The sequence below is a fragment of the Panthera pardus genome, unplaced genomic scaffold, assembly GCF_024362965.1.
Source record: "Panthera pardus isolate Hobbes unplaced genomic scaffold, ASM2436296v1 HiC_scaffold_6, whole genome shotgun sequence".
Taxonomy (NCBI): Eukaryota; Metazoa; Chordata; class Mammalia; order Carnivora; family Felidae; genus Panthera; species Panthera pardus.
This window is the reverse complement of record NW_026526991.1, coordinates 27,991,656-28,135,834: the sequence shown is the minus strand read 5'-3', so window position 1 is coordinate 28,135,834 and position 144,179 is coordinate 27,991,656. Positions and strand designations below refer to the sequence as shown.

The window sequence follows — 144,179 nt, the reverse complement described above, 5'->3', positions numbered from 1 at the left end:
AATGCTTTTGTATCTAGGTTGCAGGAGGAACAGGAAGCTGTGACTGGATTTGGCAGCTTCTAATACAAAATTTATTAAAGAGGAATGAATTTGATTATAAACAAATGACAATTTACTTTTCATATCTCTACTCAATTTCCTCAGAGAATTTTCCAGTAAGAGTTGAACCTCTTAAATCACTATTCTAAGAGTACAGGAGGTTCAGATATGACAACTGGGCTTCGACTTATCCATATCAACGAGCCTCAAACAAAACATGGCAGGAGTCTAAGAAAAACATCCAATCATGGGGAAGATTTATTTTTTTATAGCTATGGCAAAATCATGAAAAAAATTGTCATATAGAATGATTTAATAAAAGGTTAGGATCTTGCTCTTCTGGTAAGAAAAGCAGACTCTCTCAACTCTTCTAGAAAGGGGAAACCATTGCTCCTGGTGATGAAGATTTCCTCTGCCAGGTAACACAGGCAATTAACAAGCAAGTTTTGCCACTTGGCCGGTCACTCTAAGCAGATGTCTGACAAGCACACTTTAGAGGCACCCCTGCTTCTGAACCAAGCCAATTTCTTTCTTTCTTTTTTTTTTTTAATTTTTTAACGTTTATTTATTTTTGAGACAGAGAGAGAGCATGAACGGGGTGGGTCAGAGAGAGAGGGAGACACAGAATCCGAAACAGGCTCCAGGCTCTGAGCTGTCAGCACAGAGCCCAACGCGGGGCTCGAACTCACTGGCCGCGAGATCGTGACCTGAGCTGAAGTCGGACACTTAGCCAACTGAGCCACCCAAGCGCCCCAGAACCAAGCCAATTGCAAACACTCATCCTTGCCCAGTAATGGGCCACATTTCCTTACTCACTGTCATGGTTAATTTTACATGGGCCGTGGTTGGGCCATGGTGCCCAGACATGTGGCCAGACATTATTCTGGTATTTCTGTGAGGGTGTCTTTGGATGAGATGAACATTGAAATTGGTGGATTTTAAGTAAACCCAGATTGCCCTTCATAATGTTAGTGAGCCTCATCCAATCAGTTGAAGGCCTGCATAGAACAGAAGAGCGACTTACCCTGAACAAGAGGGAATTCTTTGGTATGGGGGACTGACCTGGGCACAGTGGTATATTTAGTGGCATCTCTGCCCTCTGCTCACTAGATGCTCCGCCTTCTAAGTTGTGACAGTCAAAATCACTCCGAAAATTGCCAAATGTCCTCTTTGGGGTAAGGAAGGATCACCCCAGTTGAGAATCAATGGCTTATAATATACTAAAACTCATAGTGCAGCATTTTCACCTGAATCCAGTGTAATTATAGTATTCTTTCTCACAGTTCCTTGTGGGAGTTTCTCATACACTTTTATCCATCATTTCCCCAGGCAGTGTGCACGCAGGTCCCACTAGAGATGAGGTTTTTCTAAAAGTGGAGAGAAGCTGAACGGGGAGGTAAAATAGCACAATGGAAAAGAGGACCCAAGGTATATTACCCTTCTGCTTAATGACCTGCTATGTCCTTAGGTTCCGTCGTGCTGCACAGGGGTCTTTTATTTACCTGGGTTTGAAATACCACCTGACTGGAGGGCTCTGCCCCCTGGTGATGCCAGAGATTCTGCCGGGATTCCCAGAAGCCCTTTCATGCTGATGACAAAAAAGGCTGGAGGCTCCCCTTGTCTCTCACTCTGTTTCCGCATGATCTGTTCCTTCTGCCCAGAATGCTCCGCCCCCACCTCACCCTCGTCACTCTCAATCATAACTCCCAGGTCTATTTCATTGGTAAAACATTATCATGGGAAATCATCTTATTTGTTCATTGGTTTACCTGCTGAACGTCTGTCTTCATCACTCTCTACCCACCACTAGAATGTAAGCTTCAAGGAAGAGAAGCCCATAACTGTACCTCCCAATTTCTAGAAGAAGAAAAAATGACCAATACAAAATGGGTGTCCCATAGGGGCGCCTGGGTGGCTCAGTTGGTTAAGCGTCCGACTCGGCTCAGGTCATGATCTCGCCATTAGTGAGTTCGAGCCCCCGCGTCAGGCTCTGTGCTGACCGTCTGGAGCCTGCTTCAGATTCTGTGTCTCCCTTTTTCTCTGCCCCTCCCCCGCTCACACTCTGTTTCTCTCAAAAATAAATAAGCATTAAAAAAAAGGGGGTATCCCATACATATGTGTTCAATTAAGTAACTCTAGAAGCTATCCTGTATTATTCAAAGTTTTTACATGTCTTTTCCTGAACTATAAACAGTTCAAGAAACGATCTTTATGGGGCATTGGGGCACATGAGTCAAAGGAAGAGTGGTACAAGTTGAGTCTCTGTCATATTATTGTATGCCTGGAGGGAGTGGTTTAGGCATCCCAGTGACCTCAGAAAAGACTTCAGACAAACCTTCTCCCGTCTGCCAAGATCTTCTGTCCCACTGTGGAACACCAGTCCCTATATGACTCAGCCACTATTTGCTCCTACTATATGTGTACCCCACCCTTGTTATTCCTTCGTGTGTGAAGAGTCATGGGACTTGGCCCAACCGACTCTCTGCTCAACATTTCATTGCTTTGTCCTCTCGTCTTTCTCATTCATGAATTCTGTTGGGGAATAGAAGATTGTGTGTGGGATGAAGAGAAACACAGATGTAATAGAAAAACACAACTGTGAAAAGCAAAAAAATGTCTTTAATCAAACTCTGAAATGACTATAGGTTGATTCATCAGTGGAAACACATGGAAACCGTTATCCCCAAATTCAACAGTTATGAAACCTGAAACCGTTCACTGTTTGGTTCAGAATTACGTATTTGGCCTGTGGGAATTTATGTGAAGTGTCTGTCCGAATACGGAGGAAAGCATCTCATTGGTTCATGAAAAGACTCGTAAATGGAACTTCTGCTTTCTTCTGAATTAATACTGGAGAAACAAGAAACAGACCACCTAAAAGGAGCTTTAACTCGATGCCTCTGCATCTGGGAAAAATTCAAAATCAAGTTTGCTTTGTATCCAAGGGCGGGAATGGGGTCAATAGGGAAGTCATAGCAGGGAGCTGGTTGTTCTTCTCACCTCAGCCTCCTCAGCCAATTCTAGGTATAGCTACCACTGTACAGAAGTTCAGCTCATGCAAGGCAGACCCCAGATGTGACCCCACAGTCTTCTTTCCAGTTTTGATTTCTAAGTATGCTATTCTCTGCTGCCCTAATGACCATAATGCTACCATATGGATGGAGTTGACCTGGTTCACCAGTGATTTCACAAACTATCTCCAGAGGTCATGCAGTAAACACAACCCAAATATTTTCACACTAGTAGTGTTCCACCAGGGCCACAAAGTTTCAGATCTCTTTGAGACCTCCATATACCCTCCTTTACCCTTTGTATAGACCTTTATATAGACCTCCTTTACCCTTTAAAGGGTGCTCAATGTGTTCTGCAGTTTCCTGGTCAGGCAACCAATATACTCCTTGCATTCGTCCCTCCCCTCCCCTCCCCTCCCCCACCCCCCCAGCTCTTTTTCCATCTCATCAAGTGAATTACTCTTGTCTCTAAGGTCTCTGGATTCCTTTGCTTACACGAGCTCTTTACACACAGGCTTTGGGTTCTCTGCTTCAATTCCTCTACCTGGACGTTAAAGGACAGGTGAAGTACCAACTGTCAGTATATATTTGTAAAGTAAAGACTATCTGAAAAAACAATAGAAGCTGTGAACTTAGTCAAAACAGCACGTATTTGGTAGCTCTGCTATGTTAAATATTTTTGATAGTACACTCTTAAGTCTAAACATTTTTTAGTCAACCAAATCCAAAGGTCTTACTAGTTTCAGGTAAAAATAAGAAAGGGCATTGTTAAGTTTTTGTGTCATAAGCATCACTATCTGGGAATGTGTCCCAGGGATGAGCTTCAGAGGCCTAACCAGGCAGAGAGACCTAGAGACAGTTTCTGCAAAGGAAGAAAATGGAAAGGAAAATGTGCAGGTGATGGGTGGAAACAAAAACTAAGATCCTCCACTCCACACAAAGTCAAAGAAAATTCTACACGTGGTTTGTGGACTTTGGTGAGACAGAGAGTATGCTGGTCACAGGTGCCTGCCCGCCCCATGACGGGTGGCTCCCAGAGTATCTGGCCTCAAACATGACCTATGAAGGGCCTCAGGAAGTTTCCAGGGAGAGCACCTGAGTGAAAATATTTCTGATTCACAGGAAGTATTCTGATTCACGGTGGTCATGAAATCAGGAATGTGTGGAGATCTGAACATTCACTGAGTAAGTATTTACTGAGAGCTCACTGTAAGTACTGTTCTAGGTTCCTGAAATACAGCAGTCAGCACAACAGGAAGACAACAACAGCCTCGTGGAGCCTATATCCTAGCAGGAGGAAATATATGATAAAAAGCAATCAATAGGGGCCCCTGGGTGGCTCAGTCGGTTAAGCGTCCGACTTCAGCTCGGGTGGTGATCTCACGGTCCGTGAGTTCGAGCCCCGCGTCGGGCTCTGGGCTGATGGCTCAGAGCCTGGAGTCTGCTTCCGATTCTGTGTCTCCCTCTCTCTCTGACCCTCCCCCGTTCATGCTGTCTCTCTCTGTCTCAAAAATACATAAACGTTAAAAAAAAAAAAAAAAGCAATCAATAACATAATAAGTTAGGTAGATGTCCTGGGGAAAAATAGCTGCCACAGAAAGAAATCAGGAAGGCTGGGGGTGTGGTATGACTTTAAGTAGGGTGGTTTGGAGAGACCTCGATGAACAGGTGACATCTAAGTCAGGACCTGAATGAAGTTAAGGAGTGAACCAAGTGGACATCTGCGGGAAGAGGTCTATAAAAGCAATTAACTGGGGGAGCCTGGGTGGCTCAGTCAGTTAAGCAGCCTACTTCCACTCCGTCCATGATCTCATGGTTTGTGAGTTCAAGTTCTGCTGTCAGCACAGAGCCTGCTTAAGATCCTCTGCCCCTCCCCTGCTCATGACTCTCTCTCTCTCTCTCTCTCTCTCTCTCTCAAAAATAAACATTTTAAAAAGAAGAAAGAAGGAAAAGGATTTGACTTATTTCTGACTCAGTCCCAGAGTTAGGGCCAGGAGTTGCACGTGCTCCTGCCCTCACCTGCCTCTCGTCTACTCCTCTCCCGGGTTTGGCTGAGCGCGGATGGTCTGGGGGCAACATTCCTCATTTTCTTCCTTTCTAGGTTAGAAATCCTTTCCTGTGTCCTCACAGCATCCACTTTGCCTGACAAAATACCACACTGTACGTGTCAGCTGCCCAACTGGCTTCTTTCCATGTTATCCTGAAAGGAGTGAAAAGACCTCTGTCCCACTCGACATGGAATCCCTGACATCCAGCACGGGGCCCGGGAGGCAGCGCTGCGTGGGGAATCCGACCGCTTGGGTTCCTATCCTGGCTCTCCCACTGACCTAATAGGTGCTGTTGGGCAAGTTACTGAACCTGTCTGTGTCTCTGTGTCTCAGGCTTCTTGTGCTTACATGTTTGCTGTTGTTGTTTATTTACTTTGCGGAGAGACAGAGTGCGAGCGGGGGAGGGGCAGGGAGCGAGGGAAACAAGAATCTGAGCAGGCTCCAGGCTCGGAGCTGTCAGCACAGAGCTTGAAGGCGGGCTCGAACTCATGAGCCGTGAGATCATGACCTGAGCCAAAGTCAGCTGCTTAACTGACTGAGCCACCCAGGCGCCCCCTGGCTTCTCATGCTTCAAATGGGAGAGTAGAACTCCAAGTGCCTGGTGCATAGTAGACGACTGATAAATGGGGTGACAATTGCCACATCCTCTGGGGACACTTTAATCCACGGAGAATGCTTCCTTCTCCACATCAAAGACAGCGTGGCCCAGTGAAGTTAGCATGAATTTTAGACTCAGATAAATCGGAGTCCGTTGGAAGACTGAGGGCAGTATTCTCTCGTTACATAAATGGAGATAAAATTCTCTGAAAAGTTCGTTGGAGGGGTAAAAAGGTAACATTTCCAAGGGGCCTCCCATCTAGTAGGCACCCGGCAGACTCAGCCTGCTCTCCCCATTGTCCACACTTACCTATTATTATTATTTTTTTTAACGTTTATTTATTTTTGAGACAGAGAGAGACACAGCATGAACGGGGGAGGGGCAGAGAGAGAGGGAGGGAGACACAGAATCGGAAGCAAGCTCCAGGCTCTGAGCCATCAGCCCAGAGCCCGACGCGGGGCTCGAACTCACGGACCGCGAGATCGTGACCTGAGCTGAAGTCGGACGCTTAACCGACTGAGCCACCCAGGCGCCCCACACTTACCTGTTATTATCCTGCCTTTGCACGTCATGGTGTGATGCTTTCTAAACGTCTCTGAGTAGTCTCCTCACCTTTCCTTAGGCCCAGCCCACACTGCGGCTTCACCAGTAGCTTGCAAATCCCTTGAGGTAAAACTGTACTTGATCCTTCAGAGATTCTCATCATGCCTTGTGCAGGACACTCCCAGAATAGACTTTCAAATATGAATTGAATGAATAATAAATAGGGGGAGGAAAGGGAGAAAGAGAGAGAGGTTTTGTTAAGCCAAGGGTTACGCGAGGAATAGAGACCTAGGAATGGTTCATGGAAATCAATGTAAATGACTCATGCAAATAAGTGGACTGAAATATATTTAGGGCTCCCTTAGGGGGGGAAATTCCATTTCCATCCCTAGGATAGATACTTATCTGTTCACAATCACTCAGATGCAGCCCTGCCTGGAGAAAGAGGTGACCTCTCAAGATCCTTTCTTAACTTGTGTTCTCTCTCTCTCTCTTTTTTTTTCCCTAATAAATTTATCAATAAATTTAAACAGAAAGGAGATAACAATATTGTCTAAATGAGATGCATATTTTCCCACATGATACAAATGAAATGTTCTAAGAGATAACACGGTTACAGTTCAAGGCATTACCAAGAAAAACTAGCTATATTTTTATCAGATGAAAGAATCTCACGGCAGAGAAGCCAATCTGCTATTTTAATCCTAAACAGGACAATTTTGAGCTATGCAAAAATTAATGCACAGCTTCTGGCGACTGTAGAATGCATTACTAAAGGCACAATGCATCATTTATAAGCCACTATTGGTAACCTGAGTACTGAGACATGAGTAATTTAAACAATATAAGAGAAAGTGACTCAACACATAGAGAAAGATACGTGTTTTGGAAAATGAGACCAACCCATCTGAAGCAATGAATTAAGAATTTACAAATCTACCCAACAAAAGTACAGATGAAAAGAATCTACGGATCTTCCTGTCTACATCTTCCCAAATATTTAAATACAGCAGTGATTCTCCCTCTAGGACCCAAGGGCCCTTGGAGGATCCACAGGCACCTTTTCAGGGGTCATGAATTATATAAAATTTTAAAAATTTGTACGTGGCAGGCGCTCCTGGGTGGCTCAGTCAGTTAAGCGTGCAACTTTGGCTCAGGTCATGATATCACAGGTCGTGATCTTGTGGTTCATGGGTTCAAGCCCTGCGTCGGGCTCTGTGCTAACAGCTCAGAGCCTGAAGCCTGCCTCGGATTCTGTGTCTCCCTCTCTCTCTGCCCCTCCCCTGCTGGTACTTTCTGTCTCTCTCTCTCTAAAATATAAATAAACATTAAAAAAATTAAAAATAAATACATAAAATTTGTACATGGTAATGTTAATGATGTATTTTTAAATTCTTCTACAGTTTTAACAATAGAACTGTATCCGTTTTCCATTGCTGCTGTAACAAATTACCACAAACTTAGTAGGTTAAAACAGCACACATTTATTACCTTGTTCTGGAGGTCAGAAGTCTGACATGGGTCTCGCTGGGCTAAAATCAAGGTGTCGGTCAAGCTGGACTCCTTTCTGGGGGCTTTAGAGGTGAATCTATTTTCCTGCCTTTTCAGCTTCAAGATATCACCCACATTCTCTGTCTCGTGGCCTCATTCTTCCATCTTCAGAGTCAGTGACATAGCATCTCTCTACCCCTGCTTCTGTCATTCCACCTTCTTTCTGACAATAGCCTGGAAAAGTTCTCCAAGTATAGGGATTCAGGTAATTAGTTTGGGCTGATCTGGATCATCTCCCTGTTTTGAAGCCCTTAAACTTAATCACCTCCGCAAAATCCCTTTGGTCGTGTAAGGTAACATATTTGGTCACGTAGGGTAAGGGGATAAGGATATGGAAGTCTTGGGAGCCCATACTCGGCCTAACACGAGAACTTTTTTTTTTTTTTCATTTATAACTAGCGACTGAAAAAGAGTTTCTGAGAATAAGATTTTAGCTTCCTACATCAGCATTTTTCAAATTGGAGTAGGCAAACACACAATCCTAAATATCTACGATATTTTCAAGACATTTCTTTGAGAAATACAGGCATTTAGCTTTTTCCATCAGTTCTAGACCTGTTCTGTAATCAGAGGTTGGATTCCCATGGGAACCAGTTGATTTTGTTCAACTTTACCAGCACACACCGCATCTGATGGGGTTGCCGTCTTACAAATATACACTTTGAATTCAAGAAGGTGCATGTTAAGGAGTATCGATAGTATTATACCAAATCTATTGCCATTCCTAGAAAAACTCAATAATTATTTTCCACTATTGGATATCAGTTCCCGCCTTGCCAGGCTGAAAGAAGAGTCTATTAGATGCTTGTTCCAGAATGACATAGGAGAAAGACGGCTGGTAAGGGAGGGTGGGGCTGGAGGAACTCACAGTGCTGGTTCTCGGTTCTCCTCCCTCCACCTCTTTGTGATACAAAAGAAACAGCACAGCTTTGATCAGTGCATGTTAGAAACAGCAATTAGCTAAGTTGCAAGTGACAGGTGTTGTAAGGGCAAGAAGCAGTAGGATGGGATTAGAGATACATGGAAAAAGGAGATCATAGAGAATGGTGATTCTTAACCAGGGGTCCGCTGAAGAACTTCTGTGGGGCTCTGAACTCCTAACATTCTGAGTATTGGTAAGTTTTTTTTCGTAGAAGAAAGATCATATCATTCATAGGATTCTCAGAGGTATGTGACTCCAAAACAATTGAAAAGCACATGGAAGAAAACAGAATTCTGAGAGATACAACAACCAACCAATAAAATGGAAAATTGGAATGAATGGCCAGGAAGAGGAAAGGGCAGGAGTATTTTTATATGTTCATACGAATAAATGTTCATTCAGTGATGGTGTTAAAAATGAATATGGGAGAAAATGGAAAGCTTACAGAGCTTTTAAAATCACCAGCTGCCTTTTTCTCTTCCTCTTACCACACTGCACAACCCAACAGCCACCCAGGACTCCTAACGACATAACATTTGGCCTTTGCCCTCCGTTCTTGACCTCTTATGAAGGTACTGCATTTACAAAGCCCAGGAGCTCAGATGTTCTAAAAACACATTTACACACACACACACACACACACACACACACACACGGCCTTTTGTAAAAGAAGCTATTATGACACAAAAAAGTAATATGAAGGTTCCAACTCCCCCAATGTCTCTTTCCTATCAAATTAACCCAAAATAGAAAGAAAAAAAAAAGGATAATACCATTCTGATGGTGCAGTTTACAATGACCGCCCCTTAAAAGAAGAAAATGCATTTACCAGCAAAATGCAGCGGGACCCTACCCCAGAAATAGAAGGGGTACAGGACCGTTCTTCTGGAAATATTTACTCACATTTACCCATTTTTACTGTGTTGAATGCCCAATTCTACAACTGAGTCCACACACTCTGATCTTTTATTCTGTCTTTTTAATCACTTTCCCTCACATTGAATAGCTTGGGTTTCCAAATCTCTGCCATTCCATTATAAATACAGCTCATTCACGTTTTGCTAAAACACTCCGTGTTACTTCTTGGATTCCAATTACTCAACAGAAGGTGCATTGAATTTGCCTAGAAAACAAGGACAATGTCTGTTTGCAAAAGTTTATGGCATTGCCTCTCCCCACCCCCTCAGAGTGTTTTAGGCATCTAAGAAAGTCAAACCCTAAGGGAAAATATAAACAAGCACTTGGAATATACGCACAATTACGTGTCCTATTTGTAAAAATTACTGCCACCATCTTGCCAGGCAGTGAAAAAAGGAAACGTTTATCCCCGTGTAACTCACAACAAGCATTTTTTCTCTTCCTCTCCACCTAAATCACTTAAATGATAAATACATCACTTGACTGAAATATACCACAATTACAAATGGGAAGATTCCAAGTGTAACACAGTGATATTGCATCCTGCTTTTATTGATACGGTAGTAAATATTAGATGGATCAATAAGGTTCACAGAAAATAACAACATCAAAATTTCTAAGAATAGCAGAGCAAGAGAATATATTTAAATTCTTTCTAGTGGTTGGAAAATGCATTGAATTCCCTAGAAAGCAAGAGACCTCATCATATATGCATCATATGTGCATACATACACATATACATAGATCTCATCTGGGACTTTGTACCTATAAGCACCTCATAAGTTCAGTAACATTGATTACACAGTGTGGCTGAAGAAACAATTTAGGATTTGGGATCAAACGGACCTGAGTTAGAATTCTGTATTTGCTACTCACAAGCTACTTGATCTGGGATGAGAGGGGTTACCTCTCTGAGCCTGGTGGCTTTCCTCAAGTATAAATGAGAAAAATTATGCCTTCCTTATAGGATTGTTAACAAGACTGGCTTGCACAGAGTAAGCACTGGAGAAATGAAAGCTATTAGCATCAATCATGTAATTCCTTAATTCATTCACCAGACGCTGCATTCCTACTCTCTCCCCTGCACCGTGCCTTGCTGGAACCCTGGACAAAGCTTGATCTTGATGCAAAAAAGCTACACATTTCAACTCACATAATCTTTTTTTTATTGCTCACTTTAATTTACATTGGAGCCCTCATTCTGCCTATTGGTAGACACCTAAGTTTGGCTGAATCCGGGTCCTTCCTTCATCTTTTCTCTAGGGTTCTGTCATGATTAGAAGATAATATAGTGGAAAGGTATAAGCTCACAGTCTAGGGAAGGAGCAAAATAAATGACCTATTCTAAAATAATGTGGTAAATATTATTACAGTGGGATCATGATATTTTGTAATATTAATACCTCTTCTTTAGAACCCCTTGGTTTTGCCCCATTTTAGCATGATGCTATTCATTGCCAAAAGGATGTTACAGCAAAAAGCACAGCAAACATTTTGATTTGCAAAAGCCTAGGCCTGAGGGAAGTCAGGCCTAGAGACAACAGGATGGGGTTAGAGCTAGATTTCCCACACGCCTCCTCCCACCCTCCACCCATGTCACCAATTACCGAAGCACATTTCCTCAGAGGGTTGGGGAGGAAGAAGGGTTTGAACAAACAAGACAACTTCCAGGCAACTAAGTCTGCAAGAAGGGACTGTGTGCAGGGAAAGGGGATGGCAGGACTCCCAGGTGAAATTGAGAACACCAGTGATGGAAGAATTTGTGCTTCAGACTCTCGTAGAGCCCAGGAGAGGCATTCAGACAGCAGAGAAGTAGTATCAGCATGCTCAATCTAGGAGGACTGGGGCTCAGGCCACCTCACTGAGCTAACAGAATGTTCTCATATTTCTGAGAGTGATCCAGAAAGACAGGCCTTGGGACCCTAAGCTTTTTCATTGCCCAACATGGCCTGGGAACATAAATTTCTGCGTGCCCAGGAAGGATACCAAAGTAGGGAATTTTGCTGAATCTGCCATCAAAGATGAGGAGTGATGTTGTAGCCACCTGTCTGCACTGACAACCAAAGGAACGGTGAAGACAATGGGCAGTAAGTGGAAATCAACAAGAATAGATCTTGGCCAAGAAGATATTCCTTAACCCAAAGAATTTGGGTCTACATGAGCCATGTAAGTCACATGGGCTTAGACATAAGTCCAGAGAAGGGATAGGAGAAGTACCCTGCTTTACCTGAGCATAGGTATCCAACGAGAGGCAGAATGAGGATTCAGAAGGTGAATTAAATGGGTCAAAAGAAAAAAACTGAGGTGAGCTGAAATATATATTTATTGTACTAAAGAACAAGGTATGTCTAGAATCCCATGATTCCAAAAAGAAGAGGACACAGGAATCAGAGTAGGGTAGCTTGACTCTCCGACTGAGATGAAAAAGAGTCCCATCTGGGTTCAAAAGTGCTCCGGACAGAGAAAAATCTGTGCAATGGCACAAAGATAGGGATGATGAATTTGGGGGATAACAAACAATTTGGAGTGGTTGTTCTTAGAGGACAGGTTGAGGAGGGAAAGGAGGCGCAGCTAGAAAGGAAAACCTGGGTCAGACCATGAACACTATTACCCAGAATGCTCTAGTACTTCAGAAGGAACGTTCTGGCAATGTTAGGGCGCGAGGGGTGAGAGACCTATCATTAGAAGCCACAGTCCAAACCAGCTCAACCAGAAAATGAAAAGAGAACTGACAAAGGCGAAAGCAAATAAGGATGAACTTTAAAACATCACCAAACAGCTAGGAGGAATAACTATGAAAGAACAGGCAGACACAAATTTAAATGACGTTTAGTTCACTAACGGGAATCCTATTTGTGTGTCAAATTTTGGTTTTTGCCTTTCAAAGAGGAACAAGATTCCAGGATCGTAAATTTTATTAGAAATTCTTCTATAAAAGATATCAAATTCCAGAAACAGAAGAACCCAGCCACCAGGACTGTCTTCTCCCAGCTTCAGGGGCTTGGGGGAAGGAAGTCCCCAGATCTTTCTCTGAAGGGATCAGGAGCTGGAGCCCATACCTCGAAACTGCAGCTGTATGATGTTGCAAGGTTGCAGCGGCATTAGCCACATCTGGGTTCGTGGATGGAGCAGCACCTGGCTCTCCCCACCGTGACGACGGCTGGGGCCCAACCTGTGGCAAATCAGTCTTGGATGGCGATCCCTCACCCCTCCTCTCAATAGCCCCCCTCCACGTTGTCCAGGCTGACAGATACTCTGACTTTTGGAAGAGTATTTGACCATACAGGATAGAGCCTACATTTTCCAGACTTCTTCATAGGTGGGGTTGCCACAAGATTAAATACCGGGCCGTGGGGATGTGAGCAAAAGTGCCATGTGATGGCTTCCAGGGGTGTTTCAAGAGAAGCATGTATGAGTGCTCTCTGCTGTTTCTCTAATTTGTTCTCTGGCTTCCTTCTGAAATACAAACTCCATACTCTTGGACTATAAGGTCCTGTGCAGGACGAAGTAAAAAGATATAAAGGGAATGTGGGTCTCTGACACAATAGGACATTATGCCAGAGTTGGGCCCGCCATCAATCTAGAGTTTTACATGAATTAGAAATAAACATCTATCTTGTTTTAGGTGTTTCTTGTCACCCCAAAGTAATTCATATGGACAAGCTCTGCGTAGGGCATAGAGTCCACTGGCCAATTTCCAACTTGAGCACAAAGATTCAAGCTAGCTGCTCCTGGGTGGGAGATTTCTCCTTGCCATGGAGTTGAAAGCATCTAGCTCTCATAACCGGGAAATATTTGCTTCACAGAAAAACTCCCTTAGTCTGATCCCACACCCATCTAACAATGTAATTATAATTTGAGTTTCTGTAGAGCACGTCTATAAGGAGAGTATGTTATGAGAGGGCCTGGCACCCCTGACAGTTATAACTCTCACTGCATGTTGGTAAATTGGTGTCCTCATTTTTATTGTCGTCTCCAGGAGTCCATTCCAGGGAGGTTAACACTCCCGTTGGACTGACCAGAGTAGGTTTCTGCCGACTGGTAGGCTGGTTTCTAGGCAGAGCAAACTCTCCAAGATTAGGGCAACCTACAAAATGTTTTGGGATAGTCACCCCACCCCTCCTGCCACCTCTCCAAACTTGCTTTGTGCTTTCTTTTCTAAATGTTTACAATCACAATCAGAGCAGGACACAATCACCTCAACTGATTGAGAGCATGTGGGACAGTCTGTTGCGCTAGCACTCATTATCCAAGAACATACAGCACACTGAGAACATGGCGGAAAAACATGTATTCACATTGTCTTCTAGCAGATTTTAATATACATTTCGTTTCCAGAAAATATTTTAGGGATAAATAAAATTGTAATGAACCAGCTCTGCACAACTCTGACTCCAAGACTGTTCTGGACTCATGCTTTCCAGCCAGTTTGACCACTGGCTATACCACTTAGCAACTGTGTGACATTGGGCAAGTTATTCGGTTTCCCTGATTCTTAGCTTCCTCATCTGTGAAACAGGAAAGGCAACGGTACCTCCTCATTAGCTTCTCATCAGGAATAAATGAGTGTCATGCATCTAAACATTATATGTAGGCCATGTGCATAATTAGTAGCCAAAGTCACTCCATGTACCCTTCTCCTTGCCTAACCAGCAAGGGACAGCAACGGTGGCAGCAGGGGAGGGGACTCCTGTTGCTTCCAGTTGCTATCAAGCTGTCCTCCCAGTAAGGCTGGGCTTGGTAACCTCCAACTCTGACAAGGGAGGAGGATTATCGTCTACGAAGGCCTTGTAGAAACTCAGCATGAGAAGTATCCCTCTCCACTTTCCTTCCTACCTGCTAACTCGAAAGCTCAAAACAGGCTGAGTGTGCACAGTTCTCACAGAGAAGCATTGGCAAGGCTCCACGTGGCCCTGGAGTCGGGCCTCACCCCCATGGGTTCTTGCCTCTCTCTTCTACGAAGCTGAATGTTCGTTTTCTCAGGATGTGGTGATGATGCCTTTTACAAGGTCAAAGAGCCTCCACACAAAGTCACCTCAGAAACCTATACAACTTGCATTTTGTTAAGACTTTATTTTTGGAGCAGGTTTAGGGCCAAAGCAAAACTGAGCGCAAAGTACAGAGATTTCCCACATATCTCCTTACCCACACAGACAGGCACAGCCTCCTGCACCCTAAATATTCCCCAGACCCAGTGGTGCCATGGTTACGGTCCATGAACCGACAAGGATACATCAGTATCACGCGAAGCCCATAATAGTTTACATTAGGGCTCACTCTGGCTGGTGTACATTCTATGGGTTTGAACAAATGTAAGATGACACGTATCCACGATTCTAGTGTCGCACAAAACAGTTTCACTAATTCCCCCAATTCCTTAGTGCTCTGCCTGTTTATCCCTTCTTCCCCCGAACCTCCATCTTTTGATCGTTTCCATGGTTTTGCCTTTTCCAGAATGTCCTACAGTTGGAATCCTACAGGATGTAGCCTTTTCGGTTCGGCTTCTTTCACTTAGTAATATGCATTTAAGTTTCCTCCATGTCTTTTTATAGCTCGACAACTCCTTTCTTTTTAGCTCTGCATAGTATTTCATTGTTTGGGCATACTAGTTTATTTATCCATCCACCTACTGAAGGACATCTTGATTGTTTACAAGTTGTGGTAATTATGAATAAAACTTCTATAAACATCCATGTGCAGGCTTTATGCGGACATAATTTCTCAGCTCATTTGAGTAAATACCAAGGCGTGCAATTGCCGGATCATATGGTAAGAGTGTGTTTAGTTTTGTAAGAAACTGCCAAACTGTCTTCCAAAGTGGCCGAGCCACTTTGCAATTCCACCAGTGACGAATGAGAGTTCCTGGCGTTCCCCATTCTCACCGCATTTGATGTTGGTGTTCCAGATTTTGGCCTCGAATGGCTCAGGTATAGGAATGCGGCGATATCTCGTTGATGTTTGGGTTTGCAATTCTCTAATGACCTGTGATGCTGAGCAGCCTTTCGTATATGGATGTACCATCTGTGTTTCTTCCTCGGTGTGGTGTCTTTTTGGGTCTTTTGCCCGTTTTTTAAGTCAGGTTGTTTATTTCATCGTTGCATCTTAGGAATTCTTTACATATTTTAAATGACGGTCCTTTATCAAATATGTACTTGGCAAATATTTTCTCCCAGTCTGTGGCTTGCCTTCTCCTTGTCTAGCTAAAACTTGCGTTTTAATATCTATTGTAAATATCTTCCTTTCTCTGCAGCAAGTCGATTGCTATTGCTTTTTTTGTCAGCCATGAAAAGAAGACAAAAAATGGCAGAAAGGGAGACCACAGGGAAAGAAACAACAAACACTGCAGACACACTCAACTCAGGAAGTGCAGAACAGTTGTCATTGATCAGACACGGATAGTGTAGTTTGCTGGGTCTGCTCTTATTGGCTAAAAGCATATAACACTCAGAGTATGGGAACAATATGTGGATCACAGTGTTCTGAAACAGATTATTACATGTATTTTATTTTAGGAAAATATTTCAGAGACAAATATTCTGGTGAGTCAACCATGTAGGATCCACAATAAGGAGAATATTTCAAATGGGCGGGGAGGGAGTTTCAGGGACCCCATGTCCTCCTGAAGCATGCCCTTCCAACTTCCAACAAAGGCTGACTGGAAAAAAAGCAACTGGTCTTGTAATAGTTCAATAAAGAAAAAATAAAGAGGGGCACCTGGGTGGGTCAGTCGGTTAAGCATCGACTTCGGCTCAGGTCATGATCTCACGGTTCATGAGTTCGAGCCCCGCATCAGGCTCTGTGCTATCAGCTCGAAGCCTGGAGCCTGCTTCGGATGCTGTGTCTCCCTCTCTCTCTGCCCTTCCTCCCCTCACACTCTGTCTCTCTCTGTCTCAAAAATAAATAAAAAACATTAATTAAGAAAAAATAAAGAAAGGAAAAAAGGAAAATGGTCCTCATCAGATCCTAAAGACCTATTGAGACTGGATAGGGATTTATCTTGATTTGGGGAAGCCAAAAGTACACAAATCCCTGATTCCGTAAGAGAGGAAGAAAGATAGTTTGGGTCCGATGTAGTCTTTGTGCACTGCACTAAAAAGCATGGAAATTTCCAAGAGAATATTCAGAGAGACAGGTCTGGTTACCTGAATGCATTATTCCTGACACATGGAAACTGTACATGAAGGTATTTTAGGCATTGTTTCAATCACGCAGAAAGCTTGAAGAGATACTTGTCTCTCTTATGCAATACCAAATGTCAGACCCACATGTTCACAAATTTAATATAAAATGTTGAGTTCTGATATGAAACACAGGCAAAATACGGAAGTCCCTGTTGTTATTGAGAGAATCTAAGTCCCAAGATGCTTCATGTAGAAAGGGTCATTTCCTTTGGCCATTCTCCCCTCAGTCAAGTGCTAAAGAAGGACTCTGCAATCCTGAAAGTCCAGGAACTGAATCCCAAGTGTCTTTTACCTTTAGGAGAGTCTTTATCTTAATGTCATTATCGTGATGTCACAGAGGCCAATAGAAAAGGGTGCATAGATTCTCCATTCTGTTTCAAATATAGAAATCTGTATTAAATATGCTCCCTGAGCTGGCCTTTCAGCAGAGTTTCCCAACTCCAGGCTAGAAATTGACACAGCAGAAAATCCTGACCCATACCCCTTCTTTGTCTCTCTCTTCTTATAGCCCATCCAGTAGGAGAAATACTAAATCACAGTACAAAGGTGTCTGGGACAAGTTTTTTAAAAAAAACTTCCATTTTTAGGGCCTATACGCTTATACTCAAGGATTTATTCTGGTCCTGATGCCAAATATCAATAGCCAGAATAGAGACTAAATACTCCCTTTTTACTCTCCTTCAACAGATTATATTTGTAATATTATAATTCTTTTATTTAAGACTTCAGAAAATATACTTAATCATAGACTATAAATTACAATGTGGCCTTAAAGCTCATGAATCAACATCTTCACTTTAGAGAAAAAGAAAATGGATTCTATAGAGATGAAGTGACTTTCCCCAGCAAGTTTGTGATAGATCTAACTCCAACAAGGATCTTATTTAAAAACTCATGGTATAGGGGTGCCTGGGTGGCTCAGTCGGTTAAGCGTCTGACTTGGGCTCAGGTCATGATCTCACGGTTCGTGGGTTTGAGCCCCACGTCGGGCTCTGTGCTGACAGCTCAGAGCCTGGAGCCTGCTTCGGATTCTGTGTGTGTGTCTCTCTCTCTGCTCCTCCCCTACTCACGCCCTGTCTCTCAAAAATAAATAAATGTAAAAAATATTTTTTAAAAAGGCATGGTATAAAGGACATTTGCTACATTTGCTACCCCAAACCCCCTAAATCCACTAATCCTTCTCTTGATTCCCCAGTTGTCTTTAGGGAAATGCCCCCTCCCCTCACAAACAAACAAGCAAACCTCAGGCACATACATACTCTCTTGGTTTATGCCATTCCAGTATAGCAACTGACATAAACATAAAGCAATCAGTACACCGCATTTGCTCTGATCATAATAATTGGCTCAGAAATGAACCGGGACCCACTCAGAACACAAGAGGCAAAGTGAGATTTGTTTTGTTTTGTTTTGTTTTTTCTGAGACAAAGACCTTTACTCTTCCCATAGAGATAAAGTACAAGGATGTAAGAACTGGTGACACGATAGCTATCCTACAGCCACAGGAGGCCAACCCAAGAATGAAAACAACATATAGAGAGAACAGGAAAAACAAGAAAAGAATATGTTTTCCTAATCCCTTATCAAGCCATGCCTGAAGCCAGACTGAGCCCTTGAATTTTCAGGAACATTGAGCCAATAGTTTCTAACCTAGTTTCAGAAATCACCTTTAAACTTTGTATTCCTCTGCCTGAAACACCCTTCCCCCAGATAACCACACAGTTAGCTTTATCTTTTCTTTCAGATCTTTACTTGGGTCACCTTCTCAAGGAAACATTTGTTGGCTACCGTATTTAGAATCGCAGCCCTCATCTTCAATGTCTTCTAACCTCTTTCCCCCCTTTTTTTTCCCCTCCATAGCACTTATCAACATCTAATACTTTATAGATTTTACTTATTTTCTTCATTGTCAGTCTTCTCACCAGAATGTTGGAGCAGTGAAAGCATAGATCTCTGTTATGTCCACTGCTGTACTTTCAGGCTCTGGAGGAGACCCTGGCATAAAGGAAGCACTTAATAAAAATTGGTTGAGTGAATTCATTAATTCACCGTATCCAACACATTGCCCATTAATGATTTTCATTTTAAGCATTTTGCTGGTAGTCTTCATAGGGACAGGAAATGACCACAATAACACACGTACAAGTTACAAAAGTCTTGGAACCTGAAAGTGATATCATTGTAACCTCTTTCTGATCTATATTTCCTGACTCCCCACTGAGCAGGTTACCGGACATCCCCTAGACCTCAGCTTTTTCTCCTAGAGCGCTAAGTTTGACTTCTTCTGGTTCATATCCTTCAGAAAATCCCTCTCTGCATCTAAGAAACAACTAAGAAACTCACTGTGTGCTGTTATCAAAATTGAGTAATTTGCATCTCCGAGCCTCCACAAAGATTAGAACAATACCTTTCGGACTCTTAGGAAGAATATCTCTTAGGAATTTGCTCTGTCTTCAAGACCCAGAAAGAAAAATGAGAATTTTCTGTTATTAAAACCCCACTTTTCCAATAGCTAGGATAAGAAAATACCCAGAATGCACCCCTGTAAGATGCCATTAATGCCTACCTCCTCAGTAGCTCTAGGACAGGGTATAACCACAGCTCTTCCTGTTCCTTCCCATGTTCTTTCCTGTGACTTCAAATTAACACCCAGGCCCCAGGAAATCCCCCAAACCCTCTGCGGCAGTCCAGAGCTAATTGGGCTCTATCCCTTTTTGAACAGTTTTTGATGGTTTCGTGAAATATATCATCTATTAATCCGAATGAAATACTTGTCAAAACCAGGTTGAAAGACAACTCATTTCGTTGTCAGTAGAAAGAAGAGCAATAAACCTATAGCCTTGGTAAAACAAACAAACAAAACAAAACAAAACAAAACTCAAGCATTGCTTTCCTTTTGTAAGAGATTTAAATAGACGAAGGCCAAATTTTTCCATGTTGGGTTTCTGTCCTGGGTTAAGGTGCGGTTGACAGGATAAACACAGATTAGTTAACCATTATTTCCTTATTATCATTATCCACTAGAATTTATCAACAAGATTATTGAGTGAAGTGTGCAAAAGAAAACCAAATAAGAATGCAAGAAGATGTTATTAACCCATCAGCACTAGGGCATGGGTTTCTACTAGTGGGTGTGAACTCGCACTGAACTCATCCCATATCCTCTCCCAGTCTCCCTAATTCACATCTTCACACATCTGTGAGTTGACTGGCTAAGCCTAAGGTATAATCGGAGTACACTGATTCAGATGAGCTTCTGACTGAAACTCTGGCGTATTAGAAGCGTGACATGATACTCCCAACATTTCACATTTAACCATTACAACTTCTGCAGCACTTTGCTGCTCTTAGAACAAAGCCTTAACTTTCTAATGTTAGTGCTTATCCTTAAACACAAACGGACCATCCTGCTGGCCTCCCACTGGGGAACTACAGTGTGGATGACAAAAAACTACTCCCTAGGAGCTACCACCTACAAAAGAAGAGGTAGGCGTGTAGGGATTAAAGGTAAGAGAGGGATGAATTCAAAATGAGGAGTCTTGGGCAGTTTCTGAAAGGCGATGGGGTAGGGAGCATGGCCAAGTCTTTTACAGACATTGGTGCATTCATTCATTGGGTATCTAATTAAATGCGTTCCAGTGCTGGTGGCAGGGGACACAGTGGTGAGCAAGGCGGACCGGATCTCTTCACTCACAGAGTTTACAATACAGTGAGGGAGACAGTCCTTAATCAAATGAACCCACAAATGTGTGTAATTATACACTGTGCACGTCTGAGTACCAGAGCTGATAGCGTTTAATGTGACTTCATATAATGGAGGCGGGAAGGCTTCCTGAGAAGGGACTGTGGAAGGCTTCCCTGCAAAGTCGTTTTGGAGAGAGATCTGGGGAACGAGTGGCAGTTACACAACCACGCGCAGATAAGCTGGGGAAGGGACAGCTGGGGAAGACTGCCGTGGGAGAGATCATGGAGGGCGATCAACTGAAAACAGCCAGTGTGGCTGCAGCACAGAGAGATGGGACAAAGGTCAGCAGCAAAGAGACGGCGGGTCCGTCCGAGGAATGACAGCACACTACCCTGTCTGGAGAAAAATGTGCAGGGCGTGAAGCAGATTGAACTGAAAATCATGATTGGGGCCCTTCACATTCTGGAAGAATATGTAAAGCAGGTTAGAGAGTTTGAACTGTATTCTATAGGCAACGAGAAATCATAGGCACATAGGGATGGGGTCAGACCTGTTTAAGGATGAGTGTTCTCGAAGCAATCCTAACATGGATTTGGGTGAAGTGACTGAGTGCAGAAGGCTCCTGAAGGAAGGGCTAACAATTAGGGGGATATCGTAATCGCGAAATAAGAGGGAGTAAGGTCTTGATCCAGGATAGTGGGAACCAGAAGGCCTAAAGAGGTAGAGACTCTGTGAGGCAGAATCAACCAACATGGTGGGGAATTACAAATGGATGTGAAGGGCCGTGGAGGAGAGAGAGAGAAGCGAGGAAGCTCTTAAATGACTGAAAAATGTTGAGCCTAAACAGTATGAGGAGGACACCAATATCAGAGTTTGGGAATAAGAAGAGTCAAGAGGCTGGGTGCCTAGGTGGCTCCGATGGTTAAGTACCCAACTCTTGATTTTGGTGCAGGTTCTGATCTCACGGTTAGTGAGATGGAGTCTCGCGGCAGGCTCTCTGCTGAAAGCGTGGAGCCAGCTTGGAGTTCTCTCTCTCCCTCTCTCTGCCCCTCCCCTGCTCATGTTGTCTCTGTCTCTCCCTCTCTCCCTCTCTCTCTCTCCCTCTCTCAAATAAATAAATAAATAAATAAGCATTTATTTTAAAAAAAAGAAGAGTCAGAGGCTTTGGGGATGTCAGATTTCTTTCCGATGTGTTACAATGACATCTGTGTCTGGAAGTAAAGCCACACAAGTCAGTGAACCAATAATATTTACCGGGTGCCTACTATGTGCCAGGCATTATTCTGTACACTGAAGATAGACTTAGAAATTAGGCCTCATTTCTGCCTTTGTGGAATGTAACTTGTATATAAAAGGTAGTTTGCGGGGGGGGGAAAAGAGACCCCCCAAAGGTCACATGATTAACCCCCAAAATAAACTATAAAGAAGTGATTGAACAATGAGACAACATTTCAAAGACTTGTCCATTTATCTGGTGTCAGATTTGCAAAGTGTAGCATTGTGAAGGTTAAGGCTCTCCTCTTAGGAGAGAGACCACAATGCAAATTCAAATCGCCAATTCTCATCAAAGGGGAGGTAGACTTTAAAAGCTGCTTGTGAATTTCATCTAAGAATTTAGAGGACAGAGCAAAGGACAGGCTAAATCACAGATTCTTATTCTTTGGAAAAGAGAAAGAAGATACAGGGAAATCCCAACAAGGACATTTAAACATCTTGGCCCTTCACCAACTCTGAGTATATACTGAACTTCAGGGAAAAAAAAAAAAACAAACTTTGGCCATTTTTACTTCCAAATAGGTGTCAAAACTATGACATGTTGGAACTGCAAGAATGCTAGGGTTCCCAGGCCTTATCATTGTTGGAAATAAGCAGATAATGGACAAAGTATAATATACTAACTAAAATTATCTGCAAAAGGAATGAACAGCAAAGGATCTTTAAGGGCTCAAAATAAGAAAAAAATCTGAAAACAAAAATAAAAGAAATAAATTTGATTAATTTAAAAGCTAAAAACCAGGGGCGCCTGGGTGGCTCGGTCGGTTAAGCGTCCGACTTCGGCTCAGGTCATGATCTCACGGTCCGTGAGTTCGAGCCCCGCGTCGGGCCCTGTGCTGACGGCTCAGAGCCTGGAGCCTGCTTCCGATTCTGTGTCTCCCTCTCTCTCTGACCCTCCCCCGTTCATGCTCTGTCTCTCTGTGTCTCAAAAATAAATAAACGTTAAAAAAAAATTTAAAAAAAAAAAATAAATAAAAGCTAAAAACCAAACATATATACACACATGTCTGCATATATATCAATAGGTACAGATACAGATATATAAAGATTAGATAGATAGAAATACATATAAAATTAACCCAAGGTATTAAAACCTTAAGTAAGAGATTACAACTAAAATGTCTATAACCAGGCAGCTTTTATTAAACATCTGGTCATATTTAATGAGCTGATACTGAAGTTTCTTGAAAGAATAGATGTCAGAGAACAACTAAGAAACTAAGAAACAATTAAGAATTATTGAAAAATAATTCTAATGGGGGGGGGCAAAAGAGGGATACTCAACTAGTTATCAACACTACTTTAAATCTGCAATGATTAAAAACAGTGCAGGTTAAGCAAGCACATCAAAGAAATAAGAGTCCAGGCAGACCCAAGTGTGAGATTTCAGTAAATGAAAAAGGTTCATTTTAACCCAGTTGTAAGAATGGATCGTTGCCCACATAGATGGTGTCAGAATAGTAAGCAGCTCATTTAGAAAAATAAAGTAGGATCTCCATAGAAAAGGATAATCTTCACTTCACTAATTTGGCCCCAAGAAGCTTTCCACTCTGGTTTTATCAATACAAACAATTTTTAACATCCTAATTTTACCAACACTGATGAATTTTCCCTGAGGAATGTTCTAGAATTAAACTATGTTTATTTCCCTTGATCAATGCACTATATAGCATAATGAAAATATTTCTCTAATTATCACCATTGTCATTTTTATCTTATCAAAAATTATTTTCACTGATACCAAGATTTCTTTAATGCAAATCTTATAAAGGCTTATGGTAAATTATTTTATCCTTATCAAACTTACCAATTAAAGCTTCTGCCGCTCTTAGTTTTCTTCTATGACCATTGTTTGTATCAAGGCAAAATTCTCCCCCAGTCAAATACTGCAGATATAAATTTGTCAAGGTTTATTTTTCTGGAAGCAGCTAGTTAATAACTTATTTTACCATGTGCACTTGTAACTGTCAGCTTTAATTTGTGTTAATTACATAATGGTGGGTCGAAACATCCTACATCAGATTCCTACTTCACAATTCACACACAAATAAATTTCAGATGGATTAAAAATTGTACAATAAGCACAAATAACAAAGTATTGGAAAGAAAACATAGCAGACTATACCGTATATATATATGGTGTATATATATATATATATATATATATATATATATATATATCTCAAAACCTTGGAGCCAAAAAAGCCTTTCTATGCATGACCCAAAAATCTGAAGCCATAAAGTAAATTTGACTCCCTTTACCCATCCCATATGAGCCATAACACTAGCATTTTGCAAATGTTCCATGGAGGGTGATATAGGGGTCTAAGAGTCAGGGTCTCTTGCCATAGGAAGGGGTGGGAGTAGGGGCTGATTAATAACAGATGTTCGTGGGGCCAATGGATATTCAAAGGTGTGTGGAAAATATATGTGGGATTGGAGTTTTTCATTATTTTCAAGTATTTTTATCATTACAATGTAATACATCATCCCCCCACTTAAAAATTTAAAACAATCCAACAAGTTTAGCACAAAGTAAAATCACCCATTACCCCTGAATCTACTTACAGAGATAACTACTATTGATAATTCCGTGAATATCATTCCATGTTTCTTTTTTTTTTTTCAGTTTGTTCATTTTTTACTTACTGTCCTTAGATCCTAGACCTGGAAACCGGAAGTCTAGTTGTTTTTTTAATGTCTATGTATCTATCTATGTCTCTCTCTCTCTCTCTCTCTCTCTCTCTATATATATATATATATATATATACAACGCACTCTCAGACACTCTCTATATCTTTCACACATATTACTTTTTAAATGAAATAATAACATACAATAATATACAACAAGAGTTGATTTATCTAGTTTCACGGATTTAAATACTATCTGTACATATCTGGATTCACTTCAAGAAAGGATGGAAGAAAGGAAGGAATTGAGATGCACTCACTAGTAAGTAGGGATTACTACCACACTGGTACTTTTATGACTTTTTTTTTTTTTACCCTTTTTTCTCTTTGATATAATATAAAAGATAGCCATTTTCCCCTTGGAAAACACAGAAAAACACAAAGAAAGAAACAGTCACCCAGAATCTATCATATAGAGTCAACCGCTGGAACTTTTGGTGAGGAAAGATGCTATGTTTAATAGATCCAGAATGGCAGTGGCCAACAATCTTGTGAAAGAGCTCAGAAAGAAGGTCCCAGCACTACAAGATAAAGAGGAGTGGGTACGAAGTTGTAAACCACACACCCCTGTATCCCCTGACAAACAGGATGAGGAGGAAACAAAAACATGGTCAGTGACTTTAAATTTTTGGACAATACACTGCTCGAATTAACAAAGGCAGAGCCCCATGAAAAAACACAGACACCAGCTATGGGATGGGCAGATCCAGTTCTGTTGGCTCAGAAAAGCTTACAACCTTGAATTGTGACCCGACCCTGGGGGTCTGCAGAGGGTGTCTGCAAAGGGAAAATGCCAGGGTAAGAAGCTTCACTGTCGGATTCCCCACCTCAACATTTCCCCTTGGATTTCCACTCAAGCTGAACAGACACGCTTGGGACATTTCCAACGTGAGTTGACTGTGGAGAGACAAATCACAGAGAGGAAGCTTTGGCAAGCACTTCAAAAGCTGGTTCCATTTTAGGCTAGAAAGGAAGGCAAGTGTCTCCAATGGTGGCACCAACAAATTTTTCAATACTGGGATTGTGGAGAACTTGCCACCCAGCTAAACTTATCCTCAGACCTCAGAAATGGTCAGAAAGGTGCATGGAGCACCTACTCTGTGGGTCTGCAAAAAGTTTAAGGCAGGAGACTGAACTTTTCTGAGAAGGGCCAGATAGTAAATATCCTAGGTGTTGCGGGCTCTCCCAAAGTCTCTGATGCAACTAGTCAGCTCCACAGCTATACTGAGAAAACAGCCTTAGGCAATACATAAGTGAACCCAGTGGCAGGGTGCCAATAACACCTTACTTTTGGACATTAGCATTTGAATGTCATAGAATCATCGTGTGCCATAAAATATTCTTGCTTTGATTCCCCCCCCCCCCCCCAATCATCTAAAAGTTAAAACTCTTCTCAGCTTTGTTGGCTGTATCAAAACAGACAGCAGGCTGGATCTGGTCCATGGGCTGGCCCAGAGTTACCTGACCTTTGGTCCAAAAGCAGTTTCTACACTAAAGTGTACATTCTAACAACATAGATAAGAGCAAACCAGAGGATCAGGAGTTTCTGCTTAGATTGGGGCGAGTCCAGGTGGTGGAAGAACTTTCGGTGGCCAGCGTGTCAGTCGGGATCGGGGTGGGGTTGTGGGGCAGAAGGGTACAGGGGCACGGGAGACTTCCCAAAGGGGTTGGTCCCAGGGTTTGGCTCCACGGAGTGGGCCTATGGCACCAAGGGAGAGAAGGGTGAGAAAATGCCTCCCTACCCAATTATGCATGCTCTACTTTCTCAGTGAATCAGGCCAGTGAAAAGATTAGCAACAGCACAGTCAAATTTAATTCATAAGACATTTTGTGTTCCTGGCAGAAAGATGTGCTCGGGCACAGACGAAAACTAACAATCCCCCGATCACCTCCACTTCCATAAACCGTCTTTGTTTACCTGTGTGTGCACAGGCTCTTATGCAAATTCCAGCAGCCAGTTCAAAATAAGCCTGAGCTTGGCCTTGACGGATTTATTTCTCATTTGCTGCAGGCACAGACCACTTCTATTGAAGGAAGAAAAATACCAGCCCCTCCTCAGCCGCTTGCCCAAGAGTCCCGGGACACCACCTTGCCATTGAATAGTCTCGAGGAAGAGTTCAGTTCAGGGTTTGCACTTTCCCAGCCATTAGCCAGCTGCCAACGCATTTCATTATCTTAGGAGTGTTTTGTACATCAAAGAGAGCCCCAAACAGTGTGATCAAGCGGAAGTAACAGTGCCTAGTCAACATTATAACTTGCAGCATGTTTTTTTCATGGATATAAATGCCATCTGGCACCCAGGAACAGCAAAGGCCAGCGATGGAAAAACCCTGCCGCCCTGTTTTGCTTATTGATGTAACAGTTAATCCTGATAAAGGCCAAGGCCTCAGAGCAACTGCCCTGTTGTTATCTTGCGTATCTATTGTCTTCCACAGGCCAAGCTGTCTCTGGAACCTGCAGAAGTGAGGTTGTACATGAGACCGCCTGGGGGGAGAAATATCCAGGAGAGCGAAGAAAGGGACCTTATTTGTCTTTTTGTTTGTGTAATTGCTTAGCAAACACCCACACACACACACACCCACACCCACCCACCCACACCCCCACACACAGACACAGATGTGTGGGGATTTAAAGGCTTCTCCTTTTCCAGCTTCAGGACTTTCTAGGGAAATTATCAAGTAGCTGGCTTTGAAACTCCCCTAACCAGACTCTCTTATGACGGCTTCCTATCTTCTCCCACATCAACCTGCTTTCAATAATTTTGGAAAATCTCTCTGGCCTTGGATTTTACATCATAAACCACCAACCCTCCCCCCAAAGCAGAGACTGATTACTGGTAACAAATGCCTCACTGAGGCTTTCACTGCTCTCTTACAATTAAGGAGAAAAAAATTGTCTGAAATGACAGCTAAGAGAGGATCTTAATAAACTCATCGGTGGTACACTTCCTGCTTTCTGGGTAGTTGATTTTCAATGGACAAATTAGGAAAGAAAAGACTGTGAGCATCTCATTGTTTTTACTTTGACATCAATCTCCAGAACACGGAAGAACAAAACATAAAATGGCCAATCTCCTTCTCTGCTGAAATGAGGGCAAATGATTGGATTTATCGTATTTTTTCTTCCACGGTCTCCACTGTGGTTGTCTCAATGCCCTGCAACTGTTTATAAACTCTTCAGTGATTTTCCCACTCATTACACAAACTCCTCCCTCTTCCTATCTTCCTGCTAATACCCCCCCCTTTGCCCCCCTTCTGTCTCTGGGAGGAAAAGCCTGAAATTTTGAGTAGGACATTTCTTTTCTGGTTTATGTTCACGTCAAGGGATGATTTTGCAATTGCCACATAAGCAATTATGTAAGTTTTTCAAAAGCATGGAAAATTTCTAGAGGAACTGGGGCCTATACACAGTTTCAAGAGTCTAGATGATTTTAAAAATAAGTAGCTGTTACCCAATAACCAACCTACGGTTCAAAATTTTCTCAGAAAATTCAACTTGATTTATCTTCTTCCACGTTTTATCTCTTCACTCTCATAAACTGTAGTAGAATTATAACACACTTAAGGGACTAGGTTGCTATTTTAGGCTGGTGTGGAAATTGAGCTCAGAGAAATGAAGCCCCTAGCAGCCAGCATAAAGAACAAAATTCTCCGACCCTGAATATCCTCAATGCAGTGACTGTTTTCCTCACTTCTTTTCTCCCCATAAGAATCAGTAGAAAGAAGACAAGACAAACCAGAACGGACTACAACTGAAATTTTCAGCAAAGTGAGGCAAAAGAGTACATGCTAGCCTGGTTTCCAAAAGATGGTGATCAGATATCAGAACGTGAATTATTCATTGATAATATATGCTTCCCCCTTCATAGTTTATAAAATGCTATAAATTTCTTGCTTTAGAAATAAATGTTTGCCGGAAGAAATTTTCAAAGTCATCTTTTATAGGGCCACCTGGCTGGTTCAGTCATAGAGCATGTAACTCTTAATCTCAGGGTTGTGAGTCCAAGCCTCACATTGGGGGTGGAGCCTACTTGAAAATAATCATCTTTTATAAATGAAGAAACATTACATCAATAGTTCAATGTCAGATAATTAATGGCAGAGCTCAAACAGCATCTAGGACTTCTAACTACTAATGGCTATTAATTAATGTATTACTTTTGCCATGGCATGCACGCATTCATTCATAAATTCAACATGCGTTGGTTGATACATGCATGATACTGTGGCAAATATTGAAAATACCTTTTATAAGAGTAAATAAGAAGAGATTTCTGCTCTTGAGGAACTTATAATAGTGGAGACAGGAATATAAGAATCGCAAGAGACAGAAACAAATACTAAAATAAGCAGTATGTGGGAATGCAAGCTGGTGCAGCCACTCTGGAAGACAGTGTGGCGCTTCCTCAAAAAACTAAAAATAGAACTACCCTACGACCCAGCAATTGCACTACTAGGCATTTATCCATGGGATACAGGGATGCTGTTTTGAAGGGACACGTGCACCCCCATGTTTATAGCAGCACTATCAACAATAGCCAAAGGATGGAAAGAGCCCAAATGTCCATGGACAGATGAATGGATAAAGAAGATGTGGTATATATATACAATGGAGTATTACTCGGCAATCAAAAAAAAAAATGAGATCTTGCCATTTGCAATTACGTGGATGGAACTAGAGGGTATTCTGCTAAGCAAAATTAGTCAGAGAAAGACAAAAATCATATGACTTCACTCATATGAGGACTTTAAGAGACAAAGCAGATGAACATAAGGGAAGGGAAACACAAATAATATAAAAACAGGGAGGGGGACAAAACAGAAGAGACTCAAAATATGGAGAACAAACTGAGGGTTACTGGAGGGGTGGGAGGGGGGAAGGGCTAAATGGGTAAGGGGCACTAAGGAATCTACTCCTGAAATCATTGTTGCCACTATATGCTAACTAATTTGGATGTAAATTAAAAAAAAAAAAAAAAATTAAAAGAAAAGAAAAAATAAAAATAAAAATAAAATAAAATAGGCAGCATAAAGGTGACAAAAAGAAAAAAACAGATCAGTTATATTAGAAAAGACCATCACACTGGGGTGCCCGGGTGGTTCAGTTGGTTAAACGTCCAACTCTTGATTTTGGCTCAGGTCGTGATCTTGTGGTTCTTGAGTTCGAGCCCCACATTGGGCTCTGCCTTGACAGTGTGGAGCCTGCTTGGGATTCTCTGTCTCTGTCTCTGTCTCTCTCTCAAAAATAAATAAATAAACTTTAAAAAAAAGATGAAAGAAAGAAAGAAAGAAAGAAAGAAAGAAAGAAAGAAAGAAAGAAAGACAAAGAAAGGAAAGAAGGAAGGAAGGAAGGAAGGAAGGAAGGAAGGAAGGAAGGAAAGAAGGAAGGGAGGGAGGGAGGGAGGGAAGGAAGGAAGGAAGGAAAGACCATCACTCTTCTGGTTTTGCAGAATAGTGACCTGCTATTGTGTTTAAGAAGTCAAATAACCCTGGGTGCCTGGGCGGCTCAGTCAGTTAACTTCAGCTCAGGTCATGAGCTTACAATTTGTGGGTTCGAGCCCTGCATGGGGCTCTGGTGCTGACAGTCTGGAGCCTGCTTCAGATTCTGTGTCTCCCCTACTCACATTCTGTCTCTCTCTCTCTCTCTCTCAAAAATAAATATATGTATATATATATATTTTAAAAAAGTCAAATAAGCCTTTGCTCTTAAATTATCTTAGAAAGAGAATGAATTACTTGTGGCATGTCTTAAATTCCACTTTAGGTAAAACGTAATCTGTTTTATGCTTCCTCTGATTATTCTGGATTTGTTCATGTGTAATTTTAAAGAAGTGGTGCTCTGCGGTTTTCCCATTGAGATTGTTCTAAAGTGACGTTCGCTGTAGGATTTGGCCGACGGGCTAAGTAGCCGAAATTTTGGTAAGAAGTCGGCAGAAGGAGACTAGTTCAGATGAGAAAATTACACATAATTTCTTTCCTCTCATTTTGTGAAAATCTTAGACCCACAGTTGTTAGGGATTGAAAAGAACTTTAGGCAAATCTCTGCTTCTGCAAGGCTTTTTGGTTTTGGTTTTGGTTTTGTTTTCTTTTCAAAACTTTTCAATCTCAAGGCAAGATTTAAATTTCTAAACTGATTATTCCGTCACAATTCCCCTGTGGAATTAATTCCAATCTTAAGGTGCTCTCTATTGCCATCCCCCTGAGTACTTTGAGACCCTCAAATGTTTATTCTATTTTTCTCAGAACCAGGTAAATCACTAGCTGGAAAGTTAGTGACTCTCCTGAGGTGGTATCGATTTTGTGCAAATGTAGTGTGTGGGAGGGAATGATATAATATTTGGGGACTTACAGTAGAGTCTGACTAGATAGGCAGATACAGAAGACAAACTCTCAGCCTGCTTAAAACCCATTGTATCCTCCAAAATCTCTAATTCAGCACCCACCAGTCTCAACCTATGCAAAATCAGCAAGATGGGATAATATTCTTACATGATAGAATTGTCTTTTTTGTCCTCTCTAAATGAGATTTAAAAACAAAAACAACCAGACTTCAAGCTGTATTACAAAGCTGTAATCATCAAGACAGTGTGGTACTGGCACAAAAACAGACACTCCGATCAACGGAATGGAATAGAGAACCCAGAAATGGACCCACAAATATATGGCCAACCAATCTTTGACAAAGCAGGAAAGAATATCCAATGGAATAAAGACAGTCTCTTCAGTAAATGGTGCTGGGAAAACTGGACAGCGACATGCAGAAAAATGAACCTGGACCACCTTCTTACACCACACACAAAAATAAACTCAAAGTGGATGAAAGACCTAAACATAGGACAGGAAGCCATCAAAATCCTCAAGGAGAAAGCAGGCAAAAACCTCTTTGACCTCAGCTGCAGCAACCTCTTACTCAACACGTCTCCAGAGGCAAGGGAAACAAAAGAAAAGTGAACTATTGGGACCTCATCAAAACAAAAACCTTCTGCACAGCGAAGGAAACAATCAGCAAAACCAAAAGGCAACTGACAGGACAGAATGGGAGAAGATATTTGCAAACAACATATCAGATAAAGGGTTAGTATCCAAACTCTATAAAGAACTTACCCAACTCAACACCCAAAAAAACAAATAATCCAGTGAAAGAGTGGGCAAAAGACATGAATAGACACTTCTCCAAAGAAGACATCCAGATGGCCAGCCGACACATGAAAAAATGCTCAACATCACTCATCATCAAGGAAATACAAATCAAAATCAAAATGAGATACCACCTCATGCCTGCCTGAATGGCTAACATTAACAACTCAGGCAACAATAGATGTTGGCGAGGATGTGGAGAAAGAGGATCTCTTTTGCATTGTTGGTGGGAATGTAAAGTGGTGCAGCCATTCTGGAAAACAGTATGGAGGTTCCTCAAAAAACTAAAAATAGAACTACCCTATGACCCAGCAATTGCACTACTAGGCATTTATCCAAGGGATACAGGTATGCTGTTTTGAAGGGACACATGCACCCCCATGTTTATAGCAGCACTATCAATAATAGCCAAAGGATGGAAAGAACCCAAATGTCCATTGATGGATGAATGGATAAAGAAGATGTGGCATATATATATATATATATATATATATATATGTGTGTGTGTGTGTGTATGTATAAAATCATTCTTTCTGTATATATATACACACACACACACACACACACACACACACAATGGAGTAATTACTCGGCAGTCAAAAAGAATGAAATCTTGCCATTTGCAACTACGTGGATGCAACTAGAGGATATTACGCTAAGCGAAATTAGTCAGAGAAAGACAAATATCATATGACTTCACTCATGAGGACTTTAAGAGACAAACAGATGAACATAAGGGAAGGGAAACAAAAATAATAAAAAAAAAAAAAAAACAGGGAGGGGGACAAAACAGAAGAGACTCATAAATATGGAGAACAAACTGAGGGTTACCGGAGGGGATGTGGGAGGGGGGATGGGCTAAATGGGTAAGGGGCATTAAAGAATCTACTCCTGAAATCATTGTTGTACTATATGCTAACTAACCTGGATGTAAATTAAAAAATAAAGTAATAAATAAAATAAATAAAAACAAAAACCAATCTCAAACTGCAATTAGGAATGATAATTTCCTAAAGATCTTCCTCTTTCCTGCTTCTCTCTCTTCTCTTATTTCTGTCTCTCTCTCCAGCTTACAGCATAAAACAAGAGAAAAGAGGAGCATGTAAGGAACACAAGAGGCAGATGAGGCCTAGAGTACACACCAAGAGGATAACATAACCTACTATCATCATTGGCATAGTGTTTTTCCTGGTTTGCAATGTTTTCCGTTATACGTCATAATAGCACTGCCTCAAAGAGGTGTTATGAGTATTAAACACGCTAATGAATTACTAGAGTCTACAATAGCTCCTGGCACCAAAAATACTTTCAATAAGTGTTCTATGGTATTACTATTAGTACACAAGCTATTGTTTTTAACAGTTATTATAGTCATAGTTTGCATAAACATTTAGTTTGCTAAACCATAAACAGTTTAGGAAGTACAAGTTCACATTTAGCTGGTCATAAGATATATAACTTATTTTAGGAAAGAATGATTTTATTTCTAAATCCTAAATTCCTATCAATAGCTATTTGGCCACTTAGGGGACACTCGTATGGAATTTCTTTTATAAACTAAAAAGCACAACTATACCTGAAGGCTTGCTATAAAAGATTGGCCCTGAAATAATTCTGAAGAATTCTAAATTTCACAGGAAAGCAGTCATAACCCAGCTCTGGCCTACTTCTCAAGTTTCGCAAATGCTGTCCCATTCTGTCCATCTGATGTACCTGGGACAATGGACAATTAGCCACTCCCCAAGCATGCCTAGTACTTTTGTGCCATTCTGCCTCTGTGTGCCTGCTGTTCTTTGTGCCTAGAATAGCCTCTCCTGCCTCTCCCTTCAAGTCCATTATGACGCCTTCCTCTTCTTACCCAGAAAATAAATATCCCTCTTCTCTGCTTCCAAAGCACATTCGTCATCCTACGTGCTGGGATACATCCTTCTTCCTATTAGTCATATCCCACTGCATGGAAATCCTGTATTCTCATGTCTGTGAGCTCCTTCAAGAGTACAGCCCTGTTTTGCTGGAGAATATTGCCAATGCCAACCAGAGGACCCACACGTAGCAAGAACTCCTTCTTTTTGCATTGTTTGCCAATTTCAGGCAGGAAAGACCAGACCCATGACACAGTAATAAGCTCCTGGTCCAGAGTTGAGGACAGAGAAAGACCAGAAAAAAATTGGCCCTTCACTTAGTATCCTTAGGCTTACTGAATCGGCATTTAATTTAAATACCAAAACAATATCCCAGGCAAAAGTCGTAATTAGAATAGTAAAAGTAAAAGCTATTTGTTGAGTGATTACAATGCCCCAGCCACTGCTTTCATATTTCATGTGCATAACTCATTTAATTCTCACAAGACTATTCGTTATGTGCTCCTATTGTTTTCATTTTATATTTAAAAAGTCCCTCCCGTGGTCATAGAACTAAGAAGAAGTGGATGCAGAATGTGAAGATGAATTTGAAACCAGGCAAATTCTACAGAGCCAGAGTTCACAACTACCACCACCATGCTATCTGTAGTTGGTTAAGGAGACTTTAAAACTTACAGTAGATAATGGACTTATTCTAATAAAATAAAGTCTGTTAATGGGTCTGATAATGACAAGTTAAATTTTTATTTTTCACTACCACTAACTATAGATATACCAGCTTCTCATTGATTAAAGCCATGACCAGATCTATGACATATCCATTGAAAGTACTATGCAGGCTTTCCCTAATCTGGGCTCAATTTTCCAATCCTATGGTCTCTCCCACTAGTTGCTAGCACACATGCTCCACATTCACCAGCCCTTTCACCCCACCCTGCCTTCTGCCCTCAGTAGAAAGGAAGGCTACTTGGGAAACATTGCTTACACTGTTTGCTTGGTCACTTTCTCTTCTCCCCCCTGACAATTCTTTCTTCTCCATTTTTCATAAGCTTACTCTTAATAATATAGTGACATGTCTTCTTTTGATTAATTTTTTCTATGGTATAACTTTTCCATCTTTTTACCTTCAGTCTCTTCTGCATATTTTAGGTGTTCCTCTTATAAATAACATAACTGGTCCTTGCTTAAAAAAAAATCAGTCTGACAATATTCATCTTTTAATTACAATATTTAGTTCATTTACATTTAATGTAATTATTGATATGATCAGGTTTAGTTCTACCATTTTTTCCTCTGCTTTTTATCTGTACTACCTGTTCTGTATTCTTTTTTTTTCCTTTCGTTTGGCTGATTATTTTTTATAGTTTCATTTCCTCCCTCTATTACCATGGTAGCTATGCATCCTCTTACTATGATTTGTTAAAGATTATAGACATGACTAGAGATTATAACATGTATAGATGACTTATTTTAGTCCAAGATAAATGGGTGCATTTACTTCTTCCCAGACAATGCAAGAAACATAGAACCCTTTAACTGCTTTTATCCTAACCCATTATTTGTAATATATTTAGCCTTATCAGACATTATTATTACAGTTTTATATCAACATTAAATATTTATCATCTCCGATGCTCTTAAATCCATTCTGTATCTTTAAGTTTTTTCATCTGGGATAATGTTCTTGTCCCTGAATAGTCCATGTTAGTATTTTCTTTTTTATGGGTGGGTATAAAATTTCCCTCAGTGTTTATTAGAGAATGTGTTATCTCTCCAGCTTGGGTTCATAGATTTTTTTTTAAGAAAGTCATCATCCATTGTCTCTTCAAACATTGTTTCTCCTTTATTATCTTTCTCTTTTCCTTCTGTGGATTCTGTTAACAGATAGGTTAGAACTTTTCACTAGGTCCCCTATGTCTCTTATATTGTCCTCTATGTCTCTCTCTCCCTTTCCATTTATGTGATTCATTCTGTATATTTTTTCATATTTATTTTCCAATTCATTTTCTCTTCAATGTGTCTACTCTCATGTTAAACTTGTACATTGGGTTACTGATCTGTCACAAATGTTTTCTGTTCTAGAATTTCCATTTTGTACATTTTCATAGTTTACTGTTATCTGTCAAAATCATCAATTTCATGTTTTATTATCTTTGATATATTAATTGCACTTACTTTAAAATCCATGTATGAAAACTCCATTTTCAAGATTCCTGATGGTTTCTTATACTGTCCATTGTTTCTTTTGATTTTCTGCTACACTATTTTGATTCCTTATATATTTGTTTTTTCTTTTTTTTTTTTAATGTTTATTTATTTTTGAGAAAAACAAGGTGAGTGGGGGAGGGGCAGAGAGACACAGAATATGAAGCAGGCTCCAGACTCTGAGCAGTCAGCACAGGGCCCAATGCGGAGCTCGAACTCAAAAACCACAAGATCATGACCTGAGCTGAAGTCAGACATTTAACCCACTGAGCCACCCACATGCCCCATATATCTGGTTTTTCTTGACTAAGTGTCAGATATTGTATATGAAAAATGGTAGAGATAATTTGAAACTGGGATGTAACTTCCTTCAGAGAGGAAGGATTTTGTTTGCTTCTGACAGGTGGCTAGGAAACTTAGCAGCTCTGAATTATCTTAACTCAAACACAAAATGATATGATTAGAGGCTGGGCTTCAGTCCCTCTGGAGAAGATCTATTTCAGGACCACCTTTACCCATAAAGTGTAGCCTTTTGGCTGGGAGTCCCACTCTAAAACTTGTGAATTTACCAATGCTTCCCTCCTTGGCAGCATTGACTTCCCTTTCTTCCCTCTTCTAAATTCAAGAATCTTAGAGATGCTCAATTCACCTTCTCAGCCTCCCGTCTAATTTCCAAAATTGGCAGATGCCTCTAGGGGAAAAGCAGTACCAAATGCAAAGTGTACTTCTCTGAGTTGCCTTCTTTTCCTTGACTTTTAGCTCTTTATGACTTAAATATTGTTTTGGGTTTTTTTTCCCCCCTCTTAACTATTTGCCCAGATTTTGTACTTTCTTTAGGAGGAGGGAAAGAACTGTTTGCTAATATGTTTATTTTCACCTATTCAAATTTTTTAATATTTACATAGTCAGATTTCTTGATTTCCTTTCCCCTATCATTCATAAAAAGGCCTATTCTACTTTAAATTATAGCTAAATTCTATTTGGTATTGACTTTAGTATGAGCTGTGAGATAAGGATTCGGTTCACTTTTTCCCCAAGTAACTAATTATTGTCTAATGACATAATGAATAGTTCATGTACTCTCTTGAATTTTATACACACACACACACACACACACACACACACACACACATTCCATTAGCATGCTAAGCCACCTTTATATTACTTTGGGCTTTTCTGGGCTTTTCTATTCTGTTCTACTGTTTATTTATTTTTGTATCAGTACCTCACTTTTTTTAATTAGTGTAGCTTTATATTATGTCTCTATATCTGGTGAGAAAAGGCTTCCTTCTTTCACATAGGCCCATTACACCTGTGGTTTTTTGCCTGTTTGTTTTAATTTTTTGACTAGTCCAGCATGAATAATTTTATCAGATAGATTTTAAAATATTTTTTCTCAACCACCAAACTTCCCTCCCCAATACCCACCCAAAAGAGAAATCCCATTGTGATTTCTCTTCATCATTAAGATTGCAACGATTTCAGACAGTATTTTAAAACAGATCAACATCTTTATAATATTGAGTTTTCCCAGGTAGAAACATCTTAAATCTCTCAGAGTTCATGTTTTCATATAAATACTGTATGCTTCTTAATCAGCTTATTCCAGTATATTTTATACCTTTTTTATAAATGAAATATTTTCTTCAGTCACATTTTCTAATTGGTTACCCTTATAATAGGAAAACTAGTAGTTTTTCCCCATTATTAATATTGATATGGTAACAACAACCTTACTTATCATTTTTAATTATTTCTGGTATGTTTTCTCAGTTGATTCATTTGGTTTTTGAAGCTATAGAACCATATCATTATGTAGGAGTGGGAATTGTACTAACTTCTTTGCAATACTTATACTCCTTACTCTGTTCTCTCAGAATGACACATCCATTGGGTAGAATGAATCTCAAACTTCAGTGTTAAGCTTGACCCTTAATTCACCCAAACTAACCATTCATCATAATACCAATCTTTTCACCAAAGCAATTGGTTCAAGGATGAGTGACACAGGGCCCGACTCAAGTGGGGCACAGAACAGCACCAGTCACAGTGGATTTTTTTTTTTTCCTTTAGGGTTTAGCATGGAATTCAAGAGTTTTCAAAGTTTTCGGAAGAGGAGTTCTCTTTTTCTGGATGGCAAGGTATAAGCACATGGGAGCCTGGGACCTCTGTGGCCATTTTGCTCCCATGAGAGAAGTCGCCCAACACACAAAGGAATGCAGAGTTGAAAGAACTGAGAGAAATCAAGCAGCAACGCTGAAACAAACCATGCTTGAAACGGAACCTATCCTGCAACTTTATAAGAGCATTTTTTAAAGCCAGGGAGCGTTATTTGCAACCCAAATTATCCTAATGGATACACCAGCTCAATGCCGTATTCAAGAAATACACCTAACACATAATGACAAAGAAAGTTTGAAAATAAGGCATGTGGAAAATTACACCAGGCAAATGTATGCAAACAGAAAGCAGGAATGGCAGAATCAAAATCAGATAAGAACAAGTCAAGATCCAGACCACTAAGCAGGGAAAAGAGGCATATTATGAAATCTATGAGTACAATTAATGAATTACTGTATATCACAAACTACAACAGCAAGACGCATAAAACAGAACTCTGATAAAGATAGGTATAACCATCATAAAAATCGGTCCTAGTGGGGAATTTTGCATCAGAATTCGATGGATCAAACAGACACAAACAATCAAGGATATAGAGAATACAAATAATACAAAAAAGATCATGTAAAATAAATACATAAATAACATTCTCCCTCTCTTCTTTACCAAAGCAGAAATTGGAATATCATGCATGACCTACCATTAGAAAGAGTCTAGCCTGAGTTAGTTTTACTGCGGAGTCTAACCTTCAAAATACAGAAAAAACTTAGCTAGTATACCTCTCTATCTCAGTTGTCACTATACAACTTAGGAGATGAATATATTCAGGAAATGTTAACAGACCCTTTGGTTTCTGAAACGCTTGCTACTCACCATTCAAACCTCAGAGACTAAAGATCAGATTTTATGGTGTCTCTCTCTGAACTTTTGCTTTCTGAACTCAGGTACCAAATAGATTTGAATGTTGAAGGAATGTTTGTAATTCCTTTTTATCTATCTTATTCAAAATATTCTCAACTATCAAAAAATGATTGAAAATGACCAAGATGGTCTACTAAGCTAACACAAGAACATCCAAATTAATAATTTTAAAAAGAAAAAAAATTACTTACGACAGCAAATGTTCTCAAAATATTAGTATATTGGATACATCTAGTCATGGAAAGAATATAGCATTGCCATGTAGATACATTTTAAAAACTGTAATATTACAGTAATAATTCAAAAGAAAAATATATTTATAGATGAAGAAATATAAATGCATTCATATAAATATCACAAAAAAATCTTAATAAAAACTGAATAAAATAAGAACACATTATCATCTTTCATTTATCTAAGTATACTCATTCATATTTTTGTGCCTTATTCTTATATTTCTTTTAAGAAATATAACTAAATATATTAAAGAACTTTTAATAAAAAAGTAACAAATATTTTATAATAAAACTTTTAAAGTCATTGCCATTAAAATCAGAATCAAGGGGCGCCTGGGTGGCTCAGTCGGTTAAGTATCCAACTTCGGCTCAGGTCATGATCTCGCGGTCCATGAGTTCGAGCCCCGCGTCGGGCTCTGTGCTGACAGCTTAGGGCCTGGAGCCTGTTTCAGATTCTGTGTCTCCCTCTCTCTCTCTGACCCTCCCCCATTCATGCTCTGTCTCTCTCTGTCTCAAAAATAAATAAATGTTAAAAAAAAAATTAAAAAAAAAATAAAATCAGAATCAAATCAAGAATCCCTTTTATCATTATTATTTTTCAAAATTATTTTAGATGACCTAAAAAATGCAATAAAGCAAAAAAACAACAGGTATGTGCGTATATATAGATAAATTATGTTTATTTGAAAATTTTATATTATAGGTTTAAAAATCCCAAGGCACAGAACTAAAAATCATTAAGACTAATAAGAAAATCTGGAAAGATATTTATATTATATACAGTTTGGAGTTAGGAATGGACATATACAATCATCACATATACGATAGAGAGTATAACATATCTAGAAATACATTTAACAAGAAAATAACACATAAGAAGAATATGTAAAGAAACAAGATATGAACTAATGTTAAGATGAAATGTTCCTAGATGGAAAGACTTAATATCACTAAAATGTTAATCCTTCTAAATCAGAACATAGATTTAATACAATAAAACTAAGAATTTCAAAACATTTCCTTTAAGTCTTGTTGTATACATTAAACATTTTATAATATAGGGGCACCATGGTGGCTCAGTCGGTTGAGCATCTGACTCTTGATTTCAGCTCAGGTCATGATCGTGGGATTGAGCCCTGCAACCAGCTCTATGCTGGGCATCGAGCCTGCTTAAGATTCTCCCTCTCCCTCTGCCCCTCCCCTGCTCATGCTTGTGCACACTGGTGCTCCCTCTCTCTCTCTCTCTTAAAAAATATATAAATATATAAATATAAATATAAATATAAATATAAATATAAATATAAATATAAATATAAATATGTGTATATATATATACATATAATTTTACGATATAAGAAATATATAAGAAATAAATAAATATAAATATAAATATGTGTATATATATATATACACACATATATAATTTTACGATATAAGAAAAACGTCCTGAACAAAGGAATTCCTGAATATAAATTTTTCAAATGCCCACTAGACTCCAGAGATAATTTAATATAATTCATACTCCTGTTTATAAGGTATGAGAAAGCTCTGTTTTCCTACATTGTCACCAGCACAGAACAAAGAGCTATAAGCAATAATGCAATGAAAACCCATCCTCTCACTACCTTATCGAAAAAGATCAAACATAACCAACACAGATGAAACTCACTGAATACATTTTAGATTCCATGCCCCCATCCCTTGAGGTAGCCACTCTCCTGAATTAGGAGTTTACTGTTCTCATCCATTGCTTTATATTCTTACAACATGTTACACATACAGAAATGTTGACATGTTTTTAAGCTTTACATAAACACACACACAAACAAACAAAAACCCTGCATGCGTTTCTCTGCCCTGCTTTGTCTTATTTTGGAAAACAGTATGTATGCAAGGTGCTGACGTATCATTTAGCACCAGCTCATTCTAGGTTTTCATCTTCCAGTCCCTACATCATCCCTGTGTTGGGTCTCCACATCTGTGAGCTCCTAGTTGATTTCTCTCATTGCCTTGTATTTTTCCACTGCCTTCTGTGTGGTTTTTCTCATGCCTACCGTCCACATCTCTGACCTTTTTTCATTGCTGATTCTGTTCTTCTTTTTGATTCTCAAGCAGTTTTCCTTTTGAAACTGATCATATTTTCCCCTTTAATTTCTTTCTTCAGTGTGCCAGCTCTCCTTTCCACTCACCATGACTTTTAGTCCTTTGAGAGGATGGAGGAAATTTAGTCTATTGTTTTTATTTCCTGAAGTAATTATTATTCAAACACATATAATGCAGTGTTCTTTTAGATGTCACATTCCTTTTTCATTTTTTTTTAATGATTTGTAAGGAAATCCCACTTTTCCTGCTTCTTATTCAGCTTTATTGAGCACAACTTCATCTGGTCCTGATATTTGCCCAATAGTATTGGTAGATTACCATCATATCCGTTGGATGTTTACCTGGTCCCCATGAGTGGCCCCTTAGGACTCAGGCTGGAAATCTGGACATTTGAGAGACTGCAATATTTTTTCAGTCATTCAGAAAACTGAGGAGGGCACAGAAGGTAGACCTAGGTGGTGAGTAGCTAAAGGCCAAGTATGGGTATGTTGTCTACCGGTACATTCCCAAAAAATGTCCTGATTCTTACCCCGGCCAATCCCATTAAGAAACACATCTTTTAAATTCCTGTCGCTCTTCCCCTTCTCGGTGAAAAATTCACTCCATAGGAAACCAGGTCAGTGTAAGAGCCCTTGGCTCAGAGGCCTTTTATGAGTGGTTAGTTCTTCCTTGTCTCTCTGTTTGGTCAACTTTTCTCAGCAGATGTTTCACTTCCAGGTACTCTTCTCCCCCTTTCCCTTGGTTGTCTTCTAGGTTGCCCCCTTGGAAGAGCACGTAGAGAATACTGTCCCTCGTTACAAGGTGTTTCTCTCCCTCCATCTCCCTTACTCCTCTGTGGTGAGGAGTAGGGACCCATCTCTCCAGTCCTCATAATCCCTCTGAGAATTGTTAGATAGGCCTTTAGAAGTCCCAAATTTGTTTCCCAATAACTGTACCGATTGAAAGGAAGCTGCATCTATGTTAACGCTGTGTTTCTCGGGCAGATCTTCGGAGTCTGTGGTATGAGGCTGTGGCTGTTCCCTAGCTGAGGGAGCATCGACTCAAACCTAGGGTTTTCATGGGGAATAAGGGGATTGTGTAGTCTGGTGTATACGTAATCATCCGGGGAGCTTGCTAAAAATTGCACGGGTGGGGACTGAGAATCTGCATTCCCAATTAGCTCCCAGATGATGCCCCAGGCTGCTGGCTGCAGACCATTTGAGTAGAAGGGCTGTGCATTAGTCAGCGTTCTCCAGAGGAACGGAACCAATAGGATATGTGTCTAGAAGTGTATTATGAGGCATTGGCTCACACAGTTACAGAGGCTGAGAAGTCCCATGATCGGCAGTCTGTGAGCAGGAGATCCAAGAAAGCCTGTGGTATAGCCCAAGGCCAGAAAGCCAGAGAGCCCATGGTGTAGATTCCTGCCTGAGCCTGAAGGCCTAGAAACCAGGAGCGCTGAGGGCAGGAGAGGATTGATGTCTCGGTTTATGCAATCAAGCAGAGGGAGAGTGCAACCTTCCTCAGCCTTTCTGTTCCATTCAGGCCCTCACCCGATTGGATGATGCCCACACACGTTGAAGGAGGCCATATGCTTTATTCAGTCCACTAATTCAAATGCTAATCTCTTCCAGAATCACTCTTTTGGATGCACCAAGAAATGTTTCACCAGATACTTGGGAGCCCATGGCCCAATCAAGTGGATACATGACATTAACTATCACAGGCTATAATCATGCAGCCTGTGGAGCAAGAAGGTGGTCAATGGTTGGCCAAAAGATTAAAAATAGCAAATATTTATTAAAATAATTGGGGCGCCTGAGTGGGTCAGTCAGTTTAGTGTCCGACTACTACTCAGGTCATCATCTCAGGGTTCCTGAGTTCGAGCCCCGCCTTGGGCTCTGTGCTGACAGTTCAGAGCCTGGAGCTGCTTCAGATTCTGTGTCTCCCTCTCTCTCTCTCGCCCCTCCCCTACTCATGCTCTGTCTCTCTCTCTCTCTCTCTCTCAAAAATAAATAATAAAAACATTTTAAAAAATAAATAAAATAAGTGACTATATTCTAGCCACAGCACTAAATGCCCTCCATGGAGTACCTTATTTAATTGTCATGACTGTCTGAGGTAGGTACTATATTATTTTCATCTTATAGGTGAGGGAATTGAGGAACTGGTTCGGTAATTTATGTGCGATTAAACATCTAGCAAGTGTCAGAACTGAGCAATCTGACTTTAGAGTCTCAATTTGAAACACCATCTCTCACAGTGCAAACCTGGGGCCATCTGTTACTCTGCTAATCCACAGAAGGCAAGGGTCCCGCCATGATTATGATCACTAGGTTTTTGCTTAATGAAACAGGAAGGATGTTGGGGAAGATGGTCTTGGAGTTTCCTCTAAAATGTAAGACAGCATTTGTGCTTCCTTCCTGGTAGACAGAGGAGAGAGAGAGAACTCTAATGAGGGAAGGAAAACGAGAGCAGTGAGAGAGGGAACAAAGAGAAGTTGGTGAGAAAAGAAAAGACAGAAGTTGGCATCCTCACATTTCAATTTAGAGAAGAGAGAACGCCCACCTAGCAGAATCTTGAAATAAAATTTCCTTAGAAAGCCCCAGAAAAGTTGTATCCTTACAAGTCGAAAGGGTAAGGGGAACTTGTGCTTTCCTCTTATTTCCACAAGCAAAGTTTTGTTGCTTCAAGATTCAGAATCTTGTGATGCTTTCGAACCACCCTCCAAACACTACCGCAGTTCAGATTTCTTCCTCTCCGTTCCAGGAGTGAGAAACGTACTCTGATTCATTTGTTTATTTGCATTTCTTCTGTCCTAGACTGCCATTTTTATTTCTTTACTCATTTTTTTTAATGTTTATTAATTTATTGTGAGAGAGAGCGCACATGAGCAGGGAAGGGGCAGAGAGAGAAAGAGAGAGAATTCCAAGCAGCCTCTTCACTATCAGCACAGAGCTCGACGAGGGGCTGGAGCTCAGGAACTGTGAGATCGTGACCTGAGCCAAAATCAAGAGTTGGACGCTTCACCGACTGAGCCACCTAGTACTTAAGTAAATAAATGAGGATTTATTTATTTATTTTTCTTTTTTAGGACAACGCCTTAGTTTAAACACACAGCTTGAACTCTGGGTACATTGGAATGCTCTGGTCACTGAACTTATGCACTACAGTCTTGTCGTCATTCCCTTTCCACTACTGGTAATCCCTCAACCCATCAAAAATTCGTTAAAACACCATTCTTCTTATGAAGCCTTCCCTAAATAAAACATTTCACTCTGCGCCTTTATCCTGACACAAGACACTCTGTTTTACTGTTAGATTTTATCAATCCCTTTTCTGCATTTGATTATAAACTCCTGGCGGTTATGACTATGTCTTTATGACCTCTGACTTCTCATTAATGCTGAGCTGAATCCTGCACATTGGTTGATGCTCATAAAATCAGATGTTAATTGCATATTTAAAAATAAAGAAAAGGAAAAGAGGTTTAGACACAATGAATGTGTCTGGATCATCTAAAATAGACTCAAACACAGTTTAAAACAAAGTTTTATAAACCTCAAAGCCCCTTTCAAGAGATCTCTCCAAATCCAACTTCTTTCACTGACCATATCACTCAAGAACAAGCCATGCTTTTCCCTATTCTTTGGGCACTTTGCATGCAGGTGTTTTTACTGTAGAAGAGGGAAGACACCAGGGGCTACATTTACCTTTGAACCCAATTCAAATAAAAACAAACAATAACTGGAATGGAAAAAAAAAATTTTTAAGAAGCAAGAAAATTTATACATTCAGAAAGAGATTTAAAAAACAACACAGAAATAGGTTAAATTCTATTTTGTTTGAGTTCAAGATCAGACTTCATACCCAAGATGGAATAAATGCCATGCTAACCTCTGGGGGCTGATTAATTTATTCTCAAGAGGCCTCCATGGGTGCCCTTACAGAAGACCAGGAATGAGTGGCTACCTGCACTCTTCCCTTACGGGATAAGGAATAGCTTTTGTGATTTCCTTCTTTTCCCCGAACTCCTCGATTATGAATGCTTTCATTTTACACAAATTCTCTATTTCTGCCTTGAGACAACACAAACGAGAGAGAGGGGCTGTGCATGCCATGCCCAGAAAGAGAACCCAGAAAGCCATGACAATTAAAGAGGAAATAAATGTGGATTTCATAAAAAATTCATGGCAATGGTGTACGAGACAAATTTCTTTCTTTGGCCTCTAAAATAACTGTCAGTAAGAAATGACTTGTAGCTGGGTTTACGAAGTAAACATAAAATGTTATTAAAACTTTAGATTCTCAGTGCTCTGTTTGTGTCTTCTTTTCTCTTAGAATGATTTGTTTCAGCTCATCTTTGTTTGTTTGGTTTTAATGAACACAACACAGAAATTCAGATCTTTAGACTAGGTTCCAAGAATCCAGAATCTTAACAGCGAGACAAAACACAACAACAACAAATACTCCCAGCAATTTAGAATATTTCACGGGATGCATACCCAAACATAGTCTCCATTCAGCCAGAGTTTGGGAAGCTGGCACAGACAGGCACAACGAAGCCACAGCTTGCCGCCATCTTTTTTTTTTTTTTTAACTAAGCATCAAGATTTCTTACACTAGAGGGATGTTGTGGTTATCTTATCACTATGGGAGAAAAGGTGGGTTTTTTTGTTTTTGGTTTTTTTTAATTTCAATCAGTCAAACCCTTCCAGCCTGACCCACTTATTCTTCCTCACATTCAACCTCCTAAGTTTAGGTGCAGGAGAAGGAATTTTACCTACTTCAGACAACAGGTTTTACAAGGGAGAAAACACCAAAGGAAAAACCACCATCCCCCCACAAATCATCGTACATTGACAGCCAAGATTTTACGTTGTGTGTGTTTCCATCTCCTGCACGAAGTTGTCCCTGTTGAGAAGTTCTTAGCGCCTGGCCCCTGAGTTAATGTCCTGAGAGCTTTATTGAATTACTGATTCACATCCAGCATCTTTTGGCCATTAATCACCACTCACAGAGAAAGGCATTGCAGCTCCACCAGGAACAGCTCTCTGGTTCCCGTGATCAGAGAAGAAGGATATTTAAGTGCTACAGAGAGAGAAAATGCTATTTTCCCTCAGATAAAAAGAATGGGGTCAGAAGGCGTTGAGAAGGCATCTAAAAAGAAAATCGGAAGCAAATTCAACACTCAAGATAGATATAAACAACAGATATAAAATAAGCCAGTGCGTACGCGCCAGGCTCTTAAGTACTTCCTAACACGAAGTTTTGTAGCTATTTCTGGAGCCAGACATACACACATGCTCTCATTCAAGACCACAGTAGGGTGGTAAAAATGGCCAGCACTTACTGGGTGGTTATTCCTGTGCCGGGTCCTACATTAACCCCCACACAGCTATTGTCTATCCCATTTAGGATCCCAAACACCCTCTGAGGTGGACTATCTTATCCCAAACCCCCAAACCCCCAGGGCCACTTGTATTTCTGCAATCTAGCATTTCCTCGGATTCTAGGGAGTCAACACGGAGTGTGCACAGCATGGTATGAATCCCTTCCAGTGGGGGCTGGAACTCAGCCGTGTTAATGTGGGTGCAGCAAAACGGGCGGACAGATATGGAAGTAGGAGGAAGACTACTTCTTTGGGCCAGGTCTTACTGCCTAACGTGTTTTTGCCAAATCTAGATTTAAAAAAACAAACAAAAAACCCAAAAACCTGTTCTCAGAGGTTGAATTTCAGAGTTGAAGATCGGATGGATTACCGTCTCCATTGTAAAGGCACAGAAGATGGAACTCAGAGGAGAAAGTGCATTGTCTCTTGGCATGGGAGCAGTGTTTGGGCCAGGTTCAAGGAGGAAATCTCAGACTCCAGAGCCGGTGTCTAAAACCCCACTCTCTTGCCCCTCAGGCTTTTCTTTGGGTGTCTCAGTAAACACAGATGCCTCTGCAGTCTTTCTGCTTGTCCTGAAGACTTAATCTGTCCTCTCATTCCTCATCACTTGCCTCTCTCTGCGACCTCACCTGGAAAATGATTGTAGAGAGGAGAAAAAAGGAAAACACTGCTTCTCCTTCAGTGAGCAGGAAGAGGCAGCATCAGCCTTGGTCTCCTTATTCCTTTAGGAATTTGAGTCTTGGGGCACCTGAGCGGCTCAGTTGGTTAAGCATCCGATTCTTGACTTGGGCTCAGGTTCCTGAGGGTGAGCCCCGCATCCTGCTCTGTGCTGACAGCTTGCTTATGATACTCTCTCTCTGTCTCTCAAAATAAATAAATAAATATTTAAAAAAAAAAAAAAAAAAAAAGGAATCTGAGTCTTGCTCCTGTGACAGAGTTGAAAGAATAGGGAAGGAAAGGTGAGGGGAAGGGAAGGCGGGAGAGAAGAGAGGAAGGAGGGGGAGGGGAGGGAAGTATGGAGAGGGGACAGTGGGAGGTAGAGGAAAGGGAAAGAAAGGAGAGAGAAAGGACCTAGAGCCTGGGATTAGAAATGACTGAAGCATTGAAAACATCCCAGTAATTCCAGAGGTCTATGTTGCTGCAAGGTCCTTTGTCCTCATACACCTTTGGTAAATTCATCTGCATAAAAGGATGCCTTCTACAAGCGAATTTGCCCAAATGAAGATGAGGTCGAGCTACCCGTCTGGGAAGCATGCAAAAAGAACAGCCCGCTCCGGCTGGTAAAATGGTCTCTAAATTGACCTAAACCAGCGGAGACAGGGGTTCAAGGGCAGAGTTCAGAGGAGAGGGTGTTCTCCCCAGTAATGCGCAAAAACCTGAGAATGACACGGGACTATCAGGCCAGCAGGATGGGGGTTTGAACAGCGTAGCCTTTGAGGGCTAGGGTGACCCTAGCTGCAGTCTGCAGGCGGGTTACATCAGGTACCACTCGTCGCAGATGGTCGACTGTCAGCTCGCAGACATCATCGCCTTCAGCATGCTCCTGCCCCTCCTACATCCTAATACGGTCTCGCCCGGGAGAGTATAGAGTGCATCTGGATCACGCATAACCTGCAATGCCCATGGGACTGTGGTTTAGGACTCTGTCTCACTGCCTATCAAAGCAGGAAAAGGGTTGAGACCCATTGTTTGTGTTCTTAATTTGAAATCCTACTGGCCAAGTTTGAGCTTGGTGGCCAAACTAATGCCAGAACACAATGAAGTCCACATGAAGCCAAGTCTCGCCTGGGCGCGGCAGCAACGAAGCAGTATCTATAATCCCTCCTTCACACCAGGGCAGCCGCAACCTACCACTGGTGCTCCACACCACTGTCTTGGGGCCAAGGTCAAAACGGGCATTCCATCTGGGTCTAAGTTTAAAAATGGGATTTTAACATCACCCTTCCGTTCTGTAATGCGCCGCTCCGTTGGCTACTTTGTCCCTTCCGACTGCTGGAGTTTTGGTTCTCCACCACCGGGTGGCTAGGGCCTTGCGGTTTGCCAGTTTCTGACAAGAAGAGAGACCTCACTTCTGATGAGAGGCTGTGGCACCGTAGGCGATCCCGCACCCTGGGGGATTTGCGATGCTTCCGAGAGAGAGCCACCCTCCTGGCTCACCAGTTCTGCCAGGTGTGCCCTTCTAAAGCAAAAGGATAAGGTTGGGGGCACCCGGGTGGCTCAGCTGGTTAAGCTTTGGACCTTGGATTTCGGCTCAGGTCATGGTCTCACTGCTTCGTGAGTTCGAGCCTGCGTGGAGCCTGGAGTTGGGCTCTGTGCTGAGCGCAGAGCCTCCTTGGGATTCTCTCTCTCTCCCTCTCTCTCTCCCCCTCCCCCTACTCATGCACTCTCTCTCTCTCTCAATCTCTCTCTCAAAATAAATAAATTAACTTAAAAGAAAAAAAGATAAGGTTTTAAATGTTATTTACCTAGGGGACATACTTTTCGGGTGTGACGACAGTGGGAAAGGAAATATACATATATGTTTTTCTTTCTCTGTAACTTTCTTTTATCAAAATCAGTGCCCAGGCATCAGAAGAAACCATATCTTAAAATGTTTTTAAAGTGGATCGGCATAATTCTTTCCCTGCACTAATTTAAGGGCATGCATAGACATACACGTAATACTCAAATGTACCCATATATACGCAGATTTCCTTTTTCACCATTTCTTAAATTTTACTCTGTCTTCTTTCCAGTGCTAAATCTACCCATTCCACTCTCCCAGCAAACACATATGTAACCCACCCACTCACCCACCCACACATGAACACAAGTCTTGAGTTTTGTTCCCCTGAAAGAAATTTCTAGTGAAATGAAAATTTTCACAGAAAAAAAAAAAAAGCTATATTAAGCCAGAGTTGTACCCAAGATACCGAAATATATTTTTACCCTAATAATACCCTAAAACCTCTTAACTATGAAAAAGTCAACTAATAACTCCATTTCAATTAGCCTTATCAGAACTTTAATTATTGCCTAGCACAGTGTTACATCAAATGACTAAGTTTAAAAATAGGCTTGTCCAACCACACATTTAGATGTTTTTATTTTATTCTACACAGTAGAGTGTTTTCCTATCTAAGTTGACAAGTTCAGTGTGAGTAGGAGGAAGGAAGAAAAACAAAGGGACGCTCATTAAGAAATGAAGGCAGGACTTTCCTCCTGAAAACGGAAGGGCAAAAACACACCTTTCAGGGCCAGAGGATCATAGCCAGCATCCTGATAACAGAATGAACTTTAATCCGCACAGAAGAATCTGAGAAATCTTCTGGGAGAAATGCCACAGATTATTGCCATAAATATTATTAGCAGACTCACAAGGCTATAATCATGATCTGTACCCGTGATACCCAGTTTCAAATTAACATGGTTATTTTACTTGTGTTCCCAAATTTAACATTAGGGAATTCGGGCTGTGGGCCTATCATCATTAGGGCCTATCATCACTATATATATCTCCTCCCAGTCTCGCCCGGCCAATTTTGGTCGAATGGCCAGGATTATCTGGCTAATTGGGGGAGCTTTGAGAGGGACTCTTTCTTAAACCCAGAAGCTGAGATTTCTGCTTTCTTTTTAGTTTTGCTTGGTTGGACTCTCAGATGATGGAGAATCATAGCTGAGTGATTCGGACTCAACCTTGAAATGCCAAAAGTCCTCATCAAAGTTTTACAGAGCCAAAGGAAGGCTACCCAAACTGGATACAGCAAGCTTCAAACTGTTTGGAAGGGGATAGTCTTACACCTGGGGCTGGGAGCATGGATGAGGTAGAATCCACAGTGAAATTTATTTGAGAAAGCACATTTTCATTCAATTTTGAGAAGGCAAGTGGAACCAGAGAAATCTCCATTTCATATCCTAACACCGGGACCTTTACCTGCCAGCACCTTCAAAAGAGCAAGTATTCCATGAGTTTTGAGCAAATGTATGATGATGGCAATATTACCCTTGTTCTTTTCTCATTTCCTCCATAAAACGAAAGGCCATGGGCTTTACATGATAACCAGCCTCGGTACTATGATCTCAGGTTCTGTAAGGAATAGGCATTTTGGATAACTGAATTTTCCAGGTATCCGAACGTCGGCAAGAACACCCTTTCTGTTTTCAGTGCTGTCCATCAGCTTGTCTAGCTATACATGAGAACAAAATACTGAGCATCTACACTGTAGATAGGACATCTACATTGCCCAAAACACTGGGCCCCTACCATACCCAACACCAATTCTCATGTCTCATTTCACAACACGGCATCTACATTGTAGATAGAGTTTAAAGAAATCAGATTTTTTTTTTAAATTCAGGTCTTCTTATCAGTCTATTTAATATGATTGGCAATTCCCTCTAAAATGAAGAGGAGAAAAAAAATATCTATCTATCTATCTATCTATCTATCTATCTATCTATCTATCTAGCTGGGTTTTCTGGTCTGCTGATTCCAAAGGCATACAATAACCAGGAGAGGAAGTAAGGAGTGGTCAGGAAAACAACTGCCAGGAACCAGGTCTGTTGACATTATAATAGAGTCCAAGAAGGCCAAATTACAATTATTTATTTGGGGAGAAAGGAGACTGGAAGGATTTGGGAATTCATTCAATTGTTTGAATGGAATGTTCTTTTCCAAGATATCTCCGAGGCCGTTTCTCTGGTCTCCTTCAAGTTTCCGCTCAAATGCCACCTTATCAATGAGGCCTTCCTTACTTTACTTAAAATAGCAACCTGTGCCCCCCCTCCTCCCCACGGCTCCCTATCACACCTTTCTGCTGGGCCCACGCAGTGTTACACAACTCGTATGATGTTCACGGCAACGAGAGAGCAGCTCTGCTCCTTACCACTATCACCATCTGATCTTCTACCTCCTTCCATCTGATCTACCATCGTCTTCCGGCTCGTTCTCCCCCGCTCTCTGGGGAGAGTACGCATTTTTGTCTGGTTCACAGCTGTATCTGGAGGTGCCTAGAACAATGCTGGGCATAGAGCAGATACTCAGCAAAGACTTACAGACACACAGATTAACTAATTTTAGCATCTGCTGAAGCTCTGGTCTAAGAGTTCCAGACTTTAAGGTCTTCCCATCTAATGGGGAAATAAGACACGAATGCAAACAATTGCAATACAACGCGATCAGAAAGCAGTGCACTGGGATGCGATACCCGGTTAGGGGCTGGTGCTTGACCCAGGACAAACCTGGAGTCTAGCCTCGAATGGTCCCATTGCCCTGTGACCTTGGGCAAGTTATAACACCCCTATACCACATTTCTTTGACTCAGAGATGAGTAGAGTACCAAAGGTTGACTCTTACAGGTTTGTGATGAGGAGGGGATGCTCACAAGTGCTGAGATTCCGAAATCTACAGGAAGTGCCTGCAGCATTGGGTCGGAACTTTATAGAAGCAGAGCAGCAGATCAGCAGAGCAGGGTGGCTAAGGCTGTCTGGTGCTACCAGGAAAGCTAATCAGTAAGAGGGCAGAGGCTGAAATAAATAAAATCCTTTCCAACATGCACGTAATGAAGTGCCATATTGAATTTTCCTATGCTTAATGCATGAAACTTTTTTAAAACGAGGAATGAATCTACTAGGAAAATGAATAGGCGATTGGAGGAGGGGTTTCTCCAACTGGAAATGGGTTATTGACAAATCTCCGGTAACCAAATCTGGCTTTAGCTTTCCTTACATCTCCACTGAGTTGCCATCCTTTCGTAATTGGAGCGTAAGCGGAAAAAGTCCAACCGGTATTGAAATATTAGGTATTATTGTCACTCATCACCATCCCCACCACAACCCACCACTGCTTTGGCAACAGAGGCTTTGCTAAACAGAACATATTGTCCTTCTCCGAAGAAGAGTTAATTTAAGATCTGGTTCCAAATCGGAACACTTAATCTACAGGGAAAATAAGAAGTAAATCCCCTTTTTAATCACTGGTGAATTTCTTCCTTCCCTCTCTCTCAGTAGATCTCAAACTATTAACAGTCTCTTTAGGACAAATCTTCCCACCCCTGCATTCAATAATCTTTAAAGACAGTGGCACGCAGCGGGTTCAGTCAATTTCACAACTGATTGTGCTGTAACTTAGGTGAATATTCTAACTGCTCTTTGGCAACTGGAGTCGAGAATTTTGAGATGGGAGAAAGTGTTCAAGGCTAGCTAGAACTCAGCTATATATACAGGTTTAACACTTGTCTCTTCTTAGCTACAAGACCTATGACAGTGGCATAACCAGGCTAAATGAAACAAGGGGGAGCATTATATAAATTTTGCATCATCACAATCTTTTTCAATTGATCACGATTCTAGAGTTCTGGCCTAATAACAAACACCAAGCACTCCTTAGTAAGCTTGTGAGTCAGTGATAGGGATATGACTCACATTTTACTACTCACTCTAAAAGACTAAAAGCCATAGCAAATTAGGCAGGGATGTACAATATTAGTAACCACTAAATCATAACTAGTTGAAAGGCAACGGTTTCTTCTGGTGACAATTAGCTTCATGTTTAAAGTAACCATTACCGCATGTTTAGGGAGCAAAAATAAAGTAGTAAGAAGAGGAGAGGGAAAACAACTCATTTCTAATTTGAGGACTGGCTCCCCAAACATATTTCTTAACCAAATCTTAACTGTCCCCAAAGGGAATTTTCTGGGGTGGTAAAAACGTTCTATCTCTTGATTGGGGTGTGGATTTCATAGGTGTGCAAAATCCACTGAATTCTATACATTTAGTTGTATTACATTTTTACAGCAATTTAAAGAAAAAAGATTTAGGTGGCCCACACCTCGAAAGCTACGTCTAGGAGTTACTTCCACTAGAAATGTAAACTCACAATTAAACTTTTTTTTTTTAATTCTATTTAATAAACACTGCAAAAACGGGAAGTGCTATAACAACAGTAACAACAAACCGTGGACAATAATCAAAGATATGTTTGAATTTCAATTGTTCTATTTCATACACCATGAAAGTGCCTCTAATCTAGCAGCTTACGCTAAAAACCAACTTTCCGCGCTAAGCCTTTAGAACATGAAAGTCATTATTGTTTGTACCAAAACAAATCATAGCAATCTAGCTATTCTGAAGAAAACACTCTTGAGTTCGGTTTGGGTTCCTTTTGGACTGCAAAAGGTGTTCTAACTCCTTGACGCGTTTACTAGAAAGTAGATACGTTGCTGGTTGCCCGGCCTTTATGCAAAGAGATAATACTTTAACATGGCCTGTAAAAGCGAGGAGACTGTTCCAGCTGCTTACAGTCTGGGTTTAATTAGTAACTGCACTCTGTTTTACTCTCAAGGGTCACAGTTCAGCCGATAAACTTATCGATCAAATTACATGGTCGCTCTCTACCTACAAAGCCCCACATGATGTGGCCTCCCTTCCTTAATTCTCCTCCACTCCACTCATCCTGGCCTCTCTCAATCCCTCCCAAGCACCGTTCGCTCTCCAGCCAGACTTTGTGCGCTGTCCCCTGTCCTGCCTTCTTCACGCAAATCCCCACATACCCTACAGACGCAGCTCAGGCAGAGATCCAACATGGTGGGGGGACCTGAAGTTCCCTCATCCCTCAAACACAGCAGTCTTGAGGACAGAGGACTTTGAATTCCAAGAGTCCGGCTGCAGAGTGACAGAGATGTCTCCAGGGGCCCAAGGGGACAACCTGGTGGGTCATTGGGCTACTTCAACAAACAAATCAAAGCACACCTGGTGGAGGGTCCAAAACATCGCCAGGAGCAGGGGGATAAAGCAACCAGAGTCCCAACAACCGAGAGCACATAACGCACTCCAAAGAACACCTCCTGAAGGGCCAGGCCCTGGACAGAGCATAACATAGCAGTGCTCACAGGTGCAGAGCATGCAACAAGCTTTTAAAACACATAAGGGACAGAAAACCAGCCAAAAGGACGAAACGGAAGACTTCTCCTCGAAAGAAATTCCAGGAAGAAATGACAGCTAAAGAATTGCTCAAGACAGACACAAACAATACAGCTGAACAAGAATTTAGACTAATAGTCAATAAGATTAATCGCTGGGTTTGAGAAAGGCATAGAAGACAGCAGAGAACCTATTGCTGCGGAGATGAAGGAACTAAAACATAGTCATGACAAATTAAGAAACGCTGTAGATGAGGTGCAACGTAAACCAGATGCGGTGACAGCGAGGACTGATGAGGCAGAGGGGAGAATAAGTGAAAAAGAAGATAAAATTAAGGACAAAGACGAAACTGAGAAAAAGATAAAAAAACAAATCGTACAGACACAGCTCAGTTCATGTCTTCCTCTGGGAAGAATGAAGGCAGGCGTCGCGTCCATCATTGCGGTCGGGACACCCCACTTCACCTCTTCCTTCCCTTAGTAGATTCCAGTGTTTCTATTTGTTTGGGGACTTCTCTCTGCTGCTAGGCTCAAAGCCCCTTGAAGGCAGACACGATGACTATTTGTGAGTCCTTGGGATAGTACATGGCACACAGAGGGACTCAATTGAGTATTTAATGAATGTGGTAGATACGGGACAAAACGGTCATATTCTAACCATCAGAAAGGACCCAGGAGGCGTGCCTGGGTAGCTCAGTTGTTTGAGGGTCCCAGTCTTGGTTTCAACTCAGGGCTGTTAAGATCAATCCCCCCTGGTCAGGCCCTGTGCTGACAACGCGGAGCTGGCTTGGGATTCTCTCTCTCCCTCTCTCTCTCCTCCCCTCCATCTCTCTCAAAAATAAATGAACATTAAAAAAAAAAAAAAAAAAAAGAAGGATCCCAAGAGGGATCCCTTGGACAGGGGAATGGGGGAAATGCAAGAAGCTGAAAGTTAGGAGAAGAGAGCCTGTGTGTGACGCTTCACGATTACATAAGGCCCCACCTCTAACCCTATGACCGGAACTACCCTCTCTCAGGGGATAACTGTTCTAACAACTCTGACTGGCCACCTTAACCCTGTTTTAATTAATTCCAAACTCTTGTTCTTCCATCACCATCTTAAACACTGTAAGAACACCTAGACTAATTTTTAAGGCTACCCACAACTCCAAGCAGGCCTGAAGCTCACAGGGACAGTAAAATGCAAGACTTCTGAAGGGGCCAAAGGAACTTGCCTGGAAGTCTCTTGAGGTTCTTTTAAGAATAGGGCCCTTTGTTTCCTATACTATTGCAAAATAAATCAGCAAGCCGCTCCGCTGGCTGAGTACCTACTTCATTGAGGCACGCAGCCATGCTATACAACCCAGCAGCAAGCTCCTCAATGAAGGTTATCTTCGCCAGAGAAAGGGACCGGGGTTTAAACTAAAAACAGCGCATGGTCCCTGGTTCACTCGTGACTGACTAGAACAAGCCGATGACGTTATCAGTGATTCAAGCAAACGTTGCATCCGGTTACACCACAAGAAGCAACTCAAACCCAAACTGGTAACTTACAAAAAGGCTGCTTTTCCTGGCAGTAGAGAGGAAGTACTCACAGCACTCTAGGTTAAGAAGGGATTGAGAGTTCTGTTTGGAAAAAACCACAAAAGCATGGCCAGATACAAATGGCTCTAAGGGCGGCAAACCCTGGGAAAAGTCAACTTACTTCTTACGGCGAGGAGGTGCAACACTCAAAACACGATAATGCCCTCAAGCAGGCACTGCGCGGGGCTGCCTGGCTATACACATTTGGTAGCGTGGCGGCATCTCTCACTTGAAGGTGTTCAACAGACAAAAGATCCGAAGGAGTCCTTCTTTTCTGTCCTCTACTGGGAAAATAGCTCTGAAAAGCACAATGTTAAGGACCCAGCTCAGCAAAGTCTGTGAAATAAATACGCTCAACACCTGGGTTATCTGTATTTCCACTTTTAAAAAGGACTTCCTTTTTCTTCCCCTATCATTTCAAAATCACAAGTACATTTCTCACAGCTATTGGCCAAAGCGGACTTTCAAGAAACTCCCTCCGATCACAGTGACGTCAAATTTTCACGAAACCAAGAAAACCACCTGCTGAATTTGCCTCCATGCTATACTGAAGTATTCAACTCCCAAAAATCCAACCATTCTTTGCTGGATGTTTTCATGTATAACGGACTTATTTTTATCCCATTTTACATACGGAGCGATGGGCTCAGAGAGGCTAATCAAATTGTCCAAAGTCACAAAGTAGTAGCTGGTACAGGCCTGCATTCCAACCCATTCTTCTGAGTCCATGACTAGTGTTCTTTATAATAAGTCCCAAATGCCTCCTGAAGAAAGAAGCGTGGTTTTAAGACAGTTTTTTTGCCTTCTGAGCATGGAAAGTGATGAGGTTTCAAAGGCTGAAAATGATGGCTAACCAGCAATGAGAAATGAAAACCTGCATGTTGCAACAATGTGAAACACGGTAAATAAATCATACACCTCAATATACCAATAGTTGAAAGTTCAGGTTCTGGGGTCAAAAAGGCCCAAGTTCAAATTATGAATGAGCTGTTTACTAGCCATTTGACTTTGGGGCAAATTACTTAAACTCCCTAAGCCTCAGCTTTCTAACCACAGAACACAAAGATTAAAAAATACTGACCTATCTACCTGTCAACCTCACCCAGTTGTTGAGAGGTCAACGAAGAACGTACATCAGTAACTTGAAGGCTCACGAGTGTAATTTATAGGAAATACAATTCCATTCAGTCTACGGACTCGAGGGGACAAAACTGTTATAAATCAGGCCTGGAAGATACATCTGTCCTGTTTACAGTGCCATTGTCAAATCTTACCATTTTAGGTTTATGCCCATTTATAGAATCTTATCAAATAAAGTCCAATTTGCAGTCACCTTTCCTTCCTACAAATTTACAGATTGCTCAGAACCAGAGAGAAAAGGTACAGGAGACTTCTGGCTAACCCATAAATGCTAAGGCTAATGTAATCACTGGTGTGCAACTACATGAACTCAGTTCTTTTACAACCATGCATGCAAATAAAGGAAATGTTACAAGAGCCCTAACATTTAAAAAGAAAATTTCTAAAAAAATAAAATGTGGATCTCAGCACATAGCAATACACAGTTTAATATATAGGAGCACATAGACTTTGAATTGGTAGAACACTTAATTTGGGGTTTCTGTTGGCTGTAAAAAATGTCTTAATTTTATAAATACGGACTTAAGAAGCTAAAATTAGACAAGATAACCTTCTTTGAAATGCTACCAGTTTCTCATTTGAAGACGTATCACTTAACATAATATTCACAAGTTATTAAGAGAGCAAACCCTCATCTACCTTAGTGATCTAGAGAAAGTATTTTTGATCAGGCACCCCTATCAATGGAATTTTTAGTACATGCCCCATATATTTTACAAAATGTACCATGTGCTTGTGCAAACCCACATGAAAACACACACAAAAATACTTTAGGAGAATGACATAAAGGTACTTTGGAGATCACCTATTTAGAGAATTATTAAAAGTAAACGTGCCCACAGGTGACCATGTCTTCTATCTGTTATGATTTGAAATAATAATTGTTTGATGTGACAGTCTCCAAATACAGGAATGCAGTTAACTCTACTCTCATTTCCTGCCTGGTGATCTCTGTCCTGATGTTAGATGTCTGGCCTACACTTAATCACCCTTCTATCATCAGAAGCGGGGTCACAAACGGCCTTCACAACTAAAAGGCACGAGGAAAGAGGCTTATAATCAAGCAGTTCCTAACAGCTTCAAAAACATTGTCCCTTTATAAAATACCTAGACAAAGGCACTAAGCATTCGATTTGAATGTCTTTAAAAATGCCTATAGGTACAGGCTTTCTTTAAGCTATCCCACTCCCCACCCCCCACCCAGCCCAGTTTCCACTTGGTATGAACCATAAACCTCACTACCACTTCGACCTGCATGTTCACAAAGTGAGCGCAGACTTGGTCCCAGATTCGTGAATTACAGAATCCCTACAGTCGTGCTTCCCAAACTCTCTGCCAAAAGATGGCTGCACAGACCTCTCGATATTCATCAACATTAAAATGATAAACAGCATGCAAAGGTTCCTATGAAAGTCAGAAGTTGAACTCCAAAATGTTCCTTTTAAGATTATTTAACTACGAGAGGACAGAAAACACTTACAGAATCGAAAATCCTCAACTGGAAGTGAAATTGGAAGCCTTATCATTTTCTATCGTTTGACACTGAACATTATCAAAAGAAACTGGTTAGCTAAGTTAAAACTGCAGTCAAAAAAAAACTGGCGTCAATTATATTCCATAAATTGTTGAGGAAATGGTGGCAATCCTATTAATACAACCTAAGGCTTACTTGTTTAGGAGCACCTTAAAACTACAAAGTTTAACATCTTGTTTAACAATGTTTCTTCACTTTAGGCTATTCTCAGAAAAAAAAGCAAAAAAACATACATATACATATATATACAGAAACTATAAATCACATATGAATTCCTCTGGCCTTTTGCATTAATATAAATGACTTCAGGACTCATTTAAGCGGCTTAGTTTGCTTAGTAGTACAAACTATTTCACTACAAGTTTTTCACCCTGTTATGTTCCAAACATAAAAAATACTGTTATATTTTAGCAGTAGCCATATACGCAGACTGAGATGAAATTAAACTCTCTGCAGTCCCTGTACTTTCAGACAAATAAGAAATACGTTGTTTCAGACAATCCAAAATAAAACTATTGATAACTTCTCCCCATAGCTTATCAATAGCATCTCATCACATTATCTAAAATAGGGGTGCAAAGGAGAGAGGTATGATTTTCAATATACAATACACTTTTAATCTTTAGTTCTTAAAGATCATAATAGTCAGGAAGACTGCTTCAACATGAAGGCCAATTCCACAATCTGTAACACCCATACAAAACAAAAACTACTTGCGATTTGTGAAGAACGGTGACTTAGGGAAATCATTTATGCAACAGTACCAGAAAGCGATTTTCTAGTGGACTTTCCCGTCTACTACTAATACAAGAAATAATGTAACTCAAGGCTATGGACATGTGATTCCCATCCCAGACTGAAGGGGAGAAAACAGCCACATTATCCTGCACAAACCAGGGTAATCCTTGCTTCAGCATTATAGAGCAAGACAGTACTTACATTTGGAGAAGAGGAAATAATTTTAAAACTACCTGTTAAAATTCAGAAAAGTGGCACCCGTAACGATACTGCTAATAATCATGAACTCTTGGTGCCAACGGCAGCTAATGATTTTTGAAAGCAGTCCTCCTTTCTTAAAATGACTTAAGGAAGTGTCTTCTCACTCAGTGTAAAAGCCTTCTAAATTTTATCAGTATTAAATTTCTTACAAGTACACAGATACAATGACTGCACATGCAGATTGGTACACTCCTGCAGGTGCATACGGCAGCACAGTTTTTATCTAAACAGCAAGGCAAAAACAGCCCCCAGAAGCAATGAATGAGAAATTAAAAAGCTCCAGCACCGTAAGCAATTGTCTGGAGAACGTAAGGGTTCAAGTCCCGGGAAAACAGCAGGATGCTAGGTCTCAGTGATATTTGCAAGCCTTTTTAAAGAGGAACTTAACAGCTCCTTAAGTGCCAGACATCACCTACATTCTAAAGTGAAATGTTTTTAAGTTCTCTTCCTACCGAATTTCTTTGAAAGTACCGAAAAGTCTGATGTCACCATCTTCAAAAATGATTTTCCAGTTGAGAATCGGTTCTATGACCGAAGTTTTCGGTTAGAATATACTCCTAAACTCTCTGGACACTCTGCCTTAGGCTCCAATGGCTTAGTATGCAAAACCTTAGCAAGCACCTGGCTTCAAAGGAGTTACAAGAGATGCAGTTGGCAAACAATGCTAATCAGAACTGGGCTGAGACCTGTGGAAGACGACACTACCCACTACCGGTTGTTTCATTGTACATTCAAATTTGAAAAACCGGGAGGCTTCTCAAAGAACACGCTGGAAAATAAAACTGTAACTGGTAAGGGTATTCCGCGTGCCGTGGTTCTAATGCGAATGACGGGTGAAGTACACAGACATTGTTCGTGTTCTAAACACCTGCGTATCCGGCTGTGGCTTTACTTCTGTGTATCCCCCAAATTTGGGACTACTGATTTCAAGGAACCTCAACTGCAGGGTACTTCCAGTGTGATCATGTTTATTACATGCGTATCTCAAAAGCCACTGTAAGTTAACGGTGTACAGAAAAACTCAACCTTCTCCACTTTCAAAATCCCGTTCAACCAAAGAACTACCAACAAGTTTTTATCACATGGGGTAGTGGAGTAATGTACACTCTGGCAAGGTTTCATTTGGGTTCTGAGAATTTATCTGAAACAGAAGTCTGAAAATAAGGGATCAAAAACCCACATTTCCAACTTTTGAGAATAAAAATTGATAAACGTACCTGTTGTTGAATTCCAGCTTAAGTGATTTTTATGTAAATCTTGCAGCTGATGAAAAGCAAAACACCACCATCTCTGCAGTGATTAGCCTGTTCTTTAAGACTATGGGTCACCTACCCCAGGATTTTCTAATTGAACATGGATTCCATGGGGCAAAATTACTGTTTTTTCAAAGGTGGGCCAGAACGGAACATTTATATCTTCACTTCGACAGGGAAGCAATGAAATATAATCCTCTGAGTATCATTTTTGGTAGATGTTACCTTTGTCTCTTATCCTCATTTCGTGAGATTAGCCTGGTAATGTGTCCATGTTTTGACTTTCGAGATTTAAAAAAAAAAGTTACCCTGTGTTTCCTCTAACACCTAGACATGTACACTCCCATCAAATGTTTTTCAGCATGACCAGTGTGCAACTGACATTCACATAGCTTATAGAACCTAAGTCTTCTGAGAAACATATTTCTTTGAGCTGAACCTCTATAATCATGACAAGAGATTGATTAAAATGCCAAGATAAGAAACAATTTATTATAGAGAGAAGAAAAATTTCTCATCCAAAATATAGAAATCTGTACAACTTTGCCACAATCAATATACATGAACTGTACAAATTTACACCAGTTCATAATTTACCAAATAAAAGATGACTAACAAAGTTCACAAAATAGATGGTGGTTTGTGGAAAAGACTTTTACCCAATTAAGTACAAGGAAAGTTACAAACCAGACCTCCACTTTCTAAAAATAAGAAGTTTACTCAGTCTTAGAAAACTACAAGCTAGCAAATGTACAGAGAGCTGGCTGGTGCTAACACCACAGTTGAGACAGTGTCTTTTTAAGGGTCTTTTTAAAGCCTGTTGCCACGGCAGATTCTGGTCACTTGCTACTCTCAAGGCCAAAAACACAATACAAGGTCTGACCATTTCCCCAGGTCATGCTTACTAGGTTTGTCTTATGTACATTTATACAAATTTAAGTGCTAGGTAAAAGTCTTGTCAAAATTTCCAGTACTACCATGTTTCAAATGTTGAGCTTTCCTATTCAGCTGCCAAAAAAGTTAACCATTTTCAAGTGTAATAGTGCAAATTTCCTCCGCAAGGTCTACTGCAGAGAAAGGTTCTTTGAAATACAGATTTGCCTTAAAGGGATTGATGGAAAAAATTTAGGTTTAACATCTGGGAGAAACTGAAACCACCCTAGGACTTCACTCCCTAGCAAATAAAGTGATCATTTACTTGGACTCACAGGCTATTAAATCATTGAAAGGTACTGTCCAAACTATGGCACTGTCACTTAAAAAAAATTTTTTTTTTTACCACTCTATCTTGTGCCAGATCTTCACAGCTGTGACATGGTTTAAATTCCATAATCCATCCCCAAGAGGAGCCCACCCAAAGCAAAAATCAAATTTATCCATCCATTATAAGATGATCCATCCATAGACTATATCTTAACCTGATACAGTCATCATATTGTAGTTTTTGGAAGGGCTTGTTCTGCCCAAGAGAAGTTCCTCCTTACAGCTGATTCTGCTGTCTACCATTTGCACGCTGCTGCTGTTTTGAGTGCTACCTCCTGCTGGTGAGGCTTCGTACAGCACACAGATGGAACCATCCTCTCCAATTCTGTAGGACACTTCGTAGGGGTCAACCCAGAGAGTGAGTTCACTTGGGAGAAGCCTGAACAGCTCCTGACTGCTCAGTCCAATCCGCTGTGCCGCCTGTCCAATCAGAGGATCCATTTTATGGTTGATGCGAATACAACGGTAACCTGATCCCTTGCACGGCTTTTCTGGGAACCAGTGATGTTTATAATGTTCTATAGGGGGAAAGAGAGAGAGAGAGAGAAAGAGAGACAGAGAGAAACAATGCTTAGATCGTTACTGTAAGATCCCGCTATGGCTTCCTCCTTCCGTAGGCTCCTTTGAAAAGTGAAAAATTTAAACTATCAACTTTTAAAAACGCCCAGCACTGCACCGCGGCTGTGCGTGCTTGGGGCTGGGGAAAAGAGCGGGCAGGGTTTTAGAAACAACACAGTAGTAGGGGACAAAACAATCTCCAGGAACCAACCGGTTGAGCCGCCAAAACAGGAATCCGGCGCGCGGCCTCGGCTGGCCGGGCAGCCGGATGGCACCGGCGGCCAGGCGGGAACCTGTTTACTTTCTCCACCCCACCCCAGCCGCACACAATGGGGTTTATGGCTTTGGAGGAGAAGCGCCACCGGGCTGTTAACCCCGAAGGGAAGAAAAACAAGCAACCCTAACTAAACCAAGCTCTGGGCAGGGCTGCAACTGAACCGGTGACAAATCCGATGATTAATGGTCAGGGGTAGGAGGCGCGGGGCGACGGCACGTCCGTCCCGGGCTGGCCCCGGGACAGCGGCGCTGTCTCCCAGCCCCGGGCCCGGCCGCCGAGCCCACAACGGTTGGAGGGGGTTGGGGGAGGGGGCGTCGAACCAACCCCAGCCCCGCAGCTCCTTTGTCCCCAAATCCGCGGACGGTCCGAGGACCGCAGCTCCCGCCTCAGTGGCTGTAGTCTCTTTGTTGTGAGCCTGTTCCCTTCTCCCCTCGGTGGGGCAGCCGTGGGGGGAGGGGGAGCCCTCGGCCCAGCCCCCAAACCCTCGCCAGGACCCGCCGTTAGCGGCCGCCAGGCGCGCCTGCCCCGCTCCCGCGGCGGGACCCGAGCGCGGCCGGCCCGGGGCAGTGCCGCGGTTTCCGCGGCCCCGACGGCTCGGCCCGCCTCCCGCCCCGGGTGTGCGGTCCGCGTCCGCCCGGCGCCCCTCGCCCGCCCGCCGCGGCCGGCTCACCTGCCAGCAGCTCCTGCAGGCTCTGGCTGAAGGTCTGCAGCTGTCGCTCGCTCGTGAGCCCCTTGGTGCGGAGGAACTTGGAGATGAAGGACACGGCGGCGGCGATCTCGCCTATCATGGTGGCGGCCCGGGTGTAGAAGGGATGCATGGGGGCGGCGGGCGGGGGCGGCCCGGGGCGGCCGGGGCTCGGCGGCGCGGCCCCGACGACGGAGCGGCCACCCCGGGCTCCCTCGCAGGTCAGAGGGCTGAGAGGAAGAGAGGGCGGGAGGGGCGGACAGCTACTTTTTTTCTCCTTTATAGTAAAAAAGTTATTTTCACGACAGGAGGCGGCAGGCGAGAGGAAGAGACGAGCGACGGCGGCCTGGTCACATCGCTCGGACTTCCCCAGCCGCCTCCGCGTCCAGCTCCGCAGCCTCCGAAGCTCCTAACAGTTGCATTTCCAGCTCGGAGCGGCGAAGAGATGCAGGAGCCGTGCAGTAGCTTTTATAGCGCGGCGGAAAGGAAGTGGCGTACCTGGAGCATGACGGCCGACTTCAGCCAATCCGGAGATCGCACCATTGTGACGCAGCAGATTCGGAGCCGGAGGGGGCGGGAAAAGGGGGCTAGGGGGTGGATGCGGAGACGGGGAAGAGAGGGAGGAGCTGACGTAATCCGCTTGTAAACAAATAAACTCCGGAGCGGCGGCCCGGGACCGGCGGGCTGTGGCCAAGGGACGGAGCCGAGCGAGGGTGCGCGTGTGAAAGCTCCGCCCCCAGCCCTAGCTCCTCCTTCCCGGTTCAGCTACTCCGGGCCCAGCGCCAGCGCATCCTCTGCGAGAGTGAGCTGCCTGGGCTCGCTGGCGGGGAGTCTCAGTGCCGGGCAGATAAAAGCCTTCTTGGCGTCCGCGCGCGCAGATCCGGCTGCAAGTCCGAGGTGCCTGTCCCCTCGCGCGCTGGGTGTTTCAATCTCGTCCCCGCTCCTAAGAGGCTGGTTGCCCAAGCGGGAGGTTCTTGCCGAGCAGCGGGGTTCGGGTGCCGGTGCTGAAAGTGTGCGGGGGCGTGCAGCGGGGATACGGAGAAAGTGGAACGAAAGGGCTACTATTGAAGGTCTTTCTGCAGCTCTAGGGAGTCGGGGGGCCGGGGGGGGGGGGGTCTCCTAGTAGACGTGCTGCCTACGTCAGGGAACCGTTTCAGCTTCACCCTCGGGAGGAGCGGGGGTGTCTTTGTAAAAGTTTAATTGCAAAATAAATAGAAGGTTAGTAAGCCTTTTGTGGTTGCTGTTTCAGTAATTTCAGGAGTCAAACGAGAGAGGAGTGGAGACCTTACTGAATCCAGCGTCGTGCTGATAGGAAAGCCTGTTTCTGAAGATAATGTAGTAACGCGGATCCCGTAAAGTTAAGGCTGTACTGGAAACACACATTTGTGTAATGCATTTACACCGTTTATACCTTAACCAAAGATTGTTTTCCTTTTTTTTCTGGTCCAAATAGCTCTCTGGCCCTTGCTCTTTATAAAAACAGAAGAAAATAAAGATTAAATTTGAAGCTTAGGGAAGTATTAGGCTTAGACATTTGAGTTTACTGGAAACCCTACTTCCAAAACTAGAGAAAAAGACTTGTGCTAAGGCTTGAGCCTGCTAAAACGATTAAGCCTAAGAGAGGGTTAACTCTGACTCCAGTAAGGAGGAGAGGGGAAAAAAAAAAAAAGATGGTGAGTCGGACAGATGGAGAAAGCAAACAAGAGGCAGAAGTTGAACTCTACCAGATGGAAATAAATATCCTGAGTTTAGTTGGTCATCAGTATTGCAAAACACACCACTTTGAGGTGTGTGTGTGTGTGTGTGTGTGTGTGTGTGTGTGTGTGTTTTAAGTACTAGCCAAAGGGTATAGAAATGTAGCAAAAGTAGAACTTGTATAAAGCTGAAGGAGAAAACGTTTTATTGTTTAAATGAAACATGTAAAACTGGGTTTGGAAAAACTGCTAGGTTTTAAATTCATACACAATAATTAGGTAGTTAAACTAAGCTAAATACTTTAAAGATAGTATTGTTAAAAGCATTAACTTTTGTGAACATCTTTTCTTTGGATAAATGCATCAAAAATAATGGCAAATAAGGTACATCTGTTCCATTCTAGGACTTTTTGGAGAGAACTTTGTTTAGAAACAAACGTCACGGTAATTCACTGAGGACATGAAACCTCTTACTACTCAAAAGGAAATAGGAAAACTGAAGTAAATTCTTTTTTTTTTTTTTTAATGTTTATTTATTATTGAGACAGAGCATGAACGGGGGAGGGTCACAGAGAGAGGGAGACACAGAATCCAAAACAGATTCTGAGCTGTCAGCACAGAGCCCGGCAAGGGGCTTGAACTCAGGGACCATGAGATCATGACCTGAACCGAAGTCGGATGCTTAACCGACTGAGCCACCCAGGTACCCCCGAGGTAAATGCTTAAAATCACCATAGCCCTAGTACAAGATCTTCTGATAGCCCTCCTAACCCCACCCACCCTTAATCATCTGCGGTGTTCATTTTCCTCACTTTATCAGTCATTCCAGCATTAGATGAGAAATCAAATGAAGCCTGGTCTCCAACTTGGGACTCCTGATAATCGGAGCTTCAGTTGACTCCTCTGCAAAACAAGTAATGAAGTTAACAAAATGCTAGGATTTGAACTCAGACTTGTCTCTCAAGTCCTTGTTCTTTCCACTTTTACTGCCTTCCCAGACAGTGGCTGGACTCCTGAAAACTTTTTAAAGTCAGTTAGGTAGGGTTACCAGAAAGTTAAACTCACCCCCACACTTTTTTATTGTATGTGTATGTTTCCCACTTTAAATCATTCTTTTAGGAGACATGGATTTAAGAAATTAGTCGTTGGGGGAATCTAGGGAGAGAACTCGGGGAAAGAACTGGAAATAAACGTTGGCCCTAAATGCAAGCTTTAGATAGTGCACCATGTTAATTACCAACAGTTTTCAATTCTGGACACATATATGTTTAGTAATATTTTTCCAGAGGTTTAGTCAGGCTCTTCCCATCTAAAAGACAAGCTGGTGTTTCTCAACAGCTTTTGAATTATAAAGGCACTTTCTTATTTTTCTGTTAGGCTAAACTATAGGGCAGTCTCAACTCCAGCTGACCCTTGAAAAATGCAGGGATGAAGGGCAGGGGACCAGAAGCAGTCAAATCCATGTATTATTTCGGACTCCCCAAAACTTAACTCCTCATAACTTACTATTGAGCAGCAGCCTAACCAATAACATAAAGTCAATTAACATGTATTTTGTATGTTATATGTATTATATACTGTATTCTTATAATAAGGTAAAGCTAAGAAAATAAAATACATTTATAATCTAGTGTGGCATTGATCAAAAAGTCCGCATGTAAGTGGACCCACACAGCTCGAAGCCTTGTTGGTGAAGGGTCAACTGTATTTACACACCCATCTCTTTTACTTGTGTGTAAGAGGCGAGTTACTTAGACTCTCTGCATAATATTTTCTTCAGAAACTGAAAGGTTGTTGTGAGGACTGACTAGAATAACTGTAGAAACTATTTAGCACTATCTCTGGCATTAAATAAGCCTCCAAATATATATATATATATATATATATATATATATATATATATATATATATAATTTGTACATAATATATAAATATTAGCTGGCTTAAATTGTCATCAGGCAATTTGATAATATCAAATTTATATCCAAAACCTAGAAAAATTTAAAGCACGAAACACACACACATACACACACACACACACACACACACACACACAACCAGCACTTAGGAATTCTATCAAAACAAATCTAGAAAATGAAACTGCTTTTCAAAATAAGTTTGCAAGTAAAAGCACAGATTGTCAGGTCTTTGGAAAGAGTGCTTAGGAGTTCAGAAAGTACTTTCTATAGAGGTAACTATTGGACAACAAACTAGAGTTTCAAAGGGCTGGGGATTTATATTCCCATCCCTCAGCTTAACTGTTACTAGAACAGTTTGCTCTGGACTAACCAAAAAGAGAAAAAGAAAAAAAGAAACATTTACATAGGGCAGGGGAACTCCTTTGTCTGTTTCATAGACTAGTAAAAATTAAGGATGCACACAATGTTGAAAATCTTTTATTTTGCCAAAGATTTTTTTTAATCCCATTGCCATCTGCTGTCATGATCGTATTGGGAAACGGATGGTATTTTAACATCCCCAGAGTGGGAAAGGTATCCATATTAGAATAAAGCAGGGTCTTTGTAATTGAATAAATTTAAAGTCACTCAATGCCACTTTTTGCGTGTCATGGCCCTACATTTGGGAACTCATCTAAACTGTTAAATCTATGAAGAGGATGACACTAAATTAAGCTAGTATGCTATTCATTTTATATGCCAGTCCCATGGCCTGAGATACCTTCTCCAATTCCCCTTCCCCCCAAAAAGCTGATTTTTTGCTCATCCTCCAAGAAGCCCTCCATGATCCTCTGCACTTGCGTAAACATCTGCAGTATTCTGCTTTCCCTTCCCCTGGCTCTGACACTTATCAAACATACTAGATTTACTATGTGCACTGGTCTCTTTTTCTTTCTAGACTGTAAATTCTTTGAGAGCAAGCATCTTACGTAACTCACTATTGTACCCTCAATGCCTAACACCCAATGCATAGTATATGTTTTTGAATGATGTTAAATAGACATATCAAAATTCAAATGAGGCAAATCAGAACCATTAGTTGCGACTTTCCGGGTGCAAAATAATATACAGAGAATTTTTGCGGCTAAAAATTGGACAGTGAATATTTGAGGAGACAAGATAAATAAAGTCCGTGGCACTTTTTTCCTGGTTGCCGTGTTAGATTATTGCATAAATTGCTTTTATAAATAAACATTGTTTTAGGGTAGACAAATGGAGACCAAAGTAACTTAGATATGTTGCTCAGGAATATTGTGGTATTGTCCACATTGCCCCCATTTAAGGTTTTTTGCTTTGTTTCCCCTTATGCTGTGTAGACATGTTTTAGTATGTTTACATCAGGTTAGCCATTGTGTCATTTGCTTATGTGCCACTCTCTCATACTGCCATTGTATCCCGAAGTTTCTCACGTGTCCTTCCAATGCTGCAGTCTCTCAATTTATTTATGAAATCCAGGATTTCTGGATTATTGCTGGGAAAGTCCCAGAATTTTTTCAATGGTTGTATTGCAGTTCGAAAGTTTGTCTGGAAGGACTTTGCCCACCTCCCCCTTGTATATAGTAATGTCACCTAGCAAAGGTCTTGTTATCCATCTGGACCTTCCCTCCCCTGAAGGCACCTTTAGACCCAGACTTCCAGGCTGAGTTGGAGATGGCTTCCTTGTTGCCTGTCAGCTGGCTGCGTTCACTAAAGTTGTACTTATCGTGAACTTACTTCCAGATAGAGTGCTACGTGTCAGTGCCGCTTGCTTTAGAAAACTCAGCTTAACCAAAAAGTTCAGGGTACACTAGAAGAGTTCTCTCCAGTGTTAACAGCAGATAGAGACAAGGCACTTATTTTCACAGGTGTTTGGGTTCAGAAAGAGAAAAGGAAGCCCCCAAAGTGAATAATCTCTGCTAAACCAGTTAAGTTGGCCCATAATTAGTTCTCTTTGGAAGGAAGAAAAGGAGGGGTCTGAACTTGGAGTCTTTTCAAGACTGAAACCAACACAAGGAAGATAAATAGTAGCGAAAAAACTGGTGGCTGGGGGTGCATAGGATGTTCAGAGGTGGGATATTTTTGACAGGGAAGTGATAGGACCAGATTTATTTTTTGGAGAGCCCCGAGGATGACGGATTGGAAAACGGTAATGTTGAAGTGACCTCTCTGTTTTTGTCTCCAATTGTTACTTAAATCTTTAAATAATTTAGCTTGCACGTGGGCTTATCTCTTCAACAGAGACCTATGGCTTTTATTTATTCTTGTTTTGGTGACCCACAGGAAGGAGACCACTTTTAGCAGCCTCCCCACCTGGCGACCTGCCTTGCTTTGCTGAGGTTTGAGTCCCAGGACACACACTAAGGCATTTGTACTAAGGTTTGGATCTACTGGGGTTCCGAAAACAGAAGAGAACTAGAAATCCAAGGGTGACACATACAGATTTGGGACTAACCTTGTTTCTTCTTGTTAAAGCAATCCAGATCATAGAGAATCGGAAAAAAAAAAAAAGGGGGATTAAAGTGTTGCTTACCAGGCTTACCAGCAGCAATAGCGATGGTCATGTATCACTGTGAAACTCACACTGTGAGCTTCCCAAATAATTCCCAAGAATAATTCCCAAATAATTCTCCAAGAAACACCACTAGGTCTGTATAATTAACAGTGAAACATATGAGGTTTCAGTCCTAAAGAAAATAAATAATTTTCCCAGGGTCTTGCAACCAGATTCGAACTCTCAAGTCATAAACTCCAAAACTTGGAAACATGCTCCTGATACTACCTTTTTTTTTTTTTAAGTTTATTTATTTGGGGGGTGGGGGGGAAAGAGGGTGTAGAGAAAGAATCCCGAGTAGGCTCTGAGCTGTTAGTGTGGAGCCCAACGTGGGGCTTGATCCCACGAACCCTGAGGCTATGACCTGAGCAGAGATCCAGAGTTGGGACGCTCAGCCTACTGAGCCACCCAAGCGCCCCGATACTACCTTTTCTAAAAGGGACTGTGAGAAATCAAACCCTATAAAGTTAGAAGACCATTTAGAGATGAGTAGAGACAGTAGAAAGGAAAAGAAAAAAGAAAAAACTCGAGACAGCTAAGGAGACCTCTCATGGCTGACATAACCCAGGAAAACACAGCTACATTCATTAAAGGGCTCACTGAAAAATGAATCAAAGAACATATTAAAACATTAATCTGCCAAACAAAATAATTTCGCTGGAATGAAAAGTATCCCTAGGGGCCGATAAGAGAAAGCAGCAAAAATGCCTTCTATGTTAAACTGTTGAACCTCCTCACTTCTGCTTTGGCCTAAACTGGCAGGAGGAATCAGGGAGGGGTCAACCCCACAGTCCCCCTTCCCCAGCAACTGAGGGGAGCCCGGGCATCAGGTGGAAGAGGAAGAAGGGCGGCTAGAAGGATAAGGTTGTGTGTTTATCTCAGCAGTGCTTTGGAATTTGATCACTTGCCCTGGAGGAACTCTCCTTGAACCTTCTCTAGCTAAGTACCAGGGCCACTTCTCAAAGCCAGGCCTCCGTCCCTGACCTTGTCTCTTTCCTTTTAGCAGAACCCTAGGATTCCATTTACTTTGCTCTTTGTAAAGTTACCACCATATACTGTCTCCGCCAGTGTTCAGGCTTATGGGATGTTTCTCTGCATCTATCTCCCCAGCTGCCAAAGACCTAGTTCAGTTTTAAAAGCTTAACAGTAGTCCAGAGAAAGTGACAGATGATAAGAATCAAGTATGGAAAATTGTGAACTTTAAAGAGTCATTACAAAGTTCTTAACAAGTTGTGATCCCGGCCTCTAGCATGTTTTAACTTTCTGAATAGGGAACAATGGATCTCTCCTTCCCTTCAGACTAATTAGACAGCAGACTGGGACTTCTCAGAGATTTTCACCCCAGCATCACCCCCGGAAATGGACAGAAATGCAAACTTTTGGCTCTAGATGCACTAAATCAGAAACTCTGGGAGTGCCCGGGCAGCTCAGTCGGTTGAACATCTGACTCTTGATTTTGGCTCGGGTCATGGGATCAAACCCGCTGAAAGCTCAGCTGCTGCTTGGGATTCTCCCTCTCTCTCTGTCCCTCTGTCGCTCACTCTCTCTCAAACATAAATAAATAAACTTAAAAAAAAAAAGAAAGAAAGAAACTCCAGGGGTTTCCTAGACACATCTGAAACACTAATGTTTCAGAAAAAACTGCTTTTAGAACATAGTGGCAAAATTCTGTAACTTAAAACCAATGAAATTTTTATCTGGGAATGTATTATCTCAAGTTCGAAATCTTGTCTTTTAAAAGAAAAAAAAGCTATCATACTAATTTAATATATAAAAGTGGCCTTGAAGTATGAAGTAAGTTTTAAGTGTGTTGTTATTTGCTTCCCTCAAGTTCTATAGTCTGGGGAAAGTGCTTTTTTCCCAGCTTCTGAGACATTAGGCAAGCTAGAGCAGATAATGATGTCCATGTTACTCTCAAGAGAGAAGATAATACTCAGGAAGCTTGGTAGAATAATCATCTAGCCAAATGTTGGCATAGTCCATGGTTTTATTTTCATTTCTAAGACAAGCAGCCAATTGACCTTTTCAAGGGACTCGAATTCAAAATCTCAAAGTAGATTAGCATTTACAGCCACCGAGTGATGTCATATCATTTATTTAACACGATAGTGAACTAAAATAAAGGAACATTCAAATGGCGAAAGGAAGTGCAATAAACAAATAAATATGGAGGTCCTAAATATAGATGTTCAACACGATTGTGAAAACTATCATGGATTTGGGTATACTTCAGCTTGAATTAAAGGATCAAAATCCCATTGGAAAATAGAACTTAGAATGTACTCATTTATGGTGTATAGCAAGTTAGACTGATCCAAATTCCTAAAAAGACTATTCTAGCCAAGAAGTCTGCTGCGGCGGATGTGGGGGGGGGGGGGGGGGGTAGGGTGGGGAAAGGTTAAGATTTACATGTCAAATTGCATGATTTTCCAAAGCAGATAGCATAGGTAAGAGGCTTCTCATTATCTTGTGTTTGTATCTTGTTTTCTAAATATTTGTTTTCCCTAAATGAAGCAGAAGCAATCTTCAGCTTAGATAATATTTATCGTTTGATTTAGCTGAATTAATTGAAGGTGAAAGCAAAGGATCCTTTATTGGCATTAATGCATGGGTTGAAAACATTCCCTATTTGCAGAGTTTGTAGTGGAGGCCTCTCCTTTAAATCTTTTCACCCAGCACAATGTAGGAAAACATTTCCGTCTTCTGGAAACCAATTTGAGTTTTGACTGTGATGCTGACCTTCAAACTCAAGGAATGATCACCGTGTCGTTTTTCATGTCTGACCTCCCTGGTTACCACATGAGTCGATTTCAAGCTGTAAAACACTAGTGAGAGACCCAGCATTAATGCACTCCAGGAATGGTTCTTTTCATGGCTTTCTGCCTTGTAGAAGCAAGCTGCCTGTACCATATTTAGGGGGTAGGGACTATGAGTCAAGAGCGCTTGTATCTTTATGCAAAAAAAATAAGTCGACTGGATTGAGAGAAAAAACTCCTTCCTGAAGACATTCGCTTCAGAGAAGTCCTGGGAGAGGCAGAAATTTCAGGTTAGAAAGAGGGTAATAAGAGCACTGTAGGTACATAGTCCAACTAAGGACAAAAATCTGCCAGATAATTTAGCCCAGAGGATTTAGCTAAACAGTTAAACTCTTAACAGAAGCTTTATTTAGGATCATTCTAACAAACATGATCAGCAGACAAGAAAGTTTTTTTAAAGAAAGTTCTCTTTCATCTCACTAAAAAGAAGGAACACATTAAAACCAAAACAGGAACTACTTTGGCAATATATGTGCAAAAAAAAAAAAAAAAAAAAAAAAGCACCCAATGAGGCTCTTTTTAAATTAGCCAGAGTGCACACAGAGACGTCTTTGAAAAGGAAACTTCTGGGGTGGTGGTGGGGGGGGCAGGACACATTTTTCTTGATTTCATAAACACTCATTGTTTAACCATCTGAAGAAAGTGCAAACTTATGATTAAGTTCCCCCCCAACTCCTAAACAGATCAGCTCTTTTAAGTCACCTCCTGCCCCCTGTCCCCCACTCTACTTAGGCAGGAGAAGTGACCTGAAAATCAGCCTGTCAGAGAAGCAGGGGGTCCTCATTTTCAGACTGTGTGCATGTTAGGCTGCAGCCCACACTTACAGCACAGGAAGCCAAGTTTTGCCCAGGTGCCCCTGCACTGTATTAATATGCTGTTTGAATTTCATGAGCAGTGGATAACCTACTCCAGTTTATTTTGCTGCCTTAAAAAAAAAAAAAAAAAATGACTTTAAGAACATGGCTCCTCCCCAGCCCCTCTTCTCCAGCCCAAACTAGTCACATAATTTCCATCAGGACACTTAGAACCTCCTAAGTCCCAATGTAGTTTCCACCCTTACCAATTGCTAAGATACGGCTGAAGAGGTGTTGTTTATGTAGTTTTCTAAATTTACTCCAACGAGGAACATTACATTATGAGTCTTCAATGGGATCAAGATATAATTATGCAAAGTCGAGGCAACTTGACATGAAGCAAATATTTAACACATTTTTAAAAATAATAAATAAAAGGCTTAATAAGCCGTGTACAGAAAGTAGGAAGAATTTTTACCAGGAATCTGGGTTTGGAGAACATTCCTGTAAATAAGCAATACATTTACTTTTGAGCTTTTTGGCATCCAGGAAAAAGAGAAGCAAAGTGCATTGCTTTTGGTAACTTTATTTTATTTTTGAGAGAAAGAGACGGAGCGCAAGCAGGGGAGGGGAGGAGAGAGGGGGAGACACAGAATCTGAAGTGGGCTCCAGGCTCTGAGATGTCAGCACAGAGCCCAACGCGGGGCTCGAACTTGTGAACCATGAGATCAAGACCTGAGCTGAAGTTGGAAACTTAACCAACTGAACCATGAACCACCCAGGGGAACCAACTTTTGCTAACTTTAAAAAAAAAAAAAAGGATACCATCAAAGGAAAAAAAAAATTATTGGTGTTAAACGCTGATAAGCTTATCAATTTATAATATAGAATAGGTTTACATAATTTTATAAAATATTCAAGGAAACATGTTTTGGATAGTGCACTCTCTTTTTTTTTTAATGTTTATTTTTGAGAGAGGGCATGAGTGGGGTTGGGGCAGAGAGAGTGGGGGACAGAGGATCCAAAGCGGGCTCTGCGCTGACAGCAGAGAGCCCAATGCAGGGCTTGAACTCATGAACTAAGAGATCTCACCTGAACTGAAGTCAGACACTCAACCAACTGAACCACCAAGGCACCTCTAGGGTAGTGCATTCTTCATCTGACTCTCCCAATGGGAGCTAAGAACAAGTTCACTGCTAAATGTCTGCTGCATGTGTTCTATCGTATTCATAAACTCATTCCACAAATTTGATTGACTAATGAGTTAATGGCTAAGCATTGGAGGTACATCCACAAACAAAAAAGACCTGTCGCACACTTGACTGAATCTGGTAGAAAGACTGAAATTAAGAAGTAGTGAAAATAAGTTCCTATTTGCCACTCTGAAGATTGCTGTGAAAGAAAAATACAGGACCTAGGAAAGTGAACCTAATTGATGGGACAATCAAAGAAGCCTTTCCTTCAGCAAGGGCTTTAGTCAGAAGTCTAAGGAGGAGTAGGAATTAGGCTGGGTGGGATCTGAGGGTGTTAGACTTGCTCTGTAGACTAAGGAAGTGAATTTACAAAGGAGACAGAGAGGTGTGCTCAAAGCAGAACCCTGTGGTCTTAGTTGGAAGAATGTAAGTAGAGAGACCAAAGATAAGGCGGGAAGGGTATGTAAGGTCAGAGCCTGAGGCGTCTTTTAACTTGCCTTTAAAAACATTAATCTTATCCAAAGAATAAGGGAGGTGTCGTGCAGGAGTTTGAAGCAAAGCAGTGACAGACAGATTTGCATATTAAGAGTTACACTCATTAAGCACAGGGCAATGGGTATGCTAGTATTATGATGAAAATTAGAAAGTGAAGATCTATTTTTCTGAGGTTCTGTCTGTTATTTCCTTTGTGGGAGAGCTATAAAAGTATCTGTAACCAAGGCCACATCTCTTAAGATGCTTCTTTAGATCTGGTCAAATGTTCAATACTCTACTTGAAGCCACAGAAATCTAGATCAGTGATAATAGGCATTTTTTTATAAAGAGCTTGATAGTATATATTTTTGACTTTGTGAACTAGAAGACGTTTGTCCCAATTTCTTATCTCTGCACAGAAGCAACCATAGACAATATGGGCATGGCTGTGTTCCAATAAAACTTTATTTACAAAGCAGGAGGTAATGGACTTGGGTCTTGACAATACTATGCCTATCTCTGACCTAGATCAAGAAGCATTTAAGAGCTGATCATGATAGAAGAGTTCAGAGGCTATGGTAACCCTCTAAGCAAACAAACCTTTAATGGCATAACTGTGCTCTCTTGGGGATTTAGGAGAACTATGTTGTGATAGGACTATATAGCAGGGACAAAATGCACCTTCTGAGCTGAAAGAAATGACCTGTGAACAAAATTATCATCTGTGTAGATTGTGAAGAATATGAGCTCCTTAGAGGCAAGGATTTATGTCTGTTTTGTTCAGTTATTTTGTTCTGTTTTTTAAACCCCCAGCTGAGTCCTTGGGTTTTGTCTATAGAATATGCTAACAGATGTAACTCACAAAATGAACATTCAGGTAAGTCTCTTCAGCAATAAAACTCTTCAAAAGTCATGATTACTGGGAAACGTTTTATCCCCAGTATTGTCAAAAAACAAAATTCAACCCAGTAGATCTAATTGGCTTTTTTAGGCGATTCATGAACCAGAGGCAAGTAGGGAGAGGCTCCTAGGAGTTGTGTACAATGGAAGGTTTTTGCAGAAGGAGGGTGGGGCAAGAAGTTATTAGCAAAAGAAAAGATTGTTTCCAGCAAAGTCACATTCCCTTAGGGGGAAAGGCAGGGGTCTTATTAGGTGGGTTACCTCATCTTCCTATGGTGGGAGGAGGGATGGAGAGGGCCCATGTGACCTCATTGGTGCTGCTTAGAAATTTCCTGATTGATAGGTCAAGACTACATGTCTGAGGAAGGTGGAATTGCCACTAGGTTAAGTATTAAACCCCAGTTTGATGACTTGACCTAAGTGACTCCATGTTGTTGTCGCTTTCTTTTCAACAGTATAAAGAACAATTTCACCCAAACACACTAAATACATATAAGAAATTGTGTCAGTACGATAATTTTGGACCCAAACCACTCACCAGTTCACTCAGCAGAGTTTTGGCATCAAAGCACCAAAGGTAGCAAATTTAAGTTGGATGCCCTGCTCCGATGAACCCAGACACTCTTGCTTTGCCTGTAGACACCAAGCAAGAGTTGGAAACTTACCATCTTCATTTCTTATAAGCCTTTGGTCTGTTGTGTGCACATGCTGCCTCCAAGTAGTTTGCATTGTTTGTGTTCTGCTTCTATTTTTGCTCTAGAGATAAGTTTTCAAGCTTATTTTAAGCAAAATTTGACCTCTCTACTAATGAGCTCGCTCAAAGGTTAAAAAAATCTGTGAAGATGTAAATAATGCAGGACGAATAATGACCTTCCCCATATCAAACTCCCACACTCCTGACTTGTACACATATCACCCACTATTGTTGTCAAAAACATGCCTCAGTGCTTCAGACGCAAAATATAACGTGAAGACAGGCAAAGTTTGGGATAAAGAGGAACGATAGCTTTAATGCTTTGCTGAGCAAAGGAGGCTGAAGCAGGCTATGGCCTTCAGAAAGGGTAATCCACGCCCCCGCCCCCCCCATCCCCCCATCCCCCCATCCCCCAGGAAGCGGGTGCGGGTTGGGGGGGGGGCGGTCTAAAGGGAAATACAGGACCTACCTGGTTTTGACAGGAATTGTAGATTAGTCATTCTCAAGTTGATCCCGGGTTCCCCAAACAAAAGGCTAAGGAGGGAGGGGGGAGGTTTTCAGCAGGGAGCAAAATGGTTATTTTATTTATTTTTTATCTTTTTTTAAAATATAATTTATCGTCAAGTTGGCTAATATACAGTGTATACAGCGTGCTCTTGGTTTTGCGGGTAGATTCCGGTGACAACCTCTGCATCTTGACCTTAAAACTAGATCATGGTGTGTCTTTCTTTTATAATCTGGGCTCGATAACTATTTCTTGAAAACTAGGTGATCATTAACTCATAGCAACAACATTTTTCTTGTTGCTAAAAAGATGCGAAACTATTTGTTGCTTGAGAAGTATCACGGTGGTACCTACGGCATAAAACACCTTCTCTTCTAGACAGCAAAAGATGCTGACCTTTTGTTTTATGGCGAGAGCACGTAAGGAAGGCTAAATCTGCATCAGACATTTGAATAGATGCTTCAGAGGAATATGGAGGGTGAGGAATGTTCTTAATGACATCCAAGATTAGAATTTGCTCGGAGGAAGTCCGTAACTCCCCAGTATTGTGACTATTTTGCTTACCAGTCTATCCACAGCACTTGACCCTGTGTTTGGTAAATTGTGGCATCGATACACATTTGAGGAATAAATGAACCCTGATTGAGATGCTGCCGCAGCGGAAGCTCCGAGGGAAGATAAAAAAAAAAACCTGAATCAGTATCAAAATCATATGGCTTGGCTAAGTGGTACCTGCCTATGGAATCAAAGATGGATGAGCGATCAATAAATATTGCAGTAGTCTTCAGTTCTTTTTAACTATACCCACCATAGATTAAAAAGTATCAAAAGGGTCAGCAGCAGGGGGGCCTGGGTGGCTCAGTCAGTTGAGCATCTGACTGTTGATACTGGCTCACGTGATCTCCCAGTGGTGAAATAGAGCCCCGAGTCGGGCTCTGCGTTGACAACGTGGAGCCTAATTGGGATTCTCTCTCTCCCTCTCTCTCTGCCCCACCTTCTCTCTCTCTCTCTCTCTCAGTAACTAAATACACATTTTTTTTTTTTTTAAACAGGGTCAGCAGGAGAATAATGGTACTTTCCCTGCTCCTTTTCCATGCAGAATATTAAATGGAGAAGCCAGACCCACAATGCATTAGGAAGAAAGCTAGCTCAGAATGTGGAGCATCTGTGGAGCAGGCTGATTGAAGGTGGCACAGGAGAAAGTTACCCTTTTTGAAGACGGAGGTGGATACTGTGACTCTGTCCTAGAAGAATCGAGAGGGCAGTCAGTCACAGAGCTTTGTGGAGGTTTGACTATTCAGAGCAGGACTTGGAGAGGTTGGGCAGCTGAAGATTTTACCCTGGGGACTTCAGCTGGGAGCAGTTAATTAGTTGGTTATGCCTTAATGCATCCGGTTGGTCAATTCTTAAGATAGCATGCTATTGTGTCTTCTGAAAGAATGAGCTAGAGCCACAGACCACTGGTTTGGAGTTCCTTCCCAGAATTTTAAGCAAAGAAAGCAAACTGAAGGAGAATAAGGTAAATAAGTAAAATAAATTTATTTGTGTGTGCATATGTGTGTGTACATATATACAAACACATCTCAAAGAATTATATGTGCATAGGAAAAAATCCAAGGTGAACATCAGATGTGTACTCCTCTGAGGTTATGTTTGAAAGGGTTGGCATTTACTTATTTTTCTATATCCTGAACACTGGCCTTCTAGCTAAAAGTTAGACTGCTGCATCATATACAAAACCAAATCCACTTGGACTATATTGCAGAAATCAAAACCAGTAGAAGAAAAGTTAGGAAATGTGTAGATCCACCAGATTGGGATGGGTAGAAAAACTTCCTTAAGTAAGTCAGGAAAATAAGCATCCATAAAGGAAATGATTAATATATCGTTTAATTATACGATCATATATCTACGTTGTTTCTGTGTAAGAAGCACCATAAACAAAGCTGATACAAATGAGGGGTAAAAAAAAAAAAAAATCAGTGACATGTGACAAATAGAGATTAATATTAAATACAGTAAAAAAAAATTAAAATGCAAAAGGTTAAATTACTATCTTCACACAAAATTCCTACAAGTTGGAAAATGAGCAAATAAGAGAAAAATAGGAAAAATATAGGAATGGGCAATTTGACAATAAAGGAAGGTAGATAACAATAACAGAAGTTATGCAGTCCTATTAGTAGTCAGGAAAATGCAAAATAAAACAATATGCCATTTGTTACCTAGCAGATTGATGAATATTAAAAAATTAATGATGTCCAATGCCCATAAGTTTATAGGGAAATGCCATTTCTGACACTTTGTTTATGGGAATACAGTGAGCTACAATCTTTTTGGAAGGAACTGGTCAAATGTATTCATTAAAAATATACTTAGACTTTGACATCCCACTTTTGACACTCGCTTACAGAGTCCATGTAATACAGAAGGCAACATACTGAGAAGTTCTCACTTCTTATAAATGTCATTCTCTTGAGTTCACCATCAGAGGTGAATGTAGAATTATTGTAGAGAACACTGCTAAGTCAGGATGAGTTTAAAGCAGAACTGCTCACCTATACCCTTAAGAGATGGAGGTAAGTAGGCCGGTCTGCCTACTAGATACTCAGGGGTTATACATAGCATCCCAATTCCTTTTTTTTTTTTTTTTTTAAGTTTATTCATTTTGAAAGGGACAGAGAGTGTGAGTGGGGGAGGGGCAGAGAGAGAAGGAAAGAGAGAGGCTTCCAAGCAGACTCTATGCTGTCAGCACAGAGCCCGACTCAGGGCTCAAACTCATGAAACCAGGAGATCATGACCCGAGCTGAAACCAAGAGTCAGATGCTTAACTGACTGAACCACCAGGCGCTATTCTGGGAAATCCTTCAAATACTCCCTCAGGGATCTCACTTTCATCCAAGGATCCAGGAGCCACCATGACTAGGCGCCTAAGCTTGGCCAATGAGTTCGTTTACTGGGATTTTTGGACCTGGAAACACTGGAAATCAAGGCAGTTTCTCTCCTATAGTCATATGTGTTGCAGGTAAAATCTTGAAACCATTGGCAGTCATTTTCTCTTACACTGTGAAGAACACCATTCTAGAGAAAGAGAAAACACAAAGAGAAACAGAAGTGAAAGCCATAGGGAACATCCTGGGGACATTTAAGTTCCTGAATTGAGTTGTTCCAGGGTGTTCTCTCTGCTGCATTCTGGCCCTCCTTATGACTTGGTCATTCACCTCCTCCTTAGATTCTGTGAGAGACCCCAAGAGCCTTCCAGTAGTTGTTTGTTTGTTTGTTTGTTTTGTTTTGTTTTTGCTTAAGCCATTTTAACTTGTTATTATCCCTTATAACTGATAGCATCCTAACTAACAGAGACTTCTTATTAAATAGTTAACTTCTTGGTAAGAATATGAAATGTTCTGCCCCACCTGTGGACCACAGGCCAATAGTCATAAAGTCTAGAGTGAAGGTAGATATTTGTCCTTGTCACTTCACTTGAGCTCTGACATCACCTCTGGAACATGCCAATTTCCCATCCCACAGCCCTGCCCTAAAGCTCACGTCCACTTTGCTCAATTCTATGTAACTTCTTTAAGACTGACTTTTTCGGGAAAGGGAGAGAAGAGAAAAAGGAGGGTTCCTAGGGTTTCCAACAGAGCATCGAGGATGCAGAGCTAGCATATGGCAGAGACCAAATGAGCACGTACCTGACTGCGTCAGTCCAGTATCGTACCGCTGAACGTCATGAGGCACTGTACTGGTCGGAACTATTATAGCTATCTATCTAAACAGTTTTTAAGCTTAGCTGCACATTTTAAAATTTGTATTCATAATGGATTGTTTGAAGGCAAAAGTGCAAGAAACTCTGACGTGGAAATATATCCTCATAAGAAACGCAGATTTGACTGCGTGAAAATTTAAAACTTCCAGCCACCAAAACCCAAAAGGAAAAACAGAAAAAAACTGACAACTAGGCAAAGCTATTTTTTTTTTAATTTTTTAATGTTTATTTATTTTTGAGAGAAAGAGAGAGGGGGGATGAACAGAGAGGGGGAGACACAGAATCCGAAGCAGGCTCCAGGCTCTGAGCTGTCAGCACAGAGCCCGATGCGGGGCTCGAACTCACCAAATGTGAGATCATGACCCGTGTGGAAGTGGGATGCTGAATCAACTGAGCCACCCAGGCACCCCTAGGCAAAACAATTTTTAAAGTTTAACAGAGTTGATACCCTTAAGGGATTGGGCTAGACAGAATAAACAAAGAGCTGGCATTGTCTGAGTTTTTCATTCACCTAAAAGAGCCAGTGTTCAGGGGAACATATCCCACATTAACATTACATAGACAAAGGGACGAGAATAGGTGACTATAGATGATCACATCTGAAAAGATTCCTTTCAGGGCCTATACTGTGCCCAGAGAGACCACCTAGGGAGTTATTGTATCCCAGTTGATAAACAATGTGGAAAAAGCACTTTAACACACACAATATACGTGAGGTGAGAGCCCTCACCTTTGGTCCGGGTGACAGCTTCTGGGCCTCTCTGGTCTGGCAATTCCCCAGAGGCTGGAGGGCTATCTGCATTTCCCCTCAGAAGGGTAATTTCATCCATGCTCTTCCTAAACGACCTGGAGGAAGATTTTTAACTTGTGCCTTTGGGGTTCCCTGGAAGGCCTGGCAAGAGGACGGGATTTGAAGCCCAGGAAGGAAGGCTGTGGAGTTACCTCTGGGGCAGACACTATTCTCTGAGGTGCTATGTCCTCTTCCCCGCCGTTAAAAGTGAACTATTAAAAGGAGACTCAAATAAGCTAAAAATTTAATTAACAACGCAATGAGCTCATCAGAACCGGCAGATATAATCAAAACAGTACAGAACGACCCCCAGCCCGGCCTGAATCAGGAAACACCGAAGGCGATGTGATGTGCGCGGAGTAGTAACCTATGTGACCGGCAGGCGATGCGACAGGCAGGCGGGGGCTTGTCTTCACCAGGGTTGTAAAGCCAGGTCCTGAGGCCTCAAGGCTCAGGCCCGAGAGTGCTCCCTTGGGCTACCCTGTAGGCTCTGCACTCTGATTTCCTGATGGGCCTGAACAGGCTCACATACTGTTTGCCAGTTCTCTGCATTCTCCCTTGACCCCCTAGGGAGTCTCAGGCGGATTTCAGAAACACTTTTTTGTTTCTGTGAAAAGTGGAGTTTGTGAACCAATGGCACGAGCGGCTGTCCCATTTTAGATTCTGCTCTTGGGGAATAATCATCTGGTCTCCATCCAAATCTCCGTCCGCCCAAGTTCCAGGTTTATAAATGATTTCTTTATAGTGTTAAAACATACACTGAGATATAGTAAACATTTTAAGAGTTTGTTGGAACAAAAACCGATTCACATAGGGCAGTTCCAGGCCTGAAATGGTTAGGATCACTCCACTGTCAGAAGCCTGGAGGTAGTCTTTTTTTTTTTTTTTTTTTTTTTTGCGGGGGGTGGGGAGGCGGATATATTTAATTTTTTTTATTTTATTTACTTATTTTTAAATTTATATTCAAGTTAGTTAGCATATAGTTAGTGCAATAATGATTTCAGGACTAGGTTCCAGTGCTTCATCCCCCATGGATAACACCCAGTGCTCAACCCAACAAGTGTCTTCCTTAATGCCCCTTACCCATTCAGCGCATCCCCCCCTCCCACAACCCTTCCAGCAACCCTCAGTTTGTTCTCTGTATTTAAGAGTCTTTTATGCTTTGTCCCCTTCCTTGTTTTATGTTATTTTTACTTCCCTTCCCTTATGTTCATCTGCTTTGTCTCTTAAAGTCCTCATATGAGTGAAGTCATATATTTGTATTTCTCTGACTGACTAATTTCACTTAGCATAATACCCTCTAGTTCCATCCACGTAGTTGCAAATGGCAAGACTTCATTCCTTTTGATTGCTGAGTAATATTCCATTGTGTATATATACCACATCTTCTTTACCCATTCATCCGTCGATGGACATTTGGGCTCTTTCCATCCATTGGCCATTGTTGATAGTGCTGCCATGAACATTGGGGTGCATGTGCCCCTTCTAAATAGCATACCTGTATCCTTTGGATAAATCCTTAGTAGTGCAATTAATGGGTCATAGGTAGTTCTATTTTTAATTTTTTGAGGAACCTCCATCCTGCTGGGGTTAGACTTTTAAAGAAAAGAGGCAGAAACAAAACAAAGAAATGATTAAATTGGCTACAGCTTCAGCCATTGCGTTATTTGGGAAAAACCTAGTTGTCTATGATTGGTTGTTCTTAGATTTTGATTTCTTAACCTCGAAGCGTTTACAGGTTTCGTTTTGGGTTTGCTTGCACAGGCTGCTGAAGTGTGGGAACCACCTCATTCTGATGGCCTCCTTGTGTAATTAGTTTGGCAATGAACACTGGAGGTTGGTGTCACAGAAGTTTCAGCGTCTATTACCTGTCTCAGAGGTGGCCACACGGACTGGAAGTATCATAGCTTTTTCTGTGGATAACTTCTCTTTAGAATTTTATAGAAAACCAGTTTGCTTCGGTGGGAGGTAATCTCATTAAAGTCACGATCGAGAATAAATGGTGTCCCAGGAGACAGCTATCTTTGAAAGTAGGCTCTGACATTTTGCTAATCTGTAAGCACATTTTAAAGCAGCTGCACATATAAACTCCTTTAGAAATTGCTGATTTGGGGTATTAGTGATAACATAATTCAATTCAGTTAGGTTGAGGTTAAAAGTTGGCATAATAGTATACCTACAAAAGTGTTGCATCAAATAAATTACACATTGGGTGTTTCCCAATCTCATGATACTCTGATATCTGCTGAGCTCAGAACAGCCAACTCTCAGTCAGAGAGGAGCTAATCCAAAATCCGTTTCACGAGGCTTCATACATTCTAGATCCTACCACACTATGAGCAGGGGGAACGATGGGAGTGACATTCAGACCAGTTGTTCACCTTTGGTTTTCTTCTTTGCTTTTTAGAGAAGATCAAAACTTAGGTGTAAGTTACTTGTAGGCTTCAGTCTTTCTTGCCTTGTTACCACAGTTGCTGGAGAATATGTGCTTGATAATTACCCACACGATCCTCATTTAGTGTCGTCACAGAAACAAAAGACACACTCAGACCCAGGACAGGGGACAGACAGCCAAGGCCCACAGGATTTGTTTTCTCGAGGAAAAAAAAAAAAAATCAAAAATTCAAATCAGTGAGAGGGGGGAACCAAACAAACATGCTCCAGATGTGACTCGTATTGTATGAGGTTAGCAGTGGCTGGAGTGTCCCATTCAGCTAACAGGGTCAATGTCAGAGGGGAGCAAATAAGTGTTGCCTGGCAGGGAGTGGTTTCCTACGGAGCGTTTAGCATGTCTCCGTGACCGGGTTTATAAAATCAAGAAGATCCTGTCTAAATCTGTGGATGTCACTCAATTTGAGGGCCAACATTTTGGAGAGAGGGGCTGGGATAATGGTAGGGTTGCAAGATAAAAATCAGGACGTCCAGTTAAATCAGAATTAGATGAACAACGATACATTTCTCAGTATAAGTATGTTCCAAATGTTACATGCTAACAGATCACTTGCTGTTTTTCTGAAATTCAGACTTCACTGTTTTTATTGCTAAATCTGGCCACCCTGGACAGGTGAGTTATTGAGGAAAAGAGTGTAAACAGTGGGAGAAAGGTATGAAATTCAGAGTGGTGAGCGTCTTTTTTTTTAGAACTCAAAATCACCCCCTAAAGCTGAAGAAATATGTGGACTGTAGCATAATGAAGTTGGGTGAGAGAAGCATGTTAAGACCGAAAAGATGGGAAAACAATGAGAATCCTAGTAGTGAGCTCCAAAAGGGCAGTTTTCTCTTTAACCATCAGGGCACTCTCCCTCTGCAATCTCTCACTTTGAGTAGATCAGCATTAACTGATTTTTGAATGAATGAACCCTCTCCTTAACGCTATTCCCTTTTCCAATGCCTTTACAAGGTTCTTAAAAACTATTGGCTTCCTTCTGTAAGGAATTCATGACACTTACCTATTTCTTAGGGAAAAGAGCAGGGAATCTGTGTAGTGAGAAAGTACCTACGTTTGGGTGGGTCGCCCAGTGCACAGGAGCGCAAGGGCGCAACTTGCCTCCTTGAGATAAATCTACTCCCATGACATCTTTCCAAACACTCTGAATTTTTCCTAGAAAGGAGAAAGGATTCAACCAACAAGTTAATCAGAAGAGATCCGACTCGAAAGAAGAAAATCAGACAGCAGCTATTGAAGGGCAGGGCTCCTAGAACCTTCTCAGCGGGCATGCGGGCCTTAAGAGGTAAGCTTTGGGACTGCCCTGTTGTTATTTTTGTCATCTCCCTGCTATTGTTTCCCCGTAATGTTTCTCACGGTGATTGACACACAAGCCCTTAAAATAAGAAGGATCAGTGGGTCTGTCTGCAGAATGACAGCATGGAAGAAGACATTCAGAAGCTAGCCTGATATGGAAGGGGAGAAGTATAATGGCCACTCCAGCTGCTACCCCATTCCAACACAAGAAAGGGTGTGTCTGAGTCGAAAGACAGTAAAAGAATGAGCCCGATCTTAGGGAATGGAGATGTGACTCTAAAATCCACTGAAAACATTTGTAAATTGTATCTATGCATTTTTTTTTTTTGGTGGAAAGATCCATATCTTTGATCACGTATTTTTTAAAATATTTATTTATTTATTTATCTATTTATTTATTTATTTATTTGAGACAGAGAGAGAGAAAGGGAGAGAGAGAGAGAGAGCATGAGCAGGGAAGGGGCAGGGAGGGAAGGAGAGAGAGAATCCCAAGCAGACTCTGTGCTGTCAGCTCAGGGCCCCATGTGGGGCTCCATCTCAAGACCCTGAGATCATGACCTGAGCTGAAATCAAGAATCAGATGCTTAAATGACTGACCCGCCCAGGCGCCTCTGATGATATTTTAAAGATGTCTTAAAGATGCCTATGATTGAAGGTTGGATAGGTGAAACTGGGCTTTGAGGAACCGTTGGGGAAACCTTTGCCTGCTCTTGGAAGCAATAAGACCTCAGTGTTGAATTTTTTTCATGGCAGCCATATTGGTTCCATACCATTTTCTAATTCTTAAAGCAGTAAAATATTCACTTAAGTTTTAAATATATTTTTTTAATTGTTTTTTAAATGTTTATTTATTTTTGAGACAGAGAGAGACAGAGCATGAACGGGGGAGGGTCAGAGAGAGAGGGAGACACAGAATCCGAAACAGCCTCCAGGCTGTGAGCTGTCAGCACAGAGCCCGACGCGGGGCTCGAACTCACAAACCACGAGATCATGACCCGAGCCGAAGTCGACTGCTTAACCGACTGAGCCACCCAGGTGCCCCTTAAGTTTTAAATATATTAAGGCTTATTGAACGACATGGAAAATCCTTGTGTTCTCTTTGTCTATTCAGACATTGAGTGTCTAGCAAAGGGAAGTAAGAGGATAATGAACATGTTTACCTACTTCACAATTTCATTCAAGGTGAGTCCCCTCTGTTCAACTACCTCGGATTAGTAATTATTCTTTCATAGATACCAGGGCTTTCTGATATCTTTGGCATAGCTTCAGAGCCTGATTGTGGGGTGACGTAGCTTAAGCCACCACCTGCCAGCAGAAGTAGTTGTTGTAGACATACAATCGAATCCTCGTGGCAACGCTTGCACGTGGAATTTTTTTGTCTGAGGACAAAGCCTCTATCATAGAAAACATAGCACCTACACTCACCAAGAATCTAGGTGCAATGGAGGGAGGTGGAGGTGAACCTCATGAAGTCTAGAGATAACACATTTGTCACATTCCAAGTGCTGAAAATAAGTGTTCTTGCACCTCCCGAGTTCTCTCAAAGCAAGGTGCAATGACAAGCTAACATCTAGCTTTCAGTTACCACTTTGCCGCAGGGAAGAATTTTAAACTATGATGTGTATGAAATTAGATTTATAAAAACATCCCCTTGAAAGAAACATAACTACAAAGGGAGCTTAAATGTCACCGCATATCATGGCAATGTGTCACCAATTAAATAATTTAGAAACCAGTGATGTTCTATTTCAGCCAATGAGTGGTCGCACATACATACATTTTGCAGTGCACGTTCCCCATTTTAAATAAAACTGTATTTCTCGTAGATAGCAGACACTCAGGTAAATCCTTTATTTTATTTTATTTTATTTTATTTTATTTTATTTTATTTAAAAAAATTGTTTTTAATGTTTATTTATTTCTGAGACAGAGAGAGACAGAGCATGAGCGGGGGAGGGGCAGAGAGAGAGGGAGACACAGAATCTGAAGCAGGATCCGGGCTCTGAGCTGTCAGCACAGAGCCTGACGCGGGGCTCGAACTCACGAACCGTGAGATGATAACCTGAGCTGAAGTCGGTCGCTCAACCGACTGAGCCACCCAAGCGCCCCTAAATCCTTTATTTAAATAAAATTTTTACAATCCAGGGTTCTAATTGTTACACCTTGATATACATTTGCCTTGAATGTTGGGTGCAATCCTATTTGAAGCAAGTTGGTTGGGCACCCAAGGATGTTGCCTACTTCTGTTTAACCCAGAGGGCCAGAATGGTCTGTCTGGCCATGTCCATTTCCTTCTTTCACCCTATATACCTTCATCTGGCAGCTGTGCTTTGCCTAGATGAGGAAACAGTTTGTGACACCTACAGGATTTGCTTCCTTCAGAGAGTACTCTCCAACCACTTAGGGATAAAACACCACTTTTCTCTGTTGCTATAGTTACAGACAGCCTGTTCAGTGTGCACCTTTCTCAAAATATGGTGAGCTCTTTCAAGGAACCACCTTTGTGTCCCAAGATCTGATACACAGTAGGTGCGTCCAAAATGTGAGCTGAATGAATAGGTTGAAGTAAAAATCAGGCAAAGGGCATGGAGGAGCTGGAAGCATTTGGCAACCCCACCACTGCAGTGTGGTGAATAGCGCCCCCCAGCCCTTGCCCCGCAAACACCCGATCACGTGCACCCAGAACCTCGGAATGTGACTTTATTTGAAAATAGGGTATTGACAGATGCAGTTAGTTTATGATTTCCAGATGCAATCATCCGGGATGTAGGGCAAACCTACATCCAGTGACTGGTGTCCTCTTAAGAGAAAGGAAGGAGCGATTGGGAGACAGACATGCACTGGGGAAGGAGGAAGGCCATGTGAAGGAAGATAAAGGCAGATATTGGGCTTCTGCCGCCACAGACCACGGGCAGAAACCACCCGAAGCTCAGAGAATCAGGGCACCTGGTTGGCAGAGTCAGTTAAGCGTCCGACTCCCGATCTTATGGTCTGTGAATTCGAGCCCCACACTGGGCTCTGTGCTGATGGTGTGGAGCCTGCTTGGGATTCTGTCTCTCCTCTCTGCCCCTCTCCAGCTTGTGCTGTCTCTCTTGCCCTCCCTCAAAATAAATAAATAAACTTAAATTAAATAAAAAAAAAGATGAGAGAATCAAGGGAAAATGCTCCCCAAGTACATTTAGAGGGAGCATGCGCTGCTGACACCTTGACTTCAGATTTCTTACCTCCAAATCTGAGAGAGAACACATTGCTGTTGTTTTAAGCCATCACGTTTGTGGCAATTTATTATGGCAGCCTGGGAAACTGATACACCAAAATGTGCCCACAGCTGTGAGCCTAGATGATCACCAAGGGACAACCGACTCACGTTCCCTTCTCGTTCCCAAAGAATGACGAAAAAATGCATGAGATTGAGTGCGCAATACCATGCACTGGGTCATACACAGAACTTTGTATGTGTCATTGCTAAAATCACTTCTCTATTTGACAAATGAGGACATTGAGGTTGACAGAGCAAATGACTGGTGTCAAAAAGTATGTCATGGGGTGCCCGGCTGGCTCGGTGGAAAGAGCATGTGACTCTTGATCTTGAGGTTTGGAGTTCGAGCCCCGTGTTGGGTGTAGAGATTACTTCAGACTTTATATTTTTTTATTTATTTTTTTTAACGTTTATTTATTTTTTTGAGACAGAGAGAGACAGAGCATGAACAGGGGAGGAGCAGAGAGAGAGGGAGACACAGAATCCGAAACAGGCTCCAGGCTCCGAGCCGTGAGCACAGAGCCCGACGCAGGGCTCCAACTCACAGACCGCGAGATCATGACCTGAGCCGAAGTCGGACGCTCAACTGACTGAGCCACTCAGGCGCCCCTTGAATGCGTGATTTTATTACCTTGACCATCTCACTGTGTCGCTGATTCTCCTAGGACACCAAAATAATAGAGAAGTATGCTTATTTTGTCTGATTCCAGAGGTAATTTTTACAGAACGCTTTTGAGATGCAAAGCAAGTCTGATGGCCAAAATACAACATAACCTGCCACCCTTTGTTCTCCTTGGATCCCAGCGAGACAGCGGCAAAGCCGCCCTGTTTTGTCTACATTGTTTGATTATTGTCTGCGTTCTGCCCTTCTATGTATAGGCAGTTCGGAAGGGACCTTTTCAGGGGTCACAATTATGCAAGTGCAGCTTGAAAAATACTGTAGCTTGATAAATGCTCACTATCCTGGTACAACCAACAGATCTTAGTGGGTTCCCCCCCACCCCGCCCTTTGCCAGAATTGTATCAGTTTTTCCACACACATGTAGGACAATAAATAAAGAGTGGAGGCCCAAAGGAGCTTGCGATATGATTGGGGTAAGAAGCTTCAGTTGGCCTTAAATGTCAAACCATATCCTTCCTGAATAATCAAGAATGTCGGTGTCTATTACTTTCTACTTCTTGGCGTGTAACTTGCACAAACCTCAAGTTTCACAGGATGTATTTTCTAGGTGGAAAGTCTTTCTAGAGACCTTCAGTTTTTCTACATTTACTTTTTAGAGTATTTGAATGAATTGAAAGAATTCAAATACTTTACTAATATATGTTAGTAATTCAAATTGTATAAACAGGGACCAAAGTGAACAAGATATTGAAACAAATTGCAGATGTAACTACCTTCTCCAGTCTTCACAATTGCTCCCAACACTGCAGTGTTAGTATGCTTGATCCAAGCAGGGCCAATCACAGTCTCTTCTTTTTATGCTTCCCTCCTGGGCATAGATGATTGGTTCAAATGTGGGCCTCCGGTCCAAAGTTTGGAAATGTACCTAAAATTAGAGGTGTGGATATGTACCTAAAAATACATTAATTTCCTTTTGTGTGACAGAAACTGAGAGCTGGTAATATAGGAACGATTGGTGCCCCTGGTCCTGAGGAGTAGGCAAAGTGGCTTGGTAATGGGAGAAATGAATGAGAGACACCCAAAGGAAAAGAAAATCAAGGAGCAGGAAAAAAAAAAAAAAAAAGACATTTGATGGATTCCCCCAGTGCTCTGCCAGTTTCTTGCTGACTCTCAGTTATCTATTGTTATGTAACAGATTAACTCAACACTAAATTAATGAAGAGCATTTATTTTCCCATAATTTCTGCAAGTTGGGAATCTAGACGTGACTTAACTGGACCCTCTGTCCCCAGATCCCTCAAAAAATTAAAGTCAAAGTGCTGACCACAGCCGTACTCTCATCAGACATCTCAACTAGGGAAGGATATTTTCCAGGCTCTCACATAGCAGACGGCAGAATTCTGTTCTTGCCGGGAGTTACATTAAGAACCTTGGTTCCTCTTGAGCTGCTGGCCAGAGGCTGCCCTCGGTTCCTTGTCACGTAAGCTGTTTCACGGGGCAGCTCAAAATATGGCATCTGTCTTCATCAGATTGGAAAGAGAAAGAAAATGGAAGACACAGTCTTTTATAACTTAATCTTGGAAGAGATATCCCATCACTTTTGCTAAGTTCTATTTATTAGAAGTCACTAGATCCAGCCAGCCCACACTCTTGGGGAGGGGATGATATTTGGTAAAAAATATTACGAGTCAGGGATCACTGAAAGCCATTTAAAAAGATTTTTTTAATGTTTATTTATTTTTGAGAGAGAAAGAGAGAAAGACAGAGTGTAAATGGGGGAAGGGCAGAGAGAGAGAGAGGAGACACAGAATCCAAAGCAAGTTCCAGGCTCTGAACAGTCAGCACAGAGCCTGACGTGGGCCTCAAACTCATGAAACACAAGATTCCGACTTGAGGGAAAGTCACACACTTAACTGACTGAGCCACCAGGCTTCCCAAGATCTATTTTAAAAACAACTTAATACACTGACATCTCTCAGCCTTTAGGTACTGTGAAATAACCCCAGTATCTTTGCAATGAATCTTGATTTTTTTCTTAAAGTAGCCAAATTGGTTTCTATTCTTTACAGCCAAAACTTCTTACATGTATCCTATAGTTTAATAAAATTCATCTTTCAAATCAAGAGGTAATTGAATTATAAGACAACTTATTACTACACTTCTAAATTGCCTACACACACACACACACACACATACACACCCCTACCTAACAGATTATTTAACAGGGATAAAGCCTGAGATCCGAGAAAACAAAATATTAAGGACTCTTACCAACAGGAAAATCAATACAAGAAAATAAAAATCTCTGAAATCTTTAGGTAATCAGTGAATATAACAATGATTAGTGGCCTTTCTTACTCTTTTTGACTACTTGTCTTTTAATCCCTAAATGCTACCATGGAGGAAACTTATTTTACTGTCTTTTAATTTTCCAAACATCTTAGTTTTCTCTCCTCATATTGTGAAACAGAAAAGCAGACAAACAAACAAACAAAATAATATAACCCTATGACCAATTTGATATTTCTCCCTGCTTCAGAGTATGAGGTGTGTTTTTGTGGCCATTATAAAAATTGAAAAAAAAAGAATTAAACTCCCTTATCTTGGGTTACTCTATCCATCTGTAGGAAGTAGAGTAGCTTTTCAAAAAAACCTTTAGCAAAAAGTCCCCTCCCCGGTTTTTCCTGCATACATTAACCTCAAGCATTTACTTCCTTCCATATTATTTGTACATTTAACCTCAAATTTTCACCCAAGAATTCACAAGCCAATATAAGAAGAGCATAAATGTTAACCATCTGTAGACCAGGCTTGGCAAGCTTCACGGTGGATGAAAACCTCTCATCTCACAGAACTGACAAAGGACTATCATATCCACCAGAAGCTGAAACATCGCCCCCCGCCCACGTCTCACCCTCCAGTGAGGAATTCTATAAATATGCACCTCAACCACATAAACATTTTCTTTTTGGTTTCTGGATTGGAGTTTATCTTTTCGGTGCAAGATCAATTTAGCTTTGCTCCGAAAAATTCACAAGAAATCAAAAAAACTGGTTTAAAAAGCCAGCAAAGAGACGTAATGGGCATAATTGCCCAAACATGCCAGGACAAGACCATGTGTTGGAGTTTATTTAAGAAAGCAGAGAAATTCCCAAAGGATTACATCCAGTTGGTTTCTCATTTTGGTAAAGATTTCTTGTGTCTATTGGTTCTGTCAATTAAAATAGACCCTGCAGGAAACAACGATATTATAAACCCTGTCCAGAAAACCTCCGAAATAGAAAAGAAAATTTAATGCCACCAAAAGGGGTGGGAGGGCAAATGCAGAACATCTTTTCCCCAGGTGTCTGCTCTAGATTTTGACAATTTAAAAAATGGGAGCAGGGGGGAGAAGAAAAGAAAAAAAAGAAAATTCTCACATAGGCTTTTTCCACTGAAGATGACGTATGTTTCTTCTACTTTTCCTCAGTTGAAAGTCCCCCAAACAGCATACATAAGTACAAAAATCCTTCTTACAACCAGCCATTTTTTTATACCACTGGTTTCACCTGTCTTGCAAATGCTGGTTGGGGCTTGACTGGGCAATCCTGCTGATGTTCTCCAACAGTGTATCTATCCACCATATCATCCTGATTGGTGCATCCTGTCTTCAAGTACATGATGCCGTGCCTCACGGATAACACCAGATGGGCCAGTAAATCTTAATCTTGACTATACATTAGAATCATCTGGGAAAGCTTTAGAAAATAAATCTCAATTTCCAGGCTGCGCCCTTGGCCAATTTCTTCAGAATCGCTAGTGGTGGGATTCAGGCACTGATATTTTTTAAAGCTCCCTAATGTCTATAATGTGTATCCAAAGCTGAAAGCCACTGCTAGATGCCATTTTGGCGTATTAACTCTGACCTTGACTGATGAAAGCTGGTGAACTATTAGGGAACTTAAGATGTAGTGTTATATCCATGACACCTCAATATTTAAAAAAAAAATTTTTGGAGGTTTACTTATTTTTTGAGAGAGAAGGAGAGACAGAGTGTGAGTGGGGAGAGGCAGAGAGAGAGGGAGACACAGAATTCGAAGCAGGCTCCAAGCTCCGAGCTGTCAGCACAGAGCCCGACGCTGGGCTGGAACTCACGAACCCGGAGATCATGACCTGAGCCAAAGTTGGACACATAACCAACTGAGCGACCCAGGAGCCCCATCTCAATAATTTTTTTTAATTAAAAAAAAAAAAAAAGAAAAAAAGAAATGAATTTTCCCTTGGAAATACAATACTACCTGCTTGTTTAAGACATTAACACAAACTTACTGGGTCTTTTCTGTTTCCTTAAGGAAACACATTCCACAAAATTCCATGAAGTGTAGCAGACACGTTCTTCTCTCTTACGGAAGAGCAGCCCATCAGGTTCATTGGAGGAAAAAAAAAAAAAATGGTGCTGTTTCTGATAAAATACCAAAGAGAACACTGTAACAAAAGTACTGATTCATAACCAGGGTAAAAGTGCTTATGGAACACCACAAATGTGAGAAACAATCTTTTCACCAATAAGTTAACCCTGACGAAGTAATGATAGGATATTGAAGTCTGGAAGGAAACTTGTAAGATGTGCAGTCATACCCATACTATGCCTGGAGAAACGGAGTCAGCAGGAGGTGGTTAGGCCAATGTTCTACCACTCAAGGGCTGTTACAAAAGCCATCCTTCTCCTCATTCCTAGTCCAGGGATCGCGTTTTCAATGGATGCAAAAGTGATTCATTTTGTGTATGGCCAATACGAAATGCTCAATATATGGTAGCGATTGATTGAGGTAATGCGGTAGGAATGATTTTACCGGTAATAATAATGTCCACAAAGCTTTATTCAGGGTTATGGGCACTACTTTAAAGTACTTCACAAATAAAAACAACGGTTTCTTTTGTTGGTGACACCTCACTTATTTGAAGCCTAGGAAGTTTAAGAGCAAAATAATGAAAGAGGGGCAGTAAAAAAGGCTTTTATTAGAGCTGCAATGAAAACTTGAAATAGCCCTTTACTATTGAATGGCTCATCAACTGTAATCAGTCATAAGATATATACAATGCCATCTGACTTTATCCTTTATCTAGAAGATCCTAGAGTATCATTTTCCTGATGAAAATACTTTGTATATCTATAAATATATATTAAAGAGTTAAAAGTACTTTCATATGTTACTTAATTTAATTCTCATTTATAGTCAAAAATATAGGTATTATTACTCCTTCTTTATAATTAAAAAACATAAGCTTAGAGAATGAGAGGGATGGCTAAGTGGCTCAGCTAATAAGTAGCAGAGCTAACATTTCACTGCAGGTTTTCTATGGTTGAGCCCTTCATTAAGTTACATAGTTGGCCCATGTCACACTAGCCTTTTGAATAATTGACTTTACGGAGCTACAGTGTAATGCTATGTCCTTGGCTTTCATTGAGCAAAAGGAAATCTTTCTCCGTTTGAAATCTTGCTTTTTGAAAACATGGTACCTCATTACGTTTTTGAGTATTTCTTATTAAAGGCTTTGGACACAAATTATTCTCAGAATTCAGAACCAGGAAAGTATCTATATCAACTAACAAGCTGGGAGCTTCCTTTCATTAGATTAGGAGAGCTACACGACCCACGGCTTCTCGGAAACTCAAAGCAAAGTTCTTATACTTGCTCATTCTGGCTTTTCTCAGTCCAGTTTTCTGTGATGTACCATCACCCCTTCTTTCCCTCCACACCCCCAAGACCACTACCACTATTATATGGGACTTTTTCTTTTCCATATTTGTCAATGATTCAATTTAATTGTACTGGGACTGTGGTAGACATCTGTAGTGTTCGACTACGTGAAAGCTATTTACCCCTTTTGTGGTAATAGAGTGTCATTATTTCTCGGTTGCTTCGTTTCTGCCATTCTCAGTCCATGTGGTTTAGAGGGAATTAGTCCTGGTCTTTTGGAGTCAAGGGTGGGAACATGACACAGGCCAGGCCAATCAATGGGCTCTGTTGCTCTGGTCACTGTAACTGGATCAAGAATGAGCCATGATATTAACATAAGGTCTATCAAAGCCTTTCACTACCATGACTGTGAAGACGGTGTTAATTTTCAGAATATGGGCATGAGAAACTAGAGTTTTAGGCTGCCATTTTGTTCCACAGGTGCTTGACAATGGAGCCAACCCAAAGGAAAGCAGACCTGAGATGTGAAGACAGGGAAACAGATACCTGATGACTTCTTTGAATCCCGGATTTAGTTGTGTTAGATGTGAGTTCTACCTCAGGACTTCAACTAGATGGACTGATAAATTCCCTTTTGTGCTTAAACCATCATAGTTGGGGTTTGCTGGACCTTACAATCCAATATGGGTTAACAAATATAATGATTTTTTTTTTCTGATTTTATTTATTTATTTACTTATTTAATTTCATTTTATGTTATTTATTGTTTAATTTACATCCAAGTTAGTTAGCATGTAGTGCAACAATGATTTCAAGAGTAGATTCCTTAATGCCCCTTACCCATTTAGCCCTCCCCCCCACAACCTCTCCAGCAACTGTTTGCTCTCTATATTTAAGAGTTTCTTATGTTTTTGTCCCCCTCCCTATTTTTATATTATTTTTGCTTCTCTTCCTTTATGTTCATCTGTTTTGTACCCTGAAGTCCTCATATGAGTGAAGTCATATGATATTTGTATTTCTCTGACTCAAAAATTTTGCTTAACATTATACCCTTCAGTCCATCCACGTAGTTGCAAATGGCAAGATTTCATTCTTTTTGATTGCTGAGTAATACTGCATTTTATATATATATATATATATATATATATATATATATATATATACACACACACACACCACATCTTCTTTATCTATTCATCTGTTGATGGACATTTGGGCTCTTTCCATACTTTGACTATCGTCATAAACATTGGGGTGCATGTGCCTCTTCAAAACAGCACATCTGTATCCCTTGGATAAATACCTAATAGTACAATTGCTGGGTCATAGGGTAGTTCTATTTTTAATTTTTTGAGGAATCTCCATTCTGTTTTCTGGAGTGATTGCATCAGTTTGCTTTCCCACCAGCAGTGCAAGAGAGATCCTCTTTCTCTGCATCCTCACCAACATCTCTTGTTGCCTGAGTTGGTTTTAGCCATTCTGACAGGGGTGAGGTGGTATCTCATTTTGGTTTTGATCTGTATTTCTCTGATGACGAGTGATGTTGAGCATTTTTTCATGTGTCGGTTGGCCATCTGGATGTCTTCTTTGGAGAGGTGTCTATTCGTGTCTTTTGCCCATTTCTTCACTGGACTATTTGTTTTTTGGGTGTTGAGTTGTATAAGTTCTTTATAGATTCTGGATACTAACTGACTATCTGATATGTTGTTTGCAAATATCTTCTCCCATTCCGTTGGTTGCCTTTTAGTTTTGCTGATTGTTTTCTTTGCTGTGCAGAGATGCTTTTTATTTTGATGAGGTCCCAGTAGTTCATTTTTGCTTTTGTTTCCCTTGCCTCTGGAGACGTGTTAAAAAGAAATTGCTGCAGCCGAAGTCAAAGAGGTTTTTGCCTGCTTTCTCCTCGAGGATTTTGATGGCTTCCTGTCTTACACTTAGGTCTTTCATCCATTTTGAGTTTTTTTTGTGTGTGTATGGTGGAAGAAAGCAGTCCAGGCTCATTTTTCTGCATGTCTCTGTGCAGTTTTCCCAGCACCATTTGCTGAAGAAACTGTCTTTATTCTATTGGATATTCTTTCCTGCTTTGTCAAAGATTAGTTGGCCATATGTTTGTGGGTCCATTTCCGGGTTCTCTATTCTCTTACATTGATCTGAGTGTCTGTTTTTGTGCCAGTACCATACTGTACTGATGATTACAGCTTTGTAATACAGCTTGAAGTCTGGGATTGTGATGCCTCCTGCTTTGGTTTTCTTTTTCAAGATTGCTTTGGCTATTCGGGGTCTTTTCTGGTTCCATACAAATTTTAGAATGGTTTGTTCTAGCTCTATGAAGGATGCTGGTGTTATTTTGATAGGGATTGTCATAATGATTTATTTTTTACCATTATAAATTCTATTTGAAAGTAGGCAGGACACATATCAAAATAAATGCACACTATATGCAGATTTTTATTCTTAAGATAACAATTAATCAAGACAAGGTTTTGGTATTCCAGTGGTTATGTCGGTCATCAATGCTTCTTTCACAAGGACTGAAATATAGTATCATTACAATTCATCCTTTCTTTGTTTTCTTTTTGCTCATTGGACAGAACATAGCAAAATAAAAAATGTGCTCATTTTCTTCCACTTTGGTAATAAATCTGAAACCATTGTCAATAGAATACTTTTAAATTTCTAATAAATGGATTCTATGCACATTGCACCTTTTTGAAACAAAGATGTTTCAGCTCTTACAACGCCAAGATGCTCAAGTTAAATTTAAAAGTCTTTTCTGGACCAGTTATAGCACTCTGGGACTTCCCTGCTACCTTACTTATGTCAAGCTATCTCTGATTTCTTTTCCAATAATGCCAAGTACATGAACCATTCCTGATTAGCTTTACTTGTCCTTCTGTTGTGGATTGTCAGTCTAATTTTTATTATTTAGATTCAGTGCTTCAAGATTTGGCATAACTTTATGCATGGTCCTCGTCAAAGGTTCAAAGTTTGGTCTAAAGTCTTATGTGTGTGTGTGTGGAAGGGGGGTGATGCACGCCCCCACACACGTGTGTGTGTCATGGAATTAGTTTCATTTCTTAAAAACGGTTTCCAATTATACTTCATGTTATAAACTGAATGTTTATGTCTCCCCAAATTTGTGTTCAAGTCATAACCCCCACTGAGATAATATTTGGAGATATGGTCTTTGCGAGATAATTGGGATTAGAGTGGGTCGTAAGGGTAAGGCCCTCATGATGGGATTAATGGCTTTGTAAGAAGAGGGAGAAAGAGAGAGACAGTTCTTTCTCTGCCACCTAAAGACACAGCAAGAAGGCGGTTATTTGCGACCCAGGAAGAGAACTCTGACCAGCCAGCACCTTGATCCTGGACTTCCCCGGCTCCAGAACTGTGAGAAATAAATTTCCGTTGTTGAAGCCACACAGTCTATGGTACTTTGTCTTGGCAAGCCCAAGCTAAGACACTTCCTATGGATGTTTCCAGTCTGTCTGGCATCGAATATATTGCAGAGTCTGTCTTTTTTTATATGCTAACTGTAATAGTTTAGGGAAAAAGTCTGCTAAAATTGAGAATAAATAACCAAACTTGTAAAGTTGCATCTTATCTTCATGATGGAACAAAGATATTCCATTAAAAGGCAAATCTTCCCTTTCAAAAGCTTGAATAGGAGGGTTCTTTAAAAAGAAATACATCTGCTTAAATATAGGTTGCTGGAGATACAAAAATCTAAGAAAGTTTTTGGCTTTTATCCCATAGATTTTCATTTGAGGGTGAATTGGATGCATTTTAATTCAGGCATAATTCGGAAGCGTTCGTCTTGTTTCCTACCCCCTTTACTGACGGGCAAACAAGCACGTACAGTCTGTTAGTTTCATCAGGATCACGTTCATCCTTTACATCACCTGTGTTTTTCTGGAGGCAGTGTTGTTTGGTGAAAGAACATTGGTTTCAGAGTCCAAAGACCCGTTGTAGTCCTTTTTTTTTTTTTTCCCTGTTTTCCTGTCAGTAAAAAGAAGACATAGATGCCTAATTTAGCTCACGTGACTTTTTTAAGGATTACATGAGTAATTCCCAGCAACTGCCGGCTTACTCAACAAACATCACTAACAAAGATTGGTAAGCATTCACCATGTGCCATGCACTGTGCAAGTCTCCGGGAAGAGAATGATAAACCGTAGAGGGGTCTGAAAAAAAAAAAAAAAAAAAAGCAACAGTTCGAATAACACATTGCTTCAGTCACAAATCTCACAGGCTGACTGATCGAGGAAGCAAACACGTAAACGTGAGGCGTGTTAAGTGCGCTCTCTTGGATCACTTTGCTAGCTTTATGAAGGCCTGTGACTTTGTTACTATCTTCGTCCTCCTACTTTTTCTTTTAATGTCCTTTTCCTAACAAGGTTATGGACTCCACGAGGGACACCGTCTACTTTGCTAACTGCTCCATCCAGACTGTCCTCAGCATAATTATTTAGGAAGTGGGAGAAAGAAAAAAAAAAAAAAAAGATCTGGGGAAGCCACTTGAGAAATTCAATGTGATATCGCGTCTAAAGCCATTCAATGTTAAATGACATTTGCAGCTTAATCCTAAAAGGACAGGAAACCCCCAACCTTCCCTTTTTGCACAAACTGAGAGCTTTGCCTTCTTATAATTCTTTGCAAAGCAGTTAACTGCATCAAATCCCCGTCGCTGGACACCATTTTTTCTTGGCCTTGATTTTCCATGAGAAAATAATAAAGTCAGGTACCAGTTTTCATCCTCCTTGACTAAATTACATTAAACCAGCAACGATGAAAAAGCAAAAGCAAAATTGATTGGCTCCATTTCCCAGGTACACAAGGATGCTCCGTTGAAATAATAGCCGTAAGTATTTCATGGTTACAGTCTTTCTACACATTTCTGGTTTCAAGCTGCAGCTGTGCCCGGGTTGTCCTTGCCGTAAATATATCACCGGGGCGCATAATCTTGTTCTGTAACCTCCCGCAAATCCCAGGGACGTGCAGAATTCATCAGCTCCAAGGTACGTGAGGCTGGAGTGCGAAGAGAAAAGCCTCTCCCTCTTACAATTCCAAACATATTAAGGAAACACCCTCAGCAGGGATTTTTTTTTTACTGATGGGTCCCTTTCACCATAGTGATGTGGAGGTGTGTTTAATTCTTTTACCAAGAGGACTTCAGGGAAACGGGGATCCTGAAGGAACACAGAGTTTTTGCAGGTATCTGCCATTAATTTGTTCTGTTTTCCAAAACCTGATCCCCAGGAAAGAAATGCAGCAGGAATTATAATTGAAAACAGTGAATACTGGTTAGCTTGAGATTATATTTTTTAAAAGGTATGCATTTATCACTTCTACAAATCAGAAAATAAGATCAGAAGGGTGTTCTTCATGTGGGAAAATTTCAGAGATTCTCCAAGTTTGTTTGTGTGTTTGTTTATTTATTTATTTAGTTAGTTTCCCGAATGAAGGGAAGGTTCAGGAAGCTTGTTGCCATAAAATAAACAGGCCCTTGGGCTCTGAAAATCAGCCCAGTAGTAAGTAGCTGAAATTTTCTAGCCATTCTGGCCTTATTTGAGATGATTATATTGCTTTCTCAGGTCAGAACTTGTCTTAGAGAACCAAGTGTCAACTTTCCGCTTAAAGATCAGGCAGGCAGGAGTCAGTATGTCTGGTTACACAGGACTCCATCTGCCCTTGACCTGTAGCTTTGCACTTGTTCTTTGCTGCAGAAGCAGTTTTTCCAAAAGATCTCAGAATGGTGCTGGCGTGTAGGAAAGAAAACTTCATCTCGCGATTTCTCCCCGAGCAACAGATGCCTCTATGATAATAAGAAAATAAGAATATTATTGAATTGTCCTAATGGCATCAACTTACTACCCTCAAGTCTGGTATTTTTCAAAGCCCATTAAAGGCTGGAATCCATGGCTTTTTTAGAAGCCCTTTCGCCTTCTCCAGAAACACAAAGGAGAAGATTCTACCATTGTGTACATTAAAATAGCATGTCTCCAAAGGATTTGAATAATCATTTATTATTGAACTATAACCTCACATCATCACGTTATAACTTTCCTTAAGAACAGGTTATACTGTGTATAGAAGAGACAGAAACAGACAGAGACAGAGAGAGAGAGAGAGAGAGAGAGAAAAGAAGATAGGAAGATTACTAAAATCTTTCAACTGTCTAAGTGTGTTGAGGTAATTTGATCTTTTCCTCTGGGGCACACAGGGAATAGTATTTACTGAGACTAATGTTACCAATATGGTGAAAATTCCGCCCTTGATATATAAGCTTTGAAATGTTGCTGCTCGGCTTCCTCAGGAAAGACGTACCAGAGGCTCTGCCTTCTTTCCTACCAACCCCCCTTTCTCCTCACATACCTTCTGCCACAAAAGGATATTCTAAATTTATAATTGAATTAAAGGCAGTTGGAGAGCCCAGCCACTGAAGTAAATTGGTCTCCATAAGTCACACTTGTGATTTGCACATGTTGCAAAAACCACGCAAAAACTGTAATTTTTCATGATAGCTCACCATTGAAAACACTTAATTTGGGAACAACACATACAATCCCAAACCCTATACCTGGCATGTGGGATTTGGCTATCTTTTTGCAAAGATCCATTTTCTTTTATACTCGACTCTTAATTCATATGATGAGAATTGGGATAATTAAAACCTAATTTCAATGGAGAAGTTCTGAAAATGCTTACAAATTGGTTACCCTCTAGTTCACTGTTAAAAAAAAGAAATTGAATAGGTTCAGAACTGTTGGTATGGATTCAATTCACCATATGTCCACTTAATGATTATTTGGAAACAACGAGGAACAGACCTCCCACAGACAACTCTCTTTATACTAGATTTCTTCAAAGCGTGGGCTCAGAATACAATATGTTTTGAACTTGAGAATGGATAAGAAGCTGGCCCCAAGTGGACGAGTAAATGAATTTAGTTGGTCCTTGGACGGTTATACAGAGAGACCTTCATACAATATATGCAATGAATTGTAGCCTTTTATCCCTTTGTATTCAAAGGCATTATACACTCAGTATAAGAAAATGTGGAGGGAGAGGGTCATAATGCTGAGTAGAACTGGGGGCATCTATCCTGTAAAATCTGTGCCGTTCCAAAGAATCTTGACTCCAGAGAGAAAAGATCTGGGTGTAAGTTTGGCAAATTATTCTTTAAATTTTAGCATCCTTATTTCCATTATAGTGATAAGGTAACAATTTCTCTTGGTTCGTGTGAAAATTAAAATAGACCAGATGTTAAAAAGGTGACTTAAAAACATAAATCACTATGCAAATGGGAAACTTTATGTTATTTGAATTACAAGCTAGAAAAGGTCTGGGGCATCAAGTTGGTAAAATAGTTATTACTTATTTCAGGATCATTTCAGTGATGGGCTGGAGTTGGCTCCTGCTGGAACTGGTTTGTACTGGCTTGTGAGAGCTGATTATCCCATTTTCAGGAATTATATGAGCCAGTTGACATGGTGTTGGTGGCTTGAAATCAGCCAAGGCGGGGGTGTTGATATCATGGAAATGGGAGAGTACTACAATCAGGATTTGTTCCTTGCCCCTTCCCTCTCTCTCCCGACAGCCGGTTGACGGGGACATCACTGGAAACTCATTCTGTATGCTTGGGCAAAGTTCCAGCAATCTATTGCTCTGTGTGACGAAACCACTCCAAAATGTAGCAGTTTAATACAACAGCAACCATCTATTACATTCAGCGCAGTGACTGGTCTCAGCTGGGTGGTTCTCTGCTCCGGGGTGGGATCAGCTAGGGCCGCAGTCATCCAGAGACTTCACCGAACAGGAATATCCCAGATCGTTTCTCCTCATGGTTATCAGTGGGTATGAACTCCTGACTGGGAGCTCACCTGGGACTGTCTACAGAAGCCCCTGGTTCGCCTCCACCTGGCCCCTCCTACTTCTTGTGCTTCTTACAATAATAAAGCGGGGCTTCCGGGTTGGAACATTCCACGTGTGAACGTAGAAGCTGGAGACCTCGATGGCCCAGGCTTGGAGGTAACAGTATTACTTTCATCACATTCAACTGAGCAAAATAAATAACTGATTTTGTCGCTAAGGTTGCTGAATCACAGATATCACGGTATCTGAATCCACATAAACTCAAGAGTGTTCATGAAGTTCGATGCCAGTATTTTTAATGATTTCCTCCTCTAACTGGAGATAAATTTTATTGCTTTCTGCCACATATTTTACCAAACTTAAAAGTCTCCCTTCGTCTTCACGTGTCATCCACACAACTGGACACGTAGACCAGACTATTGAGAATTTACTGAAAATAGAACTTAAAAACTTTTCTACATATCCTCTAAAACACAATGGATTCCTAAGAGAGTATATCGAGGATTTTGAAGAACGAAAAGGAGCTAATCTTGGGCCACTCGGGTGGCTCGGTTGGTTAAGCGTCCAATGGTTTATCTCAGCTTAGGTCTTGATCTCAGGGTCATGAGTTCAAGTCCTGCACTGGACACTGTGCTGGGTGTGGAGCCTGCTTAAAAAAAAAAAAAAGGGAAGGAAAGGAAAAGAAAGGAAAGGAAAGGAAAGAGAAGGGAAGGAAAGAAAAAAGAAAAGAAAAGCTTATCATAAACCTAATTAAGAATTGTTTGAGTGATCGCTTCTCGGCCTTTTGGCTAAGATCAAGTGTAGCAATTGTTTGAGTGACTTCAAGTTTGTGAGGTGACCAAGGCAGTCTCACAGACATCTTGAAACAGAGAAGGAAATACAGCTGGGTTAGATATAGAGCGAAATGCTGCACCACCATCCAATCTAGGGAGGCCCTGTTGGTCTGCAAACATCACAGGAAGAGCACAGAAACGTGGTGTGTGTGTGTCAGTTACGATGCTCCCAGCTGCAATAAATAGAAAACCTAATTCAATGAGATTTATCATCTCACAAAATAAGGATTTTTGAGTTTGGTCGTTGCAGGATTGGTTAATTTAATAGCTCAATCACGTCAAGGGTTGTGGGCCTGCTCCTCTGTGTTTTCTAGAGGCATTACCCTCACAGTGGGTGGCAATATATGGCGTTGCCCAGATCCAAACACTAAATCTTCGTATGGCGAAGTCTTAAGGGCAGAGCAAAAGATCAGGCGGGAGGAGGAGGAAGGGCAGTTCTGTTTCCCCCATCTCTCTTTCTCTCTCTTTTCTATCTGAGAAGAGAAATATTTCCCACGCCACTTATCAGACGCAAAGGGGAATGAATTAACCATAGTCCAGTTTGAGCCAATGCCCTGGAATGCTGGGGAAAACTGTCTTTCTTGAACATGTCGTTATCTGATATCTGAGCCAACTGTAGCTGTACTGGCAAGAAGGAAGGGGGATATGGCTATGGGAGGTGGGGAGGCAGCCAATAACGTCTTCCAGGTGGATTCTTAACATGGCAGCCTGGCTCTGTGGGACTGATCCATCTAGAAGTGCAAGAACATGGTGCAGACCCTAGAGCTAGGTGCAGGACTCTAGACAAATGGACTGGAGTTCAGGACAGTGTCCGCAGAGCATTGAATGGCAGAAATAAGCCGGCTTAGGTCAACTGAGCCCTTACTAGGCATTGGCCCTTCCAACATCACATTTCATACTCTGAAAGAAAGGTACTATTATCTCTGTTTCAGGAATGAGGCTCAGAGAGAAAGCTGTTAAAGAGTTAGTGGAGCTAGAAATTAAAACTCGTGTCTTTTTAATTCCAAGGATGGTCTGGCTCAACACCAGGCTGATGATAGCCATTTCAAGTTCCACTTTATGCTAGATACCATTCTTTTCCTCATTTATCTCTCCAAATCCTCCCCCTCTCCCCCTCCCCTCCCCCTCCCCCTGCACTACTGTTGAGAGGCAGGAGAGCAGAGAGCAATAAGAACCAGAACACTCCTCGTTTTGTAATATATATACCAAATCCGCTGTCTCAAAATTCTGTACTGAAGGAATAATGAGAAAAGCAAAAAACAGCCATGCAAACAATGGGGACAGTGCATTGCGGTCTCTTATTTAACGTAACTGACCTCATCAATTTGGCCAATTTAAGGTGAGCTGGTGGTTGGATGCATCAATATCAAGGGTGAATACCCTGAATACTCAGATAAAAACTCAAATTGGTTTTGAAATTCAGAATTATTTTGATATTGGATATTTTCACGGTTAATGGTACCGAGAGACCTCACTGCATAAGTGCTTTGACCTCAGAAATTTGGTGAGATACAGAAGAAGATTACCTGTATGTCCTTATTCTTTCAAGCTGTCTGATGGAGAAAGTAGCTGGATGATTGACCTCCGCTATAGAGGACATTTCAGCAAGAAAATGGTCATTAGACTCTTCATAACGCTTTCTCCACTAGGCAGCCAAGTTGATCAAGATTATTATGTTTTCACCTGAGTGTTCAGAAGGCTGCTGTATAAAGGCTCCTCTCTTTGGGAAACATTTCAAGAGGAGCTTATTCTGGGAGAATTTCTTGGTGGTGGGGGATGGGGGTGAAGGTAGCAGGGGTCATTTTTGCCAGGATATTTTCAGCCCATCGATTAGGTTGTGTAGGGCCTACAAACACACTCCCCTCTGTTGAATAGAGTGAAAGAAACTTACATCGCTCCCCATAACATTTTCTAACATACAATGTTTCTTTTTTTGACATACAAGCTATGTTGGTAGGATGGCGAATATCCAGGGGGAATTGCAAAATTCAGGCAATGACTCAGACCCCTCCCCACCATCCCCAAGAGCTTTAATATTCACTTCATTGAAATATTTTGCAAATAACCAGCTAATTATTGCAGCTTTCATCCTAAAAACCATGTCATTTAGATGGTACTTCAACTTAGAACTGCGTAAGTGGTATCATATTTATAACTTTTTTTTTTTTTAATTCCACCTACAATGCCTTATTCTCAGTAAAAGAGATCGGGGACTTGGTGATAATGGATCACAAACAAAGAAACAACAACAAGAAAAACTACCCAATGGTGCCTTTATCCTAGTTTCTCTTGGCTCAAAATGTCTTTAAAAGTGGCAAGCATTTCCCCAGGGAGACCATGCAGCCAACAGCTTGAAAACACAGTGCGTTTAGAAGCCTTTGGCTGTGAGAATGAACCAAGGTGATTACTAGGGCGCTTGTTTGGCCCGAGTCTTTGTTCCATTGGTAGAAGGGCAGCAATGAAATGTGGAAGAAAAACGAATTCTAGTAAAAGAAAAGCAACGCAAACAAAACACATTGCGCCCGCTATAGTGGTTCTTGGGTTCTGGTAAATTAGGACAATTGTCCCCAGTGCCCATGTGTGGGGTGTGTGTGTGGCACAGGCACGTGTTGAGGAGGGGGAGGGGGCCCTACTGCAGCTGGGCATCTGGAGGAGAAAAAAAAAAGAAAAAAAAACCCCTCCAGCTGTTGCCAAACAAGAGTGGGGTCTAATTCATACATAATGCAGCCAGTCAATTATGCGTGCCCATGCATATTATCAGACATATATGTCGCAGAGGGAACAAATAGCCATTTTCAACCTCAAGCCCTTCTAGGGAGGGTAGAATGAAAGGCCCTTTTGTCCTTTTGTGTACTTTGAAGGTGGGTCTGCAACTGGGTCTTTAAGAAGGGCCTGGAGAGAAACCTCGGGCTCCATCAGGGCCGCTCCCCACCCCCACTTTGATCAGTCAGGAAGGGAAACATTTTGAAGCATATGTTAATAAAGTATGTATCTGATTACTAACCCACTTCCACGGGAAGCACACACTCTCTGCTCAGTTTTCTCTTAGGACTTCATGCACAATGCCGTCAGAAAAATGTGTCTTAAGCCTCTTCATCACCGATTCTTTCTCTTCAATCTCCTTCAGCCATCATGATCAGGAAGACGTTAATTTCCTGCTTTAGTAAGGAAAGTTTTAGCTTCCAAAATGGCCCAGACTTTACTTCCTGCTCTGTCTTTTCAACCCCCTTTCTTTTGGAGGGTACAAGGACAACAGCACGCTTCTGTAATAACAAAGGGACGATTTCGGGGCTGTTCTCGCAGCCAACCCTGCCCGCCATCTTTCATGGAATGGCCACATTTTGCAGTCATATGTCTGACAGCTATCTAAAGAAAATCAGAAAGCTGCTCAGTGTGGACATTAACCAAGTTCATACATTGTGAGGACATCTGATGAATCTATACAGTGATATTTAGTAACATCCCTGCCCCTCCTCCTCTTTCTAAAATCTTCACTCTCTCCTTGCTGCTTCTAGCCGCAGGGTATAGTAAAGACAAACATATTACATTGTAACTCTGATCCCAGGTCAGGGGTGATTGGTTCAGGGTTGGCTAACGAAGTGGGATATATTTTTTTTTTTCCTTGGGACAAAGAAAATAGGCCAATCTTTCTCTTCGGAGCTGTAAAGTTCCAGGGATGTTGGCTGTAATGTTTTCCACATGTGGCAAAGAGAAAGTGAATCCTAACAGTTTTGTTGTCCTTGGTCACATTTTTTTTTCCCCTTTGAGATCAAGTAATATTTTTTTCTTAGTGTTCATGCATGAAACAGTATAAAGAAGTATCCTTATTCATCATAAATTAGCTTCTGTGTTTCAGCTAGTTTGAACTGAGTTTCTGTCCCTTGCTGAGAAAAGAGTCCCAACTAATAAGGCAGCTATCTTTCAAAATAAAGTCAAACTTTGCTCCTGGCGTGGGTCTGTGCTCCTCACTGGGAACAGAGGCAGCATCTGACTTAGACAAAAGAAAGCAGGATTTAGTGCCAAGAGTTGTTTTCAATTCCTGTTTCGTCTTTTACTAGCTCTGTGCCTTTGGGGAAATCACTTAACCTCTCTGATAATATTATCTCCCCTGTGGTATTGATTTTAAGTTTAGAGATAGCATGTGTAAGGCAGCAAGAGTAGCATAGGTATCCAATGGATGGTAATTATACTCTAAAAATAACTATTGCAATACTTAGAAGAGCTCTCAAAAGTGTAAAACTGCAAAGCAGACTCAGTTTATTGGGCATGTTTCTTTTTTTTTTTTTTTTTTCTTCCTTTGCTCCCCTCCCCCCTTCCCTGCTTTCCTCCTTCTTTCCCCTTCATCCTTCCTTTTCCATTTATTTCCCTTTTAGGGACCCAGAGAGTGCAAGAATGCCAGTATTCACTCATTTGGTTACTAGAAGTAGCTGGAAGGTTAGTATAGAATCCCTTTTTGAGAACACACTCTTTTTTTATTAAATATAATTTATTGTCCAGTTGGTTTCCATACAATACCCAGTGCTCATTCCAACAGGTGCCCTCCTCAATGCCCATCACCCACTTTCTCCTCCCCCCCACCCCATCAACCCTCAGTTGCTTTTCAGCATTCAAGAGTCTCTTATGGTTTGCCTCCCTCCCTTTTTTTCCCCCCTTCTCCTCCCCCATGATTCCCCATTAAGTTTCTCAGGGTCCACGTATGAGTGAAATCATATGGTATCTTTCTCTACCTGACTTATTTCACTTAGCATAATACCCTCCAGTTCCATCCATGTTGCTGCAAATGGTCAAATTTCATCCTCTCTCATTGCCAACTAGTATTCCATTGTATATATAAACCACATCTTCTTTATCCATTCATCAGTTGATGGACATTTAGGCTCTTTCCATAATTTGGCTATTGTTGAGAGTGCTGCTATAAACATTGGGGTACAAGTGCCCCTGTGCATCAGCACTTCTGTATCCCTTGGGTAAATTCCTAGCAGTGCTATTGCTGGGTCATAGGGTAGGTCTATTTTTAATTTTTTGAGGAACCTCCACACTGTTTTCCAGAGCGGCCGCACCAGTTTGCACTCCCACCAACAGTGCAAGAGGGTTCCCGTTTCTCCACATCCTCTCCAGCATCTATAGTCTCCTGATTTGTTCATTTTAGCCACTCTGAGCGGCGTGAGGTGGTATCTCCGTGTGAAGACGAAAAGAGCACACACTCCTTACCAGAGTTATGTTCTCCATGGTTTTCAGATCCTCTGCTTCTGGGTTCAGTATTTCTGACACGACCCTCTGTCTTAGGTTGGGGTCTTCAAGGTTTCTGAGGCAGAGATGTGCCTACCAGTAGGTAACTGGGCCGGGGTGGGAGTGGGCTTTTGGGAACAACACATGTGTGTATGACTGAGCAGCAGGATGGGGCAGAGAGACAGCTGGGCCTGTGCTGCAGATGCCAGTAGGGCCTCAGTGTGTCCTCCACACAGGGAGCTCTTGACCTAGCTCTTCAGACTTATCCCCATGGAGGCAAAGTGGCTGGGCCTGTGTGCCCCTGCATTCACGGTGAATCCTGGGTTGCAGGCTACTCCCAGAGAGGATGTGACCAGGGCGAGGCAGTTCCCTTGGGCCAAGGGCAGTCATGGAGAGGGACTCAAGTGTGAGAGTCAGTAGCCTCCACTCCCAGAATCTGGAAGGATAAGTCCCTGGGTTCCAAAACGGATGTCTGCCACCCTGATTCGGGACTGTGTCTTTCAATCCATTGTTGTAGTAACTGAATATTGAGCAAAGGGTTATTTATGCAGTAGAGGAGACAACCATGCAAAATATCTTAAGAATATATTTATTAAATATCACTCTTTGCTCCCTTGATCTCAGAGTATTTGCTGACTTCTATGATTTGGGGGAAAGTCTTCAGCCACAGCCTACCACGAGGAAAATATTCCTTGCAACTGAAAGTGATAGTAAGATGTTACCGATTATAGTCCCACTTCTACTGTCCAAACAAGGTGCTACATTCCATGTGTTGAGGCCATCACCTCCATTTTAGGATGGTGCATTTTAAATTCCTAGACAGGCTGGTCAGAGGAAATATTCAGGAATCTCTGCAATCCAATAAGGCACGGAGACAAAAGACCTACATCCGGCATAAGCGGGGAGGGACCCGATGATATACTTACCAATACTGATGAAGCAGGAAGCTCAGGGCCTTTAAGGACTAACAGATTAATGAGAGAGAGAGAGAGAGAATTTAAAATTTTATCCTGCCTTATTTTATATCTCATTCAAGATAGAATGACAATACGCTTGATCATTCTAATCAATTTGGAAATAGGTCTCTTTTCAGGACATCTGAATGATTCATTATGGGCTTTGTTTGGATTCCTAAGGTGGGGCATTCACTTCTAAAAAGTTCTGTTATGGAATTTTCACACCCAGGACTTTGTTGAAGACTCCATTATTCTTTCACTTACTGAACTTCCGTGACACTAAAACCATTGGGTGGTTCTAGTTATGTTTTCCAATATATATATATATATATATATATATATACACACATATATATATGTATGTATATATTTTCATATATATATTTTCATATATATATTTTCATATATATATACACATATATATATATTTTCATAGATATATCTTTTCATATATATATATTTTCATATATATATATACACACATATATATTTTACTGCCACTGTGCCTATCTATATATTTGACCAAATGACTAAATTTAGAGTGGAGGAAATATTAATTTGTTTGCCATCACGCTTTCCGAGAAATGTATTGATATGAAAATTATATTTTAAAGCTAATCATGTTGATTTATGTACAATGGCAGATATTTGTGGGTTTGGTTGCTCGAAATCTTTTCTTTCTCCTGGAAACTATTGTTCTTTAATCCCATCCATAAGAGTTTTATTTTTGTTTTTTTTTGTTTTTAGGTTTTAAAAAAAATTTTTTTATTAATGTTTATTTATTTTTGAGAGAGAGAGATACAGAGTGCGAGCCAGGGAGGGGTAGAGAGAGAGAGACAGAGAGGCGGAAACACCGAATCCGCAGCAGGCTCCAGGCTCTGAGCTGTCAGCACAGAGCCCGACGTGGGGCTCCAGCTCACGAACTGTGAGATCATGACCTGAGCCGAAGTTGGACGCTCAACCGACTGAGCCACCCAGGCACCCCTGTTTTTAGTTTTTTTAATGTTTATTTTTGAGAGAGAGAGAGACAAATAGAATGCAAGCAGGGGAGAGGCAGAGAGAGAGAGGGAGATACAGAATCCAAAGCAGGCTCCAGGCTCTGAGCTGTCAGCACATAGCCCAATGCGGGGCTTGAACTCACAAACTGTGAGATCATGACCTGAGCCAAAGTCCCCAGACGCTTAACCAACTAAGCCACCAGGGCACCCCCCCCTCCGCCATCCATAATGTTTACCATAAGGTAAAAACAGAGTTTTACACGGCCTGCCCCCCTGCCATTCCTGCTAGTTCTAGGAATGAGCATCTGACCAACATGAGGTCAATGTTTTCTCTCCCCATAATTTAAAAACTGAATCGAGGGCAGAGAAGTCAGACTTTCACTGACTGTGGGACTCTCCAGGTGTAAGCCTTGGAGACCATAATTGGCCTCAGTCCTGGAACGTAGAACATGCCATTATGTGGAGAAAAACAAAGAGAAAATCATAGATGGAGAAAAGGAGTGAGTGGGCAAGGTATAAACACCTATTTCCATTTATTTTTTTCTAAAGGCTAACTGAATCTCTGACTTTTGCAAAGTTTGATTGGTCAGCCTGTACTTGATTATTTCAAGTACCTCAATATTCTCCCCATGAATTCCCTTGGCTACTGGTGCAAATTGTACTTCTCTCATTTGCGATTAAGTAACAATTACACCTAAGTACACATGCGCATAATATGAACTAAAGCTTCTCTTTCCCTTAGGCCAGTGAGTGGTGCATCAGTTCTTTCCGGTGGCAATGACAAATAACCACAAATTTGGTGGCTTCAAACCAGAAATTTATTCTCTCAAACTTCTGGGGGCCAGAAGTCCAAAATCAAGGCATTGGCAGAGCCACATTTTCTCCAAAGTCTTGAAGAGAGAATCTTTCTTGCCTCTTCCTACTTCCGCTCGCTGCAGGTATCCTTGGCTTGCGACAGCATGTGAATTTCTGCCTCTGTCTGTAGTATCTCTCTGAGTCTCAGCATCTCCTGAAACTCCTCTGCTTCTCTCTTATAAAGCTGCCGGTCATTGGTTTCAGGTTCCACATATATCTAGGATTATCTCCTTTGAAACCACATCTATAAAGACCCTTTTATAAATAAGGTCACATTTACAGGTCAGTTCCTGGCGAAATTGTCTTTTGAGGGGTCACTATTCAACTCAGTGCCGTTGGTCCCCGATCAAGGGTGATTTTGTCCTTCAGCGTCATCCTGCATGGAAACATTGTTGCTTGTCCCAACTTGGGGACATGGAGGGGATAGAGGCCAGGGATAGAGACACTGCTCCACATCCTAAAATGCACAAGAAAGTCCCCGACAACAAAATAACCCGGTCCCTAATGTCGCTAGCAGTTGACAAACCCTGCTTAGACGTATGACTCTCGTGGTAACAGTGTTTGCCATCTGGTGAACACTGGCTGTGGACAGCTCATGTAGGTGCTAACCAAATATGGAGACTCCCTTATAGAACTGTCTAGCATGGGGCAGGGGGACTCATTACCACATAACTTAATAATAACCAGCTTCAACTAATATATGTACTCCCAAGCAGAATAGTTACCTACTTATTTCATGAATATCTTACATTCTTACTTCCCCAAGTATAAAATTAATATTTTTCATATTCCAATCTTTCTGAAGCCCAAACTGTATAAAATATATACATTTAATGTGTGTTTTCAATATGCCATTGATTCTTATTTTGCCTTCAAAGCCATTATTAAGTTGATGCGGTTTCTTAAAGTACCTGTTACCTTGGATTCGAAGACATATCATAATATGTATTTTTTTTTAAAAAGCAACTGAGATAAGCAGAAAGGATTCTTTGAGTGTGTTTTGTTTTGCTTTCCGGTATAAATTGCTAGGCTGTATGTAAGACCTACCAAATCAGAATCCCTGGGGATTAGACTTGGGAGCAGCATTTTTGACAGGTTTCCCAAGTGATCTGCCTTCAGATGATTCTGTAGGTATTCAGTCTCCAGACTTGGAAGTTATCGATATGAAGAAGCCACTAGATTTGGAGAGAGGGTTTTAGTCTTTCATTAATTCTCTGACCTTGGGTAAACTAACCTTTTTGGACCTCACTTCCTTCCTTCATATAGTGGCTCTCAAACTCAGGGTGCATTGACACAAATGTCACCTTGGCTGATCTAAATACTATCTCGGAGAATCTGAGATTCCATAATGATGTAAGTTAATAGTTCAATAAATAAGTGGGTGAGAGGGGCGCCTGGGTGGCTCAGTCAGTTAAGCGACTGACCTGCTCAGGTCATGATCTCACAGTTCGTGAGTTTGAGCCCCACGTCAGGCTCTGTGCTGACAGAGCTCAGAGCCTGGAGCCTGCTTCCGATTCTGTGTCTCCCTCTCTCTCTGCCCCTCCCCCGCTCATACTCTGTCTCTCTTTCTCTCTCAAAAAATTTAAAAAAATTAAAACAAACTAAGTGGGTGAGAAAGGACAGCTCTTTCTTATAGAATGCCAACTACTGCAAATAGAAAGAATGGTAGGGTTAGAAAATCATCCATAAGTGCTAAAACTAGTGGTAAAAATTTGATGAAGAACAGGATATTTATATACTTTCAAAGTATCTCTCCATAAATAACTTTTTCATCACAAATTAAAAATAGTACCCATATCGTAGATAACCCTGGCAGTGACCACCTTAATTAAGTGGCCGAAAGTCACATCACAAACACTGGGACGAAGTGACATCGTGTGCTTCCTGACATGATACACCAAGAGGATCACAGTGCTACGTTAGTGATGTTCCGGTCAAAAATGCATGACCTGTATTTAATTATGAGGGAACATCTGACAAACCCAAAGTGAAGGGCAGTCTACAAAGAACTGGTATGTAATCTTCAAAAATATCAAGTCAAGAAACACAAAGAAAGCCTGAGGAACTCTTTCAGATTAATAAAGATTAAAGAAATGTAACAACTGTGGGGCACCCGAGTGGCTCAGTCAGTTGAGCGTCCGACTCTTGGTTTCAGCTCAGGTCACGATCTCACGGTTCATGAGTTCAAGCCCCATGTCGGGCTCTGTGCTGATGGCACCTGGCCTGCTTGGGATCCTCTGTCTCTGTCTCTCTCTCTCTCTGCCCCTCCTCTGCTCTCTCTCATGCTCATGCACGTGCTCTCTCTCAAAAATAAGTAAACATTAAAAAAAAGAGAGAGAGAGCAACAGAGAGAGGTAACAACCAATTACAATGCGTTACTCTGGATAGGACAATTGACAAAATCTAAGTATAGGCTGTGGGTTAGATAAAGGTATATTAATATTAAATTTCCTGATTTTGATAATTGGACTTTAGTTATGTAAAAGAATTATATTATTCTTAAGAAAATCCATATTGAAGTATTTAGGGATAAAAAGAATGATTTCTGCAATCTACTCTCAGTTTGAGAAAGAAAAAAATTATCCGTCTATCCATCCCTCTATCCATCCATCCATTCACCATATTGAAGTATTTAGGGATAAAAAGAATGATTTCTGCAATCTACTCTCAGTTTGAGAAAGAAAAAATTATCCGTCCATCCATCCATCCATCCATCCATCCATCCACTCATCCATCTCTATTGTCTTTCTTTCTATCTATCTAGACAGGTACATAATAGTGAGGCAAATGATGTAAAAATTGATTAGTATGGGGTAGAAGTGTACTTTATATTATCCTTGCAACTTTTCTCTAAGTTTATAACAAATTAATTTTTTTTTAGATTTATTTATTTTTGATAGAGACAGAGCACAAGTGGGGGAGGGGCAGAGAGAGAAGGAGACACAAAATCCGAAGCATGTTCCAGGCTCTGAGCTGTCAGCACAGAGCCGGACGCAGGGCTCAAACTCACAAACGGTGAGATCATGACCTGAGCCGAAGTCGGACACCCAACTGACTGAGCCACCCAGGCGCCCCTATACCAAATTAATAGTTAAATACTAATCCCATTCCCACTCTCTTCCCACTATTTGGAGACGAACACTGATCCTTTATGTGCTGCAAAGAATAAAGACAGTAAAAGAAGTAGTAAGAGTTACTGATTAAAGTTTAGTCGAGGGGCACCTGGGTGGCCCAGTCGGTTAAGCATCCGACTTCAGCTCAGGTCACGATCTCGCGGTCCGTGAGTTCGAGCCCCGCGTCGGGCTCTGGGCTGATGGGTCAGAGCCTGGAGCCTCCTTCCGATTCTGTGTCTCCCTCTCTCTCTGCCCCTCCCCCATTCATGCTCTGTCTCTCTCTGTCTCAAAAATAAATAAACGTTAAAAAAAAATTTTTTTTAAAAATAAAAAATAAAAAAAAAGTTTAGTCGAAAGAGTTTTCTTTTCCTGATTAAAGATTTTTATTATTTATTTTTAAACTTTTTTCGGGACCCAGTCAACACACTCACTGTCAGAAGCCAAGTGCATGCACTTCAAAGGAAGTCCTTTGAAAATGCCTTAGAGTAGGAGTCTAATACTTTAATGTGCATAAACATCACGTGGAAGCCGCGTTAAATGCAGATTCTGATTCAGCAAGTCTGGAGCAGGCTAAGCTTCTGCATTTCTGGTAAGATCCCAAGATGCTGCTATTCTGAATACCATACCTCGAAAAGCAATTCTGAGTCTGGAGCAGGGGTCATCAGAAAGGCACCTGTTTTTGTAAAGTTTTATTGGAACACCCAGCCATGTCCACTTGTTTACATTGTCCATGGCAGAGTTGAGTAGTTGCAACAGAGACCCTAGAGCAGACAATACCTTAGATGATGTTGATCTGGCCATTTTACGGAAAAAGTTTGAGTACCCCTGGTCTGCAGCGATGAACGATCACAGAATCCAGAGTCAGAATATCTGAGTTTGCATTCCGTAAACTCTGTGCCTTGAGTTGGTCAGCATCTCTGAGTCAGTTTCCTTTGTAGGGAGGGGATAATAATAGGACGCGAGCATCGAGCATCGTAGAGCTGTTGGAGGATTAAGCTGAAGGGCACAGGTAAGGAATTTAGCATGCAAATGTAAATGTGCCTAAGCTACCTAAAAGTCTCTGTTCCTAGGCTCCACTTCCAACAGTGTTATTCAGGAGGTGTGGGGTGGAGTCTGGGAATCTGTGTCTGAAACCTCCCCTCCCAGAGGGTTCTGATGCAAGTGATAGAGAAGCCGCATCCGGAGGCAAACGTTTAGCAAGTTCTGGGTTTGCCATATGTTCAAGACCACTCCCCCACTGTTCCTCCTTCCCCTCCCCACTCTCCTCATTATCTTTATCATCCCCAGGTAAGTGAAGCTCTGCCTGGCTGCCCTGCATTCTCTCTGACTCCAGGAGCTCCAAGGCAAACGGCCCTTACACCCAAGCTTGCTTCCCAGCTTGTCCCTATGACTGCAGCTTGACTTTTGCTCCTAACCTATTAATAACTCTCTTATTAATAACTTATTAATAAAATGCCTTTTCGGCAATTATGAGTTTTCCCCCTTACATATCTGTTATCCCTCCCTCTTGACTCCACCTAAAATGGTTCTCTGAAAGTTCAACCTGGCTGTAACCTAGATTCATCTCTTACATGGGGCTTGACCACCATTCAGTTGGAGCAGCTGGCAAGTTCCATCGGGTGGGGTAAGGAGCTCCTATTAGCACTGTCTGAGGACAGTTGGTGGAACAATGGGATAGCTGGTCCACACGTCATCTAAGAAGGTTATTGTGGCCTCTTCCTTTGAAAGTACTTTACCTAGCAGTAGCGGGTTCAAAGTGTTTTATTTATTTTATTTTTTTTTCAATATATGAAGTTTATTGTCAAATTGGTTTCCATACAACACCCAGTGCTCATCCCAAAAGGTGCCCTCCTCAATACCCATCACCCACCCTCCCCTCCCTCCCACCCCCCATCAACCCTGTTTGTTCTCAGTTTCAAAGTGTTTTAAAAGTCAGTGTTATTCATATCCTACCTTACAATATATATTCATTAATATAACAATGGATCTTATGTAAGTTTTCTCAAATGGCCCTCACCCCCACCCACACCCTTCTACACATGCAAACAAAAACCTCACTGATTCGAATGGATTTTGGTCTTGCTAGAGAAAGCAAGCCTAAAGGGAATTATGCTTATAATTATGGATTATAAGTCTCAATATCACAATTTCTTCAGAATGTGTTTTTTTTTTCCAACCTGTCAAGACTTCAGTGGTATCTAGTAATTTTTCATTAGGTACCTGTAATTAGCTGAGAAGTTAACAAAATCAGACACTGAATCTTTGGAGCGGCCTCAAATTACCCTTTACCATCCCACTTTTTATTTACTGGAGGAATAATAGGTATCATTTCTGAAGACACAGTCAGAGTTTTAGAGCTCATTTCCAAGCTAATTGAAAGTCACACTTGGATCTTTTTCACAGTTTAGAACTTCTATTCAAGCTACCTTCGACTTCTGATTAGGCATGTGATTTTTTTTTCCCTATATACAAACTATATCAGGTGGAATACCGTACTAACAAAAGTCTGAGATATTTTCCACATGCTTTGTTTTTTCTCTATAAGGTAAGAGAAAGAGTTATATTTACCTCCTCTTATTTCTAGTCATAGAGATTGTCATTGCTTCCATTTCAGAAATCGAGGCCTTGACTCTACATACAATTTTGACTGAAACTCAATTAGGCAAAAATGGTTACATTTGCTTATAATGTTTTACATCTTATTATTCCTTTTTAGCACAAGATGTGGTCACTGACTTTTTCACTTTTAGCAGTATGTTCAACTATAAATTATTCTCCTCCTTTCTTCTCTACCTGTGATCTCGCTCCCACCTCATTTGATAGATGTAGGACATCTATTGAAGCAAAGGCGTAAGAATGAAAAGTTAAAAGAATAGAGAAAGTCATGTTAAGGATGATGCGGACATGAGGAAGAAATTAATTTTGTATTTGCCTATTTTTTTGAAAAGCATAAAATACCCACTATTAATAAAATAGAAAAAAATGAACATCCTTTCCAAACTAAGAGAAAAACTTGGTATCACAGCAATGCTACCATTTATTGGTTACTTTTTGCCAAGCTGTGTGCTAAACAATTAATTCACTTACTAATTCAGTCATTTTTTTCAATAATTAATAAGACTATTTGGTAAGCCCCTGTCTGTGCACTGTCTTATTACCAAGGGGCTGGGGTTAAAACAAAGTTCCTGCTCCCGTGAGGGAAACCACTCTGCTTTTGGAAGGAAGACACTAAGCCTAGAAATAAATACATCATTTGTGAAGTGGAACATAAAAGGGAGTGGAGAGAGAGTCATTTGGATTGGCTCTTCAACAAAGGCTGCTTAATAAGCTGGAGTTTGACCATAGGTCTGAAGGCAATCTGAGGGTGAGCTCTGAGAGTATCTGGAGGGAAGAGTGTTCTGGGCAGAAGAGAGAGGAAATGCGATGTGCTTGGCACATTTGAGGGAGACTATGCTGGCCAGTGTGGCTGTGGTGGAGTGAGCAAGTAGGGGAAGGCTAAGAAAGGAATCATGAAACTGGGTAAGAGGCAGATCATGTAAAGCCCTGGGTCATAAGGACTCTGGCATACACACTCGAGATGAAAAACCATTAGGTGGTGTTGAGCAAACGAGGGAGGTGATCTGAGTTGTGTTTCAAAGGATGAGTAAGTTGATATGTGGAGAAAAAGAACTGGGAGAGCACAAAGGTAAAAATGGGAAAGAATTAGAGAATGTTTGTAAGTAGAGGACGTTTGTCTAGGTTGAGAGTGGTGGAAACTGCCTAGCTATGTACCAGACCCCTTTCTCTTCTCCTTAGCACACAGATAGACTTTTCCCAGCAACTTTGCGGTGAGGTATGGCCATCTCACTGCTTTCTGACTTCTGCGACGTGAGTGAAGCGACGTATGCCACTTCCAGGCCTGGCCTCCAAATCTCCCGGGTGCCACCTGCATGATCTTTCACGTCTGCAGCTTTGATGCCAGTGTCGAAGGTGCCGGGCCACAAGGACGAAAGAGGTTGTTCCCAAGCTCACTGCTGAGATAAAGCTGACCATTGATCAAGAGCGTAAAACCAACTTCTTTGGTGTTAAACCGTTGAGATATTCCACAGTAGCATCTACGATTACCTAAACTAAGAAGCGATGGGTCATTTTTCCTTGGACCAGGGCGCTAGAGGTGAAGATGATGAGGAGTGGTCAGATTCTACATCCTCAGTAGCGTGACAAGATTTTTCAAGGATTTGGATGTGGTAAGGTAGTAAGAGAGGAGCCAAGGACCATCTAAATGTTTTTGCCTGGAATATGCGTAGGGAGGAATGGCCACTTATTGAGATGGAAAGATTGGAAGTGGAGGGGTGTCTGGCCAGGTCAGTCGGTGGAGTGTGCCGCTTCTGATCTTGGGGTCACGAGTTCAAGCCCCATGTTGGGAGTAGAGATTACTTTAAAAACATACATCGGAGGAGGCGTAGTTCTGTAGCTTGGAAAACCAAGCATATGACCTCGGACGTGTTAAGATCGAGATGCCTGATGTTGTCTTCACGAGTCTCTTACCGTACAATATTGTTATCTTCATTTTTAGGATGAAGAAATAGAGGCTCTGTGAGGGAACATGTTGGGACAGGAATTTAAATTCAGCTGTGGAGAGCTCTTAACCACTGCAGCATATTGTCCTTTCCCGGGATGTAACATGTTCCCACATATATTCCATACGTTTAGCAAACAAAAAAACATCACAGTGAGGGGATACTCTCTGTGGCAGCTAGCTTAGAGAAGAAAAGGGAAAGGAGGAGAAAAGAAAGAGAAAGAGGAAAGTAAAGTGGTAATAAAAATTACTCTATCTTAGGAAAGCAGAACAGATGGCACTTGGTCCAGTCAGGCTGAACAGTGAGGCTCAGCGCCCTCAGGCGACACAGAAGTGCCGAGAACATGGCGGATGGGCTAGGTCCTCAAGTTGGAGAAACGAGGCTTTGCGGGGACTTCGTTTCGGGATGTGGCAAACCTGGAATTTAAACGTGAGTTCTGAGTTATCAGCCGGCAAAACTCAGGCACATCTCAACGGATTAGATCCCAGGAACTCAATCAGATTAGCAACTTCATGGCAGAAGCCGGAGAGACCTTCTGACAAGTCTGTGGATCTGAGACCGCCCCCCCCCCCCACCCCCACGAAGCCTATCAAGCCATGAGCTGTCACTCCCCCAGACACAGGTGACCTCTTGAAGATGAGCAAGGAGAAAGAAAGAAAAATCTAAAAGACTGAGAAACTACCTGAAATGTAGTGAGTCATTCAAAAGAGACTATTTAAATGGAAACATATTGGGACCCCATTATTTGGTCCATTTAAAACCTGCCTCCTCATCTCCTGGTGGGATTAGGGTTCATGAGGAAGATTTGATCATTTATATAAAAGCAGAGAATTTGTTTCTCTTTGCTCACTTGATTCTCTAGGCATAGTAAATTTATGGCCCACTCCACCCCTGAGCTTGTATTCAAATGTTGCTCTAAGTCTATAAAGATAACCGTGTAAATAGACATGATTTTCTGCTCTACTCTATGGTCCAAGGAAATTTGAATTATTTTATTTTATTTTTTTACTGGGTTTTTGGGTTTTGTTGTTACTTGGTTTTACTTTATTTTAATTTGAAGGCGTCAGGGAATTAAGGAACACTTAGGTAAACTCAGAGAGGGTTTTGAGCTAACTATGGTAAGCTAGTGAAATCAAGGAATTCAAACCCTCTTGTGAAAAAAATGTACAAAGGTAAGAACACGAATCATTGTGTACTTGATACCTTCTATCTCTCTCCGCTCTCTCATCCCTGATTATTTTTGCTAAGACTCTTCTCTTTCTGGATTTTTTTGTTTTTGCTCCTGGAGCTCTGCCATGGACTCTCAGTTTCCTGTTTGCTATTGGACCTTGTTTTTTTGGATCTGCCATCAGTCATTAGGTAGGGCTTCAACGTTCACCCCCTCCTATTCTCAGGGGAGAAAGAGCCTGAGACTGTGTTTTAGGTCCTCCGGAAGAACAGAGGGAGAAGTCGCGCATACCGTTAGCCTCGAAACATCTAGACCTGGTCTGCAGGGGAGGTGAGGCCTTTTTGGAATCAGCTCCTATGGAGAACAGCTTTAAAATTCCATGATGGTAGTGGTTACAGCCTGGGGGTTCCATCATCACAGAAGTAGCAGCAACAACAATGATAAAATTGGCAAGAGACAAGCAACAAGTAGATAAAGGAAAACTGACCGAAGTGTTAAGAACTAGCTGCCAAAGTAAAATTTAAATGAACAACCTATCCCCCAAGCAGGAAGATTTTTACATAAGGAAAATCAAAGGCAATCTATCCCATCTGACTTCATGCAAAGTCCAGAAGGAGAAACATTTTTGTATTAAAAAAATTCAGTTGTGGTACTATTCACATTTGGCACTGACTTTATATATATATATATATATATAAATATAAATATATATATGTATGTATATATATTTATATATATACATTTTTATATACATTTATATATACACACATATATATACATTTATATATATACATATATATAAATGTATATATATAATACACATTTCAACCACACACAAAAGCAGAAAGAAAAGCATAGTAAAGTGCCTATTATTTAAAAAGAAGAAGTAACCTCCAACTTAGAAATTTCAATATGCCTCGGACTCCTGAGTTTTCTAAAATTTGCAAAGAATCCACTTATATGATATCTGCAAGAGACAAATGTTTTGTGGTTGTTACTTTTAATGTTAGAAGTCTAACTTCCTTTCTAGTTCTTATCTTCCAGTTTAAAAAATTGAAATATAATCAATATATGACACCTTATTAGTTTCAAGTATAGAACATAATGAGTCGACACTTGTATATATAGAAAATGAGCACCACTATAAGTCTGATCGACGTCCATTGCCATACGTAGTTATATTTGTGTGTGTGTGTGGTGAGAGCTTTTAAGATCTACTCTCTTAGCAACTTTCAAATATGTAATAACTTTCTTATTAACTATATAGTAACCGTACCGTATATTATATCCCCAGGATTTATTTATTTTATAACTGGAGATTGGTACATTTTGATCATCTTCTTCACCCATTTTCCCCACCTTCCACCCCCTGCCTCTGGCAGCCACCACAACTTTTTCCCCTTTCTCTGTATAGCAGAAAGAAAGTACCCAGGTAGCAGCGACTATCGCTGGAGCTAATGCAGGGTCAGTCCTGTTCACTATACGGCTGCTCAGTGTGGATCCTCCTATACCATATGGGGGCAATTAGCCAGGTCATCCTGGAATTCTAGAAGAATTCTATTCCCTTCCTCCTCACCCTTCTTTAAGAACTAAAATTTTAGCCAGGTCCTGAGAATCCATGTCTCAGCTGTGTTGACTCTATTGCACTATAATATATTTTGGGGCATGGAGCGATTCTACATCTTCCCCTGTTTAAATAAACTCACCATCTTGTCTCCTTTAACTGAGCAGATTACAACAACATATGATATTTGCTGACAACTGATTGCCTGCTAAGTGCTTTAGGTGCGGTTGTCTGATTTGCTCCTCGCATTAACCCTATGAAGCGGATGTTATTATTAGCTCCATTTTATTGAGGAGGGAAATTGAGACACGGATGGTGGGACTGGGTAGGCTCACTCAAGAGCCCAAGATCCTAGACATGATATTGCGGGGCCTCCTGTACCTCAAAGCACTTGGCTTTCCTCTTAATGAAATGTCAGTGATAGCCAATAAACGACTGGTCTACCTACTTTAAATAGTTTGTTTCTGACTTGTTATTATTTCTTGTTGGAGGGCAATTCTAAGCTTTAACAAATGGAACACATTTGTTCTTCCTGTTAATGTTTCAAGCACAGTCCTGTATAGTGCATGATATACTGAGAGGCTTCTAAAAGATTGTTTTTGTTCTTTAAGTCATCATTTTTTTAAACAATTTTATTGAGATAGCTTTTATATACAGTGTCTTGAAGTCTTTTTTTTAAATTTTTTATGTTTATTTTTGAGAGAGAGAGATAGAGTGAGAGCAGGGGAGAGGCAGAGAGAGAGAGAGAGAGAGAGGGAGACACAGATCTGAAGCGGGCTCCAGGCTCCAAGCTTCAGCACAGAGCCCGACGCGGGGCTTGAACTCACGAACGGTGAGATCATGACCTGAGCTGAAGTCGGACGCTTAACTGACTGAGCCACCCAGGCGCCCCTAGTGTCTTGAAGTCTTAACTAAATATCAGCATTAATTTGAATCTAGAAAAAAACCTGCTTACAAACATTCATGAAGCTTGAATATAATTCCTCGCAAAAATGAATAATTAATTGACAGCCTTCTTTCAATACGGAAGAAGCTGGTTGTCTTTGGAGCATTTGCTTTCATTCATTTGCTCTTGTGCATGTCAGGTTGCTCCAGCTCTGGTTTTGTAAAAATATTCCTAATTCCTTAGCCTTGATGGTAAAAATATAGACCATTAACTCATCAAATAGTTTTTGAACGACTACTCAGTGCTGATTGGTCTCTCATTGGGAGACAATGATGACTAAGCACAGACTTTTACTCGAATTTATGAGACAGGTCAGGGACTAGGGCAGAATAATGAAGTACAAATAATGAAAGTACAATGTGTAAAGTGCCATAACAGAGCTATATACAAAGCTCTAAAGCACTAGGGTAGCATGAAGGAGACAGGAAAGGGAAGGGCATAATCTACTCAAGGGTTGAAGAACCAAAAAAGGATTCAGAGAAGAGGCGCTTTCTCTTAAAGGTAGAAACTGTTCCTTAATTGAATGACAGTCAAGTACAGATCAGAAGGAGGCCGGTGGTGGTGGATATCTGATCAAGGGGGAATATTCGAGGACCAGGGTGAAAAGACACGAAAACCACAGTACTTGATGCATTCGGGGAATCACACATATCCAGGGAGATTGGAATGTCACATTTGAAGTAGGGGGTAGGAAAGAAGAAATTGGAAAGGAAAAGATGGGTCAGCAGGTGCTTTCAAGGGTTGCCAAGTGATGTGCCAAGACCGGGCATTGTGAGATGAGGGATTGAGGAGAACAAAACAGGCTTAGACAGGGGCGCCTGGGTGCCTCAGTCAGTTAAGTGTCTGGCTCTTGATTTCAGCTCAGGTCATGATCTCATGGTTCGTGGGTTTGAGCCCCGCACTGGGCTCTGTGCTGCCAGCACAGAGCCTGCTTGGGATTCTCTATCTTCCTCTTTCTCTGCTCCTCCCATGCTCATAGTCTGTCTCTCTCAAAATAAATACATAAATATTACAAAAACAAAAAGGGCTTAGACACAGCAGTAGGCAACAAGGGTGCATTTTACTTTTCCATTTTGATGGTGTCTACGTAACTGAGTTTGTTTACAATAGAATAAGCTTATCCTACTTTTTATTTGTGTATTTATTTTTATTTATTTATTTTTGTTTTATAGAGAGAGAAAGAGACAGAGAGAGCATGAGTGGGGGAACGGCAGGGGGAGAGAGAGAATCTCAAGCAGCCTCCACACTCAGTGCAGAGCCCAATGGCGGGGCTGGCTCTCATGACCCTGGGACACGACCTGAGCTGAAATCAAGAGTCAAACACTCAACCGACTGAGCTACCCAGGTGCCCCAAGTTTATCCTACTTCTCACCCAATGTAAGAAAGGAACAATCAGAGGGCTGGTGAGAGGTGAGGGCAGAATGAGGACACGTAGAAGTCTTGGATGAAAATAGAGATGTGCACAGTGGGGCTAGAAGAAGCTATACATTTAGCAGCAGTGTCCCCAACAGATAGAAGAAGAAGGGATCACAGAAAGAAGATGCAAATATATATCCAAATCCACACTGGCAGCTGAGGGCATGTTTGTCGTCATCATACAACATGCGTCTCCTACAAGTGCCACCAAATGTCAAATGAGGAGTTTTCCGGAGGCTGGCTCCCAAAGATTTAAATTTAGGTTCACATTCAACTCCTGTTTATTGCAATAATCAAATTGCGGTAATTCCACGAGGAACATGTTAAACCAAATTGTTTTATAGATCAGGAAACCGATTCTCTGGGAAGTTAAGGGATATACTGAAAATTCAAGGGATGATCATTTGAGGAGTCTGGATTCCAACCCAGGCCACCGTCCTGGTTGAGATCAGTGCCTCCCATGTCCTCCCGCTGAGGTGTTCCATGTTCCATTCGTGTCCTGTGATTCAGTGAAAACAGAAGCTGTGAAATATATGTGGTCAGGGTGATGTAGACGGGTGTAACTCTCACACCTCCGAGAGGTAGGTACTATTTTTATCCCCACTTTTCAGATAGAAACATGAGGAAAGGAACAACTGAGTCACTGCCCGAGTCACAGAGCCAGAAGGTAGCAGAACCACTCAGGCAGCATGGTTCTAAAATCTACACGCTCCGCCTCAAAGCTACAGTGATTATAGCGATCACAGTGTGATTCTTGATAAATAAGAACAACAATAATTTAAGTAATAACAATTTAAATATTTTGCTAACGATTTAAAATGATTTACAATACCGTTTTCACAACGTTGACAGCAAGAATAATTAAATAATAAACATCTAGCATCGATTAAGCCCTTAATTAAATTTCAAGTGCTGTGCTTTGCGTAGTGTGTTTTGTTTGATCATCGTAACAACATTTTAAGCCAGATACCATCGCGATCGTCGCTTTTGCAAGTGAAACAATTAAATGAGTCCATTAGCTTGGTGTAGAGGTGTCGCGCTCTAAGGGGGACGGGTGGGATTTGAATCTTCATAGAGTAAATCCAGAGCTGAGGCTCTTAAATATGCCTCTTAAAAAATTTTTTTTTGCAATGTTTATTTATTTGTGAGAGAGAGAGAGAGCGTGAGCAGGGGAGGGGCAGAGAGAGGGGGAGACACAGAATCCGAAGCAGGCTCCAGGCTCTGAGCTGTCGGCACAGAGCCCGACGCGGGGCAAGATCATGACCTGAGCTGAAGTCGGAGGCTTAACCGACTGAGCCACCCAGGCGCCCCTTACACACACCTCTTTTCACCATAAGCTTTTGAGATGCAGTATTCTGCTACCTTACCTGAGGAATAATGAAGATGTTATTATGGGCCTATTGTATGTTCAGGATCCTTTTGGCAGAAGGCAAAGAAGTACAAGGCAGAGGATTTTAAGGTGATTGGGAAGATTGCCTCAACAACAGCAGGGAGACACAACAGGCAGTTAGGAACGAGGCTGGGGCACCCACCTCGAATCCCGCAGGCACCGAGAGGAACAGGTGGTGACTGAGGGCAGGTTGGGATCTACGAAGACATGAGAAAGGAGGCAGTCTTCATTCTCTGTCTGCTGGTTCATTCCCTGAAACTCGACTGACCCCCAAACTGAGTTAACTTTGCCAACAAAGGCAGCAGGACGGTCAATTCAGTTCAGCTTGTCCTAGGATGGATTGGGGTTGCGATGGCTGGAATCCGGAGTCCGCAGTCATTGTTTCGCTCCCGTGGACGGACGGCCGGCCAGGCCTCTGATCCCACACGCCCCTGACAGCCCCCCATCTTCTCCTGGGGGCTTTGCTGGCTCTGTCTGGGATGGCCCAGAACACCGTGAATTTGAGAAATGCGAACGTGTTTCTGAATCAGGTCATGCTCACGACACGTGAGACAAATTCAAATGTTTATTTTCACACACGGCCAGTGAGGGAAAAAGTGTTGTTCAGGGTTTAAATGCCCTCTCCTTTGCTCCAGGAGCACGGAATGGTGTGCTCCAGACCCAGGGGCCAAAACCCTTCAAGGATGATCCGCGATTTCCAATGACTTTGTGCAGGGACATCCTCTTGAATTGTATCCTCCCGTGTAGTCTGGCTTCCATTCACTTATCCAGAGCTCCAGCTTCCAAACCTTGAAAGGCTGGTAGGGAGACACATATTTGCCCTTACGTGATAGAGTGGAAGGAACGAGGAATTCCCAGCAGAAGACAGAGGTTCAAATCTTGGCTCTGTCCGTTATTTTCTGTGAAACTTGGGAACATGTTACGGCTACATTCGTTCAATTGTCAAATCTTTTTGGAGCACACCTTCTGCGCTCGGCATCGTGCTAGGTGCTGGATATTTAGTGATAACCCAGGGGGACAAGGATCCTTGTTCTCAGGACGTTTGCAGCCCATGCAGCGAGACAAACATTATTAATTACGACTGTGGTAAACCCCATAAAGGAAACACTTAGGGCGCTATGAAAATTCATAAAAGAGGATATCACCTGCGGGGAGGACAACGCAATGTGAAACCCCAGTCTCTTCATTTGAAATAGCGGAATGCTATTTCTTGGCTTCATTTAATGGTGTGGAGATAAAAAAAAAAAGGGGGGACTATATTAAAAAACGCTACATAGAAGTGAAAAGTACATACGTTCTTAAAAAAGAGCATGGTGATTTCAAGAAGATGCTAATGTCCCCGATGATCTGCTTGGAATCTGACTACACCACACCAGTGATCTGTACAGGCTTCCCTTATTTATTATTATTATTTTTTTTTAATTTTTGAGAGAGAGAACGAGTACGAGCAGGGCAGAAGAGCAGAGGGAGAGAATTTTAAATATATTTTTTAACGTTTATTCACTTTTTGAGAGACAGAGACAGAGTGCGAACAGGGCAGGGGCAGAGAGAGAAGGGGACACGGAATCTGAAGCAGGCTCCAGGCTGCTGTCAGCACAGAGCGCAACACGAGGCTCGAACCCACAAACCGTGAGATCATGACCTGAGCTGAAGTCAGACGCTTAACCAATGAGCCATCCAGACGCCTGGAGAGAGAGAATTTTAAAGCACGCTGAACCCGGAGCCTGAAGGGGGGCTCGATCCAACAACCATGAGATCATGACCCGAGACAAAATTAAGAGTCAAGGCTTAACCCACTGAGCCACCCAGGTTGCCTGGAGGCTCCCTTTACTTTCTAAAATATTAACAATCTTAGCAGAAGGCTGGAATGTTTGTTGGGCTTTCTGGTCAGAGGGGAGGCCCTGTGTAGGGAGTTGTGATGAAAGGCAGGCAGGTTAACCTTTTCCTCTCCGCACCTGTGTGCATGCTGCCTGAAAAAAACCAAGCTTGAACATTATAAGCATCAGTATTTTTATGTCATCTAACTATATTTCATAAATCACCCAGCGGCATACTTAGATGCCATCCAATAATCTTTTTAATCTTTTAACCAGAAAGTTCTGCTATCTGATTTGACTTTTTAATTTTACATATTAAAAAAAAATACTCTCGATTATACATTTTGAATCCAGGATTTTAACATGTCTGGCAGACAGAAATGTCCCAGAAGGCAAGAAGATTCTTGTCCCTATATTTTATAACTTCATGTTCAGATTCTACAGCCAACCTTTTTTTTTTTTCCTTCCCTTGAGGGTAATTAAATATTACTATAGTGGCTACTCCTGCCTGAAATAATTTCTTCAACTTGGAATTCATCACTATGTCTTCAGTTAGAGAGACAGAGTGTTCGAGTTCAGAAAGTCCAGATTTCCACATGTGTACTTTTTACTTTTAATGATGAAAAAATAAAACTCTTTGTACTTCTAAACAGAAGAGGCTTGGCCTTTCAAATTGCAGGGTCCTTTTTATTACTACAATAAGGCATTCTGCTGAAATCCACCTTTGTTGCAGAACGTGGTTTATAGAGTCAGCATAGTAGAAGAAAAAAAGAAAGGAGAGAGAGACTTCAAGTTTAAGTGGTCTATTGCAGCGATTTTCCATACTGAGTTTACGAAACTTTTTTCGCTTAAGCCTCATTGCTTATATGTATCTATACCTCTGTCTGTCTGTATGGGTATAGTTTAATCAAAGTGATCTTGGGTTTCTGTCGAGGTGTTTTTTTTTTTTTCTTTTCTCTTACTGTAATTTATGCATATGTCTAAAACCAGATTGTTTCTGGGTGTTATTTCACAAAGGAAAAGTTTGAGCTTTCGAGAGCTTCTCTTTGAGAAAACGTAGTATCTGCGTCATTTCCTCTTGTCTTTGGATCCCAAACAGCTATTAGGATCCTTTGATACCAAGTAAGGAAATGAAGTGCTTTAAAAAAAAATGCCAGAGGCTCTCCCTCCCTTGGTTTATTTACTTCTTTTCTCCCTTTTCCTTCTGGCACACTGTGAGCTTGGTGATGGCTGATTCAGGGGAGGGATGATGTCAAACTGCTGTGAAGCCAATTCCATGGCAAAAGAAGAATTAACATGTCCTCCCTTCAAAATGATTGATTCCATGGCTCCACATTCATCATCGGGCTCATCATGACCAACTCTGCTTAGCCCATTGCTGGGTGACCTCGTTAGCACGGCCTGTGCCCTTCCTGCCACCTTAGCTGCCTGGAGGCTCCGTGCACGTGGTGTGGGCTAATAAGGTCTGAGTCATGGAGTTAGGCTCTCACCTTTCACTCCATCCGGCCGACAAGTTCCAGAGAAAAGCAAAGGGCCACACTCAGACATGCGTCTGTTGACTAAAGGGAAGTGTCCTCATCTTCTCGGTGAGATCATCCACGTGACCTGTGCTGAATGATTGTCAGACAGTCAAGAGGCCCCAAGCCTTTGGTAAATTCATGTACTATCTGGGGGTAAATTTATCATCTACGACAGCTTGCTTTGCAGACTGCAACGTGCATATCCTTAGCAAGGGAGGTAGCCCCAGGATAACACAGCGTGTGTCCCTGAGCATCTGTTTTATTACACTGGGAGATTTAAAACCTTTTACAGAAAACTAATGGTCTTGTTTGATGTCCAATGCCAAAGTGAGATAAATCTTAAAGGTGAAATAAAGGAACTTCAAAGAAAGTTCGCACTTGGGCAGGGCCCTCATAGTCTTTCTTTCAACCTTCTCCCCTAATCCCCCCCAAACTCTCCCTTTTCCCTGCCGCTCCAATGGGACAGTTTGACTAGAACATCCGAAGGCAATGTTTTCCAAACAGTGGGTCATGACCCATTAGTGGATTGTGAAAATAAATTTATGCGTCGCAACTAACATTTAAAAAATGAAATAAAATAGAACATTTGGGTTGCAATCAGAGGCATTCCCATTGTAAAAAATCTGTCAGAGCTGCTGCCCTAAGTGATTAATTTCTATAACTTCTTCCTATACTAAAACAGTCATTTAAAAAATCCTGAAGATCATTAAAACAATTATTTTTTAATGACACACGGGCCATGTCTGATGATGAACAGGAACAATAAGAAATAGCATGCTTACCCAAACCTTAGCCCTGCTATCTCATTATTTTTTTCTTAAAGCAACATCCTCATTCTCCATGGTAGAGAATTTAAGTGATTTGGAGCATGGTGTGTGTGTGTGTGTGTGTGTGTGTGTGTGTGTGTGTTTGCGTGTCATTGGGTTTATACATGGGAGGATTCAATCTGGCTAGAAATTCTAAGGAAAGGAAATCACATTATTGGAAAGTGAAATCTTCGGACATAGTTTTTTTATTTCAAGGTTTTCAGTGGCTTCCTTAAAAAGTTTGACATGCAGAATTATTTGGATATTGGTACCCAAGTCATGTAATTTCTCTTCCAGATGTCCTGCTTATTTGTGTATTTCTTTTCAAATCTGTGTATAGAACCCAGTGCTCAGGAGTATTGCTGTATGTTCAAATCATCTGTTTCCATGACCTTTGCCTTTATTGATTTGTTTTCTTTTGCCCTATTTTTAATATTGCCTTTGAGGTTAAAGTCATTTTTCTTCTGCAATAGTAGGTGAATGGTGATTTGCTGTTAAGAAAGAGAAATTTTGATAAGGAAAAGAAAAAGAGAGAGAGAAAGAGAGCTGGGTAGCTCCATAAGGCATTTTTTTTTTTTTTAATGAGCCTATTCAGAAAGCAATGAGACAAACACCATATAGCTCTCTCATAAAAACAAAGTCTATACAGTGGGAACCAAAAACAATCTCAATAACAGCTAACATTGATTGAGCACTTACTATGTACCTAACACTATTATAAGCACTGTAGAGGTATTATTTCATTTAGGTCTCACAACAACCTTAAGTGAGAGGCATTAATATAACCCAAATTTTTCTGAAGCTGAAAATGAGACTTATAGAGGTTGAGTAGTTTGCCCAAAGTACCATCAGTGATGAACAAGGTGTCTAGACGAGCATAATGGCTCCACTGGCCTTCTTCTCAACCACAGACTCCTTGCTGAGACTACATCACTATACTCCACTGCCTCCCATAAAAAAGTAATGTAAACAGATAATATTTCACATATTCCATTCAACAAATATTTATTGACTGCCTACCACATGCCAGGATCTATGCTAGATGCTAAGAATATAATGATCAGTTGAATCAGAGATCATAAATCTAGAGCATACAGTAACATATGTAAAGATATATGTTTCCCAGGCTCAATTCCAATGACAGATCTCTGTGGTTAGGAGTGGGGAATGGGGAGAAGGGGAACATTCTGTGAAGTCAATTTTAAGAACTTTAATACAGCAGCACTTGAAGAGTGCACCACAAATTAATTTTGCAGCCAGCATCCAGTTATTTCTAGACGTTATCCCTAAGAGGAATAATGATGATGATATAATTTTACAGCTTATTTGCTTAGCTTCATTACTATATTGAAATGGTTAATAAGCTAGCTGTTTTTTATATAACATCTTGTTCCATTGTCTGGGGGAGACTGAATGTAGCTGTAGCAGCAGGGATTCAGTGAGCTTCTTTCATTCTTCTTCTAAGTGGCATGGGCTCCTTCCTTCCATAAAACACAGGCCTCCTAGCATTTGTCCTCTCTACCCAACACTATACAATGACGCAGTGTCATAGGGAGATTCCCGATCAGCCCCTTGATTCCCAGCCACAATGTGTTTCTCCAAGAAGACTTCTGCCCGGTCCAGCTAGTGCAAAGTCTAAAGGAGACAACCTCCAGTACCAGCAGACATGGGGTGGAACCCAGCCCTGCCTCCTCTTACATAGCTGTGTGGCTTTCCTCTGAGGGCTGAATGTCTCTTTTACTTTTTAGATCCTTACAAAATACTTCAGCCAAACAAAAATGTGTAGGGAATGACGTAATGATTACCCATATGCTCATGTCCCAGCTTAAAAATCAAACAGCCCTTCTGTGCACTCTCTATGACCCCATTTTCATCCACCAAAAGAGAATCACTTCCAATTTGCTATTTGTCATTCCTGCCCATGTCCTTAACGTTCGCTATATGCGTATTTATGTCTAAGCAATACGTACTATTGTTTGGCATGTTTTGAGAAAAGTACGTAAATTATAGGGGCACCTGGGTGGCTCAGTCAATTGAGCGTCCAACTCTTGGTTCCAGCTCGGATTGTGGTCTCTCAGTTCGTGAGTTTGAGCCCTGTGTTGGGCTCTGCGCTGGCAGCATGGAGCCTGCTTGGGATTCTCTCTCTCCTTTTCTCCCTGCCCCTCCCCTGCTCATGCTCTGTCTCTCCGTCTTTCTCTCTCTCTCAAAATAAATACATAAACACTGGAAAAACATTTTTTTAAAGTACATACATTATATTATCCTGTGGATAGCCCATGTAACTTGCTTTTTTTTCCCCCCTTCAATTTTCTGTTTAGGAGATTTATTTATCACATAACCTCTTTGAGTCTTAGTTTCTTCATTTATAAAATGAACATTATGGACATATTGCATAAGGTTGGATGTGAAGATCTTAAATAAAACAACATATAGGCTGTAAGTGGCAGAGTATTTGGCACATTGTAGATACTTAAGAGAACGCCATTCCCTTTCTGTCCCTCATGGAACAGTGTTCTACATCTGACAATTCAGAGGAAGCAGTCACTTGGCTTGCTCAGTTGTAATGTGCACATTATGGTTTGCCACTAAACATTCCCCTTGGTATCGAAATGGCCCCACACAGGACAGGCGTGCTAATTATAAGCATTAGCATCTAATACTTCCTGAGAGGATCCAGCCTAAGTACGCTGCTTTACATAGTTACAGTCATAATTTCCTTCTGGTTCTTCAAAATCAGAGTTAGATTTCTGAATATGGAAAATACAAAAATGCCATACAAGTGCAATTTACACGTGGAACATTCTGAAAATCCTATGTTAATCATCTCCGATGAAGATATTATAGAAACATAAACAAACAGCAGTGTGATTTCATATACTCCAGTTCTGTTTTTCCTCGACCTATTCTTTCCACACGCTTGTGTACAATTCTCTATTTTTGTTATTTTATATTTAATTGCTTCAGCTCAAGTAAACATATTGCTAGAATTGCCAATTACCTTATAAATATTCAAATCATGCTTTGCTTTCATTGAGATGGTTTTAGTTTTCCTGGAATCCCAACAAATTTCAATCAATCATTCATACCATAAAAATGTGGTTAGAAACCTTTGAATAATTTGTCTGAGAGTTAGGTTCCTTATAACATTTGGCCTAATGTTGACTGAAGGGATGTCTGTCTACACAATGTCAAAACACAGCATTTCAATCATTTCAGTAAAAATTGCTGTCATTTTGTAAGAAGAAAAGGGAGGGCAATAAAACTGATTCTCGAGTTTTTTACAGGGTAAACAACTGATTTATTAACGAAATATTTTGTTTGTCTCCAGATTATTTATTTGTTGTGTAAATGTAGGCACAATCGTAGAGTATATATTTACCTACAGTAAGCAATATTTAAAAAGAGAAATTCTCACAATCTTAATGTAGTCAATATATGTACTGAATCACATATTAACAGTAAATGTTAGATGGGAGGAATAAAGTTTGTGCTCTGAAGGTTTATTATTTTCCAATTGAACTTGACTTCCAAGGGAAAGCCAGCACCTAGCTGTCAGCGTGAAATACAGAGGAAGGCAGTTGTGTGTAAATCTGATTTAAACATCCTTCTTACACAACTGATTAGAGATGAGGCTGGTCATTTGATCAAAGGGAACCACTAGATCTGTAAATTACACACACACACACACACACACACACGAGGTAATTGTTTAAAAGGTAATGTTTAAAGCACTAATTGGTAGTTCTTTTCTTTGAACAAGCTCAGCCCAAGGTAGATTAATAGTGGTTTAAAAAACATCCACAATGAATTATTATTCCAAAACTATTAATTTTGCTTAATTCTTTTTCCTTTCTATAATTATGATATAGTATCTTACTGCTAAGCTGACATTAAAAACGCCTACCTTATTTACATCATCCATAATTCTTCACAGGTAGCAAAAACTATCTACAAATTGTACGACGACATGTTACCAAAATATTTGTTTGAACCAAATATTTTTAACTGAAGGGGTGCTTGGGTGGCACAGTCGGTTAAGCATCTGACTCTCGATCCCGGCTCAGGTTATGATCTCACAGTTCATGAGTTCGAGCCCCATGTTGGGTTCTGCACTGACAGTGCGGAGCCTGCTTGGGATTCTGTTTCTCCTTCTCTCTGCCCCTCCCCTGCTTGTGGTCACTCTCTCTCTGCCAAAATAAATAAAAATAAACTTAAAAATAAATAAATGAATATTTTTAACTGAAAAATTCAATTAACTTTGATGAGCTTGCCCCCAAGACCTTCATGCAGTTGATGGGACAGAATTCTTTTCAATTACTGGAAAGCTTTCCTCATATCCCTGCTCTGCCCTGTTCTGTTTCACCAAAATAACTGATTGCTTTAGATGAGCTCAAATGGGATCAAAGTTCATGTTAAGGTATCTCAGAAAATGTTTAATGCTTATTTATTTTGAGAGAGAGAGAGAGAGAGAGAGTGAGCATGAGTAGGGGAGGGGCAGAGAGAGAGGGAGACACAGAATCTGAAGCAGGCTCCAGGCTCTGAGCTGTCAGCATAGAGCCCTACGCGGGGCTCGAACTCACGAACTGTGAGATCGTGACCTTAGCCGGAGTCGGACGCTCAACTGACTGAGCCACCCAGGCGCCCCTCTCAGATAGTGTTTAAATGAATAATTATACAGAAATGAGACCAGTGATTTTTGGATGGATTTTTGGCAAACAGGCAACACAAAATTATCCTAACTTGCTTAAAAAAATTAATATCTTCTTCGATCATTTATTACTCTTGGTAGTCCACACATACTGTACATTCATGTTTCCCATGGATTATACGGTATTCCTTGCTTTGAGTAGTGCAAAAATCTATAAATAACCATGCAAGCTGAAATGTGTAAAACTATCTTAATAACCAATGGGAAAATTCTGATTGTTCTTGACCTTTAAAATCTTTTGTCAAAACATTAACATTACTGGTTGTTGTTTTTTTTTTAAGTTTACTTATTTATTTTGAGAAATAGGAGGGGGGTGGGCAGTGAGAGGGGGAGAGAGAGAGAATCCCAAGCAGGCTCCGCACTGCCAGCGAGGGCCCTGACGTGGGGCTTGAACTCATGAACTGTGAGATCTTGACCTGAGCCAAAATCAAGAGTCAAGTGCTTAACCAACTGAGCCTCCCAGGCGCCCCAACATTACCATATAGGTTATTGCTAATGTACCATTAATCTTAGTGTTTGTTATAAATGTATAAGGAAAAATTTTGAGGTAGTAAAAGAAACAATTGTTTAGTACACTGTAATTCAAAACATTGGAGACTTGAAAAGTAAGGTGTTTTATTTCTTGGTAAAAACAACTTAATCAAGAGTAGTTTGAATAGTACTTGTCTTTTTCTCCTCGTATAGTTTACCAATATGGAGCACCCATCATTTTCGACGCCCCACCTGATTGCCACACACCTTTCTAACCGGTTAACTCCGACATTCTCTCTTTCACACTTTCAATATTGGGAAACATTCCCGATAGCTCCTTCACTGTGAAATTTTTTGCCCGTGTCTCTTCCTCTGGGATATCTTCATCCTTTTTGTCAAACCACTCCTCTCATTTATGAGAAGTTAGCTTCACTAAGTGCTACTTGCACATCTAGAATCTCTCCTCCTGCAGGTGTCAACCCTCCTCATGGTCAGCCAATTTCTTCTCTAACTCCATTTATACGAAGGTCAAGACTCCCTTCCAGTGCTCCCACTTCTGTTTTTTTGCTGCTTTTTCACTCTTATTAGCCACACTCAATGATGTGTTTTTGCGAAATGCCACATGAGGCGGCAGTGGGAGACGAGGAGACAGCACAACATGCTTTACCGTCTAGACACCAACTGAGGAACAGGTGCGTGGTGACCAAAAAAGTGATAGACTTGGAAAGAAGGGATGTGATCAGTCCCTGATCGCGAAGCAAATCTGTTATTGACGTAGTGACTTGCGCACTGAAGAAACAGCAGCAAAGTTTGGATTTTGCGCGATTGCTAATGTACCATGATAACTGAAACTTGAGCTGTGTTGTTGGGGGAGTGGAGTTATTTCACCAAACCATGGTAACCGGCGTTTGGGCATGTTAGAACCATGGAAAGCAAGAACTGACTGTATTTGATTCCTTAAGACAACTGTTGGGGCAGAGATTAAAACAGCCATGACTGGTATCACCATATGAGAACCCAGCAACAACTATTTTTGTGCCTCAGCGGAGCTTCGGTCTCGGTTTTAAATCTTAAATAAAAATGTGATTTCATCCTTGATTTGCTTCCAGTGTGGAAGACTAAGGAAAAAGCTCATCTAATTGCCAGTCCCTCCTTAGAATTAACAGATATGTGTATCCATCAAACACATTTGGAATGTTTTGGATTTGGCAGAGAAGTGTACTATTTCTCCTAATAGGGCTTATTGTACATTAGCATAAATACACCCCCACACACCCCTCCACACACTCTCTTACTTGTCCATTTACGCTTAATGTTCTATATAAAACAATGGTATCGAGCTCACAGGATGTACAAAGATCGGCTTTCAAATGTAGGCATAACACTTAGTTTTGGAATTTATAGATGCAACTATAACATTATACACACACGCGCATACAGAGTCAGCTCTGCGATAATGCTTGTTTGTATAATGCTTCCCATTAGGGAACAATTTGAGCATAAGGCAAATTTTGCCTTTGCTTATGCACAATTTCACAAGAGAGAAATAGTACGTGAGTGCAGAAAACTGCACCCAGGTGAACAAAGCTGCATATGAACACACAAAACGCACCACGCACACACCTCGAACATCTATCAGCTGTGTTATTTCCCCACATGAGTCGCGAGCAACATTCACGCACACCTACTGTTACAGTGTTTTGTCACGTTTCCGATAACTCTATCACTTTACAATAACTCACAAGCTACAGCCCTGATGCTCCCTCCCACAAGCAAACTTCAGGTCCCTTTCGCAACAAAACGCCATGATTGTTGTAGTATATGTGCGTTTATCAACCATGTAAGATGGGGGAAGCTGTGTTTCTGTTTTTATTAGGTTTCTGTCTCTCTCTTTTTAATGTATCGCCGACACACCAATTTCACAAGGCCTGCGGTTTTTATTGTGGGGCTTCGCGTAGTGCAGTGATTTTTAAAACACATATAAACATCATACAGATATACGTAGACTGTAACTAGAATGTATATGACTTCTTTCCCAAGATAATTCACTAGTCCAAGACTATTTAAAATCTGAGGGGTTGGGTCCATTGTATGATACTGTTTTTCAAGGCTTTAAAATATCTTTTATGTGATAAAGCCAAATTTAACAAATACTCGAAAGAATGACTGCCCTTTCTGACCTCTAAGAACAGACCCGCGTTGGGGGAGGTCATTTGCCTAAGACCTGGAGATGGTAAAGAGAATTTTTAACTTCTGCAGAGCAAGGTTCTACCTATCTGGCTTTGAATTGTCGAGACCAATTTTTCTCAAACTTGAAGGTGGTTGGGAATCACCTGGAGGGTTTGTCAAAACACACACTACTGAATTTCTGGTTCATTCAATCTAGGGCGGGTACCCAAGAATTTATATTTCCAAGTTCCCAGGTGAGGCTGGGACTAACTTATTCATAGGCACAGTAGGTATAGGACCTACGGCATACTTTACTTATAGTGGCCTATGAAAATGATTTGATTCTCTCTCTCCCGACATCAGAAGAAAATAGTTAATATAATAATAGTGAATGCACAATGATGAATCCAACCTGGAGTGTATACATCTTTATAGCAGTGCAGTCTAAAACTATTAATTCTGGGGCTCCTGGGTGGCTCAGTGGGTTAAGCATTCGACTCCGGCTCAGGTCATGACCTCACGGTCAGTGGGTTGGAGCCCCAGGTCGGGCTCTGGGCTGACCGCTCAGAGCCTGGATTCTGCTTCAGATTCTATGTCTCCCTCTCTCTCTGCCCCTCCCTCACTCACGCTTTGTCTCTCTCAAAAATAAAATAAACGGTAAAAAATAATACAAAAGTAAAAATATTAATTCCAATTTTATTTATGTATTTTTTAATAAAGGAAGGGGCACGTGAAGGCAAAAGTAGCTGTGGCCCACCGTAGTCAGGATGTGACCCTGAGCAATGTTGCTGTTGCTGGCAGGAAGTACATGTTGAAAACCATTGCTCTCAACTTACTCATGTTTTGGGATTTGTGAGGGTTTTAGTTTTTATTCTTAACTGTTTTGATTTGGTGTTGTTTTTACTCACAAAACAACACATTCCACCATATGAAGGAAGCCAGCTGAACAACGAGCCCATTTAAGTTCGCAAAGAGACATGAGCCACAAGATGCGGTCAGACATGTGCATCTGACGGGGCGGTTCTATTCCTTACTCAGATGCAACCTGTGCCTCCGTGATCACGAAAAGACCTGTTTAAAAGCTCAACTGGTGAAGCATTTGGACCGTAAGACCATACCTGACAAACACTGTGCCTTTGAAAAGAGTCATACTGTCCGAAAAGGACTCTCTCTTTTAGGAGCTATTTGCCTACACAACCACCTGTTGGGTAGGTGTTGCAATATTGTTATATTTAGTAGCAATAAGAATAAACAGAAATCATCCCCACCCCACAAATCAATCACAGGACAAACAGGGTTGAAACAAATAGCCCTTTATTAACATGGGGCAACTCAAGTTCAGCTCCAGTACACCTCCTCCTTCAGAAATCACCGTGGGCCAAACTCCAGAAACTCAGGAGCTACAACGAGTGCATTCATATTGCACCAGGACCCCCTAAGCATTCTCAATGCTTTCCCCCATTTAGTGGAATCACTAACGAAAAGGAGGTTTTCATTAAAATGGACAAAACTGTTGGTGTATTTTGATATCAAAAACATTTTATAGATTGGAAAGTATAGAACCTATTGACAAGCAAAACAAAGAAAATAAAAATAATCCAAATAAACCATAAACTCACCCTTCATTGATAACTGTTGATAAGATTTTGGTCTCCTTTTCAGGTATTCTTGGTTATTCCATGTACAGTATTTTTAAAAACAGATGGCAAAGTTTATACTATCTGCAATTTTACTCTAAAGCTTAACAATATATCACAAACATAATAGCTAAATCATTGAGGGACACCTGGGTGGCTCAGATGGTTAAGCATCTGACTTTGGCTCAGGTCATGATCTCGCGGTTCGTGGGTTCCAGCCCCGCGTCCGGCTCTGTGCTGACAGCTCAGAGCCTGAAGCCTGCTTCAGATTCCGTGTCTCCCTCTCTCTCTCTGCTCCTCCCCTGCTCGCATTCTGTCTCTCTCTTGAAAATAAATAGACGTTAAAAAATTAAAAACAAACAAAAAAACAAACAAAAACCTTTGAGTTAAGTTTTTGTGTGGCATCCATGTGGCATTTTTGTTCCTTATTGTTGGAGATATCGGTTGTTCTTATTTTCTCTGATACAAACAATGCTTGGATGAACAGTGTGTGTGTGTGTGTGTGTATGTGGTTAAATATTTACTTCTTTATTATAGAATTGAAATCACTAGGTTAAAAAGACAGGAGATTTTAAGGCTTCTGACACAGATCTTCAAATTGTGCTTTAGCTTTTGAGACTTCTCTAATTCACACTGAGAGGGAGGTACTCTATAGTGAGATTGGGTCTATAGTCCAATCTTTTTTTTAAGTCATTCTAGCAATAATTGTGACTAGGACCACACGCACAAAATGCAGTCTGGAGTTAACAGGGGCGTGCCAAGGCTGGCTGTGGGGCAGGAGAGAGGAGGAGGGGAAGAAGGCAGGGAACCTGGGCCATAGGCAGCCCGGTCTTGATCTCTGCTCCTGGGTTCCTTCCATAAGTAACTACTGAAGAGTCTGTCTGTGTCTAGCCAGGGGAACCTCAACCCGACAGCTGGTGGGAGACCGTGATGGTAGAGGAAAAATTATAGAACCTTTGAAAATTATTAACATTTTGCCCACTTAGTGTTGGTGCCTTGGGGCAAAGCCCTGACCAGCTCATCCATGTGACAGTTTTGAGGGACGTCGTTACGAGGACTGTGTTTTAGCTTGTGATCCTGGAGAAGTAGTGCCACCCAGCCTCCATATCAGTTGACTCTAGAAGAGATGCTTCCGGGACCACGAGAATGATAAGTACATTTCACCCTTAGTGCCAGTAAAGAGTAGTGGCTACCTAGAGCTGGAGTTACCACCAGCATATGTGACAGGCACAGGAATGGAGACACAACACCCACACCCTGTATTTATCATCTTTTCCTTGGTTTTCATGTTTATTTATTTTTGAGAGAGAGAGAGACAGAGTGCAAGCGGGGAGGACAGAGAGAGAGGGAGACACAGAATCTGAAGCAGGTTCCAGTCTCCGAGCTGTCAGCACAGAGCCCGACGCGGGGCTTGAACCCATGAACCATGAGATTATGACCTGAGTCCAAGTCAGATGCTTACCCGACTGAGCCACCGAGGCGCCTCTATCCTTTTTCTAAAAGTTCTCTCTTAATTAATTCCTTACTGTTGGGCACCAGAATGACACCCCATTGAGTTACCAACAGTTCAGCCCTTGTACACATCTTGACCTCAATTCTAACGATAGGAATTCACCGGCAAGCCTGAATGTTCCTTTCTTCTTCTTTTTTTAAAAATAAGTGATAAGCACTTTAACGTATCTGCATGTTTACGGTGTTTTCCTAATTTTTCTGTTCATTTTCTTTCTAAATAAAGAAGGGAAAACAGCAAAAAAGTCTATTAAGATATATTTCAAATCCATGTTGTGAACATTCAGCTTCATTTTGAAAAAGTGATACATGGGGAAAGGGGAAATAGAGGAGGGCAGAAGAAAGACCAATGGTGAGGGAGATGCTAGATGGAATTTGAAGGGGGGCGGTGAGAAGTGTACAATTTATCCTGCGGAGGAAAACACGAGGGTGAATACGGACCTAAACTGGGAAGTAAAGGGGGGACATAAGAGGAAATGAGTGGGGAAGGAAGAGAGAGGCGCCAATGTTCTTGAAAAGACTCTTCTAAAAATGAGCAAAGAGCGAGCCAGAAAGAATGAAACAACAGCTTAATCTTACAGAAGTCACTTGAAATAAACTTTGAGATGTCCTGGGGGACTCAGGAGAACTTTTGTTGAATATGCAATTACATGTTACAGGGAGACTCTAACAACTTGTATTGGCCAGTTTCTTCAAACAAGTTGCTTCAGGGCGTCCTTAGCTCTATTAAGACTGAGAGTTGGCTTAATGAATCACAATGGTGACATCTCATAATATTCTCATGTACAAATTCCCTAAATTCAATAGAAGTAATAAATGCAAGCCCACTGTCAGAAGCTATAGCATCTAGCAAGACATGTGCTGTAAATAATTGGTGTGGCTCTGTCATTGTTAGAATAAGCAGGCATTAAAAATGGAATTCATTGCACTGGGGCCATTTTGGTTCGTTTTCGCGCTCAGAATATTCCGTAACATCAATATGTAATTTTGACCACAGATATCTTGCGTCACTTTCTGTGCAAATGCTGGTGTTTGGGAGAGTTATTTTTAATTTCTTGGTACGTACTATGTGCTCTTCTGTTTTCTGATTCTTCTTTGAAAAAACAAACTGGTTTTGAATGTTAAAAGCCAGACCCTTCTATTTTAACATTCAAACATTGTATCGGTGCATAAAATTAAAGCTGAATATCTCTTCAGAAAGAAGGAATGTCCCTCATTCCTCGGGAGTAACGACTGTTAAGTTTGATGGGTATTTTTCTAGACTTTTTAAAATCCGTATACAAATATATACAGTTAAATACCTCTTCAAATGCTTCTCCTATGCCTCTTTTCCTCACTCACTGCTCCAACCACCCTGCTGCCTTACAACCTTCTCTAAAATATCAGGCATATTTCAGCCTCAGGGCCTTAGCACCTCCTACTTCCTCCTCCTGAAATGTTTCTTTCCCAGGTATGCTAGTGACTTACCCTCTCCCTTAGGTCTTTAATGTATTGTCACTTTCTCAGAGAAGCTTTCTTTGACTATCCTATGCAACATTTTACACCTTGTCCAACATGAGATCTCTAACCCCCCCCCTTTTTTTTTGCATATTTCTCCTCTTAATGTACAATATATTTGACTAATTTCATTTATCTGCCTGTCTCCAATGGAATGTGAGTTTCATGAGGACAGGGATTTTTTCTTTTCTTTTCTTTTTTTTTTTTTTTTTTTGGTCTGTTTTGATCCCTGCTGAATCCCCAGAGCCTAGAACAATGCTTGACACATAGTAGGTACTCCATGTTTGTTAAACACATTTTCATTTACCTTGGAAATGTTGGAATTTATTGTACGTGCAGTTTGACAACTTTATTTTCTATTCGAAGGTATGTCATAGACATCTTTCTATTTTGGTATTTAAAGATATTCCTCATTCTTTTTAATGACTACATAGTTTTCCTTTTAAAATATACACTTATAATTTAGCCATTCCTTTTCTGATGGACATATGATTTGTTTGACTTTTTAATGTAGAAAATAACGTTGCAATGAATGTCCCTGCTTATATATTTTCTTGGATCTTATCTTTTGTTTAAGTTTCTTTGTTTATTTTGAGAGAGAGAGAGAGAGAGCAGGTGAGTGCAATCAGGGGATGGGCAGAGAGAGAGAGGGAGAGAGAGAGAGAGACAGAGAGAGAGGGAGAGAATCCCAAGCAGGCTCCACACTGTCAGCACAGAGTGTGACCTGTGGCTCAAACCCATGAACCGTGAGATCACGACCTGAGCCGAAATCAAGAGTCAGACACTCAACTGACCTAGCCATCCAGGTGTCCCAGGATCCTTTTATTTTTTTTAATGCTATTTACTTTTGAGAGAGAGACAGACAGACAGAATGTGAGCAGAAAAGGGGCAGAGAGAGAGGGAGACGCAATCCGAAGCAGGCTCCAGGCTCTGAGCTGTCAGCAGAGAGCCCAACGCAGGGCTCAAGCCCACGGGCTGCAAGACCATGACTTGGGCCAAAGTCGGTCGCCCAACTGACTGAACCACCCAGGTGCCCCCAGAATCTTTTCAATATCAAAACAAAATTCAGGCCATCAGACATCACTTCTCGGCACGGTGTTCCCGTATTTAATGTAAAATGTGCTGCATTTTTTTTTTTCATGGCTAAAAATATATGATAACCACTTTATGAATTAGCAGTGAGCTAATAATTCTTATTCTTTAAATTCATCAAATAGCATATCCATCAGAGTCCCCAGAAATAAAGAAATGACACATTCAAAAGGAGAAGCAAAGGGGACTTTCCTAAAGGAATTACTCACGAAAGTGTGGGCAGGGTTAAGGGAAACTAGCAAGAGTCAGTGAACCACTCCAGGACTGGCAACAAGGGGAAGCTGTTATCAGTGCTACCTAAAGGGGGAAAGGGAAAGAATATTTACTGGAATCTGGGAAGACCAGCAGCTGAGGGGAAAGCCTCTCGCTAGGCGTTGCTTTCGCAAATAAAATTTTGTAACCTCTGCTAAACAATGGCCCGGCAGAGAAAGAGCTGGGAGGGGTAAAGATCTGCACCTCTTTCTCCTCTTACCCCTTAAGTTCCAACCAGAGGCTTCCATTGGCTAGACACAGCCAGAGGCTGCAGGGCAAGGAAGCCCTGTGAAGCGGTCCACAGATTGTCAGGAGCCTGAGAGCAGAGCAGAGTGGAGAACGGTGGAGAATTATATCCGGAGGGACAAGCGTTAAATATCTAGCACCAATAATTTCACTGTTAGTCTTGTTTCCTACCTTCGCATTTGGTCAGCCAGAGGAACATAACCAGGGATTCTAATACCAAAGTACCCAGAGCAGGTGGCACTGGCTAGGCATATAGAATTTTCGGGGACAGATTGCTCAAGGTACCCACATTCAGTGCTCTTCGAGACTCCTAGACAAGGAAGTAGCTATAAACACTAACTGAAAAGTGATAATGGTGCAACTGTTACAACATCCTTAATGGGGTCCCAACCAACACTGATTTTTAAAGCATGGCTCTGGAATCCCTGGACTGAATCCCTACTTCTGGTATTTGCCAGCCATGTGACCTTGGTCTTAGGATTGTCCAATATGATAGCCAACGAACCACATGTGGCTATTTTAAATTTGTGTTCACATAAACTAAAAAAA

General features: G+C 41.3%; 1 protein-coding gene across 1 annotated transcript; it reads right to left on the bottom strand.

Annotated features, from left to right (window-relative positions):
* Positions 1-61,270: 61,270 nt before the first annotated feature.
* Positions 61,271-64,045, bottom strand: BTG1 (BTG anti-proliferation factor 1). The gene is made up of 2 exons (XM_019446418.2): positions 63,575-64,045; positions 61,271-62,587 (listed from the first exon to the last, which is right to left on the bottom strand). The coding sequence occupies exons 1-2, from the start codon at positions 63,720-63,722 to the stop codon at positions 62,220-62,222; spliced, it is 516 nt and encodes a 171-aa protein (XP_019301963.1). The 5' UTR covers positions 63,723-64,045; the 3' UTR covers positions 61,271-62,219.
* Positions 64,046-144,179: the final 80,134 nt, after the last annotated feature.

What these genes read in the sequence shown, in the direction of transcription:
- BTG1 (XM_019446418.2), bottom strand. Translation starts at nt 63,722, where the DNA reads ATGCATCCCTTCTACACCCGGGCCGCCACCATGATAGGCGAGATCGCC. An exon ending in CCTGCAGGAGCTGCTGGCAG is followed by an intron (nt 62,588 to 63,574) that starts GTGAGCCGGCCG and finishes TTCCCCCTATAG; the next exon opens with AACATTATAAACATCACTGG.